The sequence below is a fragment of the Misgurnus anguillicaudatus genome, unplaced genomic scaffold (genome assembly GCF_027580225.2).
Source record: "Misgurnus anguillicaudatus unplaced genomic scaffold, ASM2758022v2 HiC_scaffold_28, whole genome shotgun sequence".
Lineage (NCBI taxonomy): Eukaryota > Metazoa > Chordata > Actinopteri > Cypriniformes > Cobitidae > Misgurnus > Misgurnus anguillicaudatus.
In genome coordinates this window covers 6,010,855-6,125,250 of record NW_027395278.1, presented here as the reverse complement: position 1 = coordinate 6,125,250, position 114,396 = coordinate 6,010,855, and the positions used below count along the sequence as shown (strand labels likewise).

Sequence of the window (114,396 nt, the reverse complement as noted above, 5' to 3'; positions counted from 1 at the left end):
ATTGACAATGATTAGTCTATCTATGTCATGCATCAATAGATTATAATAAACATAAAAAGCATCTAAACCTGCTTCAAAATAATCTCTCATAATTCCACACATTTGTGAAAACATCGCTAAAGTTATTTTTATGTGATTTACTGTTTTCTATAAAAATCATCATAATGTTAGGAACATTCTGTAAAAATACATTTTATATATTTAATATTGAATGAGAAGGCCATGAAATCCATAATTGAAATCAAACAGATGCTCCTAATCTCATAATTAGATTATGAGACTTTATCTTGTCTTTTACAGACATGGTCACATACTACGTGATTTTTTCATTGTTAATTGCTAATCTCACAATGAACAATATTTCCCGCCCTATATAAATGTAAAATTGACTATTTATGACAGCACTGTGGAACTTGGATATCTAAAAAGAAAAGGAAATGTATTTAATTTATTATCGTTTTATTACTTAAATTAGAATCTGGGTCTGACCTATAGGACCTAAAATTGGTATAGTGACACATTAGGCGCCATGCTGCATGCATCTGGAAAACTAGTCTAAACAATAGAAGCAAGGGCAATTGTTTTTACTGACAGGAACTCTCTCTGGGAAGAGACATATTGTAGGTTATGCACTAAACAGGATACATTAGTTTGAGCAAGTCAGCAAGTGAACAGATTCATAGTCTTGTATTGGCACTCAAGAGGCCCAACGAACCATTTCTGTTTTATTCACTGAAATGAACTGAATATTGTGGAATCTGTTATTTTCATACTGATGATAGCGACGGGATGATGTTTGCACTTATTTTGATGTTGTCCATTTTTGAAGCTGACGGAACCAATCGAGTGACCACAACGTGCACAGCTGAGGCTTGCCTTACGTTGCATTTAGAGGAGGAACATTTTGAAAAGGCACATCGAAACTGTACCAACAAAGGCGGCAATTTGGTCACGATGAGAGATCACAACGAATTAGTTAATGTCAAATCAGCCCTTTTAGCAACAGGAGAACCATCCGTCCTAAACTCTAAAATTTGGATAGGACTTGCGTTGGATAAAGGACAATGTACTAAGTTCAACGAGGAGTTGCATGGCTTCAGATGGACGTCCGAGCCAGCAGATTCCAAAAAATCCAGATGGAAAAAGAAACCTTTACGCACGTGCACGGAGAAAAGGTGCGTGTCCGTTTCGTTAGTGGATGATCTGAAATGGTCGGACGGCTCGTGTAAGGATGGCGCCTTTTATATGTGCAAATTTCTTTTCAAAGGCACGTGCAAACCCATAATGTTGGACGACCTTGGTGATGTCAGTTACGAACTTCCATTTTTATCTAAACCACTTACTCAAAATGATGGGTTGGCAATTTTACCGCATGGAACATTTGCTGAAATAAGGTGTCGTGGGTCAGAGGATATTGCTCCATTTTTTTCAGTGTGTAATAACAATATGGGTTCCTTTGGCTGGACAAATTCAGACCGATTTTGCGCGCGAGATAGAAGTTGCGAACACAAAAACGGAGGTTGCGATCACATTTGTTCAGAAACTTCTGGGTCAGGTATCAGTTGTGCATGTCGTGAAGGTTATTACCTGAGGGATGATAAAGTTAGTTGTGCTATCAGAGACAACTGCGAAAATTCACCGTGTGAATCAACGTGCGTATCGAGACCAACTGGTTTTTCATGCGCGTGTCCGGATGGATTTCAGTTGGACGATGACAACATCAGCTGCGTTGATATCGACGAATGCCGTCAACGTATCTGTGGTGAACACGGGTGTCACAACAGTCCGGGAAGCTATTTTTGTGAGTGTAAACCTGGTTTCAAACTTTCTGAAGGAAAATGTGAAGATGTGGACGAATGCACAGAATCAAGATGTGAACAGGGCTGTCTCAATTCACAAGGTTCGTTTTCTTGTTACTGTTACGCAGGTTTCAGCTCTTCATCAGACAAGGGTGGGGCATGTAAAGATATTGATGAATGTCTTAATAAGCCGTGTGAAGACACTTGCCTCAACACTTTAGGTAGTTATAAGTGCTCTTGCGCCCAAAACTTTACTTTAGCTAAAAATGGCATTAGCTGCATTCCGAATCCTACAGAGAAACCACAAAACACCCCTGCATCTCAAGAAAATTACAAAGAAACACCAATCACAAGCTTGAGTCAGTTACCTAACGGGTATGGACCTACAGCAGGCAGTCCTCTTTCACCTAACAAAAATAGTAAAACAGACTCAGTCAAACGCAAAGAAAGTTTCCTCGCCAGTTCGTGGTTTTTGCTGTGTGTGGTGGGATCAGCTGTTGCATTGTTTATGCTTGTTGGCATCACGTCCGTCCTTCTCATTTACCGATGGAAACGTTCAAAAAAGACCACCAAGAAAAATGCCACTGCTGATAACTATTGCTGGGTTTCATCTGGACTAGGCAATGTAGAAAAAAACCAAAACTGATTTATTTTTTTTATTTTTTTTTGCTTTGTGGAAATTACATTTGAATGTAAATGTTTTTAGCTTACATGTAAATATAACACATTTTGTCAGCATTATAAAACGTGGATGATTTTATTGTTTTAGTTAATTACTTATTTTTTAAAAGTCACGTGGTCCTCAAAACTAAAATCCCAATGTTATCACGTTTTGTAATATTTGTCAAATTAACAAAAAAAAAACAGTACAACGCTCTGATACATTATGATAAATAAGGTAGGGTTGAATGGAAAGGTTGTAAATATTTGGTAAGTCTGTGTCATGTGTTTTATATTAATTAAAATTTCTAATGACCAAATTGATTTTATATTTTGTATACCTTTTAAAGATGTCAATGTTATAATTGGGTTTTACAAACTTTTATGTAGAAAACAGTAAATCACAGAAACTTACTTTAACTGTGTTTTCCACTATATTTCCACTATTTCCACAAGTTAATACTGCACTATTATTTAGGCATTATTTAATGTTAAAATAAATGAAAGGGACAACACAAGTTGTGTTAAAAACAGTGACGGGACTAGGGGTTACAAAGTAATTCCGTTACTAATTCCACAACTTTTAGCGGTAATAAACATGTAACGAAGTTTTTTTTTTTTAGGCAGTTACAATTACTGAAATTTAAATGAGTTGGTTACTCGTGTTACTCTATTTTGTGATATTAAGCACATTCAATGCGTTGTCTCTGAACTAACACATCTTCTCTGTTATTATTCATTGTGCCGCCCACCACGGTCCTGCGACATTAGATCAGAAATGTCTCGTCTGCAAGTGTTCATTTATCACAAAATAGAGTAACACGAATAACCAACTCATTTAAATTTCAGTAATTGTAACTGCGTTACTTGATTGAAAAAAAATACTTCGTTACATGTTTATTACCGCTAAAAGTAGTGGAATTATAGTAACGGAATTACTTTGTAACCATTACTCCCTTCACTGTTTTAAACACAACTTGCGTTGTCCCTTTCATTTATCTTAACATGAAATAACGCCTTAAATGGCATGACACACACAATGTGTAAAAAATTAACACATCATTTTTGCAGTGTGCATGTATGGATATTCTACACTGTAAAAAATCCGTAGAAATTACAGTGTTATTGGCAGCTGGTTACCGGTAACTTATCGATTTAAATTTATGTTATTTACTGGCAACATTTTGTTCAAAGTTAAATGAACATTAAACATTAACAAGTCTTGTCTTTACAGAGTGGCATCTGGCAATTGCAGCTCTTACCGTGGATTAAAATGTATGTTATATACTGGCAAGAGTTTATTCAAAGTTAAATAAATATTAACAAGTCTTTATCTTTACAGAATAAAACTATACAATAACAGCACAAAGCAAAGCATTCTGGGAAACAAAATCTGAAGCAAAAACAGAAAAAGTTTGATGATGATTTCTGGTTTCCAGAATGCTTTGCATGAGGCTGTTATTGTATAGTTTTATTCTGTAAAGATAAAGACTATTTATTTAACTTTGAATAAACTCTTGCCAGTAAATAACATACATTTTAATGGTAAGAGCTGCAATTGCCAGATGCCACTGTAATTTCTACGGAATTTTTTTTACAGTGTAATTAATATTGAATTGTTCTTCTAAAGTCATGTAGACGGTAGACCCTTTAATTTTTACAACTAAATATACAAGTGATTGTGTAAATACAGCCTGCTTCTATAAAATATAATGCCCATTCAATGTCAAAAATGTTTTTGTAAAGTGTATTTCTGATCTTTATGTCATTAATAAATTATTGAAAATAATTATTTCAGTTGTGACTGGAAAATAGCAAATTCTCATTCCCATAAAAGCGTTAAACGCTTTTAAAATGTTTAAACATTTTAGCAAATGTGCAGATAAAATTATCGTTTGAATGAATCTCAATGTTGAGTTGACGTTGTTTAATGCGTCTGAGTTCATACAACATTGTACTTTTAATACTCCCATCCTGAACTTGTCAGAGTCGGAAATGCACTTTGGCTGTGCATTACATTATCAGTTCACAGTCACTGTGGAATCTTTCTCAGCGCTCAGGCGGGGTTTCCTTCCTATGTTTACCTTAATCCCCAGCATGCGCTTTCTAGGGTACAGACACGCAAAGCCTTGGACACCATCTATCATTAGAGCTGCTGCTGAAGCTGTTCCCTTAGAATGAAAATAGAATGGATTTTTATAGTCCAGCAATTTTGTTTATCATGCTAATTTCGCCTTGTATTGGAACGGTAGATCGCTGTGCATGCTCCAAAAATCTTAAGATTTGTTCACGTATCCACCAAATGCCAGTGGACTTTCCAAGGGCTCGTGAGATGTGCCGAGAACAAGGCGGCCAGTTAATGACTGTCCGATCGAAGGAATCAGATGAGATTGTCGGCTTCCTTCTAGATAATATGATCGGAGAATTTTGGATAGGATTGCATCTCCCTGAGGGAACGTGTTCAAGTAATACAAGTTTATTACGCGGATACGAATGGACCAGCGGTGCGCAACGCACGGAATTTACCAACTGGGCGAGCGAAAGCATGGCCTGTTCTCCACTTTGCGTGTCCGTGTCCAGCGACAGAACATGGGTGGGGAGATCGTGCAGGGAAAAACTGGATGGATTTTTGTGTGAGAGCAATCGAAAAAATCAATGCACAGGAAGTGGGTTATCGAATGTGGTTATCCTGGACAATGTGCACTGTCGGCTTTCGCCCTGTGAACATGATTGTAATCCTGTGTCTGTTGGATATACGTGTTCATGTAGAAAGGGATTCCGTATTAACGAAAAAGATCCACGCCGCTGTGACTTTCATTGCGCATCAACAGTTTGTGAGGCTTTATGTTTAAGAGATGGAACGTCATGCTGGTGCCCGGCTGGTTTTGTTAGAAGCGAACAAAACTGTGAGGATATAGACGAATGCGAATCGAATCATGGCTGTGCACATTTATGCCAAAACACGATAGGGAGTTATAAATGTGCCTGCCTTAATCCATTCATCCTTGTTAACGGAACTGAATGCACTCTGACCCCTAGTGCATTTGAGGGTTTCCAACCCACTTCTACACCGGACCTTGTACGCACTACACCGTTTTCCAATTATTTAGCCCAGGGGTCAATGTCGACCCCAGGAGAGTTCGCTGGTCTATTTATATTCATAGTAGTTGCCGTTTTTGCTGTATTAGTGCTTGTGCGCTATTTGCGCAGTCGTAAAAATCCTGTGCAAGAATGCAGTGTTGGTCCACCAGGTTATGCCGAGTTTCAAGAAAGTGTATCAAAGTAAAATATGGCAACGTTGCTGTTTTAGCCTATGGTTTATGGTACCACAACCATACATGCAGCAACCCCCCCCCCCCCCCATAATCAGAAACAGACTAATTGTCCCCACGATATTTTGTGTTTTTGGTTAATTTTATAAATATTTGGAAGAACTGTTAAGTCTGTATGTAGCCTATGAAAGATGCTGTAAAAGATTATGACATTATGCATTGTTAATTACTATAAATATACCCACGTTACACCGTCCGTATTTTGAGTTTATATAATATATTTTCCGGGTACTGGCAATCAGACAAGATGATGTATTTTATGAATGGGTGTCAATAGAGAAGATTAAAGGCGGAGTCCATGATGTTTGAAAGTCAATGTTGATATTTGAAATCACCTAAACAAACACGCCCCTACCCCAATAGAATCTGGACCTTCTGTTGATAGACCCGCCCCACACATACGCAAACCGGCATTTGATTTGATTTGATTGGCTATAAGTGTGTTTTGGTAGTCGGCCCGTCTCCTTTTCCAACGCGTTTTTCAAACATCGTGGACTCCGCCTTTAAATTGTATTGGCATATATAAAAATAATAAAAGTCTATTTGCAACTTTTTTGGTGTGTGATTTTACAACACATTTACAAGCCATTTTATTGTTATTACCACAAACAAAATCACTTCATCCGCTCACTGGCTATAACACCCTGATCAATCACCCCTGAGTCAATAATAGAAGCAGGTGCCAGCCCAATGTCACGATATTTCGTGGTATAGTCACGAATAATTTTTTCCTGTACAGGAATTCTTTGTCAATGAGCACAGGTGTCTTTTTCGTGTCATTTTATGTATTGGTTTCTCAATTTTTCTGTTTTTACCATTGGGGTTGGGAACGACTCTCTGTTACATTTCAAACATCCTGACCCAAATCTAACCCCAAGCGACATGGTTAAAAGACAATCTAATAGCCTACATTAAATGACACAAACAAGAAAGTAGTGCTGGGGGACACGAAAAAGACATTTGTGCTGACTGACATAAAAGAAAGGGGAAAATCGTGTCCAAGAACACGAATATAGATATAAATATAAACAAAATGCCGTGTGATAGTATACTGACATAAAGTGGTTCCCCACGGTAACAAGCTATTATTTTTTTTCAGACAGCTATCGTCCAAATTAGACACCAACGCCTTAAAGCAACACTATTTTTTACCTTTTAATAATGTCTCTAAAATTATTTCAGTGATAGAACAACTTTTAACTGGACAAATTGTACTGTTGCTGCAACCTGGGCAGCCTCCTAGCTGCTACAAGCACACTCTGAAAGTGGCGGTGGAGGGTAGAGCACACAGCCCGCCCCTCACCCTGCCGGCAGAAGAGTGTCTGATACCAGGCACTGTTGTGCTTTTCAACCACATGGGGGAGCTGTAAGTCATTTTTACATGGAAACTACATAGTGTTGCTTTAATGCAACCTAACAAAAATATTAAATGCACGACGATTACAAAACTATCACAACTTCACCTTGGGTTACACCCTGGGTTATTATTTATATTAAGGACCACAATTAGGCAAATTTTCATTTTAGGTGTTCCTTTAAATTATTAGGCTGTGTGCAAGTTTAACATTTGGCACTACTTTATAATGTTCATTAAAGGAGCATTTCACCCGTAGAAACATTAATCTTTATTGAAAATGTGTCATATCTGTTGTCGAAATGTAACATTTCAAATTTGGTTTCTATTTGTCCGAGAAAAGGGTGTATATAATCAACAAAGATATTGGACTTCCTGCTTTTAATGTGAATGATGATTTTTACATCATTGAAAAAAGGAAGTGCAACACTGAAATCTGTATTTCTCCCGTCTCAGCGGCAACTGAGGAAATGATGCACGACCATTTAAAAACATGACTGGGGTTCTAACTATACAAAGCTTAATGCAAATGGGTGAAGTGTCCCTTTAAGTCACAGAAACACGTTTCAATGGCATATTCTATTCAGTAAAACATTATTTTTCAGTTCCATAATATTAATAACATGTTCAGAACTTGAACCCACAACAGTAAACTTTGCTTTAACATTGACATTATTTAGGCACTACAAGTGAATAAGCACTGTTATATTTCCCCAGAGTGTTTGGTTTACTGTTGCAGTTGTCCTGCAGGTGGCATGCCTTATAACGAAAATGAAAATAACTCTGTGAAGTGTGGACCGGTGTTGATTCTTACTTTATAAGGTTTTATTATAACTTGTTAAAGTGTTAAACAAAACAAGAGTATCGTTAACTCCACTGTATTAACATTGAAAAAATATCAGAAAAAAATTACACCTTTTCCCTACCTGGTCTGCAGCATAAATAGACAAAACAGTGGCAACAAATGTTTTATTAAATAACAATTCCGTTGACTTTGCTATGAGTGTATCTTTTTCATTTTATTTTGGAATATGTATTAAAACATTTGTTAACAATTTCATATCTTGGACCCCAGTAAAAGAGGCAATGCACAAAATGACACAAATATGATCACCTGAGATGTCTTGCTGCATTTAGCAATAAATGAGTAGCTCCTCTATAACACATTTTATAACACTCTAAGTTGGTACTTTGACCTGTAGTCTATAAAAAATTATCCACGCATCACGAGATAACCTACTTACAAACTCAAAACAGGTAGGGCTGATTTTGTTTTCAAATAATTTGTTTCCAGTAGAGACCGATGGTTCAGATCAACTGAAAAAGTTCATTTTTACAGATTATCAGCTCGGCTACTTCTGATGCCAAAAAGAAAAACTACGAGGGAATTGAATTGTTTTTCAATGTGCGGGGTAGGTAACCGAAAAAATACTGTAGACCTATGTATGGCCAAAACAGACGATGATATTTTTTAACGCAGTATGTCATTAGACATTTGTCTTTAAAGGGGGGCGGCATAAGGTGACCGTGACGCATGTGACGTATTTTTCATCATCATCGTACATCTGGACAGCATCATTACGTTGCGCGAGCCTTCTGGTGTGCCGAATGCCGATGTCAGTTTAATAATGCATCATGTGTGGCGTATATGCCATACAAGCGTCCACGAAAAGACTCTTTGGGTATTTACGAACTGATATGGGGATTTATTTGTCATCATGTTCCGTGCGTCGACCAGGAGATTTAAAAGGGATGAAAATCCATGATGCAGTTCCATTAGATCTATTATTTTCACGTTTTACATAGTTTTTTTGGCACCGTCATTATCATTTCAGATCCACTGTGACCCGATGAATTTTATTCAGTGAAACATGTTTCATCATGATGATAACGAAGGCAAGAAATCTCCTGTCTGCGGTCAGATCTCCCTTTCTATCCTCTTCCTCCTCCCCTGTCTTGTCACCGCCTTCCCGGTGAACACACTAGGTAAGACAACAGATATATTCTTAACGTATAAATATAGAAGATGAGGAAATTTAATAGCGACCTCTGTGGCACATTTTGTTTCGATAACCTGCTATGTAATGGGACTATAACTGACCAAAGCTATTGGCCCATCAGTAGTGGCTCTGTCAAGTCATTATAGTCAATCAAAGCTCTGACATTACTACGTCAACGTTGCCTATTGTATATTAAATAAATATTTGTTCATAACAAAAGCTTAAAATGCAAAACTATCAACAACAAAAAAACAAACTCATACAAATCCTAACCCTAACACACAGACCTTTGTTGTTTACAACATAATCTGTAACATTCAGTGAAACAAACACCTATCATTCATTTCACACGAGAAACAGAGGAGATAACAACACAGAGTAAATTGTAACACCAGCAGTTCCATCAAACAGGCTATGGGGTGACAACACTTTTGCTTTATATGCATGATTTAGTTTCTTCTCTGTGCACTTTCAGTGGAGCAGTTTTGCAAGGATCCTGGTGTTCCTGAACATGGAGTCAGAACTCCACACACTGGTGTGTTCTTTGAAAACTCGGTTGCCAGGTACTCTTGTGTGGAAGGTTACAGCTTAAAGGGGCCAGCTAAGATTGTCTGCACGCGCTTCTATAATCGTTCGTTAGGCTGGAAACCAATGGTGAAACCTGTGTGCCTTTCAGAGGGTGAGACTATCCAGTATTATATTGTATTACATCCTTATAGCATACACTCACCTAAAGGATTATTAGGAACACCTGGTCAATTTCTCATTAATGCAATTATCTAATCAACCAATCACATGGCAGTTGCTTCGATGCATTTAGGGGTGTGGTCCTTGTCAAGACAATCTCCTGAACTCCAAACTGAATGTCAGAATGGGAAAGAAAGGTGATTTAAGCTATTTTGTTGTTGGTGCCAGACGGGTATTGAGTATTTCACAGTCTCCTCAGTTACTGGGATTTTCCCGCACAACCATTTTTAGGGTTTACAAAGAATGGTGTATAAAGGGAAAAACATCCAGTATGTGGCAGTCCTGTGGGCGAAAATGCCTTATTGATGCTAAAGGTCAGAGGAGAATGGGCCGACTGATTCAAGCTGATAGAAGAGCAACTTTGACTGAAATAACCACTCGTTACAACCGAGGTATGCAGAAAAGCATTTGTGAAGCCACAACACGCACAAACTTGAGGCGGATGGGTTACAACAGCAGAAGACACCACTGGGTACCACTCAAAGAGGCTACAATTTGCACGAGCTCATCAAAATTGGACAGTTGAAGACTGGAAAAAATGTTGCCTGGTCTGATGATGAGTCTCAATTTCTGTTGAAACATTCAGATGGTAGAGTCAGAATTTGGCATAAACAGATCGAGAACATGGATCCATTATGCCTTGTTACCACTGTGCAGGCTGGTGGTGGTGGTGTAATGGTGTGGGGGATGTATCCTTGGCAGACTTTAGGCCCCTTAGTGCCAATTGGGCATCGTTTAAATGCCACGGCCTACCTGAGCATTTTTTCTGACCATGTCCATCCCTTTATGACCACCATGTACGCATCCTCTGATGGCATCTTCCAGCAGGATAATGGACCATGTCACAAAGCTTGAATCATTTCAAATTGGTTTCTTGAACATGACAATGAGTTCACTGTACTAAAATGGCCCCCACAGGCACCAGATCAACCCAATAGAGCATCTTTGGGATGTGGTAGAACAGGAGCTTCGTGCCCTGGATGTGCATCCCACAAATCTCCATCAACTGCAAGATGCTATCCTATCAGTATGGGCCAACATTTCTAAAGAATGCTTTCAGCACCTTGTTGAATCAAGGTCACGTAGAATTAAGGCAATTCTGTAGCCAAAAGGGGGTCAAACACAGTATTAGTTTGGTGTTCCTACCCAGTCTCACAAAGTTTCGTGATATAGTCACATATTTTTTTATTATTTTTTCGTGATATTATCACGAATTTCCGCGTTTTTTCGTGATCGTATAAAGAATTCCTGTTTTTGTGTGATTATCATGTATTGGTTACTCAACTGCTTTTTCCTATTTTTAAACTATTGTCGCTTCCATTTAGTGTTAGATTTGGTGCTTGCATTAGAATGTCACTTTATACATTGGTTTATACTATGTTTTCTGATTTATTTTTTATATGTCACCTGGCGTTAGGGTTAGAGTTGGGTTTAGGTAGGGATGTCATTTTATGTAAATCCAACCCTAAACCGAAGCGACAATGGTAAGAAGATAGGACAAAACAGTTGAGTAACCAATACGTGATAATCACACGAAAACAGGAGTTCGTTATACGATCACGAAAAAACGAAGAATCAAAAAAATACGTGACTATATAACGAAATTGGTGAGACTGGGCTGGGTGTTCCTAATAATCCTTTAGGTGAGTGTATAGTGTTATATCCTCAATCCGAAGCATGATTTGGATAGTTTGTTTTGTATGAAATTTTTAAATATGTTAAAACCTTTAATTATTATTAATATTTATTCTTTACTCACTTCACTATTATTTATTAAAATGCTATCTTTTAAAGATTGTCTTCCTCCATTCATTGAGGATGCTGATGTCACAAATAAGACCTATAGACCCGGGGACAGCCTTCTTATTAGCTGCCATGATGGATTTCAAATTCGGTACCCTGACATGGAAACTATGGTATCAATCTGTCAAGCTGATGGGACGTGGGATAATCAGCCAACTTGTCAAGGTAAAATGCAGTAAGTTATTTTTGGTAATGCATGATTGGGAAATCTACAAATGTGACTGCCTACTCGTATATATTGTGTATATTATAGGTACTTTAATTATCATTTTGGGTACTAATATGAAGGGTGAAAATTTATTTAATCTTATGTGCTATTTTGGATTTTTTCAATGAGCTTAGTGCATTGCATTATGGGATTGCTTTTTCCATAGCAGAAGATGTATGCTTTGCTGTATCTGAATTTGGTCCAAACGAAGTGTCTTACGAAGCAAAATAATTCTATTTTGGGAATTTAACTCTGGAACAGATTCATGATGACCACGCCGGTGAAAACTCAGCTAAAGTCCTTTTTTTATGATTTACTGCAGGCCTATTTAAATCCCTGGAGGGCCGAGCACTGCATATTTAGTTCCAACCCTTATCAAACTTAACCACCTTTGATTGTCTAGTGATCATGAAGACATTGGCTGCGTCCGAAACCGCATACTGTATAGTAGGTACTGAATAAGGTGAACTACCTACTTAAAGGAATAGTCTACTCATTTTCAATATTAAAATGTGTTATTACCTTAACTAAGAATTGTTGATACATCCCTCTATCATCTGTGTGCGTGCACGTAAGCGCTGGAGCGCGCTGCGACGCTTCGATAGCATTTAGCTTAGCCCCATTCATTCAATGGTACCATTTAGAGATAAAGATAGAAGTGACCAAACACATCAACGTTTTTCCTATTTAAGACGAGTAGTTATACGAGCAAGTTTGGAGGTACAAAATAAAACGTAGCGCTTTTCTAAGCGGATTTAAAAGAGGAACTATATTTAATGGCGTAATAGCACTTTTGGGAGTACTTCGACTCGCCTGAAAAGTCCGCTCCCCTTCTCACTCTTATAATGGGAGAGGGAGGGTGTTACTGCGCCGAGTCGAAGTACTCCCAAAAGTGCTATTACGCCATAAAATATAGTTACTCTTTTAAATCCGCTTAGAAAAGCGCTACGTTTTATTTTGTACCTCCAAACTTGCTCGTATAACTACTCGTCTTAAATAGGAAAAACGTTGATGTGTTTGGTCACTTCTAACTTTATCTGTAAATGGTACCATTAAATGAATGGGGCTAAGCTAAATGCTATCGAAGTGTCGCAGCGCGCTCCAGCGCTTACGTGCACGCACACAGATGATAGAGGGATGTATCAACAATTCTTAGTTAAGGTAATAACATATTTTGTTTTAGATGTCTCCTTAATTAACACACCTGATTTAAATTATTAGCTTGATAGGGATACATTCTGGAAGGAGGCAGATGAGTTGGTTCAGGTGTTTTAAATAAGGAGACATCTAAAACTTTCTGGAAGGGGGTCCTTGAGAAACACTATATAGTATGAAGTAGGCGGTTTCGGACGCAGCAATTGATTAGCTTGCTCAGGTGTGTTTGATCAGGGTTGGAAAACTTGGAGCTAAACTATATGCAGTGCTAGGCCCTCCAGGGTAAGATTTGAATAGCCCTGATTTAGGGGGCGTGCACACCAACGCTTTTACGCCCGCGGCCGGCGCATGTTTTCAATTGTTTTCAATGGAAGCTCAGCGTTTTTCAAATAAGCCAGCAGCTAGCGGTTTTTTTCCGCACTGAAAACCGGCGCAGAGAGTTGAGAAATGTTCAACTTTGGAAGAAAAGCTCCGCTCGTCAATGTCAGTTCTCACGCGGCCGTCCAATCACAGTGGAGGTGGGGCGGGACAAGTATCACAGCAACCAACCGTCTCACAGCTGACGTATCAGAGCTACCAAAGCGCTTAGCTGAAGAAAGCTGGCACTCAGCTGAAAAACAGCTGGCATTCGGCTTCCTCAAGGCGTTTTCAGCCGCGTTTAAAAGTTTTGGTGTGTCCAGCCCCTTACTGTTTTGAACATAAAAATTGACGGTGATATATTTTGTATTGACTGAATTTCACAGGCAGGGTCATATTTTGTGTCTGAAATGCAATTATTCTGCTAAACACAAAATAAGGTATTCTGATAAATGATGGTAAGCACACAGTAGACCAGGGCTATTCAAATCTTACCCTGGAGGGCCAGAGCACTGCATATTTTAGCTCCAACCCTGATCAAACACACCTGAGCAAGCCAATCAAGGTCTTCATGATCACTAGACAATCACAGGTGGTTAAGTTTGATTAGGGTTGGAGCTAAGCTATGCAGTGCTCCGGCCCTCTAGGGTAAGATTTGAATAGCCCTGCAGTAGACTGTATCCATTGACTTCCATAGTAGGAATAACAAATACTATGGAAGTCAATGGGTACCATCAGCTGTGTGCCTACCATAATTTATCAACAAAATAAAGAAACACATACAGGTTTACAGCAACATTAGGCTGAGTAAATGATAACAGCATTTTTTGGTGAACTGCAGTATCCCTTTAAAATGTTCAGCTCACACAGGCTTTTAAAACATTTTGGTGTTCAAGACACATTCATTTGATGTTCAATGCACAGAAAACCTCCATTTAAAATCACTGAGTGTTTTATAGACAACTGTTTACTGTTCCGAACTTCAGCATGGTCCTCTATATCCACAGGCTGCCTGCGCCCACTGATACCTCCACACAGTTACATGAACATCTCAGAAACTGAGTTCTCAGTGCCTGTGGGAACAGTAGTCCACTATCAGTGTTTCCCTGGTTACAAGCTGGAGGGACCTGAACTTCTAGAATGCATGTATAACCTCATCTGGTCTGACACGCCACCCCGGTGCCTTGATGTTGAGGGTGAATTATCATAGCTTTGCTTCAAAAAAGTTTGTTTTGAGACTTTGTTCTACACATTTTAGGACATACAGTAGGCTACTGTGCTAAAGTCTTAGGCCACCACCACCAGACTTGTTGTTTTAGAAGTTTTAATGTCCATTTATATTTATTTTTCAATCTATTTTATTAAGATACAAACAGAAAATACAGAAAATATGTACAAAAAAATAAATAATTTAATTTTCAGGACTAAATGTCTTCTTCAGGCATCAGTCAGTGTTTAGTGTGACCTCTCTTGGCACTAAACACATCTTGAGCATTTTTGAGCAGAATAAAAATTAGGATTTAATTTATTTAGGTTTAAGAGATCCTGCTGTTTCTTGTTATTGCTCTAGTGGAAGGGGAGTTTACCCTAAAAACTTGACACATCAGTTTACATTTTTAAACAGTTTTTAATATTATATACACATTTCCGGTATTTTCTGAATGTATTCTATTAAAGAGGCTGAGAAACAATTATATATCACTATAATTGAATCAACATGATCTCACGGATTTCCGTGGGATAGTCACAGATTTTTTTACTCATTTTTCCGTGGCATTCTCACGGATCCAGCATTTTTCCAGGCCCTGCCACGGACTGTCTTTATCCCACGAAACTGTGTGAGATTGAATACATTGCAAAAACAACAAATCTATTTCTGGCATGGTGGCCTAAGACTTTTGCACAGTACTGTATATTTTATAATTGACATCATGTTTAACAGAAGGCTTTATTTTTATATAGCAGCATGTCTGTAAATTGATTCAGGGAAAAACACTAATATGAAACTTGCTAAGTTTATAAACAGGAAATGAGTTATCTTATTTTTTTCTGATGTTGCCACAGCATGTTCCTTACCCCCAATGATGGAACATGGAGATTACATGTGCCATCCACAACCATGTGACCGCTACATTCACGGCACAGTCGTAGAATACTACTGTTATCCTGGCTACTCTCTAGCGAATGACTACAAGTACATGACCTGTCAGTATGGACAGTGGTTTCCACAGATCCCATTCTACTGCATCAAAGACAGTAGGCTACTTTTACTTTTGCAAAAGTAGGACAGAACTTAATGTTTCCACAAGAGAATTGAGTCAGGTGTCTGATAGGGAAGGGTTGAAAAGTAATGTAATTTTCCATGAGCTATCAATTAGATTAAAAACCAAAATTGTGGGCTAATTTTTATTTACTGTTCCTAAGTAGTTTAACATTTGACACCATAATGTTCATTAAGTCACAGAAACAATAGTAAACTTGGCTGCTTTACATTGACATTATTCAGGCACTACCACTGAATAAGCACTGTTATATTCCCCCAGAGACAACCTGGCCTGGTTTTGAAGATTCTCTGCTTACTACATGGAAAGTGGTAGCTTGTACAGCCACTAGTGTGCTGCTAGCCCTGCTCTTGGTTATAACAGGCAAGATTTTCCACTTCAAATGCAAGTCTCAAGGTCCAAGGTACAGACAATGCTATAATTGTGTCATTGTATGATGTCTATATGAAATAAACTTAACTCATTAAAAAAATTATCTTTTTAGTGAAGAGCAGGATGAGAACCAAGATCCAAACATCTTGGTTGTAGATGGTGTTGCTGTGCCACTTCCCTCTTATGAAGAGGCTGTAAGAGGTACATATTGCCAGCCCCCAAGTGATCTGTCCCCTGCTGGTCTGGGGAGCACACAGCATTCAGAAGAACAAAACCCACCTTCATATCCTGGGTACTCGGGGAGAGAAAATGGTGTGCCAGTGGACAGCGGTGAGGCTGAGACCTGTGACAGCATCTCAGACACATCAGAATATCTTCAAAGCATACAGCAATCTTCTTCCCATGCAGGTGGACTAAATAATATATCTGAGAAAACCAATGCCATCACTTCAATGGAGGAGACTGCCTCCACAAGCCCCAGCATCGACATTGCAGATGGTAAGGTTGTAAACTGCTGCCACCTAATGGTGTAAACACAAAAAGTTGTAACTTAGAATATGAATTATGATGCTTTCACTGATATCAATCTTTCTGGTAATTTTTTCAGAAATTCCTCTTGTGGAGGATGCAGAAGAGGACTGCTGATTGTTAAAAATGAGACGCAAAATGTTGTTTGTTATTTTAGCATTAATTTTTGATTTTGTTTGCAAAAAACATTGCATAATGTCACCATCTCAATATCTCATTAATCACACATTGGCATTTTATAAAGAGCACATCAGGGACATATAGGCAATAAAAATAATTAATACAATAATTTTGCAATTTTTGCTCATTGTGAAACTATGCATTCCACTATATATTATGTTCATTTTTCCTCTATACAATGCATAGCGCTCCAATATTTTAAATTATTTTTCCTGTGACTTACTGGGTAACTGTGCAGCATTCTGAACAGCTATCAAATGGTATGGACTGTAAGAAAAATTATAACTATTTCGTAAATAAATAACATAATCTTATGAGTTGGTGGTGATGATCAATATGAAGTTCTTGGCTGAACTTTTATAGTTTTATAGTACCATTATGTAAAAAGGGTGTTTAAGGGTGTTTGAAAAAACTTGGTTAAATCATATTGTGGTCATATTTAATTATGCAATTTTGCAATGGTGTTGAAAGAGCTACTAACATGGGCAAAAAAAAACACTTCAAAAAGGAACAAACGCAAAATAAAAAAGAACAACAGATGATTTATGCATTTGTAATACAGATTACACTAAAGTCTTCAACTGTTTACAAAATAAATATAAGTATAAATAATAAATATGTACAGAACTGTGCAAAAGGCCACCACCATCAGACTTCTTGTTTTAGAAGTTTTAATGTCCATCCATATTTATTTTTCAATCTATTTTTTAAGACACAAACAGGAAATATGTACAAAAAATAAATAAATACATTTTCAGGACCAAATGTCTTCTTTAGGCATTGTCAGTGTTCAGTCTGAGCAGAATGAAGTAAAAAGACTCATTTCTTTAAAATTAGAAATTAAGATTTTATTTTATTTAGTTTCCTGCTATTGCGCAAGTGGAAGGGGGGTTTATCCTAAAAACTTGACAGATTTTTATACCGTTTTAATACTATATACACATTTTTTGGATATTCTATTAACCCTAATAAGACCCTTGGGGTCAATTCTACCCCAAGCCACTTTTCTTTAGTTTAAAAACAAGGTTCCCTTTAGTTCAGTGGAATAAGATTTTGTGACTGGGCTTGATTCGGTCATTCTAAAGAGGCGTAAAAAATTCACTTAATTAGTCCCTTTGGGGGTATAAATGACCCCAATTGAAATGAATGGGAAATGCATAAAAAAATCATATTTTTCTTTTAATTTGTCAAAAAAATCAATGCATCCAAAATTAATCTGAAAATTTCAACACAGAAAGGTAGGCCTGGTACTAGAGCAAATGTTACATAGAAAATACATGCTCAATCACACACACACACAAACAGACACACACAAACACACAAAGGTATGACTGCCACAGAGAGCATTTCTTATAAAAATTGGCAAAAAACAGCCACAGATGCAAAACAAAGATGTAAAATACTCACACAGGTGTGCGCACACACACACACACACACACGCGCGCGCAAAAACACACAAAAACACAGACTCACACACAAAGACACAGTAAAACTTTCACACACACAAAGACACAGACACAGACACACACACTTACATTCAATCAAATTTCTGTGGCATTTTGTAAAAACAGACATTTCAAAAAATGCTTAAAAAAATACAAAAAATTATACTATTTGAAATAATATTTATTTTTAATGTCCTTTCTAATGTTTAATAAACATAAATTCACAAAATTTATAAATAAAGTGGTGATGTTGAGCAGTTGGCCACATTCAGTGAAATGAATGGGTCTCTATGGGCCTCTGCTGGTTGAAGTGATTTATTTCCTAAACTGTAACCCAAAAAAAAATTTTTTCTACACACAAAATGGCTGAATTCAGCACATAACATCTAGATCAATATCTAAAAACTATTTAAATCAAATTTAGATAATAATTTATGTGAATTTTTCATAAAAATTTGATATTTTTCAGGCAAGCTTATGGTCTAGTTGAGGAATTGAGTGGTAAACGGGTTTAAAAGTACTTCATATCTCCCAAAACACAGCATTAATGTATAGATGGAAAGTAAATGAAAAAAATTATATATTATTTGTATCATTAAAAATGTATATATTTTTTGTAATCACTCTTTTAATCTCTGGAGTCATTTTTACCCCCAAGGGACTAACGTATACAGGAAACAGGGTCTTATGAGGGTTAAAGAGACCAAGAAACAATTATATATGATCACTGTAACATTGCAAAAACAACTAATCTAATTCTGGCATGGTGGCCTAAGACTTTTGCACAGTACTGTATCTTATTACTAGACGATTGATTGATTAATTAATTATTGATAATTAAAATGCGAATTATCATGAAATGTTATACACTAGTCAGTATTTAACTCATTATTGTGCTTCTGTTTGTGTACACTAGGTGGCATAAGTTGTTCGTTTTGTTTCCAATGAGAGTGTTGGCACAGAAATGAATTTGCAAAGTTTGTATGACAGACAGTATGTCACAATCTGACAAATCAACGGCTATAATTTTTATTTATAAACGGGAGAAAATTATAGGCCTTGATATTAATCCTATAATTACAGCTATATTACATAAAAACACAGAAGAAAGCCTTATTAGCATTTAAAAGGTATGTGTGTTTTTCAAGTTATAGTGGCTTTATTATATTTATTTGGTTTTCTTTCTTTGAACAGAATGTATTGACTGATTTTCGAGCGTAATTTAATATGTGTCCACTAATTTTTCAATAATTAATTTGTTACAATGCTATAATGAAGTTGTTAGATATAGCCTACCCCCAAAAAATAATTTAAAAAAATTCTGTACAATTGCTATTTTCCATCAAAAATCTTTCTAAACGTTTTAAATCAAAACGTAGATCAGATCATATTTTCAGCATTATTATTACAACTTTTTTGTAGCAAATGAAAGCAATTAATTAAACTGTAGATTATTCACAACTACAAGTAGCCTAACTTTGCAAGAAACATAGGATCGTATTATGTACTGTATATTGCTGTGGATGTGGTTAAAACGCCTTTTAAATGCCAAATCCGCACATTAAAGAAAAACTGAAGCAAGCGAAAGCGCACGTGCGGTATAGGGTTGCTTTACGCAGACATACACACCGCACGGTGCACGCTCAAAAGCAAATACACTCCCTCCTGCAGGGCACATGGGAAAATGCTGAGACATTCAATAAGTCATCATCGTGCAAAGGGTCCCGATGGTCTTTTCTTGACCATAAGGACCAAATGGATGCGCGGACTTTTTATATCCATTCTCTTAAATTGCTTTAGACAAACATTGGCGCATCCTCAGTGTTTGGACTTCCAGCCACCTTTCAAACCCCTTTACCACCTTGAGTTTTGTAGGCATTATGAGAATTTTGGTTGTTGTGATCAAAAAGCGGACAATCGTATTGCGATGAGATACTGGGATATAATGGACCTGATTGGTGATGAGGCATATGAGGTGTGCGGTGATTTGGTAAAAGATATCATGTGCCAGGTATGTCTGATCCTTTATTAACACATTACATTTATTGTGCTTTTACTTAACAACATTAATATGTTTGACATTTATATAAAAATGTAACTTTTTATTAACAGTACATTATATAGTCATTATTACTAATCATAATATTTCTGTAACAATTAAATAGACTTGATATTTAATTCCTCCTTTTGTGCTTTTAAAAATTGTTTCTTTAATATCTAGTTATTTGCTCCAATTGTTCTGTAATATATTGAATGTGTGTTGTTTATTTATTTATTTTTAAATGTCACTATAAATAAAACTTCTTTACTAAAAAAATACTTTATGTAGAAAGGAAGCAGCATTGTATAATGTAAAATTTTATATTACATACACTATATATGTTTTGAATTAATGTTAAAGACACTTTTTACTTTATGCAGTCGGTTTAGTAACATTGTGATAAGACATATTCAAAAGAGCCTAACTAGAGTAAACTACAACGCTTCGTTGCTGTTTAATATGTCAAGCATTACTATTACTTTTACTCATGCTATTAAAAATTAAACAAAGTCCAAACTATCAGACTTAAAATTTTCAGACAAAACAGGCAATAAAATACCATAAATCTTTTACTGGACATTTTTATAGGAACCCATAGAGATTCTTTTGACTCTGGGCACTTAAATCAGTATGCAAGAAACTCCCAGCCTGTCAAAAAGTAGTCCCTAGCCATCAATGGGGCGGTACTTTTTCAAAAATTGTACCTAAACATTTCATATTAGTACATATTGCTACCAAAGAGTGCATATTAGAATCTTAAAAGTACATTATGGTAAAAAAATATGTATACATATCTTTAACAAAATGGTACTTATTTGTACCTTTTCAAAGGGTACTGCTGCAGTGACACGGGACCAATTCTAAAAAAAAAATTTCTAACAGTGTAGCATCTTGGTACATTTTTTGCAAGCAAGCACCCCTCATATTTTCTTCGTAAAATATAAGCATCGATTTCATTGTATGATTATTTGTATTGCACGAACAGGAGTGTTCCCCTTATGCTGCTCACTTGTTTGATGCTGAGGATCCTTACACTCCTGTGCGTCACATACCAGGACTGTGCCCTACCTACTGTTCAGAATTCCACAGTAAGTGTGACTTTGTGGTCAAGTACTTAACCAACAGTCGAACCCTACTGGAGACGTGCGAGAAAGATGGCTCACATTTCTGTACCATCATCAATCTCCCCGATCAGGACTACTGCTACCCCAATGTCCTGAAAAACAACGAACTGTACAGCAATCTAGGCAATGTGGAGGACCTTAAGGGATGCCTGCAACTGTGCTTGATGGAGGTGGCCAATGGGCTGAGGAACCCTGTTCTTATGCTCCACAGCGGTGATGACACTCACCGTATGTTTGTGGCGGAGCAGGTAGGATTTGTGTGGGTATATCTGAGAGATGGAAGTCGAGTTGAGAAACCCTTCTTGGATATCAGTGGAGAGGTGCTGACCACGCCGTGGCTGGGTGATGAACGAGGTTTTCTTGGTCTAGCCTTCCATCCAAAGTACAGAGACAATGGACGCTTCTTCATCTACTACTCCATTCTGGTCAACGGCATACTTGAGAAAGTTCGCATCAGCGAGATGAAGGTCTCAGCTTATGACATGAACATGGCAGACCCCTACTCAGAGAGGTAAGCTTCCATCCATCTTGTTAAACTTTGGTAATCTTTTACCCATTATATAACTAACTGGTTCAAAGTTAGAATGATATAAGGGTGGCCAGTGACTTCTTTTTTGAGGGAGCTCGATGCGAAGTTCGTCACAACATGTATGTAGTCCGTCATGTGTGTGATCCGTTATTTCAAAATGTTTGTTCTGCGCATCGAGTGATCCTATGTGCAACACGAGTCTTGTCAAAATAAGTGCCTGCTGCAGATGCGCCTAAAGGGTTTATGATCAAAGAGACACTCGTGTTTGCCAGATACTCGCATAATCTCATGCGTAATCAAAGTTTACTGTTAAGGGAGTTTTAAGGGAATTTGCGCCCCTCGGATGAGCAATTATGAGCCGCTACTGAGGGTGACCAATATCAGAATTTTCATTTTTGGGAGAACAATTCTAAAATTGACATCAAGCTACTACACATCTATCACCAATGGTATTAAATGTTATTCAAACTTTTATTCTTTAGAGTTCTTCTTGAGATTGAGGAGCCTGCAGCAAATCATAACGGTGGACAGCTTTTGTTTGGCTTAGATGGGTACCTGTACATATTCACAGGGGATGGCGGAAAATCAGGGGACCCTTTTGGAAAGTTTGGAAATTCCCAAAACAGGTATGCATGGTTCTCAAAGTGCTCAAGTTTTTCCACCTTATTCCCAGACCCTTTTATTAAAGCTTTACCGACCATGCAAATATGTTTCAGATCAGCCTTGTTGGGAAAAGTGCTTCGCATTGATGTGGATGTTAGCAGTAAAGATGAGAAGCCATATAAGATCCCTCCAGACAACCCCTTTATCATGGAACCTGATGCCAAGCCTGAGGTCTATGCTTACGGGGTGAGGAACATGTGGCGGTGCTCAGTGGATCGAGGGGATCCAGTGACCCAGTATGGCAGGGGGAGAATATTCTGTGGCGATGTGGGCCAGAATCGATATGAGGAGATTGACATCATCGTGAAGGGAGGAAACTATGGATGGAGGGCCAAAGAAGGCTTTGAATGTTTTGATGCAAAATTGTGCCAGAACTCCTCTCTAGGTGAGCTATATTATAAAAAAACAAGACATTCATGCAAAGTCATGCACATATGGGTCAGAAAGAAAAACTGGCCAACAGAGTGTTCCTAATGCTGGGCAACTGCAACGGGTCGGGTACCCGCGGATACCAGCATAAAAGTGTCTCAAATGGGGGATTGTGACATTCCTTAAATTCACTGGCGGATAATTAACTCCGTGCGGGCGGGTAGTAGCGCAAATGAAAATATGTGCAAAATTTGTATGTCTAAGGCAGTGGTTCTCAACTCCAGTCCTCGGGCCCCCCCTACCAGAAAATTTTAGATGTCTCCTTATATGAAACACCTGAATCCACTCATCAGGCTCCTGGCAGAATGTTTGAAACGTTTCCTTAATTAACACATTAACAAGCTGATGAACTGAATCAGGTGTTTTATATATGGAGACATCTAAAATGTTCTGGGAGTTGAGAACCACTGGTCTAAGGGATGTGCACACCAAAACCTTTAAACGTGGCTGTTTTTTTCAGCCGAGCGCTTTTTAGCTGTGATACTTGAGCTGTGAGCCGGTTGGTTGTTGTGATACTTGTCCCGCCCCTTCTCCACTGTGATTGGACAGCCGTGTGAGAACTGACATTGACGAGCAAAGCATTTTACCCAAACTTGAATCTCTTTCTACTCTCGACGCTCAGCACCGAGCGTGGAAAAACCGCCGAACGCCTGCTTATTTGAAAAACGCAGAGTTTCCATTGGAATCAATTGAAAACATGCCCCGGCCACGGGCGTAAAAGCTTTGGTCTGCACGCCCTAATTACCATTACACACGCAACATATGACATTTGACCCATCACGTCACCACCGGGACAGTGTGCGACCTTTGTTGATTCTTTTCGTAGCCTAGTTGTGGAGCGAGCTTTGCAGGAGTTGCATAAAGTTTTGCTGTTGATAGCTGGAAGCTGAACGTCTTCTCTTAGAAAGCATTTCAAGACGAGACTTAGGTGCACAGCAGGGGTAGTGTACCTAGGTTGTTTTTTTCTTCGTCTTTTTTAATGAATGGGTCTATTTGTGCATAGTTATCAGGTTCCATTTGTGCAGATGGTAGGCTACTTAAATGGCGCAAAACAAAGCACACTTTAGCCTGTTTCATTAGCCTATTCATGGTGATATTGAGAGAGGTACAAGATAAAAAATAAAGCACTTTAATTGGAATGATTTTAGTGTGTGTGATTTATGCGTGTGCAGGTATGGGTCGGGTAACGGGCCAAATATTAACGGGTCCGGGCGGGTGTGGATTTAATTTTGATATTATCACGGGTGACGGCCCTTCTGACAATCCTAGCTATGTCCCGATTATTTTGATGATTCTACAGATTATCTTATTAGATTTTCCCTTGATATGATGTGTGTTAAAGGGATACTTCACCGATTAAGCATTCAGCTTTGTATCTGTAGAAACCCGGCAGTATTACTGAATGACCATGTTTCCCTCCCTCATTTCCCCCTGAGAGGAGAGATATCTGCATTTTGGTTCTGCAAAAAAGTCCTCCGATGATGTAATATGACGATTTTTGCATCATCGGAGGACTTTTTTGCAGAACCAAAATGCAGATATCTCTCCTCTCAGGGGGAAATGATGGAGGGAAACATGGTCATTCAGTAATACTGCCGGGTTTCTACAGATACAAAGCTGAATGCTAAATCGGTGAAGTATCCCTTTAAGAGTGTCCGAACCTGATCGGAAGAACGTCGGAGCCGCCCTGATCGCGAACATGTTTAATATTCACAATCAGAAATCATGATGTGTGGAGGGAACCCCGAGGACAAACGCGCGCACGCTCTTGAGATTATCACGTGAAACGAAACAATATCCAATACGAAAACAAGATGATGGAAGACGGAAGCAGTCATGGTGCAGCACAAAGTAAAGTTGATGCAAAGTGAACTTGTACAGACCATGTTCCCGCTGTGTCCATGACCTCATGCAAAACCCTTTTCTTTTATCCCTTGAATTTTCTGTGAAAATCATTCCAAACACTATCATTGAATTTTCTTCCTGCATATTGTCTGCAATGCTTATTCTGAAGTCTCGCAAGATTTTGATTCTGTGTTCACAGTCGAGACTCTTGTTGAAAATCTGTTCGTATGTGGTGTGCTGTTTTTCACACATCATGGCACACACACTATAGGGGCAAAACGGTTAAATCTAGGATTTTTTATCCTCATGTTTGTGGTCTATCCACTGATCTATATAAATGACTGGATTGTGCATAGAACGCTTAATGTAACAGCGTGAGGTGAAGCCAGCGCAGAGTTCAAGCCGCCATCTTGGTATACCCAACCGGCAGAGAGCGTCATTGACTTCCATTCAAAATCATGTTTTAAATTTTTAAATTTGTGTTGTAATAATGTACAGGGTAACTTCAGACATAAAAACGAAGACTAGTAAAGTGATGTTTTATCATTAAAATCTGATCACGTCCATTGATATATAGAATGTTTGGGTATACCAACCTGGTGGCGCGGTGGCTTCACAGTTGTGACGTCATGCGCAATCCAGTCATTTATATAGATCAGTGGGTCTATCCCATTTTGAAAATCTTATAAGATGTAAAAATCTTTTGGTCTGTACCCAGCATAAGATTGTATTGCTATTGGTCCTTCATGCTGATTTGTCACTGGGCTTATTCGTGCATGCATTATATACTATGACTTCTAAAGCAGGTAAGGTAAGGTAAGGTTTACTGTCCCAACTGGGGAAATTTGTCTTGGGCCATCACCCATGCTGCAGTCCTACAAAACAATAACAATAGAATAACATCAAATAAATTAATTAATTAATTAATACAATTAATACACTAATATATAAAATTACATGCTTTATAGACACCGAAATAAATATTTTTTTAATCTATTTAATTTGCAGAGAGGAACTCTAAACCTCCTCCCAGAAGGCAACAACTCGTACTCTGTATACAAAACATGGGACGAATCACGGACAATCTTATTAGCTTGTCTTATTAGCCTGTTCATACTGTACATAGTCTGCAGTGGTGCCTGTTCATTTCAATAACCCTTTTGTAATGACACAAAACCTGTTTTAGCTAACAAACATTATTTTTTGTTTTCATAGATGACGTTCTCCCAATATTTGCTTATGGACATCATGTTGGAAAATCAGTAACTGGAGGTTATGTGTACAGAGGATGCGAGTCACCTAATCTCAATGGTCTTTACATTTTTGGAGATTTTATGAGTGGGTAAGGTAACAACTTATGAAAAATAACCTAATTGAACTTTAATGCATTAACAAACTCATATAATCTAATTAAGAATTGAATGCAGTTGTTTAACTATAAAGTTAAAGCACTGAAAGGTTTTCTGAAAATAAGCGTGACAACTGGTAGTACCAGTTAATGTTATTTTTTCTTTGTTTGTTTGTTTAGACGATTAATGGCTCTAGAAGAGGAAAAAGAAGCTGGGAGTTGGAAGGAAAAGAATGTGTGTATGGGTGACACTAAAACCTGCTCTTTTCCTGGCCTTATAAATCACCACCATAAGTTCATCATCTCGTTTGCTGAAGATGAATCAGGTAACAATCCTACCTGATTATATTTGACATGAATTTTACGCATATCCCCATAACATTTCCATGGCTTCAAGTATTTATAATATTTTTTCCTTTATATTCCTTTTTCCCCATCACTACATCTTCCATGAAGGAGAGCTTTATTTTCTGGCAACCTCCTACCCAAGTTCAACGTCTCCCTTTGGCACTGTCTATAAGTTTGTGGATCCATCCAGGTAATTTAATTAGTAGAAAATGCTTAGCAAACAGTAACCTTTGGATCAAACCACATACATTTTGGCAGGTCTGCATCTGAATTTGAATGAAGTGTCTACTCGAACAGATTAATCAAGCTAATTAATTCCTCCTCTAGCCAATAAAAGCACCCCACCCAGAATCCTTAGATAGAAGTAGGTCAATATTTGTAGGCACATGCACCATATTTCATAGACAGTATCAAACATAAATACATTTGCAAACATTCAATATAACTTGACTATTTATTCTACAAGATATATGGTTTAATGCACAATGCACTGTATGAAAATGTAAATAATGATACATGTTATACATGCTATTTTTTATTTATTTTTTTAAATAAATTATCTGATGGAGATAAAGAGTAAAGTTAACCTCGTAGATTTCTTTACTACAGTATAAACGGTTTCATCGGACGCACGTGATACACGTCTGGATACGAACTTTACTTCCGGTTTCGTTTTTTTAATGGTCTGACTAGTTGCTAAACTGACCTCTTGAACAAATGCCTCGTCGAAAATAACAAATATTTTGGTTTCTTAGGTAATCTTTGTGTTGTTTTTTTTTTGCTTGTTATATAAATAAACTACGTTTAAAGTACTTTGTTGTTATTTATTATTAGCGGAGTTTACCGAAAGTTACGTGCGGACCACGACAACCGCTTGTTTATGTTGTTACTGCTGATCTAGGATTAGTCTGATCTAATCCTTACATTTCCAGGTCTCTGTAAAAAGTGAAACTTGGATCTAACTTTTTCTAAATTACTTTAATTGGTAACATTTGAAAAATGTAGTTTTATCAACTTATATTTTTATTACTTAAATTAAGAAAATTCTCAAATTTTGGTATTACTAATTGAAGTTTTTACAGTGAGTTTGATTCCCTGTATTTACATTTATGTCACAATAATTGTAATTCAATTGCCAATATTTGACTTCTTTTTTAAGTTAAATCAAGAACTGTATTACCCCATCTTTTTGTCTTATTTGCAGGAGAGCACCTCCAGGAAAATGCAAATATAAGCCACTTCCTGTGAAGGTCAGGGGAAAGAAAGTGCCATTTACACCCAGAGAATGTAAGAATTTTTACATCATCCTTTTTTAATATGTACTTTTTAAACTTTGTATTTCATGAAACTTGCATGGTGGCACATTTACTACTCAAAAATGTAAGAATAAAAAGTAAAAAAGCTCAGCTCTTTTTAACTCGGATTAAAAAAATGTATTTACAATAGTGATGTCTCTAACAGTATTGCCCGAAGGCTACAACTAATTTAAACATGTTGGCTTTTTTCAGTAACTGTACTTGGCATAAATGAAACTCCTACAAGACCACCACTGGAAAACATTACATTCACCACTAAACCACCAAGCACGCAGTCTACAAGAACCAAACCCACCACATCTGCACCAGAGATAAAACACTTGGGTCAAACCACTACAGCAAAATTACACGAAAAGTCAAAGACGACAACTCGGCCAAAAGAGAAGCAAAACAATGCACGCAGCACACCTGTAAAGAAAGTTGCTCCTCACAGTAGAAAGAAGACCAAGAAGGAAAGAAAAGACAAACTATCCCGCAAAACATCTGTAAAAGGATCTCAGACAAGACAGAAAACGACACCACTCAAACCAACAAAACCAAAAAAGGAGATAAAACCAACCATTTGGTTACAAAAGGCTGGAAAAGAAATAAAGAAACCAAAGAGCAAACCTAAGGTGAACAACAAACCTAAGATAACGGTTTCTAGAAAGGATCAAGACAAAAAGACAACAAAGAACTCGCATACAAAAAAGAAAAAACTGCCTGAATAATCCTTATGTCTGATGTATTATAAGATGGTAAATATAGTGAAGCTTTGAAAATTTAAACATATCTGTTTTCAAAAAATGTATCGAAGAAATTACAGGTCTGAGGTCAGACAGATGTGCGAGGTGTCAGACCAAACAGAAAATAGAAACAATCTTGTGCCACTTTTCAATTTTATTTAGCATACGGAACAGCATTCTTTAAATGTTCATGCTATTTTGGGGTGTGGTTAAGTAATTAGTAGATCAAAATAAAAAATTAAAAAGGAAACTTTCTAAATAAAACAGCAAAATATGCTTTTGAAAGTCTTTCTTGCACATAATTCTTTGAAACTGAAATACTTCGCATCGTAAAATGTGCAAATTTTATGACATACCGAAGTTGAAAATGCACATTAAAACCTGAAATAACTTGGTGTAAATGCTTTGGTATAGGAAATCTATATAAAAGTATATACAGTATTCATGAAAAGTTTTTGTTGGTCAATAAAGTGTTTGGGTTTGTTGAGAGTAAAGTTATTTTTAGTGCAGATCCATCTAACTAAGTATAACTTACAGTACCACTGGTTACCTTGGACTTTGATGCTCAAACACAAAAACAGCATTGGACTTAAGGGAAGGCGCTAAAGGTAAATAAAAAACGTTCCCTTTCAAAAGTAATCCCTTGCTAATATATATAAACATGTAAAGGCATTTTCCCTTTTTAAAGATCAGGAATAGTTGCACCTCTTCAAGAAATGGGGCACGGGGAACAGATATTCATAAAATGTTGTCTACTACCACCTTGAATCTGTTAACGCTAGCATATCTATGCAATATGTTAGTACCTCTAAGCAGAACAAAAAAAATATTACAGAAGGTTGTATTATCATCAGTCAGAGGTCATCTGCCATCTATTTACATTAGGAACTGCCACAGCAAAGCCCAATCTATCAGTCAGCCCTTAAACACGCCCCTCTGCAAGCTTATCTGTACTTTGTCAAGACTGACACTACATCAAACCAAACGCTTTGCACACACCTTAAGTACATGTGCACCTTACATATTTTAATATATAAATATTACCTCTTTGTAATGCAAACACTGTATTTGCCTATAGAATCTCTTTTGCACTATTTGTATGATATTAATAAGTCATTAATCCTAAAATTGTACATTTGTATATACTGTGAGGCACGATATGTCCTCGCCTATCGAGCTTTACTGTATCCTGTAATTAACACGAAGGTTATGGACATACCATGACGACCGTTCTCAAGGCATGCTGTAACTAGATTTTTTGCTGTTCGCGACACACACAGAAAAAAACACTAGGCCTTAAGGTGCCTAAAGGTGAAGATTACACTGGAAGACATCACTGAGGTATTCGCTTACATTTCAAATCCTGTGCAAGGGATCTTTGTAGTTTGACAGGGGCCCCCAGATTGGAAAGAGAGTCAAGAGCACGTACTGAGCAATTCAGTGCCTGAAGCATGTATGAAAATATTTTCCTGAATGGTTCTGTACTAGATTCCCTGTTTAGGGTTTTAGTACAATCATATATAGTCAACAGTTAACAAGTTAAAACGTGTCCGAGTTAGCAGAGTTTGTCTAGTAATTTTTATGTCATTCTTATAAAAGGTAAATCAAATATACTGCACATGGTCTAAGTTGTTTGTTGTACATTTGCTGTGTGATAAGTAGAACTTTTCAATTACTAGATTGTAACCTTACACTCCGCTTATGTCAGAGATGTCAACATTGACTGCCAATTCAATAACCCTGTAGCAACTAAGGGCAATGAAGTACAAATAAGTACCTTTGTCACAGGCAAAATGGTAAGTGAGAGGATGTAACAACTTCCATGTCTGGCTCAGTCTAGGGGGCAGATTCTCATAGCACTGTCCAATGGGCTGCTTGACAAATTAAAGCAGTGGTTCTCAAACTTTTTCAGCGTGCGGCCCCCCTTGTGTACGCATTCCTTCGCGGCCCCCCAAAGAAATTTTTTTGACAAAAAACTGTTCTAAAACATATTGAATGATACAAAGTAGTGCTGTTGGTTAGTAGCCTTATTTTTTTTTAGGTTTAATTCCACAGAATTCATGATAAATTAATTTATTTTATAAAATGTCATAAAGCTGGGGCCCCCCTGGCACCATCTCGCGGCCCCCAGTTTGAGAACCACTGAATTAAAGAACTTGCACGACATTCTCCTGCTCTAACATGGTTCAAACTTTGTCCAAATCACTACTCCTTGGAATTATAAGTTTCTATTTGCATCCTGAGTTTTGACTCTTTGAGCTTAAATGTTTCAAAATTTCATATAGCAAATATTATATTGGGAAAAAGAATTTTTGTATATCAATGTTTTGTCTTTGTACATCAAAATGACAGAGACCCTAAATGTATTCTAAATGAACAATATCAAAATTTTCTTACATTTGTAAATAGAGATTTTTGGAATACAGGTGTAATGCAGACAGAACCTTTTCATTCTAAAACATCATTTTCTGCCTAGAATGTTAAGCTCGCAAAATGTCAAATGAATCAATTATTTTCAAGAAATGCAGTTTGCATGCAATTTCATTTTAAAACATCAAATTAGTATTAGTTTGTGACTTTTAATGGTTAATACTGTAAAACTGAAGACATTTTAAGACTAAAAACTGCAAAAAAGATGTTTCACAAAGTTTAATAAATTCAAGAACACAGGATGGATCAAGGTTAAAGTATAATCTCCTTGTATGACAATTACATGACTAAAACAAGCAAATGTACCACAAAACCTAAATCTTATCTTAATGTAAGTAATTAGGAAGCTAGTGTTGCTGGCTAGTGTGATCTCTAACTACGAAAATAAACTCCTCAGCAAAACCGAAAACAAAAAATAACTGAAATTGCCTGGAATTCAGACTGCTGTATTTGAGAAAATCTTTAATAAAATAGTCCATTTTAGTCAATAGTCTTTTAAACATTGCATTGCGTAGCATTCAAATGTGGACAAAGTACATAACTTCATTATTTGAGTAAAAGAACAGATCCGCCAGCTCAAATATTGGAAATTATACAAGTTGTAAAGACAGATTTTTACTTGAGTAAATACATTTTGGTCCAAAAATAACAAAAATTACAACTTTATTCAGCACTTTCTTCTCTTCCGCCTCTGTGGTGAAGCGCATGCACGAGACTAAAGTCATGTGACTCCAGTGACGTGGCTGACTTGTTATCTGGTGCGGCCCAACTGTTTTATTGTTTGTTTGGGTCATTCTACAAAAAAAGTTGGAAATGCTTGTCCCTTGCTTTTGCAGACCCCTTAATCATTTAATTTGACCCAATAATCCCATAATGATATTTATTTAATAAATATAGACTGTCCTTAAAATGATGAGTTTCTTTTTCTTTTTTCCCCTTTTTTAAAACTTTTTTTAAATGTCTGGTCCTGAAAATTGCCCTGTCCCTTTGATCATACATGGAAGTTGAACTGTGTACTTATTATTTAAAACCATGTTTTTATAAAACAAATCTAATTTACATGTACCTTTAACCCTGTATGAATTTACTACAACACTGAAATGGTAAAAATACACTATTAATATGAATAATATCAAATAAATATTTGTCCCCCAAATTTGTGTCATTGGTGTTATCCTCCCAAAGCACTTTTATTTTGAAACAATGCATCAGCATCAAGTTTTTCATGGGTCAAGAGGTCAGTGAAAGAAGTGCAGTGGAGGAAGACAAAAGGTAGAATGACCCGTTTATTTGTTTTGTGCGCCCGGTCTTTGTTTACAGTGTGAGGGAGAGGCACGCTGTAAGTTTGAAAAAAATCAAACTTCGCAAACATGTCACGTCATCCCAGTCAATGCAGTCACTTTCAATAAGTTTGAATTTGTTAACATTAGTTAATGTATTAACTTGAATGAACAATGTGCAGTATAGTTTTCAGCATTTATTTGTCTTTATTAGTTAATGTAAGTTTTGATTCTAAAAATGTACTAGTATTTGATTACTCTCGCGTTGTATGTGATAATTAAAGGTGGGGTGCATGATTTTTGTAAAACACTTTGTAAAAGGGAGTCCCAGAGACAGAGCGCAGCGCGTCATAACCTGAAAACCACGCCTACCGGGGGGAAAGCAATCCAACCGTCTCCATTGACTTTGTATTGTGAGAGGACGCCTCTTTGTCATTTCTAGCTTATAACAAAAAACTGAATAATGCCTAAAAGCTGCTGTGTGACAATATGTACAGCTAACAAGCCAAAGAACCCAGAAATAAGTTTTTATAAGCTGTCGAGCCGTAAAACCCAGCCTTTAAGGAGAATAAAGTGGATCGCCGACTACGTTTCCCCCTATTGGACGTAGTTTTACTAATAGGAGTACTATGAAAAGTTGCCTGTTTCCATTTCTGTGTCTTTAAACGCTCGTTTTTTTTTAAGTCGACAGCTTATAAAAACGTATTTTTTTTTTTTTTTTGCTTGTTAGATGTACACCTTGTCACACAGCAGCTTTTATGTATTATTCTGTTTTTAAGTTTAATCTGTAAATAAGTTTTTATAAGCTGTCGACCCCAAAAAAACGAGCGTTTAAAGACACAAAAATGGATACAGGCAACTTTTCATAGTACTTCTATTAGTAGAACTGCGTCCACTAGGGGGAAACGTAGTCGGCAATCCACTTTATTCTCCTTAAAGACTTGGTTTTACGGCTCGACAGCTTATAAAAACTTATTTCTGGGTTCTTTGGCTTGTTAGCTGTACATATTGTCACACGGCAGCTTTTAGGCATTATTCAGTTTTCTGTTATAAGCCAGAAATGACAAGGACGCGGCCTCTCACAATACAAAGTCAAAGTAAACGGTTGGATTGCTTTCCCCCCCGGTGGGCGTGGTTTTCAAATTTGCATAACTGCGCTCTCTCTCTATGCCGAGTACCAAAACACACGTGTAGCCAATCAGCAGTAAGGGGCGTGTCTACTAGCAGACATTGTTACCTGGGTTACGTATGTGTGGGAAAGGTCTATTAAAAGAAGGTCCAGATTCCAGTGGGGTAGGCGTGTTTGTTTAGGTGATTTCAAATGTTAACATTGGCTTTCAGAGCTCATGCAACCTGCCTTTAAAGTAACTTATGTCTTGAAGCAACCTATACACTTAGGGTCATGACAGAAAATTACTAGTAATGTTTTACAAGTTGTGTTTGGAATGAAAATTACGGTAGCTGACATCCTGCGGAAATAATGCTAACAACAAAAACACAATAATGACCTATTTTGAAACCAAAAGGTGAAGTTTGCCGAAAGGTGACAAACACCCCACACCATGTACTTTAACGTTAAGCTTTCGCAATTTGGACCACAAATTTTTGAATTCTATAATTTAGTTTAGTCAAACAAAAAAAAAACATTCAAAATGAAATATTTAATCTTTTCAGTAAACTGAAACATGCTTCGTAAGTATGGCCGTGGGTGCGCACTGTGCAGAGTGGAGCCGTCTTTTAACATTTTATCAACTGATTAAAAAAATACTCAGAAACCATTAAACTTCACAATATATGACCCTACAAGAGATTACTAAGTGGCTGTCTATCACCTTTACAAATAACACGCTTCAGAGAACAAAAATCATCCACTGACTTTTAAAGCTGCTACGTATTAACAACTATCGACTTTCCATAGAACTGTAGTGGAGTAAAAAGTAAAATATTCAAAATGTAGTGAAGTTAAAATAAGTTTCCAGAAAAAAATAATACTCAAGTAAATGTACTTTGTTACTGTCCACCTCTTAGCATTAGCATTATTTAGTTTTATAAACTGCTGTCGGGTGACATGATAAAGAAAGCTGATCCTGATTAGTTCCCATGTGTGCATTCAAAGTGCTTATTGGGCTCAGTTAGAGTTTAACTTTGTTGATAGAACCATTTTGTTTTCTAAATAATGTACCTGGAAAAAACATCACATAGTGTAACTTAGGTGTCACAGAAAAAGAATATGTGAATAACTACATTTTGACAAAATAATATAATTTCAAGGAGACAAAATGCAAATTCAAATTTAATTTGTATATCACATTGACAATTTTGGTATATTAATCTACAAAGTTTTATTGTTATACAGTATAAGACTGTGTAACCAGGTTTGGGGTTATCCTATAGAAAACAACATGGAGAACACTCTTAAATGCTTTTTTTTGCCTTAAGCTGCGCTTAAACATACAGTAACTTTTAGCCCTATAGGTTTACAGACAGGGCGGATCTACACTGTCAAAGAAAAGTACAAAACTATACCTTTCTGTCACTGGGGTGGTACTAAAGGTTTCGTTTCTAACAGGTATACAAAATTAATATACATTAAGAGCTATAGTGTACCTTTAAAGGTACAGTTAAATGTTTTGTCCCTCTTACATTTAACTGGTACCTTATATGTCCTTACAATAGATACTTTAAGTAAGGGATAATGTAGAGGCAGCCGGTAGTTATTGGGAAATAAGCCCCGACAGTGTGATCAGGACCCGACGCGAAGCGGAGGGTCTTGTATCACACTGAAGGGGCTTATTTCCCAATAACTACCGGCTGCCTCTACATTATCCCGCTTATTACACGGCTACTTGCCACCTAAGAAAAAAAACTGGACATGAATATGAATTTGAAACATTTTATTGGCATATTAGTTTTAAATTAACATTTTTATCCTTCCGCGAAACTTTGCACAGATGCATAAAATGATCGTAATACCTTATTAAGATCCTCTGTTTCATACTTGTCTCCATTTTTTCTCTTTTAGCCAGTCTTTGAGAAGTTTTAATGCCCATTCTGTATTTTTTTGTGTGTTGGCTTCGTAGCTGTCATGCTCTATTTTGTCAAGTTCAGTCTCAGTAAGCTGTCTGTCTCTTGTCGTGGTTGTCGAGTGTTTGTCACAAGATGGCGCCAAACAGACAGTAATCTTTATTGATCTTTATTGGCGCGGAGCGATTTTACTCGTGCAAGTAGTCCGGCTATGCGTTATTATTTTGGAGCGGTTATTATTTGAAAAGAACGAACCTGCAAATGTCTCAACTGACCAATCAGAATCAAGCATTCCAGAGAGCCGTGTAATAAGGTATAATATTGTAGCCAAAAGGTATAGCATTTTAATGTGTTGTATTGTACAAAAGCAACCTTTGAGGGGAGCACACCAAAAAACGCTATTTTCAACCCAGCATTGGGTCAAAAAGGGAAGAGCCCAGCCTGCTAGTTTGTAATTTAACCCATGCTGGGTTGTTTCAACCCAAACTACCCAGCATTTTTAGAGTATACCACCCCAGTGACAAAAAAGGTCAAGTTTTTTATTTTCCCTGACAGTGTCCTCCATGACTTTAATCTTAAGCTTCAGAATATACATCCAGATTAAAATGGATGTTTGAGCATGAAAAGACTTTAACTGAAATACCAGTAATGCTTTTTCTAGTGCACAATTATAAATGTCCTAATTTAACTAAGGCTTACTTTTGGCTTAATCTAAGCCCTGTCTGTGAAACCAGGCCTAAGTGTGATAACCCATACAAAACATCCTACATAAGGACCTGTAAGTCACGCTTGTGCTCTTCATCCATTTAAATCTTTTCAACACAGAGCTTCAAAGAATGTAAAGAATAAAAAACTTTACACGAGACCTAATCGTATGATGTCTCTGTAATTACTTTTTCTGGATTTTTGTCTGTAATTATTTGCCATTTAGCAGATGCTTGTCATCGTGTCTTTTACACTGGTCTTAAACACTAATTACAGAGTCACAGCCAATGATGTGGACCATTTCCACAGTCCAAGAACAAACATTTAATTCTTAAAGATGTATTTTCTGGGCTACAAAATAGTGGTTCTAACTTCTATTGGACAAACTAAATGGTAAGTAATTGGATGCATGGCGTATTCCATTTACAAAAAAAAATACTTAGAGATATTACTCGAACTGTAAAATGATTGATTAGTGTCTGTATGGTCATTGTCTGTTGAAGTGCATGTACTGTTGGTGCCAAATTACGTTTTTAAAGGAACTTTGATTCAAACTTATCTACTTGGTTAATAGCCAACACCTAAAAATATTTGAATAAAATAATAATAATTCACGTAACAGAACACCATTCAAGAAAGAATAGGTAAGTGCTTCAAAAACTGATTAAAGCCAAAACATGATAAACGTTACCCTGCCAATCAAAATGGTGAGCTTTACAGTTGTCAACTTGGTGAGATATTTCATGTGGATGTGCTAGTGCATTAGGAAGAAAATGAACTTCCGTTGCGAGTGAAAACCATAGGAGGAGACCCATGTGGAATGTTTACTGAATGAGTGACAAACATGCTGACAAAAGCCATCTAACCAATGAGGTTTTGTTTGTCCTGAAGACACTTCATGGGAAAATGGACAGAATTAGCATTGTTTTTTATCTGTGGGCTCTTTGGTTCTGCGGCCATTAAAACTTTTTGGCTAAAATAAAATGTTAGTTCCGTAACTTAATTTGATATTTTTTTTTTTATATATTTTTTTCTTTATTTATATACTGACCTATTTAGTATGATTTTGCGGGTAACTAGCAATTTTTTTTGTTTTAAAGCAAAGATGGCAGTAAGAAAATGAACTGCAATAAATGAATTTTTAAATGAATCAAAGATAAATTTATCCAGTTCTGTTACAGTCATTATTGGAATGCTTAATGCTTATTTCAATCATTATTATTAATTATGATGATGTATTTTTTTATATTTTAATAATGGTACACACAAGTAGCAAATATAAAGAAGAATCACCTAAAAGAAACCCCCAAAAACATAAAAATGTCTGTGGTTACAAAATCATATAAACATGAAAAGAATGAGAAATAGGCTAAACTATTTTTACATTACTTCCATTATTTGACCTTTTTATTTCCTGGAAAACCCTGGACTTTTTATTATTATTAAAACAAACAGTTAAAGGGATATTTCACCCAAGATAAAAATTATTTCTTCATTTACTTACCGTCATGTTATTTTAAACCTGCTTGAAGAAGGAATTTTTATAAATGATGGTAATTCACACAGTTGACTGCACCCTTATATCGTAAAAAAAATATGGTACACCAAAGTATATCCCTTTTGTGCTCAACAGAATAAAGAAACTCATACAAGTTTAGAACAACATGAGGGTGAGTAAATGATGACAGAATTTTCGTTTTTTGGGGAACTATCCCTATAAATATACCTTAGACAGCTATAGGTGCTAGTTGAAGACTCATTGGTCTGTCAACACAGACAGCCTCTAACTGCAATGCACATGAAGGAATGCTGAAGGGAAAATGTTTTGCTTCCTTAAATAAGGATGTATAACCTTAAAAATAAACACTCTAAAAACGTATGTGTTCATTTTTTTTGTGCGTAATGCTATTTAACACAGTGTCATTTTGTGTTAATTTTGTGTTTTAAAAAATAAAAGTGACAACACAGGTTGTGTTCAAAGTAACACAAAATGTGTTGTTTCAATAAAAACGGAGAGATGTGTCTAGTTTGGGACAATGCATAATTGTGTTGTTTCTTATTACATCCATTTTTAAAGTGCATTCAAGTTATTGAAATGGCTCCACCTACTGGATGTTTTCAAAGAGCTTGCACAGTTTTGCATTTAGTGTGTTGGCATCATAAACAAATGAGTAAAGTATAATCTACCTAATCATAATAACACCCCAAAGTGATTCCAATGGCTGAGATCTTTTAAATTGGTACAGTACACTTTTCAATGCCTGATTATAATGTTTTTTTTAATAACTTCATGATGTTTGTCATCTCAACTATGAAAATATTTTCAAAATAATGAAAATAGTGTCAAATTTTATTACAACAATAGCACCGTAATTTTAAGTGATTCGATTATCTGAAACTACAGTCACCAGTTTTATTTTAAGTTGAAAGGATTATGTAAAAATGTAAAAAAAAAAATGCTTTGTTTTAGAGGTCAATTCATTTGGAGTTGGTTCTCACTGTCTTTCAAACTTGTTGTGTAATGTAAAAATATGTTTCTGTTAACACTCAAGTTGATTTTACTTATCTAAGATGGCATGCTTATAGTAGGTGTTTACCATATTTCTAATCTAGGGGTTTTAGATGTACTAATAGTATAAAAGATAAAACAAAGGACCCAACTGTTTATGTCACCGAAGTCCTTTCAACAGAAACTGTATTGAAATCCAGATGTTGTAACATGAAATTACACAGATGCCAATATGCAATACGGAGTATAAACATACAAAAATGGTTACAATGTCTTAGTAGCATAATTTTACGACTACACTGGAAATTTGTGGAATGCCCAAAACACTTAAAGCGTAACTAAACCCCTGGTCAGAGCCTGACTCCACCCACTGGCAATATTTGAAAAATGCAAGAAAAGTGGGCAGATCCCAACAGAGATAGAGGGGACGAACTAAGCTCGTAACAAGTGTGTGGTGAGATCCTAACAAGGGCGTGGTAAGCTTAAACCTGCTTACGTCATGAGTCATTTTTTGGACCCAACATCCAATAGGAAAATTCAACTGCAGTAGCCACCGTTCAACCTGAAGAGGGCAGCACTAAGACGTTTTTACACCATATATTGCAGCATTGAAACACTTTATATCCAAATGTCAAAAAACTTACTAAAATCAATGAACAGCACTAATTAACCATCATTCTTACAGATCAGTAACTAAAAAAAGTTGGATAAGGGTTTAGTTACTCTTTAAAGGGATAGTTCACCCAAAAATTATCTCATAATTTACTCCCCCTCATGTTGTTCTAAACCTATATGTATGAATTTGTTTTATTTTGATGAACACAAAAGAAGATATTTTGATAAATATTGGTAAGCACACAGCTGATTGTCACCATCGACTCCCATAGTAGGGAAAAATATTTTGGAAGCATTGTAATAAATGAAGAAGGTATTTTGATAAATGATGGTAAGCACACAGTTCATAGCACCGATTGAATTCCATCATTTTTATTTTCTACTATGGAAGTCAATGGTTACAATCAGGTGTGTGCTTACCATCATTTATCAAAATATTTATTTGTGTTCAAGTAAGAAAAATTTATATTTTTGGGTGAACTATGCCTTGAATATTAATACTGAAAGATACTGATTTGATTTAGGCTCATAAATTTGAGATTCTCGCTTCATAAATGTGAAATGTTATGTATTAAAGGGGACATTCCAGAAGACGTTTTTAAGATATTAAATAAATCTTTGATGTCCCTTGAGTACATATGTGAAGTTTTAGCTCAAAATACCATATAGGTAATTTATTGTGGCATGTTAAAATAGGCACTTTATGGGGCTGAGCAAAAATGCACCGTTTTTGTGTTTATCCCTTTAAATCCAAACGGGCTGCTCAGGTGGGCGGAGTCTCAAGCGCTGGCGCTGTAGACAGAGCATCGAGGGAGATTCTCTCACGAAAGAAGTTAGTGAGCAATGTTAAGCATTATATATTTGAACATGTTTAAAAAGTCAATTATCTGTTTTGTGCATACTAAATACATGTTTATCAGCAGATGGGAAACATTGTAGAATAGAGGGGTTGCAAGTTTACAAACATTGCAGGATGCGCGCGCATCCAGGAGGCAGAAAGCCCGATTGGTGAGCTGATCCGCTACTGCAACCAGAGCCGGATTAAATAAATGGACTACACTAGGCAGGCTGCATTTTTTGGGCCCCCCCATCGAGGTTATTTATGAATTGAAATCTGAAACTTACCAAAGTTACTTATAAAAGTGAATTCACATTTTACATAGCCTAGTCTTTGCTTACAAATTGGTTGTTTGTATACCAAATTAAGTCATGTGTTGTATATTAACCAGTCTATCAGACAATTTTTTGCTAAATTTATTATTTATACGTCATTACACGGCTCTATTAAATGCTATTAAATTATCCTCACCTTATCCATTGGGAGTGTCATTGTTAAGGCAGTAGTATCAGTAAATAACCAATAGGTGTCAGTAATCCGCGGGAGAGCTTCGCTGCATATTTCTCTTCAAGATTGAGAATCGCAACGAAATCCTCGTCGAGCAACACGTCCACTGAGGTAAATGTCCTCAAAACACTGGTTATTTATGTTTCAGTTATATGAATTATATAATAACAGTTTTTATATTATGTATAACAGTTTTATCTCGAAGTAATGGTAGTGCTAAAGTCTAATGTATCGTTTCTGAGGCTGCTAGATTTTTCTTTACGCTATTCACGTTTGTGAAGTGAATTTTAAGCACATATTGCTTGCATTTGACTTAGTTAGCCACTATCCATTGGTTTTGTTATCATGTTTGGTATCTAACGTGATTTTTGTGGGGCTTAAAGAAAAAAAATCTTGACCCCGCTAGTTCTGCCATTGCAGTCATGAATTATTATGCAAGGAACTGTTTTTTTTTTGCCTCGTTATTATACGCAAACATGCCTTATATAACGTAGGGAAATGATCGTTTGTCCTTTATTTATTTATTTTTTGCAGCAACCATGTCTGTGTCCTTAAAGGAACTCTGTCAGGTACAGATTAGAACTATGAACTTGAAAATCAACCATTCTGATGGCTGGCGTCCCCATCCGAGTCACCACCTCAGACAACAACAGTCATAAACTCACAAACACAAATACACTCAGTAATGCGCTTAATAAAGAAAGACTTAACTATGATTTTATCTGTGTTAACCTATGATATCAGTTATTGATGTATTTTAAATATTTACGTATTACTAGGCGTATCATACATGCATTGAAGTTTTAAAATGTATCTTATATAATACTGTAATTAAATTGAATGTTTTGGATACCACCATTAAATTATTTTGTGCATGTAAAACACAAGTAGCAATGTTTTTATTGAATTCAATTTTGATTTAAATTGAATGTTTTGCATACCACCATTAAATTATTTTGTGAATGTTAAACACAAGTAAATGTTTTATTTATTGGAGATAAAATGGCTGTTTAATAAATATAATACTTCTGTTTGTTAGGCACTAACAAGTGAAAATAGTTAGGTTTAAGTACATTTATTAAAACTCGATAGCTGTAATGCTTCTGTGCAGAAGGAAGCCCGTGAGCCACGAAGGTAAGTTTGCGAGCAGATTCATTTCCACTTATTAGACAGCAGTCCGCTCATCGTGTTTTGTATTGCATCACTTAAAGATCGTAAACCTTTAAAATCGAGTTTAGTAAGATGTATACTACAGTCAGCTTTGGTTAACTATTGAAGCATCGTCTTTAAGGCTCAATGTGACCGCAGTATTTGTTGAACACTGCTGGCAGCGGCGACGTCTGTGTCCGTACCATTTTATCAATGAGAGCATAAGTTCGTATCTCTCTGCTCCCGACAAAGCTCGTCTTTAATTGAAATAATGTTTAATAACTTAAAAAATACGGCGTTTTTTTAATTTCCTGAAAAATAATGGTTTTGGAGATACGGGGATCCCGCCCGACAGCGGCGAAATTGTAGATGGGACATTTGTAAAAAAAAAAAATTCCCCCTCTGTCTGGGCCCCATCCCGCCAATCGGGCCCTAGGCACGTGCCTAGTTTGCCTTTGGGTTAATCCGGCTCTGACTGCAACAACCTTAATTATTGAAGCGTTCTTTATTGTTTGTATATAAATAAGACTTGATTTTAGTTGGATCTGTTTTTCTGTCTTTATTTTTGCAGTGTTACTGTGATACATGTATGAATTATAATGTTATAATTAAAATGCTAGTAACGTAATAGTCGCATCTACTGGTATGTTAACATCAGGCACCCAGCACTGACTCTGTTCGTACTATTTTCCACGCAACAATTCCTTGGCATTTTGACTTACAGACACCGCTACTAGCATACAACACAATGCACGTCTCTTCTTTCTGCCTCTCGGTTGCGCGCGCAACCAGTTAGTGACGTCGCCGTGCAACCCGTCTATAAAAATAAAGACTTTTAGCTCTCATGCTGGTTTTAAACAGGCACAATGATTTTCAGCATGTTACAATAAATTACACTTCCACAAACACTCAGAAGTTTACTTTTTGACCAAACCACACGAGCACATTTAAATGATCTGTAATAAAACAACACGTTTAATGCTTAAACTTTAGAGAAACAGATCAAATTACATGTTTAAGTTTATTGTGTACACATATTGAACACATTCGCGTTTCTGTCAGTCTCTCATCTATTTTGTAACTCCTCATTCATTTGAAACTTCAGAGAAACATTAAACAACATATTTACTTATTGTGTATGATAGTGAATATGCGTTGTTCACTCACTCTGTTTTGTGCAGTGCATTAATCCTCGTGTTCATTCATATAAACTTCAGAGAAACATATTAAACAACATAACTTGCTTGAAAGCGAACCGTCGCGTTGCTCTCTCTCTCGTTCGTTCGCTCACTCGCTCTCTCTCTCTCTCTCTTGCACTAAGGTAACGTTAATCCTTTAGAACGTTAATTCAATATTTAGAAAGATTATTAAAACTACAAGTTATAAGATTGTAGGCTCCTGTTTGTGTTTGATGGAATACAAACGCGTCGTGCTGTCAGTCATTCTTTCTCTCTGTCTATCGCACTCGTGAGGCCGTTCATGGTTGGATAGCGCAGTTGAAGGGGCGGTATCATTATAATAAGATCCCTTAGCTACGTCATGCGGGGAGCGAAATCCGCATGACCTATTTATTCACATGCTTGCAGAGAGAGCCTTACCAAAACAAAGTAACAGGGTTGCTATTTTTCATGTTTTCTGGGTTGGTAGAAGCACTGGGGACCCGATTATAGCACTTAAACATGGAAAAAGTCTGATTTTCATGGTATGTCCCCTTTAACTATTAGGTATTATCTGTATAAAGTGAATTAATCACCATGGAATGTGGAATCTCCCTAGGATATTCGATCTATTAAACTCCAATAATCTATGGCTAAATGTATCATTTTTAGGGATGCACTGATATGGAAATTTTGGCCGATACCGATAACTCTTTATATTCTTAAGCCCGCAACACGTGTCATCTTCGTGCTATGTAACAGAAAGCACCAATCAAAACTTCACATGGCCAGCAATGAGCAAGTGAAGTGGTTCAACAAACCAAAATTATCCATCATTTATCGGCTTTCATTTATCGGCCTAATTTTGCTATCAGACCGATAACTGATAATATTAAAATAAGCAGTCATCGGCCGAAAACGATATGTCGGACGATATATCGTGCATCCCTAATCATTTTTCTTTATAATTAATAAAAATCATGGCAGTAATGAAGTCTGCATGTAAATTATGATGTGTTTGCACATAAATTATTCACCATCTTTTATTATGTAGTTCTGCATTCAATCCTGGTTTCAATAGGTAATCTTATAAACCGGCTGACCAACATGAAGAACACCCGTTTTCTTGACTGTGTAATACTGTCCCAGTATTGGTGAAGTTTTCTGTTTAGGATCAGTCAGTCGATAGCTAAAAGGAAAAATCAAGCAGATGATAATGTGAATGGGGGACACATTTTATGAGATGTCAACAATCACAGACACGAAATCTCAACATTTTTGCTGTATAATGATTTTCTCTTTAAGATCTTTGTACCCAAAAAGACACGTAACTGATTAACCAACACTTACGTTTTCAGCGTGTTTAGTGGCTCTTTACGAGTGATGACTCCGGTCTCTGGGTCAACAGTGGTTAAAATGCATCTGGTGTTAAAGAAATAGATAGATAAATATTCAATATTACTGGAGAGTTTTGCTTTAGTAATGACACTGGAGAACAGAGTATAGTCTACATGTAACCATGTACATTACCTTCCACAGCCAATGACTCTCTTCATCTCTACCTGGCCGATCTGAATATGATCCCATGTGTCCTGGTCAACAAAAGACACAGCTTAAAAATATAACCAAGATGATTTCAAATGTAGAAAATGTAAAAAATATTGGTCATTGTCATTTCATGTTAGGTAATAAAACAACCTGTACACACAATCTGGTAACTTTATTAGGTATACCTGTTAAATTTTAACCCAAATATCTAGTCACCTAGTTACAGGGCAGCAATTCAATGCACTTAGGAAATGAAGACACTGCAAAGGGAATTTGGCATAGTAATGAATGTTGGTTGATTAAGTAATTAACAGCATGATGCTATCATGTCACTATGGAACAAAATCTCTGCAGCATCTCCAGCACTTTGTTAAATCGGTGGCGCAAAATATTAAAGTAGCACTAAAACCAAACATAAATTTGAATGAGTATTATATATTACTAGTACTAGTAATGTGTGTGTGTGTGTGTGTGTGTGTGTGTGTGTGTGTGTGTGTGTGTGTGTGTGTGTGTGTGTGTGTGTGTGTGTGTGTGTGTCAACTTTTTAATACTCTAATACCTCAGTAAACGCCTCACAGTCACTGACCACAATGCTGGGACGAAATTGAGCAACAGTAACATCACGATCCAACCTGCTATTTAGGTCCCTAACTGAAGCCTCGGACATCAGCATGATAGGAGCAGCATCGGGATAAGCCACCTGAAGAGTCATGATATGTCCTATTATGCCAATGACTAAAAGTAAACAATTTAAATGATCTCTTCTTGACTATTTAGTGGTTTTGTGCATTATTAGACATGAGACAAATTGGCTACACCACCGCAAAAAAAAGTTGTGTGGGTAGCAAGATTTTGCTAATGATTTACAATGATACAGTTTTAAATGACTCACTAGCTCCATCTGCTGAGATGTCAGCATTGTTAAATAGAAAATGTGTTTTAAATATTAAAAATTATTTCCTTTTTTTTAGATTACCTTTTCATCCTTGGGAAAAAGAGGCTCTTTCTCTGAAGGCCTCTGAGCTTTTAGATGGGGTTCAAAATGAACCAGTCGAAAAGTCTTGTCTGATGCCAAGTATCGGGTTAGCCATTCAGACACTTCATCCCCGCAGTCTCTCCCCTGGACGTCCACACTAAACACTCTATACATAAGCAAAATTGTTTATTTAAGTTGTTAATATTCAGTAGTCTTCCAACTTTATAGTATATAGACACAAAAATGGTATAACTGGCACTGTATTACATGCTTGTCAAACCCAGAGAAACAGCATTTTACAAAAAGCACACTTTTTAGGCTTCAAATAAACATTTAAAAGATATTTTGTAAGGTTTTAAATAAAACATACAGCTACACCTCTCAAAACTAAAAAAGCATGTTCTGGTGGTCAAATTTAGTGGTCCATGTGATTATAAACTTGTGTGCGCCTGCAGAGTTCTACAGACATGAACTAAAATACATTGAACTCAGCTGAAAAACTCAGTTCATATGCAGATTAATTTAATAACTTTAAGTTTATTACTATTATTTAAAATGGAATACTTTCATGCCTTTTAAGTTTAATTCAAGTGTGCAAATACATTTCGGGCTACTGCAAGAACTAATGTACCTGCAGTCCAAAACCTTATTATTTGGCTGCTGAAGGGGAACTTTCAACTCCTCCATCTGAGGTCCATTGAGACACAGTTGCCCACCTTTACAGGTCAAAGATACCAGCACCACTCGAGGCTGTTGTCTGGCTGACACCATGTGTCCTTCCTCCGTTATGATCAGCCAGTGGCTACAAAATAATAATACAACGTGTACAGTAGAGTGTTTGTCAGATGGCAATCCTCGTGCTACACCAAAACAATAATTTGCTTAAACAGTACTTACAGTGCACATGATTTACAGTAAGAGCTTTGTAACATTAAATAAAACAATAAAGTACACAGAAGTAAATACGCGGTCAATTGCAGTTTCTCGTAACGTTACGAAACCTCACCGATCCTGCAGTTCGCCATATTTCAGTCCCATTCGCAGACATTCAGCTGTGTCCACCGACACAGCTTTACCAGATTTCATCGGATGAACCAACAGCTGAGAAATAACTCCAACTTTTATTAACTTCTTCTCTTTACGCGTGTATCGATACCCAATCGCGAGTCCAAGCAATGCCACAGATGTGCCTGCGGCAAAAAGCGCGATTTTCCTGTTCTGGTCCAATAATTTCGCACACGCTTCTTTGAAGTTCATGTTTATTCTGTGAGATAAAACCTGTTTAAATGATATGATATGGTCGTTGTCTTGAAAACGTGCACAGTATTTGGACCATGTGTTGCAACCAATGAAAAGACGCGTTGTTGCCTGGTAATTTTAAAGGGACATGTCCTTATGAAACGATTAACGTTTTTGTTCATATTGTAAACGGCTCGTTTTGTTTTAAATACATTGCATCATTTTAACTTATACATCTGTCAAATACCCACACTGAGGTCGTAATTTGGTTCATGCATAAATTTTATTTTCCTTCTACATATGCATTTTAATACACCAGAAGACCAAAGAATCAAATAACTATAGATAGATAGTATGCAGTATTGAGCCAAAGACAAATATATTTATATTCAGCATACACAATTTACCAACTGGAACAGCACATTTTGATTCTAATTCTTCTATCATAATGTGATCATATTGAGATAATTGTCTGACAAGTGTTGAGTTATGATGCATTATGAAAAGCAGAAATGTGTAATAGGCTATCAGTTTGATCCATTGCTTCTTCAGTTCACACGTGTCAGGACAAAAGGTTGGAAAAGCATGTACAGTTGTGTTCAAAATTATTCAACCCCAACTGAAATTGATTGTTTTGGCCGGTTTGACATTGATTTTGATCATTCAGTCATCCTGCTTACAATTACATCAAAGAGGCATGTGTAGGTCAGACAAATATAGCATAACATTTATAATGAAATAACCACAAATGTCTTTTCTGTGCTCACATCATTATCAGTTTTATTCAACCCCCAAGTGACATTCAATCTTAGTACTTAGTACAACATCCTTTTACAGTTAAAACAGCTTTTAAACGTGAAGCATAGCTTGACACAAGTGTCTTGCAGCGATCTACGGGTATCGCCCATTCATCATGGGCAAAAGCCTCCAGTTCAGTCACATTCTTAGGCTTGCGCACTGCAACTGCTTTCTTTAAGTCCCACCAGAGGTTCTCTATCGGACTTAAGTCTGGTGACTGCGATGGCCACTTCAAAATTTCCAGCCTTTTTTCTGCAACCATGCTCTAGTGGATTTGGAGGTATGCTTGGGATCATTGTCCTGTTGAAAGGTCCAACGTCTCCCAAGCCTCAGGTTTGTGACGGACTGCAACACATTGTCATCCAATATCTCCTGGTACTGAAGAGAATTCATGGTACCTTGCACACGCTGAAGTTTCCCTGTACCTGCAGAAGCAAAACAGCCCCAAAGCATGATTGACCCCCCACCATGCTTCACAGTAGGCAAGGTGTTCTTTTCTTCATAGGCCTTGTTTTTCCTCCTCCAAACATAGCGTTGATCCATGGGCCCAAACAGTTCTAATTTTGTTTCATCAGTCCACAGAACACTATCCCAAAACTTCTGTGGTTTGTCCACATGACTTTTGGCATACTGCAGTCGACTCTTCTTATTCTTTGGAGACAGCAAGGGGGTGCGCCTGGGAGTTCTGGCATGGAGGCCTTCAGTACACAGGGTGCGCCGTATTGTCTGAGCAGAAACTTCAGTACCCACATCTGACAAATCTTTTCTCAGTTCCTCAGCAGTCACACGGGGACTTTTTTCCACTCTACGCTTCAGATAGCGCACAGCAGTCGCAGTTAGCATCTTTTTTCTGCCACGACCAGGAAGCGTTTCAACAGTGCCCTTTGCCTTGAATTTGCGAATGATGCTTCCTATGGTGTCTCTTGGTATGTTTAACATCTTTGCAATCTTCTTATAGCCATTGCCCTTCCTGTGAAGATTAATCACCTCTTCTCTTGTCTTCCTGGACCATTCTTTTGACTTCACCATGTTTGTAACCACACCAGTAAATGTTTAGAAGGAGTTGAGTATCACAGTCATTTTAAAGCTGCCTAATTGGTGCTTATTAGGCTTTATTGCTGTTCCCTGACATCCACAGGTGTTTTCAATACCTGATTGAAAACACTTCAATGAACCTCTGTTCTTCAGAGTGGTAGTTCTTTAAGGGGTTGAATAATTGTGTCAATGAAGAATTCACAAAAGAAACATTTACTACTATATTACAAAACCAATTGATGTCATTTTAGTTGCATATGGTTCTGAAGCTATTTTGGGGATTTTCGCCTGGATTTGGCCTACCCAATTTCAAAAGCTTCCCATACCCACATGCAGAGGTTTACATACAAATGTTTGGTATCATTTTACAGGAAACCCTTTAAAATAACATAAAACACTGTTAAAAGTGCTAAACATGGTTGTATGTGTTGTCAGTCCTCTAATAAACACAAAAATAAATAGGCGCTTTTTGATGGTTTTTTTCTAAAGTTTTTATTTGAAAGTGTATAACTCTGGCCCTGAGTGTCTCAGCTCCCTGCAGACAGTTTTGTTTGATTCCAGCCATTGCCAGCTTAAAGAGGAAAAAGGAATTTTTTCTCTATCATAATGTATACAAAAGTTATTTTACTCCAACTGATGGGAGGAATAATACCCTTTTGTATTTAATTTCCACCTAAAAATATTTGAAGTGCTCCCATAACCACATACAGTGGAATAAATGCAATTTCTTTATATCATTTTAAAGAAAACCCTTTGAAGTTACATAAAAAGCTGCTGTTTGTGACAAATAGTGTTATTTATGTTGTTTTTCATACGATGAAACACCAAATTTTCTTTTTTATGTTGTAAATACTGCATTTGATAGTGTATAACTCTGGTTCTGTGTGCTCTAGCAGACTGCAGACAGTTCTGGTTGTTACCAGCAGCAGACAGTAAACACCCAAAAAAAGAATGAACTCTTTAGCATGTCGCATTCAAAAGTTATTCTTATTTTACTGAAGTGTGCGAAAATACATTTTTCATATAAATATTAATTTTTTGTTTTGCACATATAATAAATAGCAAGGGATTATTCATACACACAACCAAAGAAAATGCTGTGAATGGACTCATTCTTTAGAGTAGGACCTAAGAGAAAAGATGGTGTATCATTTGTGGCTATCTGTGCTATCTGAGGCAGTCCACACTCAATTTTCACATACGTTTACAAAAGACCATTTTTTACCTTATTATTCATTCGACAATTGTTGGATATGTGTTGATATGTGTTGTGTGTTTGCTATAATAGAGCAAAAATAACGCTGTAGCCTTATTCCTGAGAATGAGAGCTTTCATTTGATATAAGACTTGCCCATGTTTGTCATATTTGAAAAATATGAAATATGTGAATATTAAATTATATACAAAATTATGGGGGGGGGGGTGATAGTGTAAATTAAGTGTAAATAACTTTCTTACAGTAAAAGATTTCTCAAAGTGATGCATATCTGCAGAAAGTAGAGACTCTAAGCTTTCAAACAGTATCTCATATGTGTTACTGGGGTCCATGACGGACCATTAAAGATTAAAAGAATACTTTATATTGAGTCAAAATACGAAATTTTGTACCCGGGACTGGGTCCTTAGGGTTTAAGAGGTTAAGAAGTCATTGTAGGATTTCATTCTGAATACAATTACAAATGTACACTAAATTCCCTAAAACCCTTAACAGCATTGGGGGGTTGAATAATTTTGAACACAACTGTATGTGTTGAAACATAATCAAATGTTAATAAAATGTAACAGTGTGTTTCAGCTGATGCTACTTAAAAATGTCCAAGGTTGGCCGGTCGGTAGGCTTATATGTGAAAAAAATATCATATCATATATTGTAGTATTTTTCCTATACAACTCAGAAAGTTAAGATGTCTTTGTAATATGACTCAAAAGTTCAAGAAAATGTTGATTCTTCTTATATGATCCCCTATGCTCCCAATATTTCCCACCTTTCCAATACACATACCCCGGCCAGTTTCTCCGGTATGAGTTACCTCCTTCTTCTTCTTTTGGTTCTTTAATTGATAACCTTCTGTATTTTGTGTATTGATTGACACAAATCATTCGTTTTTCATTCTTATGTCATCATTTTGGGTAGATTTCGTTTGTTGTAGTTATAATTTGAAATGATATAAAAGGAGTAACAAAAAATAGCAACACTTTATGTTTTACTACCAGATTATATGTAATTTAACATATAATTATGTAATATAATTTTACCTATATCGGAAATGAAAGTGTCCTTTTTTGACATCACATAATTTTGGTGCACTTGAGATGCATGATGGGATATACTCAGACTGGATCACACTCAAGTGGTTCCCCGCAAGTGTGGGTATTTAGACAAACCCAATACCTAACATCCTTAAATGTGTCACTCGAAAATAGAGACATAGAGTAAAATGCCAAACACTATTTCTGTTGTCTTTAAAGAGCACCTATTGTCCGATTCACGTTTTTACAGTTCACAATATGCAAAAGGTACAAACCCCAAAGTAAGCTGACGCGAGTTATTGACTCCAACATAAATCTCTTTTCTTGGACTACAACAAACACACGGATTGTAGGCAACAGTTTACTTCCTGGCATTGGTGATGTAGACAAGACCGACATTATCATAATTCCTCCCGCTTGGACTCACAGCATGTTATTTAACTCCTGTTAGCATTACATTGTGAGCAAATCTTTCAAACATGGTAAGAAGCGTCACATTTCTAGCTGACGTCATGGTATTCAGGCCAATCACAATGTACAGATTAGCTGACCAATCAGGGACACAGCGCTTTTTAAATCCCTGCATTTCAGGAAGAGAGTGAAATCTGAAGCTACAAAAATATACGGTATGTGGAAAATAATGTTTTTTTAACCATAAACCATGCAAACACATTGTATTATACCAAATACACAAAATAACGTTGTTTTTTAGCAATGAAATAGGTGCTCTATAAAGAATGTTTATGTTTATTTGTTGTATTTGACCCTCATATAGTTTAAAGAGATTAAAGCATAAAAATGTTCTGAAAATCAAATTTTATCTTATTTATATGGTTATTTGTATTAATGAACTCAATTTATATTTTCATTTAAATCTTACATTTTTAGTGTATGCTTGTTCTCATTTTTTTATGATAAATTGATTATGATAAATTAATGGCCATGAAAAAATGAATGTATTTTGAACATAAAATTACATAAAACTTTGTGTTAAGGTTCAATAAACGATTGCATTAGAAAGATAATAACACTTTTATTTTATTTGCTGGCTTTACATTTGTAATACTTTTCATAGTACAGGTATAATGTAAAACTGCATTAAATTAATTTATCTCACTTAATTTTTATCAATCCTTATAATTTTAATCTACAAACAGCAAACAGTTATTTTTGCCCTGGTTTCTTAGTAAACACATAAATAGAAGCATTAATGTACATTATGTCCTACCCCCATTGACCTTCTGGCCAAAGATATTTTTACCTTTCTCATAGATATAGATGCCAAACTAGAAACAAAAATAAAGAAGGAAAAGCAACAGATGCTGCCACCATGGGAGAGAAATGCAGGCATTTATTGTAATGCACTTCCTTCTGTCACTGTGTCATGCAGGTCTAATAGCTGAAGGCAAAGTCTTGGACACAGAGCGCTTTCTCCTTGGCGGGACATGAAGATGACACCCGGTCCTGTGTGGTCCAAACATAGCCTAAGCAGCAAGGCCTCTCTGAGTCATAGGGGATACACAGGACACGATGTCCAGATCACTGCTGAGAGCACTTGGAGGGTCCGTATGCGATAACTACTGCAGTTCAGACCAAGGTCGTACTGTAACTTTATCTTCAAAGCTGACATTTAAGTGCTAAACATCAAGTGTAATTCAATACTTCAAGAGTTTAATACAATTTTCATGCCCAGATGTTGTCTTTGTGAGGTATGCGTACATTAGTGTTGCTTAAACCAATTGGTTCCCTTTCCTATGATAAACAAGGTAATCTGCAGACAATCCAATGGAATTATTTATCATGCCACGTGACGCCATCAGATTTTATACTGTAAAAGGTTTTACAAGGGTTAGATTATTTCCTAACATGTTGTACAGTATAGAGCTGGGCAGAAAGCAGGAGTCATGTCGGTATGCCATCTGGATCAACAGCTATCTAGTACGCGTTTCATTTTGTTTGCCATACTAAAGTCTCGCACAGCATACTGTATTACAATGGACTTATTACAGTGATGAAGTGAATACAGTCTGGCAACTATGTCTTGGCATGTCACATACTTAATGGCTGCCAATTGTCCAAAAATTCATTTAAAACAGTTCATTCAAAAATTCAAAAAACTGGCCGTGATCATGAGCTGACAATGTCACCTGAACAAGGTAAAAAAATTGTCTGGCATTGTTTTACCAAAGAATTGTATCTGTATATGTATATATCATTGAACTATCTAATGCAGAAGTCAAGTTTAATATATTAATAATCATCAAAGAGTGAGTATATCTAAAGGGTTAAAAAATCCAAAACACCCATCAAACTCTTTCCTAAATTTAATCTCAACCTTGGGTGTGCTGCTCCATCATCTTTGCATGAAAAATAATTCAACAGTCCTGAGAAGAAACTGCGGTGATTCAGACAGACCTACGTCTCTTGGAGAAGAGCCTGAATGGAGAGATGTTTTTCAGATCAGCAGACACAGTGCTAATGGTTGAGCAGCGCTGAGGGTTACACACGCAGCCTGTGGGGTCAGATTCAAAGAAGTCGTGGGGTGACACATCTCCTTGCTCCATTAGAGCATCAGTGAAGGACAGATCTTGCGGAAGGATCACCATTTTCTCTCGGCTGCGGTACCACAGACAGGAGCACACTGTCTGGAAGTGAAGCACCTCGGCGTAGACGCTCTTCAACCCTCGTCTTTTGTCCTGGCCCCTGGCAACGGGGGTTGAAGGGTCTGTGCAGCGCAGAGGCGGGGCTTTCTGATTATCTTTGGAAAGGAGGGCCCTCTGCTCTGCATCTCTTCTCTCATCCTCCGTGTTCATTGTCATGAACCGTAGCACCACTAGATTAAGAAAAGCACCGATAACTGTGAGGCCCATCAGGATGTAGACAAAACTAAAGGCCACGTAATGAGGGTCGTTCTGGAGCGCATCATCCTTTTGCAGGGCCACGTAGTCCCCAAAACCGATGGTGGTCAGGGTGATGAAGCAGTAGTAGAAAGCATGGAAAAAGCTCCAACCTTCGTAGTGGGAGAATGCGAATGCTCCCACGCACAAGGTGCTGATGCAGGAGAAGAATCCGATGGTCACCATGTTGGCCATTGAAACTTCGGTGCGCCGCAGGCCTATGCATTTTTTGGCTTTGTGCAACAGGAAGCGGACGAAGGTGTTGATGCGTTCGCCCAGGCTCTGGAACATCACCAGGGTGAGGGGGATGCCCAGAAGCGCATACCCCATGCAGAATGCTTTCCCAGCATCCGTACTGGGAGCAGCATGGCCATATCCTTGAAAAGAAGAGTGGGACATGCATGTTTTTAGATGAGGATATAAATAAATGAAAAGAATGTTAAGGCTATACTATAGTAGTGCTTTACGTCTTGTGATAGTGAGGTCTGCTGAAGGAATTCAGTAAAATAACATTGCTGCTGTTTCTGGGTTCATATCCGTTAAACAAAGTTTTACTGCGAAACCATTTGCAATGGAAAATAAATAAAGAAAACAAGCTGGTCAGTGTCTTTACTTTTTGTTATAGGCCAGTGTCATGAGATTATAATCAGATGTTCACCCCCCACATTTATTAGTACTGAAGGTACTTTACATTTTCATAAATATTATTACAAACGCCTGTTACACCAGAGTCCATTTCTTGTTCCCAGATGTTGTCTCTGTGAGACTTGCGTATATAGACATTCCAGTTTTGTTATGATGATGCTGTAAACTTTCCAATGAGGGGAGACTAATACGGTATTAGCCTGGAGATTTGTTGAAATTCCATGGAGTTCTCAATACTGGACAAGCAATAACACAAAATGAAGTGTGAAAAAGCAAATAAAGACTATGAAGCATTTTCAAAAGTGTATACTTTTACTTTTTTTATGAAATGACAGACTTTCTGCTCTTGCCTATATGGTGACAAAGACTGCAATACCTGTCTATAAAAGATATAATTTAAAGGTTAAACAAAAACAAATACTGTACACGGTAAAAAAAATTATGCTACAAAAGCTTCTTCACACAGGAGAACAATATTTGGTTCTCCAATGAATCGGTGAATGTGAGTTAAATGTTAAAAAAAAACATATCTGTCATACATTTTAATGTAAAGAAACTTTTGTGAAGCAATATGATTCTTTGGATGTTAAAGATTTTTTATTTAACAATAGAGCCCAAGACATGTTCTCATGTGGCATTGTATAGACCAGTTCAAATGATGTAAACAACACTGGTCCAGAAACACTTCCTGTTACAGTTTGTGACAGTTATTTTTTTATTTCACATGTATTATTATCTTTAAGATGTTTGTTTAACTTCAGTTAATTCAGGTTTATATGTTCTGTTGGTTTATTTTATCCCAACGTTTATCTAGTGTTAAAAAACGGAAACAGGAAGTGCTTCTGGACCAGTGTTGTATACATCTTTTGAAATGGTCTATACTGTAGCAGGGTCATTCTACAGAAACGTCCACTTTTGGCATGGCAAGATGTCTTAAAATTGATTTATTTTTCTAACATTTAAACTTAGACCACATTATTAGATTACTTTTTGACTTTGTGAGTACACATAAATGACAGCTTAATGATTTTTAATTGTTTGTGTGCATATACTTAAAGACTGCACACTTTGTCACTGGTGTTACCTTACTTCTTTTGCAATATTAAAGGTGTTTATGAAATATTATTTTGATTTTTTTTCAGCATTAAAGCTTAATTCTTAAGTGTAGCAGAATTCAATGATTTTAAAATTATCATCATGTCACATCTGAAAGATTTTATTAAATGTGAAAGAAAAAATACAAAGTAACACCAGTGACACAACAAATCATCAGTCACTGGTGTTACTGATCTTTACTGGTGTAACCCATAAGGAAGGTAACACTGCATTTTATAAAATTACTGCTGCAAAGTATCAAACCACACGTTGTCAATAATTGTATACTCACTAAATTAAATAATTTAATCCATTTGTATTCTAATTTTTGCAATTCCCAAACAATAAAAGAGGTCATACCAGTGACTTAAACTAAAAGCTTCATATGAAATCATGTGATAAATGAGAAGATTTCTGATAACTGAAAAGAGACAGTGGACTTACCACTTCTCTTCATAGATCTCCAGGAAATTGAATGAAGGAAGTCAAGTGATGTCGTCATTGTGATTTTTATTTAAAAATAAGAGCTTTTTGTTAAATGGTAACCCCAGTGACACAACTCCAGGGGACCACTACTTTCATCATATATTTTATAATATTTATTTAGCATTTTGTTTTTTAATGTAATTTACATCATATATTTGATAGTCATGGACACATTATTGTATTTTAAATGGAAGAAAATGGAAGAAAGCATTTTCCCTTTGTACATGACTGTGGGGACGAGCACTTTTGTGGTGCTTGAAATTCTAATATTTCCGTAGAATGACCCAGCACATTTATTTTTAAGAGTTTACAATAACGTCCATTTACATTTCTAAAAATAACCAATTTTCATTTCTGAATGAATTAATCTAAAAAGCAATGACCAGATTTATGCATTATATCACAGGATTATGCATTTGATAAGTGATGATTTTGTTATTGAGTCCTTTCTTGTTTATTAATTTCCTGACTTAAATTTTAATGCTTATTTTGTGCATCAAGTGAACATACAAACTATATAGGTCACTTTTTATAAAGTATTCAGGTAAGTAATAGCTAAAATATTCACTTCAATAGAGATAATCACGATAATTCCTGATGTGACGAAATTCATTTTCGTTACAATTCCATAAAAAATTAAATTAATAAATCATTAAATTATTAAAATAATTAATCTAGATAAGTTGTATAAAATAACCACTGTATTTAAAGTTAAATCACTTAAAGTGAACAATTTACCTATGGTCGTTATTACAGTGATGGCGAAGTAAAAAGACCCGGCGAACTTCCACTGGACTCCGGCTTTGTGAGGTTTCAGAAGCAAAACGACCTTTTCGATTTGATCGAAGTCCAATCTTGTAAGGTTATATTTATACATGAGTTGAAATTTTCGATAGTCGAGTTTGCCCTTTTGGGTCTTCTCCTGCTTTGACTCCAGCGCGTCGAAGACTCCCGCTCCCATTAATAAATAGGACAAAGTGCAGATAATTAAGGCGAGTGTCCGCACGTTTTGCCTCTTCATCTTCTCATAGTCGCCACCAAATCTCCCTCAGGTTTCAATTCTCCGGTTCGTGTATGGGAACTTTGGTGATTCATGACTTGTCATGACTGCCCTCTGTCCAGCTAAAGAGGGTCTCGTGGAAAAGCCGCCACAGGGGACCGCTATTAAAAGCAGTCGTGTTTAGTGGGAGCTGTTCTTTCAGCACCACCCCCAGGGAATAATATATACACTCCTTATATGGTCATATGTTCTTTTAGTTTGAATGAGCATTCGGGTCATACTGTACACACTTCAGTTACTTTGAAACAATAATGTAATAATAACACAGAATTATTAATAAAATGTGTTACTTTTTGCATGCATGTTGTGTGCATGTTGTGCAGCTTTAAGAAGTAAACCAAGAGAGGATCAATAAAATATTAATAACTGATAAAACTGTAGTCAAGGCTTTCTTTCCTGTTATCTATCAGTTTTTCAATGCACTTTTTGTAGATAGTATATTTAAATAAAAGCCATATTCTCTTATATGCTGTAGTTTGCCTTTTTGCCAAACACCATAACCAAATTAAATACTCTCTATTTTGTACCATAAACTTTATATTTTAATGGTCATGGTCATTAAAAGCAAATATTGTATAAATCAGTTGTGGTCACACATACACCGCACAGTATGTCTTTTAAATTCTTATTGTGTGATTATTTGGTTAGTCAATACTGTAATTCATTACAATTATATTTTTCCATCCACCTAACATCCTCAGTATGTCAATTTTATGTAATATGGGCACTACAATGTGTGCAATTTTATCGGCAAGATGAGGATAAAATGTTCCTGCTATTTAAGCTCCAGCACAGACAAGCTTAAAACCCAGGGCAACAAATAAGCTTTTCTGCAATTAATCCCCCTTGTGAATACTGCACATAAACGGATTTCTGATATTTAAAATAGGCACTGCATCCAATCTTTAAAAGAAAAATAAATCTGCTAATATAAAAGATGAATGCATAAACTTACCCAGTAAGACAGGATTTCAACGAAAGTGGGTGTACTCTATGGAAGATTTTTAAAGGAGGATTTCGAGGAAGCCCCTAAAAACGTTTTCCAATAGTACACAGTAATCCTGATCTGTTTCACTGTTAAATGACCCTTTACATATTTTAACAAATGGTTTCCAGGTTTCATAAGTTGTTGTCTAGCAACATAATTAACACTCTAGTCTTTGGGTAAATATCAATGGGCCTTTGTGTGCTCATGCAGGTGCACCCTATACCAATCAATAAAAATTTTAAACGGCTCTCTGCGTTTGATGCAAATGGCACTGTAGTTCTTTTAATTGGTCGCAATTTACGTATGAGGCATCTGGGTAAATATGCAAACCATACTGCTATTTTGAATGATTTTGCTGTCAAGAAAGAAAGAGTGCCGTTGTAATACAATTTCCAGATCGTGGCCATGCTTGAATTTCCATTTGTCATAACTTGACAGAAGATGTATTAAAACTATTAAACAATTTCTTATATTTATTTTGATATATCACATTGAACGAGGTATGCAATCAATTCTGATTTACAATAAGCAGCATTTTGTTAATCAAAAAAACAACAACATTAAAAAACATCTACTTGTTTGTTGCGGCCACTGTTTGATCACATTAAATCTATCATCTATCATGGTATCATTTGCTGATTTTTGTCCTTCTATTTTAACAAAAAGTGAGGTTTTTCATTATACTACAAGAAGCAGCTTTCACCGCAATAGACCATTCTTAAAAATGCTGAGGATCTTTTTTTACAAAGATGACAAAAGACTTCTTAAGCCAAAAGCTTTGGCACAATACAGTAGGATCACAAGAGTGCTAAAGGCAAATTTAAACCATGTACACATCTTGTATGTTTTAGGTACATATAACCCACTATGCAAACAGTCCAGTGATTTCAACACCAAATACGAAGTGAAACCATTTGTGATAATTAGAAAACATTCACCCATGAACAGCAATAAGGTGCATGGGTAGAGTGCTGGTGTTGGTAGAGATTATTCAGAGAAGTCATCATCAGCCATTACAATGCTTCAAACTCATCTATTCTCTGCTTAGTGTTGCCCATACGGATCTGACGAAGCGTTTTGTATTTGTCCCTTCCGGCTCGTACATTTTCAGTGTGCAGAATGTCATTCTGAGTCTTCTTAGTATCATCTCGGGCCTCGGCCAGCTCAGAACTCAGTGTCTATAAACAATATAACATATAATCACCTTTTCATGTAGTCAGTAACATACATTAGAATAAAAATAGGGACAAGAAATGAATGTTCATTTACAAAGCAACTCACTATTCACCAAAGAGTCACCGAACAAATCAATACACAAATCTACCTAGCCTCAGTTTTTAATAAACAAATAAGCCATTCCAGATAAATCACTAAGTTAACTGGTGGAGAGAAATCAATATTTCAAGTCACTGGGGTGAATTTAAAACAACCACTGATCCCGACATAATTGTGTTTGGGACAAGAAGTGTGCATGTATGCATATGTTACCTGAAGCTGTTTATGCACGCGCTGATTCTTTTCTGCCTCTGTGGTGCGCTCCTCCTCATTGCGATGGTCCTCTATGCCGTCCACGAGGAGCTCGGCACTGTAGATGCTACTGTTCTCCTCATGATCCTCGTGATTGTTTTCAAGCCTCTCTGAAGGTTCCTCCATCGCAGCCAGAACAGGAGCAGCCATGGGTGCAGCCACGGGGGACGCCATCACATTATGTAACTCCTCGCGGGTCCTTATCAGGTCATCCTGCACCTCTTTAGCCTGAGAGCAGAAGAGTAGAACATTAGGAAATATTTTAACCTTACTTCTTATAGAGCTGATGTTTAACAACCTAAAATGTGAATTTTTTAGAGGCCATACTTGTAACTTACCCTGTTCTCCCATTCACTGGCCTCCTCTTCTTTAACTCTCTTGGCCTCCTCCAGTAAAGCAATCCTTGCTGTGTACTCAGCCAAGTCTGCAGCCTTTAAACATTTAACTAGCAGGTTAAATCTCATTCCAATTTAATCTAGATGCAATACATTTTGGTCTGCCTACAAAAATTGCCTTTACACAGCTGACTTATGTGTTGGAAAGGTAATTCTTTGATCAAGGCTAGTTCTATAAAAAGCATAAAACTCTGTTTCCGCGTATATTTCATATTTTAGTGTCATATTTAAAAGTTTCATTTTAAATGTTAATTTCATTCACATTTCTATATTCATACACATCACAGCATCACAAGCTCAGCCTGTGCCCTGTGGCCGGACTCTATGTTATTCCTTATCCCAGTGGTTGCCAAACTGTAAGGGCCCAGGTTTGTGACATTTTTTGTAAAATGCACTACTTTATCATAAATTTTGTGCAAAAAAATATAGCTACCAACCAACAGCACTACATTGCATCAATTAATATGTTTTGTTTAATTCAAATTTTATGTTTGAGATTGTTTTATGGCATGAATTTTCTTTGGGGGGGGTCGCAAAGGATGCACCCTATACAAAGGCGGGTGCACTCCCAAAAGTTTGAGAACCACTGCCTTAACCACAGATAGAGGAAATGTTTAAAAAATGTTTTGTGTGCTCACCAGCTGTTCTTGCGTTTTCAGCTGGTCTTCAGCTTTCCTGGCAAACTCTTCTTTAGCAATCAGTGCTGCCTGTCGCTCGGCCTCCAGACGCGCTGCCTCTTCCTCTACCCTCCTCCTCTCCTCCTCGAGTCTTTGGGCTCTTTCAAGCTGCTCTTTCAGATCTGTGCAATTCACAGATTCAACCAAAAGAGGGCAGTAGTCGCTAAATTATAAAATACTACATTCCCAATGTTCAGTGTCATAATGTATGATAAGGGTGGCAGACATTTTGCATATGCTAAGTACACTGCAAAAATGTTTTTTAAGAAAAAATCTTCTTAAATTATGATGCGTTTTCTTGATATGCAAAATGACCCAAGAAAATAAGTCTAGTTTTTAGACAAAAAATATCACATGTAAGTGATTTTGTGCATAAAACAAGCAACAAAAAAAATCTGCCAATGGGGTAAGCAAATGTTTCTTAAAATTTTTTAGAATTTAGTGTTGAAGAAAATTTCCCAAGATTTTTTGCTTACCCCATTTTGCTTGTTTTATGTACAAATTCACTTAAATTTTATATTTTTGGTCTAAAAACTAGACTTATTTTCTTGGATCATTTTGCTTATCAAGAAAATGCATCTTAATTTAAGAATTTTTAGATATTTTTACTAAAAACAAGACAAAAATACGAAAAATGTTTTTTTCTTGAAAATCATTTTTTGCAGTGTAAATCCAGCACTGCAAAATTGACTTTCTTACTTTGGAATAAGAAAAATGTTCTTGAAATAAGCACAAATTCTCTTAAATTGTATATTTTTGTCTAAAAACTAGACTTATTTTCCTAGGTCATTTTGCTCATCAGGATTTTTAGATATTTTTACTGAAAACAAGACAAAAATGCTAAGTAAGAAAGTCATTTTTGTCAGTGAGAAATATCAGCACAATGCTACCAAAAAATTAATACAAATAATGCAATTTATTTCATGTCTCTAATAATATCATTCTCCTTTTTCTCTGTCATGTCCATAATTTTGGTACAGAAAGTGTTTTAAAAGTCCAGATGCTTCTTTCAGGGTTTATAATTAATGGTACATTAAATTTTACATCAAATATTATATTGCATTGTTTTCTAGATCCATGATCAAATATATACATATAATATTATATATATTTTTTTTCAACTTATATTTCAAAATTTCTTACCTTTCTCAACCTTTTTGGTCTGTTCTTCATATTTGTACAGTTTTAGCATCATCTCTTCCTTCTCTCGTTCTACCCTCTCTTTTTCCCTCTCTATTTCCTCTCTTTTTTTCTTCTCATTCTCTAGCTGGGCTCTGAAAAGAAAACAAAACAGATAGGCACCCTTCTTTGAAATAAAACACATTTAAAAATGTACTCATAATGCAAACTAAAAACTAAGACATGTTCTTTCTTTTAAAAGTTGGATTAACCTAAAAATTACTTTAATTGGTAAATTTTTTAACTTAAATGATCTTACTTTAAGTGAAAAATTTACTTTTTACAGTGTACTTCTAAACATGAACATTATCTTCTCTAAGATATCTTATCTTTATAAGATCAGCATGTTCCAAAATAAATGGATTTCTATGCATAAATTAGCAGTTTTGACATTCTGCAATCAGATAAATTCTGCGGTCATGAGCTAAACAGGGCAGATGAAGCATTTCGGGGAATCACCACTTTGTTCGCACCTTTCCATCTGCCTCTGATATTTCTCCTCTCTAGCTTGTGCCTTCATTTGCTGCACCTCAATGGTATCAGGTTTCCTGCGCTGCATGTAAAGTTCATGGTTGCCCATGCACAGGTGCAGGATGCGCTTGTTAATGCGCAACCGAGATGCATAGAACACAAAGTCCTGGAACAACAAGAGGATTGAAAATTAATGATGATTTATTTATGTTGTAAAAATAAATAAGTAAAAATTTTACCAACCTTTTTTATACTTATCATTTGAAATTATGCTCGTCATTTTAATTATAAAAATGAATAAGCAGGTGTGCAATGTTTGAATTACAAACTGAACTTTGGCTATATTGAATAATTTGAAAATCTTACATTTAGTCAAATAAACCTGACATCTTGAGACTACATTTCTCATAGTTGAAAAGAAAGTCTATTGTAAACCAGTAATATGAAGTGCATTCTGAAGGTTGGTAATAAGACTTTTAAACATAGTTTTTTTTAAAACATAACATATCATAAAATCATATTCATACAATTCAAAAAGACTTACAGGAGCTTTTTTGTCAATAGGTTTAATTATGAATTTCTTGTCATTGAATGAAATGTTCCTTATTTCACTCCATGGAAATCCAATCTTTGGAGTCAACCTAAGAAATGTAGCACATTAGATAATTAGTTTAAAATGTATTTTTCCTGCTTATCAACAGATATTAGGTCACAAACCCTATGATACATCAGTCATTGGGAGCAATGACCTCCCAAAAAATAACATGCAGTCACATCGACTCAGCTCTTTCCCTCAGAGTCTGGCTTGTTGTGGGTGACTGCAGGTCATTGACCATAAAGTCATGACTGCTGTCACACTGACCCCAATATCTAAAAAGTAATTTACCATTGGCCAATCTGTCAGTGCTTACCTGTCACTTTTCTCATAGATATTAAGTCCCAACGCATCCACACCTAACCAGAGTTCGGTTCCTTTCTTGTTTTTTATGTCAAAGTAGTTAATACCATACATCTCCAAATCCTGTGAGATCTTCAAATATTCAAGCATGGCATCTTCCCTGGTGACAAGGAATTCAAAAATGATGAACTTGTTGTTCAGCAGAATAATGGAGAGGTGATGGTGTGTTTATCTGTCAGGCTTACTTGAGGACGGCTCTATGTTCTTCATGCCAAATCTGGATCCTCTCCTCCCATTGTTCTTTAGAGAGTTTGTGCTGGTCAAGAACTCTGTAAAACACAATTTTGTATATAATTTTTTTAAAAGGTTGGCCTTACATTTGGCAGAACGGCACGTCTAAATGGAAAATTTCAATAAAATTGTTGCATGGTCTTTAGTATGTAAATGAAATTAAAACTTTCAGAAACTTTGGAAAGAAATTCATAATTTCTTTCAGGCCCTTTTTGGTTTTTAAGAGCACCTACGTTGCTAAAAACAACTTTATTTTGTGTATTTTGGTATAAGACAATGTGTTTGCGTGGTTTATGGTTCAAAAAACATTATTTTCCACAAACCATGCATCTTTTTCTTGCGTTCCAGCACTTCTCACGATTTTGGTCCTGTGAAAATTTCAAATACAGCCAATGGGAACACAGACAATGGAAATGTACTTGTTTCCATTGGCCGTATTTTTAATTCTCAATGTCAATATGCACAATTCAAAAGGTAATGAATCTATTTTTTTGTGGGGTTTTTTTGCAAGAACGTACAGAACATACATACAAAAAATATAGACATATAATATCCACATAACAGAAGAGACAATATACAGAGAAAATAATAATAATAGTAATAAAATAAAAAATAAATAAAATAAAGAAGAGAACAAAAAACAAAGGGGCTATCACCTAAACAGTATCAGATGAAGAGGTCAAAAAATGGTAATGCAGCTAGTGAATGGGTGATTAATAGTGATGACATCACACTACAGGGAGGGGGCACTAAGTGAATTATCTAATTTATATAATATTTAAATAATATTTTAGACAATAGCCGTCTATAGGAAGTTTTCTTTCCTAATTTAATGGGGACCAAGGACCTGTGAGACAAAACTTCTGTCTAATCTAATCTGCTATAGCAGTAGCCCAAGCAACGTTTCCGCTAATATTACCTCACAGTGATGTTAACAAAAACGTGACCATGAGTGGCCAGTACCAGCTGACCCTAATACCTTCCACTTCAAGCACACTAATTATAATGTTTCCATTTGTTCATGTCATAATCATCTTTGCCATTTCTACTAAATTCTTTGTCGGTTTTTCCCACTCACCTCTGAGGAAGTAATCGCTCAGATGTTAGGTATCCAGCTTTGTGTTTTTCTTTGGAAAAATCTCCAAACTTGGCTTGGACAGAATAGGAAGCCAATAGCACCGCTGTCTCTGGGGGACAGTAGATTTCGTCGCTCAAAATGCCATCTCTTACTTGCATGAAGAACAGCTTTACAGTGATGTCCTGAATCAGTTCCTCAGCCACATCTTCTGGGTAGTGCTTAGCCCGAAACTTAAACTGAAGAGGGTTCTCTTGTTTTACCTCTTGAGAGGTCACCTGTGAAAGCAAAATGTGAAATAATGTCTGCATGGGTAGTTTCCTCTGACTGTGACGATACAGTGAATGAGTATATATAAAAGTCTATACACAGTTTGTAGCAAGCAATCCACATTTATGCATTTAAAACTTTTGTCCAAAAGAATTAAACCTATGATTTTAGCATTGATAGTATGTGCAACATTTCTGAATGAATCTGAAACATTTTTAGGACAGGGTTTAGTTTTACCTATCAGCCATTAGCCTAATTGGCTTTTAAAACGTCTTTATTTCACAAAAGGGGAGGAGTTAAAAAATAAGAGGGCTTAGTGTGGTTTCAGAGGCTGAGTAAGTTTCACGTGAGATTAAGAGATTATATAGACAACATAATCATAAGCACAATATAACAATACCATGAACAATTTTGAGTTTAATGTTGATTTTATGGTGCATTAAAAATACAAAAAAGTACATAATTTGCTATTGTTTCTGAATATTTCATTCACCATGTTATTCCCTCATGTTTAATACCTTTTTGTCCAATTTTAGCCATGTAGGAAAGCCTTTGTTGTCTGTGTACTGCAGACCAAAGTACCACACCTCACGCAAGCCCACTGTCCTGACCACCTAAATACAGGAGAAAATGCAAATAACAGTATTAGATGTGTTAGTACAAATCTTTCAAATATTTTATCAAGTTAAATATTAAACAGGACAATGGAGTACAGACAGGAAGTAACATATAGGAGGTGAGGACACAGGTTAACCACAAAACCAGTACAATATAATTATACATTTATGCAACCGGAAAATGTTGCATTGCCTCACAGTCGAACCCATGACATTGGAAAGCGCTGTCTAAAAGGCTCAATACTCATGTGTGACTTACACAACACCTTACACAAATCATCACAACAGTGACATTAGTTACGCTGTGGCCAAATGATGTGTGGGTGATTACCTTGTAAAAGATACAGATTAGAATCCATGCAATTATCGAGTGAAGGAAACTACCATACACCCAACCCTAAAGTCTTATCAGTTAGGTGTGCACTATGATGGTGTCCTCCACCACGGTGATATATTCCGTATGCAATGGCGTGCCATAAACATTACAATGCACAGTTTAGGATTACTAATTTGAATAGTATCTGAAAAATGATTTACACCCATTGCCTACCCCCAAATGTGAATGTGGGTGTGATCAGGGCGACAGCACATGCTTTTGCAATTAGTCTGAGGAGTGTACGAGTCATTACAGGTTGATTATTTACTGCCTTAGAACTTTTTGTGAGTAATGTAAACTGTAATGTAATGTAATCATTCCCAGCATGCAAGATAAAACTGCAACAAAAAAATCACAATTTGCATGTCTAATTGAAACTGGAGGTTTAAATCTAAAGGCCGAAGAGATAATTCATGAGGCTTATTGACCCGGCTTAAGACATCAGACGTTCAGTTTTTATACAACGTGTACGGTAGGTCTATGACAGCTAAACATTACCTGCTCAAAGAGCTGTTTGCCCGTAGTAACCGACTGGATAGCAAACTCCAGCTCGGCGTCCATTGTAGTGACACGGACATTGATCTGCAGAAAACAAACACAAATTGGAAGACAGATTGATCTTACGGTGTTTTTATTGTCACTAAATGAAATACAGTAAAGCAATAAAGCAAATCATATTTTGTACTTATACTGAAATTTTAAATATGACCTCGCAAAACATTCGCTGACCAAAGTGGTGTATTTTTAGTTAAAGGCGGAGTGCACAATGTTTGAAACAAACACGCCCCTACCCCAATAGAATCTGGACCTTCTTTTAAAAGACCCGCCCCACACATACGCAACCCGGCAAGGATGTCGGTTAGTAGACACGCTCCTTACTGCTGATTGGCTATAAGTGTGTTTTGGGTGGTTGGCCCGTCTCCTTTTCCAAAGCGTTTTTCAACTCCGCCTTTAAATATTAAACATTTAGTTTGAAAAGTTCAATAGCTAAATATTAAGTTTATATAGCACATAAATGGTAAAATTGAAATGTTTATAAACATAAATCGGTTTATTAAGCAATTGAGAATAATGTAATTGAAGCAGTCAACTACTAGCCTGACGTTGCCGGGGCTAAGATGGGCTGGCACCCAGGCTAGTCAACTACCACTGTGTGTTCAATAATGAGATGCCACCCAAATTACAGCTCATTTCATAAAGCCAATGGCAATTGAGACTTATTGACATAATTATCTTACATAATATATGACTGACAACAACAAAGGTGGTTTCAACAGACATTCTCAGGTGTGTATTTATTTATGTCAGAAAATATATTTTTTTCATTAAGATTCAACTTTCGATTCTGCAAAAATAATAAAACAATAAAATGTTTATGTAATCCTGTAAATATCCTTATTAAAACAAATAACCAACCAATTATATAAATGTATGAGGCTGTCTGTAAACAAACAAAACAAAAAACGTATTTACAAAAGTGATTCACAGCCTAACGCAGACAATCAGCCAAGTGATCACATTTCAGTCCAGCACACATTTTCACTTTTACACAACCTCTCATAACAAGCCTGTGAACCTTGACAAGAGCCAAAGCATTGTCAAAGTTACACAATCTTCCTGTGAGCCTGTAAAGATAAAACCTTTAAAACTTGTGCAGCAAATCTAAGAAGCTTTCTGTTTAATGTTTGCTTTCTGAAACTGGTGCTTGATGGTCAGGTATAAATGGAAGACCTTTACTGACAAATAATAATAATAATATAAGTTTTATTTATATAGCGCCTTTCCAGAGCTCAAGGAAGCTTTACAGAGAACAATTAACAATAAGACAATTATAAGGGACAATGAAGTACAGGGAGGTAGAGTCAAGTTCAAAAATACAAAACAGAAATTAAGAGACATAACATAACATTCAGAGAAATATTGGTAATAAATGCGTGCAGAGTAATCAAATCAAGAGGAATAGCATTCAGAAAACAGGTGGGTTTTGAGTAATGATTTAAATTCAGTTATATTATTAACACTACAGAGAGCGCGTTGAAGAGAAAGTTTGGGAGCAATAGTAGTGAATGATCTGCCCCCCATTGAAGAAAGGCGATAATCTAGATTTAGGAAAAAAAACTTAATGACTCCAGTCATAAGAAAAGTGTCAACTGCTACAATATTCACACTGCAATAACTGTTAAACCCTGGCTGGCGTACCGTAGTATTCAGACAACTCAGCAAGTAAATGATCTCCATGCTTGGACCAAACATTGGCCACTTTAAAAGCGGTTGACACCTGTTGCTGACAAAACAAGATTGCAGTGCTACTTTTAATAAATTATGCTTAATGCTTCTGCTAATATACTTTAATATTAATGCTTCTAATATAATGTTTACATACTATGTTACATATCAGGAAAAATCTATGTAAAACTATGAATGCAATGTAATGCATCTTTTTTTTTTATTACCAAGCCATTAGAGTAGGCGCAAAAGGCTGACAACTGTGTCAAAAAAGTTAAAATCACTTCTGTCGCTATTTACACTACACACGAGACGTTAGTTCATATATCTTTTAACTTTGCCAGTAAGAGGCATATTGTAAGTAGGCTACACCTTGTCTTAATCCTAAAAAATTAAATAAAAATTAATAATCCCAATCCCAGCATGATGGATTCAATTTATAATCTCAATTCCAGCACGATAAACATAATCTATAATCTTCAGAGGTTTTCATTCTGCTTGGATTTCTCCAAACAATGGAACAGCCAGCATGAGTGCTATTGTTTAATCCAGCACTCACCATCTCCATGAGCAACCATGAGTTATTTACCAGAGCTGTAAAGTTTATCTAGCCAGAAGAATGGCTCAGACTACGTCATAACTCAGTGTGACCGCTACAGTACATGTCTCATTGGCCTGGAGAGCGCCGACCTCCTAAAATGTCAGTGAATGTGTACACTCCACAGCCTTCAAATAATCAAAGATATAGGGATTTGTTTTCCCAGGCTTAATTTAGCTTCAGGTCCTCTCTAAGACAAAGCATTGTAGCATTATCATTATAACATTACCCCACAACTTGTAATTCGTGAGGTCCATGTAGTGGGATGTAGACTACCTTCAGTAAGATTTTGTCTTATCCAAAGCAATTTACAGAGCATTACATGGCATACATTTTGAATCATGTGCGTTCCTTGGGTTGGAATCCATGACCTTATGTGCTACTAACGCAATTGCTCTACCACTGAGCTATACAGGAGCACTTAAGAACTGAAATAGAAATTATATAAGATATTTGAACAGATCTCAAATATTTACAGTTAAATAAAGATATACCCATAAAACTTTCTGAAAAAGTAATGACATCACATTCTGACAAGCAAATAACACAGTCAAAAGTATGTTCACTAGGTAATACAATCATCACCTAGCTAATATTTTACTTTGCAGGATTCTGTGTCCACGAACAGAGTACGAACTCATTGTCATTGTCTAGTTAATATGTAAAGACTCATCTTACTGAATCATGTTAACCATCACTCGAACATACTTAAAGTCTGAATCACTAAACCACATTTCTAAGAGAGACCATTTAGTAAAATCACTTAATATAAGCCTTAATATAATAAAAAATATATAGTTGTATATTATAATATAGTACTTATCACAGTTGGCACCATTGTAGAAATAACTGTAAGGCAATAAGTGCTGATTTAGCATTAAATGTAAAAAAAAATGATCATAACTTCTCAAAATGATCTCCTGTCTTTCAAGTTCAAGATTTGTCATTCAGCAATAATAAGATCACTAAATTATTGAGATAAAAATCTTTGAAACCTAAGTTTAACCTGTGTAAGCTTTGATTTAGATAAGTCTTATGGCATAGGAACATCAACCTATATCAAATGTTACCAGATGTACACATGCAAAACAGCATGCAAAGATAGGGTGAAATATGACTAGACCAAGTGAACCTTACTATTACATCACGCCTATTATTTCTCAGCATATAAAATTATTGTGTGGTACAATCCTATTTAATTGTTCCCATTATAATCTTATTATTTATATAAATACACGATCCATGGAACAAAATAAAAGTAAAACTTACAGGTTTCGGCATTGTTGTTTTTCTGTGGGTCGTATAAGGAGAAGAAAGTTGACCAGTGAAACGCACTGTACGTTTGACACGCTCTTCTGTGGCCGCGTGCGATCAGTGAGTTAACATACTCTCTTCTGACTCATGTTCAGTAGATGGTGAGATGTGAGAACCTCGCCCCAGCGATAGCTGACCAGATAAGTTAGACCACTCGCGTTAAAGAGTGCCAACAGCTCTCTGCTTACACTGCACCTGCGGAAACACGACCTTTGATCGGGCTCACGCCCAAACTACCGACGCGACAAAACCTGAACTCATACACGGTTCCGTAAAATGAGAGAGCTGAAATCTGGTCGCGTGTCGTCTTTGACAACATACTGTCACTTTACAACATGACAGTCCATATACACAGGGTGGTGAGAGCACACGGGTGTGGCTGAGGTCGTTAATCTACAGCAGTTATCTGGTCAGTGTCTTTATTTTGTAGGCTGCTATAGTAGGGAAAATAAACATCAAATTGACCGTTTTTGGATAGTTTTGGGTTGTTAAATGTGTTACACGTGTGATTGTGTCTGTGGTTGCTAGGACACCTGTGTGAATTTTTATGGGAATTGTTTTTGTAATTCTATGGTCCCAGCTTGTTAAATGGAATGGCCGCACATGTTTATAGAAATGTGACTATTTTCGATATTTTGTGGTCTAGTGCAGGAGTTTTCAAACTGTGGGTTGTGACACTTGCTCTTGTGGGTCAAAGTGTGATAAGGTGGGCTGTTGCACTGAATGTCACAAAAACTATTTAGCCTAATTAATGAATGACAATGGCTTTTTATATTACATTAACCCTCATCAGAGGTGTATAATACTTTAGTATTTTAGTTACATTTTCCAAGCATCTGCTTTATCAGAGTCTTGGGAAAAAATTTATTTTTCTTTACTAAAAAATTTTCACTACATTCTAAAGCATAAAATCATACTGTGTATTCATTATATATTGCATATTAAAATTGATTTAATGCCTAATTACATAAAAATTGTGTACTTTTACTGTCTTGAGTAAAAGTACGAAAAAAAAATTTACTTAAGTAAAAGTACAAAAAATTACTAGATGTTTAATGTACTTAAATATTAAATATAAACCAAAAATTTGAAATTATGAAATGTAGTGGAGTAAAAATTATGATAATATGTTGGAATGTTTGTTTTCCAAAGAAAAACACTAATAAAATACGAATAATTGAAAATTTACTTTTATGTAGAAATTAAAAATACTTAAGTACTATACAACTCTGACCCTTATATTATATTCTGGGTCATTTTGACCCATTTTGATTTTTAAGCTGTTGGAAAAAACAGTTAACCTGTGATTTTATTCTTGAAATTTTGTGACATTTTCTCCTTTATGGCCATGAACATGCATGCAAAGTTAGGATACTCTGATATGTTTTGAAGTGTAGGCAAATAATTTTGTAACGATTTTGATGTTCGCGGGTCAATTTGACCCCATTTATTTTTTGTTCTAAAGCAACTGTACAGACACAAATTAAATATATGTTTTCAGTGTATGCTGCTATATTGATGTTTTACTATCCTGAAATGGGGTAAAAAGGCTTTTCCTAAGTCTTTTGAGTAATGAAAAAGACTTTTATAGACACTTTTTCTTCCAGACATTTTGTCACTTTTTCTCATTTAGGGCGATGAACATGCATGCAGAGTGAGGATACACTGATGTGTTTTTTTAACACAAATAATGTTTCTTTTACGATTTTGATGTCCAATGGGCAATTTGACCCATAATTTTTGTTCCAAGGCAACTTTATAGACCCAAATTAAATAAATAATTAAATACATTAATTGTGTATATGTTGGTGTTTTACTACCCTGGAAAGGTAAACGTGAGCTTTTCCTCACTATTTTCAGTACTGATAAAGACTTCCTCAGACACAAAAAAAGTAAAAGTGAACTTTCATTTCTATTTTTAATCTACAGTGCACCGCATAATTGAGTACACCCCCTTTGAAAATTAAGATTTTTCTCCATTTGTTAGTAAATATGAGAACAATTTGCTGTATTTTTACACACCAGTTTTATTAAACATTTATGTTTCTTAACATAAGAGTGAAAGTCATTACCATCTTAAGGATACGAAAAATAACACATTTAAATCAAGTGATGGTGTTGCAAAAATGAGTACACCCTACAAAGATTCTTTAAAAAAAAACATCTAATATTTTGTATGGCCTCCAGCACTAATTCTTCTAGACATTGAATAAAATTGTTGACAACATACAGTTACATCTTATATTCTCCATTCTTGAACAATAACCCCTTTCAGATCCTGGATGGAAAATGACGTTAGAGCTCACCATACCTCAACCTGGGGTTGATGTCTGAATCACTTTTACCCTGTGCTTCTTCTAAAATGAATTAGTGACCTTAGATGTGTGTTTTGGGTCACAATCATGTTAAAAGATTGCCAGGTGACCAAGGGCACAGAGTGATGGTGGCATCTTCTCTTTAAGTATTTCACAGTGCATCTGTGTATTCATGATGCCATCTATAAATTCAACTCTCCGACACCTGCACTGCCACCATGCTTTACTTTTGGTACCATGCATTTTTCATTGAACTCCTCACCCTTGCCACACCATTAAGTTTGGAACACCCCAGAACCACAAAGATTAATCTTACTCCAAAGTATAGAGAGATAGAGACCCAATAGTCTTTACCTTTCTCAATATGAGCTCTAGCAAAAGGCTTTTTGTGCATTGGCTTTACCAGTGGCTTTCTCTGTGGATGACAGTCATGCAAGGCTGTCCTTTGCACTGTACGTCCGTCGTGTGGTGTCACGGGAAACACCCCAGCTTGACTTTCTAATGAATTAGCCAACTGTGCTGAACTTGCATGATGATTTTTTTCAACATCTCTCATCACAAAACGCTCTTGACGAGGTGTTAACTTCAGTAGACGTCCTGGACATCACAGAGAGCTTTCCACAAGTCCATCCTTTTTTGACACAGTATTCAAACTAATTAGCAATGCTTAACTAATTATATTGAAACTTTGACCATTTTGTGCAAAGAAATTATCTTTATTTCTCATGTCTTGAGACATTTCTTTACCATGTGGTGCTATTCTGTCACCATTACATGAGAGTGGATTTTCTCTCTTAAATACCACCCTCAATTACCAGTTATCCTGTGGCCACCTGTGTGATGATTAATTATATTCATAATTTCCTAGTGAATTCCTGTTAATTACACTTTATTTAAGTTTTTTGCTAACATATTCATCAGGGTGTACTCATTTTTGCATCACCCCATTTTATTTAAATTAGTTATTTTTGTACCCTAAAGATGGTCAGTGACTTTCACTCTTTTGTTAAAGGAATAGTCTACTCATTTTCAATATTAAAATATGTTATTACCTTAACTAAGAATTGTTGATACATCCCTCTATCATCTGTGTGCGTGCACGTAAGCGCTGGAGCGCGCTGCGACGCTTCGATAGCATTTAGCTTAGCCCCATTCATTCAATGGTACCATTTAGAGATAAAGTTAGAAGTGACCAAACACATCAACGTTTTTCCTATTTAAGACGAGTAGTTATACGAGCAAGTTTGGTGGTACAAAATAAAACGCAGCGCTTTTCTAAGCGGATTTAAAAGAGGAGCTACATTTTATGGCGTAATAGCACTTTTGGGAGTACTTCGACTCGGCGCAGTAACACCCTCCCTCTCCCATTATGAGAGGGAGAAGGGGAGCGGACTTTTCAGGCGAGTCGAAGTACTCCCAAAAGTGCTATTACGCCATAAAATATAGTTCCTCTTTTAAATCCGCTTAGAAAAGCGCTACGTTTTATTTTGTACCACCAAACTTGCTCGTATAACTACTCGTCTTAAATAGGAAAAACGTTGATGTGTTTGGTCACTTCTAACTTTATCTCTAAATGGTACCATTGAATGAATGGGGCTAAGCTAAATGCTATCGAAGCGTCGCAGCGCGATCCAGCGCTTACGTGCACGCACACAGATGATAGAGGGATGTATCAACAATTCTTAGTTAAGGTAATAACATATTTTAATATTGAAAATGAGTAGACTATTCCTTTAATAAAAATAAATGTTTAATACAACTGTTTTGTAAAAAAGAAAGCAAATTGGTCTTATATTTACTAACAAATGGAGAAAAATCTTACTTTTCAAAGCGGGTGTACTCATTTATGCTGTGCACTATATATGAAATACTATGTAAAGCAGATACATTCAGACCCACAGAAAATCAAGAGGTGAACACAAGTGATGCCACCATGATACCAAAACATGACAACAAAGAGTCAGAAAGCACATGCTTGATGTGTGCACATCATGTAAACAGTGATTTCTTGAATTTGTTTAATGAGCCTCAAGAACAAAAGATGAGCCTGTTTAGGAAAAGAAAAGCTTTATTTTATTTCACAGCAATATTAAATTGTTTATTTAGGATGGTTTAAACATATGTTAATTAAAATAAAGAAAAAGAAACCATGTTGAATAAAAATTAAAAATATTAAAACAAGAGTTAAAAATTTTGGTTAAATGCATTTAAAAAAAATCATACTTTTTAATATTAAGTGTTTGTAATATATATTATCAGATAATGTTTTATTACCAGTATATTAAACCATCTGTTTATGTTTTCATAAACTTCTAATGGTAGTCCAGCCAGACAAATATATCAGTCTATGCATGTTTTATGTTTTAGATGAGGAAAATATATGTGTTATGGATATGACGTCGAAAAGAACAAGTTTTTGGGAGACAATATTGTTGTCGGAAATCTGTGAATAAAGTACACAAACCAGAAGCAATAATACCCAACACATTCAGAAGGGGCAGCTCTTCAAAAAAAAAAAAAAAACTGAATATGATGAAAAACAGCATTTTGGATGTGACAGTTCTAAAATCTGTGCTTACTAAAAAATACATTTTAATGCTAAAAAACTTAAAAAGAGACCTCACGTATGTATTTAAGCCACTTGACATCTGAGATATCAAATGTTAAAAACTTCATTTTTCATGTTAAGATTCACATTTGAATCATGGTCATTTGTAATTATTTTACGAGGTAATTCGTATGAATTTGTACGACCAAATTAGTATGTTTTTGTACGATTTGATTTTGCCCGTGACACTGGATTTAGAGGCGGGGTTAGAGTTAATAATTATCATTATTGTTTTTATTTTTAATAATCATACTTTTTGTGACGATTTACTTTTACAAATTAGCCAACTCGTACAATAGGTACAGTTCCGGTGAGATCAGGTTGGATTTCATTCATACAAGGACAAGGATAAAAAACGACTCATTACTAAAAGACAATGAAAATGTATTGTATCTCCTGTTAAAAATGTCTATTTAAAAATATTTTGGTGGGTCTTGAGATAGATTATACATAGGTGGATTTTGGAATGAAAAAGTTTGGGAACCCTTGATCTAGTGCAATAACATACATTTTTATATACTTTTCACAGCTGTATTTCTAGTCAGAGACAATAGATTTTTATATAAAATATCCAAAAAAAACTTTCAATACCTTTTACTTAATGAAACAAAATGCAAAAGATATAAATTTGAAATAAAAGTCTTTATTTCATGAGGAGACATATTGCATAATATTTACATGTTACATGTCTTTCAAAGATTGCACAAAAATTGTAGTGACATTTCCCTTAAAGTGCCTTTCAATAATATTTTTCTTGCTGTGGAATCAAAATATACAGGGTATAAAAACATTGCCACAAAAGAATTCAGCATTTCAACAATGTGCTTGAATCTTCAACAAGCTAATTCCTGATATGCAATATTGCTGCACCACAAATCATCTGTCATATTTACAAATACTGTCTCCACAAAAATGGAGCAAAAATAACATGAATAAACCGCACATCAAATATATGTCTCTCTGAGATCATCCTGATTACACCACTCTGGTAGCGATGTTTCATACATAGGTTCAGATGTGGATCTCTGTCTAAACCCTGATGAGACTTCACTCATGGTTTCACAACATGTGTCTTTAATGTCTCTGTTGTGGGTATCATAATGTTCATCGCCACAAGATGAATCCAGTGTCTCATTACTCGTGGATGAGGAACTGCTATGTGTTTTCTTTGTTAGACACATGGCATCCTGAACAGTCAACGATCCACGGTTCGAGAGAACAGCATGGGAATTGTCCTGAATGGCCTGCTGATAACTTGGAGGATTACTTGGTATCCTACTGTCCACCTGCTGGAAAACCTCCTCACTAGACAAGCACCTTGTATTACAGGAGGTGGATGGCTCTGGTTGAGGATTAAGTACCTCAGGTAGAGTCTGGCTGTGGCGTAAGGTTCTCTCGATGGCACGTTTGGTCGAGCCACTTCGCCCAAAAACAGTCCTGCTTCTGATGTGTGCGCCCTTCATTGACTGCGATCGTCTTTTGGGCATCTCCAAGCGATTCTGTGCAAGCGTGGATTGGCGAGTGGGAAACGAGTGTTTGCGTTGAAGCAGTCTTCGCTGATTGGATAGAGATGGGATAGGTGGGCTGTTGTGGATCGAGCTTTCTGAGGCGCTGGAGAAGCAGCTCTCCAGTGAACTTGAGGAACAGTCTTTGGAAGTTTGTCGGGCCCTACATTTAGGTGCCAAACCATAGCTCTTATCCAAGCTGTTGCCGGATTGAAACAGAATGCAGTCATCAGAGACCTGCTTTGTTACTAGTTTGTCCTGAAAGTCCATTTCTGTATGACTCCTGGTGAGGGGAAGGTTCTGTCGAACACCCTTGCTGAAGATAATTGTTGGTTCTGAACGTCTGCGGGTTAAAAGTTTTGAAGTCCATGGCTCTACAGCACTGGAATGTTCCTGGGCTTCCCCTTCAACAACAGGCTTGATAGACTCCATGTCTGAACAACTCCCCTTGTAGCCATCAACATCAGTGTCATTACTGTCGTAGGCAGAGTCATGGTGGTTTGAAGAAAATGAATCTGGAGATACCACAGATAAATAATCATTTATTAGTTCAGTTCGTGTATTTTGATTTTCAATTGATTAAACACGTATAATGGCCTATGAGGTGATGCCATGTGAATATAGGCAGGTTGGTCTGAAATCATGCGAGGAAACTAAATGGAAACTGTAAACATAGTGTGAAGGTGTCTGAAAGGAAAAAACATAAGCTTACCTTGGTTATCACTGAGTTCATCTTCATCAGAGTCTCCGTAGAGGTTCAACGCATCCTCACCAAATATTCTACAACAGTTGTCAATGAGGAACTTCGTCAGGGTCCTCACCTAAAAATACAAACCAATAGTGACGTGAGAATTAAAAATAATTTTTCAACAAAACACTGGAACATAGGTTAAGTACCATGTAAATAGGTCACGCGAAAGATAAGTCTGGATAAAAGCACCTTTGATCTATTTTTTCTCGGTTGAGTTTCAGTTTTACTCAACCTGTTACTTCTGGCTCTCAGCCACAAAATGTGAGAAGTTTTTAAGGTCAAGGTTTTCATATCACTGTACAAAGCGTGATCTACTACTAACCTCTGTCATCTCTTCCAAGTTGTCTGTTTGGAGCAGGTTGGGTGAAATGCACACAGCCAGATTGCTGGAATCCATCTTGTTTGTATCCGAGTTCTCACTTATGCGGTATAGTAGAACAACCAGATGCTTTAAAAGTTGAACATTTGGATCAGGCAGCTTGTTGATCACCCTGAAGACAAAACACAGAAAACATGGTCACAATTACAGTTTTTAAACTAAGCATTTTATCCCTAAAGCAAGTGAAGCACTGATTTATCAACTTACATTTGAATTTCTGCACATTTCTGATCCATGTCTTCCTTTTCCATTGCACTCATCCAGGATTTGTACTGCTCCACCATTAACAAACTTCCAGGAAGATGTCTTAGAAAATCCTGCAAATCCGAATACAAATACACTGAATATAAATACTATAAACATACCACATTTTTGTTGGGTCATATTTCACACAAATCACACATATTAAATCAAATTGTTAAAATCAATACATACCTTAAGAAGATCAGCAAGTACAACGACTCTGTGCCCTTTCAGGTCCACTTTCATCCCATCATTGAGCTGAGCCTTGATTTCTTTCAAAGTTTTGGCATTGCCTGCTGTTCTGAACACTCCCTCGGTGTACAGACCCTTCTTTAGCAGCAAGGTGAGGACATCCTGCAAAAGAAATAAAGACTATAAATGACATGTCTGAGTGACTAAACCCACTAATTTTTGAACATGATTTGGCTTATAAATATATTATTTATGTTTAGCAGTGGAATACTATTAATAAATTCAGAGGACTAGGCTGATTCTTACCATAATTGGTTTGGGAAGAGATCCATCTTTTTCGCAGACATCAGAGAGGGCCTTTCCAAAAAGTGGCTGCTTGGGATGTACGCAAGCATTAGCGGAATTCATGTTTTTTTTCTGTACACGACGAAAAACGCTTTTCCAGCGCTTTCGGTTCATGTTTTCTATTAAAAAAATGTAAAAGAAACAATTAACATCAGTAGAAGTAATCATATTGGTTATTTAGTTTGATATTGTGATTGACAGTAAGCTGGACTTAAAATTATCTGGAAATGTTTCTCTTCCACATAAAAAGTCCAAGAAACACATTTAAAAACAAATGGCATTTAAAACAAGAAGTGATATTTAGCTTACCAGTGTGGGAGGTGTGGGTCAGACTAGGCAGCTGACTAAGGGGAAGTCCCGCATGAACCTAATAAAAACAATCAGAAGTCGTCCAATCAATCTCTATTTTAAAACCAGTTATCTCAGTTAAAAAGCAAAAGCAACTTGAAACCAGACTGAATAATAAATTGTGAAAATTACACTTATAGTAATTAAGTAGGTTGGGTTGGTAAATAGCCAAACAGAGCAAGCAGGCATGTAAACATGATATATTGACACGTGTTGGTACACAGAAATGCACTGACATTTAAAGGCATCAGGAATTTAAGGCTGCGCCCTCAGCACTTAAACTTCAAAGAAATCTATAATTTCACTAATCTATCAATCAAAAGGTGTTAAGAAGTGCTGTATGCGTAAGATCTTAGGATCAATATACTTACAACTGGGGCTTGCATGCTGATTAGGTCCATGCTGTTTAGGGTCAACGATTTGCACTGAAACAAAATGAACAATACATGATTGCCTTGTCAATGAGATTTAGGGAAGTAAGCCTATTCAAACAAATAGTAATCAGTTTCCATGATGACATTAAGGACAATAGGTGTGTGAAACTGTCAAGGTGATAACTTACCACGCCGTGACCACTCAGCACCTTCATAGGTTTGTTGTGATGACCAAAGGATATACTCCTCTTGGTTAGATTATCTGTCAAATGGAAATGATTCATTTGTGAATATTAGCTTGCAGTTTTATTAATTTGTTCTTTTACTTTCAGCATCCTAATATATACAAAATATATCAAACTTTGCAATCAGATTTATAAATAGCACAAATTATATATCATTAGTAGTTATGATTTAGTAGAAACTATAATTATCAAAACATAAGCATCAATGTTGATCACATATATTTCAATAAGATAACATTTGTGTAAATATGGATACTTGAATTAAGTAACAACTCAAAAGCATACAATACAATTAAACAAAATATAAATTGTTACTTACCAGTTAAAAAATAAGAAGGTTTTGCACCGTGGGTGTACAGGACAAAGTAACAAGCTACACTGACTCATGAGCAGAACAGACACTACCAAGAGATTCAGACAGACTGAAGTGAAACAGCCCACTACACCGCACTAAATGAAAGTGGGCGGGCAAGAAGGGGAAATTCTGAGCGCAATGGAGACAGGAAGAAGCATCATGGGCTCCCACCATCGACACCTCTACGAAAGCCAACTGCATGTTTTTACAAGAGGGTGGAAAGTGTTGTATACGTCACGCATGTGAGCGTGAACAGGTAACGCATAGGTGAGAAAAAAATCATAAGAAAAAGTACATACTAAAAATGTCAAGAACATAAATTTCATGATAGGCATGGAGATTATTATAGCAAATAGTGGTGTAAAACAAGCACTGATGTTATTATAGAAAATCAGCAATATATTTGAGCCATTTTGACATGTGACAAAATTTCAGAATATCTAACTATATCTTGAATGGGATTAAAGTTGTTTGGTATGTAAAGTTATTACATAGGCCTTTCTTTAACTTAGTTTTGGTTTTTGTTCTGGGTCAAACAAATAAATAAATTAAATTGTATTGGAATGATTAGAAGTGGATATACAAGAATTAGGCCAGGCAAGTATTTACAGTAAACGTGCTTTTATAATGATTCACTATTTTGCTGTAAATGCTAATGAATACCTGGGAATTTTTTTTAAGAATCAAAAAACATCATTTTGAGACTTCAAATCTGACAGTGTTTGCTAACTGACTCACTGCCGCTCTTGAAACTAAACAGCCCCCATGTTTTTATATGAGCTGCAGAATGGGCAAACGTAACATAGAAATAAAGGCATTTAACATAACAACTTTAAACATACCCACCTACTGCTCAGTCTCTGTTAAAAGTTAATGGAAATTATTCATACACTCGAAAACAAAATGTTGCTAAATGGCTAGCTTGTAATCATAGGGGAACCACTTAAAATACTATTAAGCACCCATGTAGAACCATATGGTGCTACATGGAACCATAAAGGTGCTATAGTTGTCTAGCACCACTTTTGATTTTACATAGGTGCTAAATGGCACTTAAAAGTGGTTCCCCTACAAGCCAATTAAACACTTTAAGTGCTATTTAGAGTTTAGTCATTGCCTTTTCATCTTTTTGCTAAAGTAAATGTTTAGAGGAGTAATCTTATAATGAGTCCACTGAATACCATGTCAGGTCGGCCATTTATTTTTTAACACGTATTCTTAAATCAGTACCAAGTTCAATCTAACCCATATCAAGTCTTTGGACGTGATCTTGTTTGCAAGTTTCTAAACAACATTTCATTCAGACAGTGGATGACAGTAACATGATAGATAAATGAATCAGTTGCAGTAACAAACATATCATTAACAGATTAAAATGAACCATTTCTGGTCATTTGAGACATCGCTTGAAAATTAGACACAAACACCGTGACTGATAATGATGCTTGAGTCAGAATGTTGTTGTGGATTGACAACAACTTTTTAATTTATAGTATGAAACCCCTTCACCACAGAGCAATTTCAATTTCTAACTGAAGTGTGAATCACCAAACTTTCCCCTTGAGTACTAGTAAAAAAAAAACTTTATGATGAATAGTATAGATACGGTTCTAGATACCATCACACAATTAATGATTTACAATAACATATAAGGTGTAAAAACAGTTGAATTTTTATATTTTACTGTATACAGTAAATCACACCTGTAGGTGGCCTCATTTGAATGACCTTCAGTGCAGCCCACCAGGGAAAAACCCACGTGGGCTCAATGCATCATAGTGTTTTCTAGGTTGTGGGCTAAAAGACCACCAAAGATCACCAAATCAACACCTGCCCACTCTAGAGTACAGGGAGGAGTCATAAACAAGTTCAACTAGGTTACGTAGTGAGGTCAGAGCTAAATAAGATTGTTAGATTGCTCTTATATGAGACAATTTCTCTGTGTATCAAAATTCATCTTTAACACTGAAATTTGGTTGGTCTTCAGGTTTGAAGTCTTTATTGGGGCTACCATCTTCATTGAGAAGGCGCCTGCTGGTGTATCCCACAATTGGGTACTTTGCTTTGTATGTGCCTGTAAATATCCGCTCAAGGGACTGTAGCTGTTCCTCTGTAAGGCCCGTCTAATAAACAGGACAAGAAGAGGCAAACATTTAGAATGGCATAGCACTACAGGGGAATTTGGTGCAGACCAAGCTAATGTGAAATCACTTCTGTCTTTAAACAACTTAAAATGAGGAAATGGAAAGTAAATGTTTAAATGTGTTTTTTTATGCAATAGGAAACCCCTGGAAATTTTCTATTTCTAGAATACCACGAAACTCTTAACTGCCATGGGCATGTAGTGAACTCCCCAACTTACAGTGTCATGTGTGAGATCCGCTGGGTCAAGAGACATTTTGGCCACAGCTCTGGTTGAGTCCTTACCCACTAGGGCATTATAACCGGCACCTTTGCCATAAAACTCTGTAGATCAAATAAATAAAAATTTGTTAATATGGTTGCTATGGTGAGTTTTCCCAAAGTACTGGATAGCAAAAGGAAGATATATAGCCTACATTTATGTCTAAAATACGGAAACTAGTTACAGCCAGCATACAGAGTTTGAACAATTTAATGTTCATGTAATACACAAACATACATAAAATAATCTAACCTTTTCCAGTTGTGACGTCAAATACCACTCCTTTAATTGCCATGTAAATTGGTTTTTTGTCCTGTACGTGACCGGGATCAAATGTATAACTGTTTAGTAATTGTAATTTGGAATAAATCATTAATTGGTGAAAATTTTCTTAAGAAATTTCCAAGAACTAGTGTTTCTATAACACGTGCGCATACCTCACTCCCATCGTATTTTTTCAACTCCTCCTCAGTAAACAAACGCACCGGTTTTGAGTATTTCTTTGTGGTGTCATTTGCAGAACAAATAGTTAATAATACGCACAATGTAACAATATAGACATTAAACATTGTGGAATGTCGTGTTGAGGTTTAAAATAGCAGGAACTAAAGTGTGCCACTACAGTTTCCTTGTTGTCATAAGGTTTCCATTCAAGCGTTTAGCGCTGATCTCGGGTCAGCTTTCACAAGCAGGGGGAAATGCTCTACTTGAATCGGAACAGGATTCTAAATGTTTAAATACGAAAATTGTTTAACGTTTAAATCGAAAGTTGATTTGGGATTTGTTGATATACGTGACATGATTTGAAATTTAAATGCGGTGCCCACTTCTGCTTTGGGAGTTTTCTAAACTTCCACTCTCCCTGAGTTTCTGTTTGTTTGTGTGCACGTGAGATGGGCCGGAAGTGACGCTAACCACTGAAACTGCTGGTAGTGATGTTGTTCACGTCATTTGCCTGAAAACTAAACTTTTGTTTATAATGATAATGAATATTTTATTTTTCGCAAAGAAAAGTGCTAGATTTAATTATATAAAGCACAAGTAATGTGAGAATGATCGTTCAAATGTATAGTTGCAATAGTCATAAGAGAAAACAGTTACGGAAAGAAAACTGTTGTATTCAGCAAATTACATAAATGTGAATATGGAAGATTTAGCTGGAGCTGTCAAAAAATAAGATAAAGAGAGTATCCAAAAGCCCATCCCAGAATAACAACTGTGATGTCACGCGCAGCATGTTTTTCCCATTGGCTGTGCCTCTCGTCTCGAGAGCTTCTGGATGCTAACATTAGCACTGCAGTTCGAAAATGAGTTTGAAACTCTGGATCTTCAACTTCCTGCAAGTTAATGGCAACGTTTAAACGTCCAAAATATTCGGAGGTGACGCAAAATGCTGAGGAGAGAAACATCTCGATCCTATCAGGAGGTAATAAAACGTATGTGTGAAATGCAGTTAGATCCATACTATTAGCAGTTCCTGCCTTCGTGTGCAGTTTACGAGGACATGTCACATGGCAGCTAAAGTCATGTGATAACCGCTACCGCTGCTGCTCGGTTTATAGTACTCAAGAGGAACAGTTATGCTGTGCATTATATGACACTTTCAACGAATGTGGTACAAAGCAAGCTCTAATAAACTAATAAAATATTTCTTTTTTTAGCGAATGTCAGTGAAAGCAGGTCCCGTAGTAGTGTGGGAAAAAACATTTTGTAAAGCTGCATTGAGTTAGATATAAGATTTGCTTTATGCTATTTTAATATTATTTGCTTTATGTAGTTTTTAATGTAAACTAAAAATGTGTTTAAACATTAAACAGATCTCCATGCTAAATTAAAAAAGTAATGTTTGGAGTCACTTTTTGTTGCATTGTAGTTCAATGGTGAAGACTGTGCTGGCTCACTCAGCCCCTACCAGAATGATGAAGTTTCTGAAGTGGAACATGATGAAACAAGCTGTGATCCTTTACCAGGTATGCACATTTCCCCAAAAAATATGTTTTTTATTAAAAAAATAAAATTCTGTTGGTTCAAACAAATTTTACTTTGTTGCAGACGAGGACGTTGTGGACACCAATCTAATGTCCATTGCCTTCAACAAAGCTTGCCTGAAGAATGTCTTTACAGTCATCCTTGTTCTCATTTACTTGATGCTTAGTACAGTAGCTGCATTCTTGGCCTACCAAACCATTTCAGACTTTATGGAGAAGCTCACCCATCCAGTGATGTCTGTTTCATACAAAGAGGTTGATGAGTTTACAGCACCAGGTAAGCTAACGCCCCATTCAGACAGCCAGTGACCAGCAGTAGCAGAGCGACGTGATCTCATTAATTTCAATGGAAACCTGGCGACTTCCGGCGACACGAGCGAAAGTGACCGTTGGCGACCGTAAGGGCGTGTCCAGCGATGCGAGAAAGTTAAGAAAAGTTTAACTTTATGTGAACTCCACTGCTTCGTTTTCTTTGGTAGTCGCTCCCAAAATTCGCTCAACATTTGCATAAAGTTAAACTTTTCTTAACTTTCTCGCGTCACTGGACACGCCCATATGGTCGCCAACGGTCACTTTCGCTCGTGTCGCCGGAAGTCGCCCGGTTTCCTTTTAAATGAATGAGATTGCGTCGCTCTGCTACTGCTGGTCGCTGGCTGTCTGAATGGGGCGTCATTGAAAGAGACGAGCGACACACAGCAATAACATTGCTGGCTGTCTGAATGTGGCGTCATTGAAAGAGACGAGCGACACACAGCGATAACATCGCTGGCTGTCTGAATGTGGCGTAATAATGCACTGATGTTTGACAGGATGTCAGGATCTGTATATTAACAGTGTTTTCATTGTTTGTTTGTGAATAGGAATCGCTTTGTATCCTGGAAAGGCTCAGTTATTGAGTTGCATGCATCACTTTCATGACAACATTTCACCTCCCCTCGCATCGGGCAGCCGAGAAGAAGGCAACTGTATAATAGAGGATATCATTTATTATGGGCCATATTCAAACCAGACACAAGTAAGTGTTACATCTTTCTCTCTAGCTATTTTTAGCACATGGTACTACTAGTAATAATCTGTGTGATGTGTTTGTGGCAGAAGCGAGCCATGGTGGTCAGGGGCCCGACTGATGTTAGGAACCGAGAACTTATATTCCTGCAGTTCAGTCGTAATGAAACGGAGGAAGATTTTAGCGCAATAAGCTATATGATTTTTGCCAAATTTAGTGATATGCTTCAAAGGTACATTTGTACAGAAAGATGTGTCATGTTTTGCTGGCTTGTTTAGAAACAATTAACACCCTAATTTGTATGAAATATGTCATTTTCTTATCAGTTCAGATAGGGCTGCTTTTATGACAGATTGTGAAAGAAACTATTCATTGTGGACCTTCTCTGGAGGATTTCGGACATGGGTCAAAATGTCTTTGGTCAAGACGTCAGGCAGAGAACATGAATCCGTGGAATTTAGGCAGGAGGTAATATGTTTTTCAATACTATTTAGAATTTACTATTCTTTGCCATCTTTAACATATGAAGTTTAACTAAGTATGTGAGGAGCATGGTCATGTAATCTAACCAATCCAATCAGCGTGATGAGGTCTCTATTTATAGCAGGATCCATCCAGACTTATTGCTTCCCAGCCCCATCGCCTTATTCTCAGCTGGTATCTATCCCAGTTAAGGAGGGGGTTCCAGCTAAAATTTTGTGCTCTGGGCCCAGCACGCCAAATATGCTTTATTGTCATACTTGATTACATGTTTATGTAAACTCGTGAAACAGTAAAATCAGCATAGCCATTGAGGGAAAACAAGCCTTTTTTTATTATTCACATTAGTTATCTACCAGTATAGATTTTCTGGTGACTGGTTCTTAAAATATAGGCTGCTCCCTCGATATACAGTATTAATATTTAACATTATTTCAGTCCAGTGTAGTGAAATACATCGATAAGAGGCCTCCACAGGAACAAGCCAATGAACTTTTCTTTGTTGTGTTCCAATGGCGAGATCCATTCATACAACAAGTTAAAGATGTAAGTAAACACTAAACATTATAACTCCAGTGCATTTTTCTTTATTAAATTATTGTTCTGTATTGTTTTACAGGCTTGTTGAGAGTCTTTCTTGTATAAGAAACACTAATACAAATGAACTTGACAGCATTTGCTATATGTATCTAAATAAACATGCCTTATGTTTTCTAACAGATAGTCACAGCAAACCCATGGAACACCATAGCCATTTTGTGTGGCGTGTTTATGGCTCTATTTAAAGCAGCAGACTTTGCCAAACTCAGCATTAAGTGGATGATCAAAATTCGTAAGAGACACTTAAGGGCAAAAATGAAAGAATTGAACCAAATCAGCTAATTCTTAAAAAAAACATAATTTTTATATGACAACACAACATTTGAATACTAAAACTGAGGGTTTTTTTAATTTCAAACTTGGATTGTATTGTATTGCATTGTATGTTAAGTTTTAACTGGACTATAGATTTTAACCTGACATTTCTAAGGTAACTACTGACAGTGTTTTGAACAGTGAATGTTGTAGCAATTTTATAGGGCAAAGTGTATATGGTTTGTGACACTGAAATATTAACTAGGCTCGTTGGTTAGCATCCATTCTCTGTGAGATTCAGGTTGTTTAAAGGGGACATATGAAGAGTTTCGTTGCAAAACGAGATAAATCCATTTTTTAACATTTTTGTCAAAACATGTTTATTATTATGTTATCATGTTATTATTTTGTTTTATGGTGCTACTTAGCTGTATTTTTTAAGCTATGAAGGTTTAAATCAAAACAAACCAACTGCAGTTGCATTGAAATCAATTGGAATGCACAACCTAAAAAAGAGATTTCTGAACAATTAAAAACACGGTGGTTATCTCGTTTTGCATGAAACTCTTCATATCATGAAAATCTGAACTTTTCCATGATTAAGTGCTATAATTGGGTCCCCAGTGCTTCTATCAATCTAGGCAATGTGAAAAAGAACAACCCAGTAACTTAGTTTTGATAAACACTTTTTTCAAAAATAGGTCATTGAAATTTGTCTCCCCTTGTGATGTCAGAAAGGGATAAAACCGCCCCTTATTCTGCACTATCCAACCACGGCACTGCCATTTAGTGCAGAGATCAACTCATTTGCATTTTAAAGGACATACCCAAAAATGGCACATTTTTGCTCATACATACAAAGTGGCAATTTTAACATGCTATAATAAATTACCTATGAGCTATTTTGAGTTAAAACTTCACATATGTACTCTGGGGACACAAAATATTTATTTTACATTTTAAAAAAAGTCTGGTGATATGTCCCCTTTAATAGATGACTTACACGTGTGAAACCATAAACAATGTGAACTACAATAAGGCTTTTGTAATAAAAAAACAACTTATTTTTTTTTGCCTAAACATTTCAAAGGGATCAATAAATGTCTAGTTTGTTACTGTCTGACCACTATAATGCAAAGCATACATGATGATGCAGCAATTTTCTTAGGGTCAGAGGTGATATGTCCTGGCTGCTTTTTAACCTGTTGCTGTCAATGTGAGCAAGAAATGTTTTATTAATTTGATACATGTTGTATTACCAATATGAATTGTATGAAATGTTTTAACAACATGCAGAAGGGATCCGGTCATAATGAATTACTTGATGATTTCTTATAATCAAATGACTTGACAAATGTGTTAATATCTTTATTTTTTTATTGATTAACAGTGCATTTTTAATTACCCAGATTGTTAAAATAAATCTGATGATGCATCAGGAATAAAAGTATATTGTTTTATCTATTGCAATGTGAATTTTGGCATAATGTATAAAAATACACTAGCAAGCATCCGTCTGTGCAAACAAAGATTTTAACCCAGTTACTTGAATCTACATTAACCATTCCTTATATTTGGAAGTTGTGGCATATACTTTTTGCGGCATACGCATGGAATAAAAAATGAAATACTAAAGCATTCCTTGTTTGTTACATTATTACCTTATATTTAACATTTATTTTATTATTATTTTATTAATTTATTAAGTAGATTAAATTATCAAGTTATCTATGGGGCGGTTTCCCGGACAGGGATTATTAAGCCAGGACTAGGCCTTAGTTTAATTAGGAAATATAACCAATTTTAACACACATGCCTAACTAAAAACATTCGTTGTGTGCATTTTGAGGCAAAACAAAGGGTACTGATGTATTTTAAGATGTGTCAGTGCAATTGTTTTCAGTTTGGACAGCTCTTACATTTATTTTAGTCTAGGACTAGTCTTATCCCAGTCTGGGAAACCGCCCCTATGTAATTTATTAAAACTCTTATTTGTCTTTTTTTTGTGAATAATTACTTCACGCGCACACTATTTTCTGTGTGTTGCTTTTTACACCGTTAACTGGGGACTTTTACGTCAAAATAATGGCGGCCATTTTTAAATTTACCGTTTGTTTCTGTACAGGAGCGACACATAACGTTGCTAAGAAGGTTGAATGTTATATAAATAGACATTGTGTTTTGGTGGAAATCCGAAGAAATGCTTTCTCCGCTTGAATTAAGAGGTATACGTATAAACCAAATTTGTTTTTCGACGCTTTTGTCTTAAAAGCGCACATTAAAGTCCACGAAGTGAATGGATGCTAGAAGGCAGTGTGTTAGCCTAAATGCTAAACATCTGCACATGCAGTCACCGATATGGTTAGATTACTCATTCTGCAGATGTTTTATAATGCATGTACCGTTTAAGTAATAATGAAGACATTAATGAAGCAGTTTAACTCAAATCATTGAGTACAGTTTTGTTCAGTGGGTTGCATTTAGCCAATAGGCTAACCAACACTTTCCAAAAACGTAAACAAAGATATTTACAAGAAAAAGCTAGGGAACACTCAAGTTAGTCATTAGATCAGTTTAACAGGTTAATCTAATAATATATTACTAAATAAGTTTTCTGTCTTATGTCCACCCATTGTTAAATTACATATAAAGTTATCTTTTTTAAGAAAGAAGTCAGTGCTGAGAAAAAAAACATGCTGTGCGTTATATCGCTCAGTCTGCATTTGCATGAGAAATTAAACTTTTCAGCAAGATGCCAGCAGCAGAGTAACGTTATTTAAACTATAATAAATATTTCCTTAGTTGTAAAATGTTGATTATTGTATACAAGTCACAGTACAACACTATAGTGATTAAGCTTTTGGCACAATAGCTGCACTCTCAGCATACTGCATGTAGTCTCGACCCAGTGCTGTCCCAGTTTTGTGTCCTCTGGCATCCTGCACTGGAGCCAATAACATTGACCTTTCTCTTGATAAACTGGAGGTGGAGTTTGACTAACCCCATACATTGCTTTTACAATCCAATCTAATGTAAGATTAGCCAGAGCTATTTAAGAGCTGTTGCAGCATGAAATAAGAACTGGCAGTCATCTAAAAGCATGTATCAATGTTGTGACTGGGTACATTTTGACATTTTAAACATGATCTCTCTTGGTGAATTGATTAATACCATTTATTTTTCATATCTAAATGCAGAACCCTGTTTATTTGTGGTGGCCTGAGACACAATAACATTCAACATGGGAAAGGAACAAAAATGCATCCTTTGTGAAACTGTGTACAGCTCCAAACAGGTAAGCTCAGCTGCTTGGGCCAACACCCTATCTCGGGCCTTCTGTAATGTGCCCTGTGGAAATCCAGCTAAAGTCGTTTTTTTGTAATTTGTTGTTTTCTACATAAAATCATCCTACATAATGTAAAGAACATTCTGTGCAATGTCACAGGCAAATTAATTCAATTCATTTGAAGTCATTAAGTAAAATCAAAATTTAATGCTCCTAATCTCATAATTTGATTGTGACTGGATTTCACAAACAAGGTCATGTTTAACCTGACTATTAATGTTTGTAATAAACCATTCTTTTTGCACCCATGTAAGTGCCAATCTGATCAATCTAGCAAGTACTGTTAGGTGTTCTGTTATGAGCAAACAGTAATCTGCTAGTTTAATGTGATTTGTGTAACAGTCAAATCTTTAAATTTTTACAGTCTTATTTTACTTACTATTGAGATCTTGTATATAAGTTAAATGCATGATTACTGTAAAAATGCCATAAGTATCATAATCATGTTATATTTCTCTTAGGAGATGGAAGAGCACATGAGAAGTATGTTGCACCACAGGGAGCTTGAGAATCTGAAAGGCCGGTAAGAGCTCATTTCCACACCAATGTGACATTCTTGGTCTCACTCATCAGCACAACAGCTATACTGCCAAATTCATATGTAAGCAATAAGGTACGAGAGGCTGTGCTGTATCGTGAATAAGTAACGGCTGAAGGGCGTTGTTAGGCACGACGCGGAGCGGAGTGCCTGCAACCCCTTCAGCCGTTACTTATTCACGATACAGCACTTGCCTCGAGTACCTTATTGCTTTTATAAAACGGTTACCACACAATATTAAAGTAAAAAAAATATTAGTGCAACTTTCATGAAGTTAAATCAATAAAAGCATTCCTTCCGCTAGAAAAAATAGTCCCTGACTGCGAACAACAACATGAAAGCTCAAATAAAAACAACAAACTGTTCTCAGACTTTGTCTCATTATATGTTTATGTGTTGCTAAGGGTGTTGCTAAGGGCGCAGTGATATTAAATAGAACCGTTGGGTGAAGCGGTCATAGCAGTGTTTTATTGTGAATAAAGCACACCTGTTGACCAATCAAAATCAAGGATTGGAACTAGCCGTTTTATAAAATATGATATATGTATGTATGGTGTTTTTTTCATAGGTCTGACTTAGGGAAGATTTGTAAACAAGTATCTACTTGTTTCTTTAGCTGCCACATTCCAAACTCATTGCAAGCACACATAACATAATAACTGTTTACTTGAAAGAGTTTCCCCACCCTTGCAATAAAACTGTCCAGTTACACAAAAACAAGTTTACTAACAACTAGTTCTGGCAAATTTAGTCGGAATGAGCAAATTTTCAAAAATAAGTTAGTTATATTTTGACATTCTCTAATAAAAAAAATTCAAAACAATGTATGATTTGTTGAAATCTGACGAAAAATGACAGAGTTACACCTGTTTGAAGTAGAGTCAGTAGTCAATTTTGAGAAAAGTCAAGTTATAGAAATTTAAAGATTCAAAAACGAAATCATCGCATCCATACCTTAAAATCACAGCTAAAACTAATAGATTGGCACACACAAAGTCAAAAACAATATCTATAGGCAAATGAAGAGTTTGGTTCCAAAACGCGATAAACGGCATTAAAAAAAAAAACGAGTTATCGCCAAAATCAGTATTGGATCAGGTCAGTATTTAAAAGTAAATTCTAAATTTTACGCAAAATCCAATATCCGTCGTGTTATTCTGTCATCTTTTCTCATTTTTTTCCCAAAACGCAATAAACGCCACTCCCTCTTTTCTGCAGAATGCAGTAAATCCACTCAACAAATCACAGCGCACAATTCCATGCATTGTAAATAAACAATGGCGGCGTATTCCTCACGGAATCCTAGTTTTCCTCAAATTGTACTCCATGATCAACAAACAAACAGAAACAAAATAATACTTTGATGGAATTGATAAACCTGTGGTGTTTTTTTGTCAGGAAAGAAAGAAACATAAGCCATCAAAATCTAAACACGAGAGGCACTCGGGAGACGGATAAATGCTGGTTGCTTGTTCTCCAGACAGCATCAAGCTTCTGTCATGCTAACACATTGATCCCAGAGGATCTTATGAAAAACTTTCCATTATTTTACGCGAAGCCAACAAAAATCAAGCAGGACCAAAACATTTTACAGCTGATCACTGTGAAAAAAGTTCAGCAACGACGTTTCAAGTATAACAGCAGCAATGACAGTGTTCTTAATATGACAAAGTAAGTGTTTTGATTAATGCCATTAATGTTTATTTTTTTATCAGTGTATACCACTAGTCAACTAACTGAATATAACATGGCAAAGATGAATGCACATTTATATATTGATTCAACAGATTTATAGCGTTTTGGAAAAAAACTTGTCATGGATTTATTGCATTTTGTGGGAAAATCAGTTTTTATAATAAAAAATCAAATTATGGATTTGAACTTTTAATGTTATTATAACCTAAAGTTGCTATGTAAAATAGTAGTTTTCATCTAGTCACTTTCCTGGTATAGAAAACACATTTTTACCGAAATTAGTCAAAATGGATTTATTGCGTTTTGGAACCAAATTCTTCAAATATATGTTCAACTTTATTCTTTCTTTTATTGTTTGATTGACATTGAGACAGACATATAATATAATGTTATAAACATCTAAGGATCTAATATAATGTTAAACATCAGATATTCTACATTTGACATGCTTCAAACGTTTTTTACATTATGTACGATGATTTTATGTACTAGAAAACTGTAAATCACAAAAAAGACTTAAGATGGTTTTCACAGGCAGGGTCACATATCATAAAAGTGAGGTCCTTGACATGTCATGCGTGTGCAATTTTAAGAAATCCATTTTAACATTGATGCATTATGGAAAACCTTATGGATTTCAAATCTCAGGACTGAAAATATGCCCATCTCTTTATAATTAATTAAAAAATTCTTAAAGGCCGGGTTAAGTCATTTCCGACAATTGTTTGTAAACACATTATAAAGGTTAGAAATGTATTGCTGAAACACGTTACAAAGTCTGTGAACAATGTAGAACTAAATTGTGAAGTTACACAGTTAAACAGTCTCCCCAGAAAAACGCAATTATGCAATTGCATGATTCATCGCATAATCAGCCAAAGTCTGCATATTTTTGCCGGGCCATACTTTTTCAAATACGGTGCACTTTTGCAGCATAAACTCCAGATTTCCGTGCCCAAAATATGCAGTGCTTGCATGACTTCATAAACCCCATATTTTCAGAGCAAAAATCAAATATCTAGCAGAAAGTTGAAAAATGTTGCATTTACTTCACACAAGCGCAGCCATGTCCCCTGTTGCCATGGGAACGTTATCAAGTAAGTGAACATCATTGAAAAGCTGCAAAAGTTCCCGCAATTTTTGCAAGTTCCCACAATTTCATTGCATAAAATTGCATGAATTTCCCGTATAGTCCATCGTGCAAAATCAAGGATTTTTGCCAGCAACAATCACAAAAAAACTAGTTTTTCTGGAAGGACTGGTTAACAGTTTTTCCTTATTTCTAAGTTCAGGATTATTTAAGCGGAGTTAAAAGGGTGGCTCAATGATGCACCAGAGCCACCGAGAATGGCCCCGCCCCTAACACAACAACCTTGGGCATCCAGTCAGGTTGTAGCCATATTTGAAAGTTGAGAGAGACGGCAGCTTTTCTGCAAGTGGGTGTGGTTTCAGCACTAACAGTGGACATGGGCTTACCATTTGAGAGTTGAAAATCCTGCCTGTTCTTACAAGATCACTTATTTTATTTACTTGACATTTTTCGTCATTCAAATTTGTCTTGGTGGTTGATAACACATTTTTCTGTGGTGTGACAAACTAAGAACACATTTAATATCAGACTATACGTGGTAATCACAAATGACTGAAGGGTCATAATAATAGCTGAAAAAAATTGAAAAGGTTTGAGAACCCTGAATATGGCTATGACCTACTATGCATGTGTATTGTCATGCACGTGTCTTATCTGGTCAGCGGGTGGATAAGTTGAGGCAGCTGCCATAACTTGGGAATATATATAGGAGCGTTAGGAACAACTGACAAGGCCGACAAATGACAAACTGACTCGCTCATGTGACATGTAGATCATTGGAATGTGAAAAGTGAGAACAAGATAATATGGGTAGTTTATGGAAATCTAAAGTTTACAGGACACATACATAAAAAGTATAAATTTTTTAAAGTTTTTAAAACTTTACCGTCTGCCTCCTCTCCTTTTACTGATTTTTGTAAGATAAATGTCATACGATGTTTAAAGCATATTAATCAGAGAAATTTAGATTATAAAACTAATGAATTAATAAAATTATTTAGTTTTATTAAAATTAACTGAAGAACATAGGAATAAACTAAAACTTTTTTTTAATATCGAGATGCATTTGGCATTTTAAATCAGAAATAATTTTAAAGTCTGCTGACTGGAAAATGGCAAGCTGCCATGACACCATTTTTCGAGGTATAGACCAGCTGCCAACAGCAACTTTCTACATATCACCTCACGAGTTTGGCACTACAGAGAGTAGCCAAGGGTGGGAGGGTCTTGAGCCATCAACTGTTGGTGGCTCACGTTACAGCTATCCCTGAAAAGTCCCGCCCCACTGCAGTCCCAGAGCGCAGAGGTTGGAGGAAAATTGGGGGAATCCAAAAGCTCTCCCAACCCTTGTCTCAGAGCACAGCGGACTCCATCATGACAGCGTGCTAGGGCTCAGCCGCTCCTGAGAGGGTGCTCAACCCTCTTGTGCCTAAAACCTTCTTATATCCCATCACCTCCTCCTCTCGCCTGGTTGTTCAAGACCTGTTGTGAAGCCCTTGAAGATAGACAGCAAGATCAGGAAGATTGCACTTTTTCTTATTTAGTAACTTAACTTTATTTTTGAACTCTTATGATTAAAAAGTCAGTTTACCTCCTGATCTCGTTGAAAGGACTTTAATCAAGTTAAAAGCCATTTTCAAAAGCAGTAACTATGCCTGTAGGCAGTATTGAGCAGCCTTTGTCCCCCTCGATTCCCAGGGACTGCGGACATGAGTGCCGGGTCTGCGCCGTAACGGTTGTGAGCCTGACCGACTATGCTAGTCACATCTCCAGCCCCATACATAAACAGCGCATTGAAGATCAGAAGCACCAGACCTTAAACGAAGATAAAGATGAAGAATACTTTGACAAGGAGTTTGTGCAGCTCATTGAAAAACGCAAGGAAATGATCAGGTGAGTCTTCATTCTGTTTGTTTCTACTTTTCTTGGCAAAGACATTGATTGGAGATGCAGCTGGCCTGCCAGTCATCTGGTGATTCATTCTAAAGCTTTAGTTAAGGTTTAATACGCTGTCAATTTGTCAGAAGCTTGTATTTGAGGTCTCCTTCCCTTAGTGTTTTAGTGATCTGCTTGTAACATTTGCAGTTCTATATTAAACTGTTTTGCAAACAGGTCTGATACTGGAGTCATGTGTCAGGAGCCCAAAAACAGCCATGACAGCACACTTGCTCTCTCACATTCTTGGATACATACTACACCTTTGCCTTCATGCTAACCAACCCTTAAACAGTATATGATCAGCTTGTCTTTAAATAGTCTTAACTATTTATATGAACCATGTTGTTTAAGGGGAAATTAAACATTTGTTTTTGACACGCAGAGACTTTGCGGTCCTTTATAGGTTTGCTAATATAATTAAGTCTCATGTTGTGTTATTGTGAATTAAACAGATTTGTTCTATACAATTGTTCTGGGTTTTGAACCTCAAAAGCCAAACATAGGTAAACTTTGCAAGTAAATTTGCTATTTAGTTCTGTGGAGCACAGTAAGATATTCTGAAAGTGAATGCGTATTGAGATATGGTGGGGAATGTCAGTGGGTCATCAGCAGCTGTCATCCTGTCACATGCCAGACTGTATCCCACCATACGACCCCCTTAAGCTTAAAGGATTAGCCCACTTTCATAGAAAAAATGTCCTGATTATTTACTCACCCCCATGTCATCCAAGATGTTTTTCTTTCTTTCTTTAGTCAAAAAGAAATTAAGTTTTTGATGAAACATTCCAGGATTTTTCTCCATATAGTGGACTTCAATTGAGCCCAACGGTTTGAAGGTCCAAATTGATCCCAACAGGGTCTTATCTAGTGAAACGATTGTCATTTTCGCAATTCATAATTTTACTTTTTAGCCACAACTTTTCGTCTTGCACAAACCCTGTGATGCGCAAAGTTGTTGTTTTGGAATGACCCTAATTAATGTCTTTGTGTCAGTTTATTGTTTAAAATGGTCCATAAGTGTGCATTTTGCGTGTTATGCATGACCTTTCGACGTAATTATTTAAGTAAAATCATGGACGCGCATCCCATGCCTAGTGCAAGACAAGAAGTTACGGTTAAAAAGAATTTTTTTTGCAAAATTGATAACCGTTTTGTTAGATAAGACCTTTACGAGTTGTGGCATTGTTAAAGTCCCTTTAAAGATGCATTAAAACTGCAATTTAGGCTTTTAGACCATTGGGCTCAATTAAAGTCCACTTATGTAAGTGTAATTCTTTAAAAAGATAAGACCGTGATTTTAGCAGTTTATCTTACATGTCCATAAAGAAGGGTATTTATATACAGATTGTACCAATTTGTTAATTTCCCACACATATTTTGGACATTATTTTTTATTGCATATTTTATGTTTGACTGTGTCAACCATTTTATTGATTAGAAAAGAGGAGGCTGCTACAAAGAAGGCTAAAGAGGAGCAGGACAACCTGAGGAGGTGGCATGAGCTACAGTCTCAGTGGCAGGCACCAATGCCTTTAATGCAGCAGTATGGCAACTGGGAGCGACCCTACCCTAACTTTCCTCAGTTCTCCAAAAGGGGCAGAGCCTCCAATTGGCAGAATACAAGATTTCCATCGCCTAACCACAGCAGGTGGCCTAACCCCAACCGACAGATTAGATGTGCCACTTGGCATGCTGAAGGGCCTCCTGACTTTCAGAGATGGGGTTCCATGGAGCGACAGGGAGGAAGTTTGCATAACCAAGGAAACTTTTGGGGTGGTAGACAAGGTGGATATGGGGTCGTCCCTCCACAGTTAAGAAATAAGTCTCACTGGAACAACAGTCAGTTTAATTTCCCTGGCCAGGGACAATATATGTCACAGCCTAGGCCCCTTAAATCTCCTTCAGGAGAGCAGCAGAGTTCATCCACAATCTCAGAGGGTCTGCTAAAGAGTCCGCAAAGTGTGGAAGAATCTGGCGGGGAACATGATCTCAGCAAAGCTAAGGGTCAGAAGTCAGAAAAGGTTCACCGGTGGGCACCATATCCACCAGCTAAGCTTGGAGATCCTTCATTTCAACCTAACCCTCCAACAGGCTCAGAAAAGTCAGATGTGGAAAACTGTAAGGCACAAAGTTTTAATGAGGACAGCCAGGGCTTGATGTCCAACACAGACTGGTGGCATAAATCCACAGAACCTTACCAGGAAAAGAGTGAAAGCAGTCCAAACCAAAAATGTTCTTTAAAGAACAGTAGCAGTACTAGCTTGGATAGTTTGACCAACTTGTCCACTTCCAATAGACAAGCAGAGAAGTCCTCTGAGCATGCTAGAACTGGGGCTTCTTCCACACCTATTTTAAAGACTAACCTTACACAAGATGAAAGTAAAGACTCAGTCAAGGTCAGTTCCAAAAATTCTAAGGATTCCCATTCCAGCTCAGAATTGTCACAGCATGCTACTTCTAATGCAGAGAAAGAGCAACTCCTGTCAGAGATGCTGCGAAAAGCCAAAAAAACCTTGCTGAATAGAAAGAGCTCTATTGACACATCTGCCTCAGAGAACTGCCTTAAAGAAACAGAGACTGTGCCTCACAATGAAGAACCTCAGCAAGTTGGGAATTTAGATCAGAACAAGAATAAGAAAGCACATGAAAGTAAGAAGAAACTAAACAAGCACAGGACCCGAGATAGGAAGGCTTTTGTTGAGCATATCAGCAATAACAGAGAACAGTTCCCCACTTCTATTGACGCATCAACAGAAAATGTGTGCAATGATATTAGGCCATCTCTCCAGTCTTTGCAAGTTAGTACCTCCACAATGGACCAGGAAGATGAGGAACAGTGTGGTAAAAGGGAGATAAACCTTGACTTGCCAGTCGAAGATCAAGTCATGGACACTTTTGATGAAGGTTTGGGTTCATTTGGTGAGGGGGTATCCATCAACCCATCCCAACCAACAGCAAGCGGTTCTGTACCCCCATTAAGTAAGCTTGCCTTGCCTGCATGTCTCAAACGGGATATAAACCGCCATATGGGCACCAAAGGCAAAGCACCAGCTCGTGAACCCAACTTGAATATTGCCAGACGGATTAGAAATTTGAGTGGCATGCGAAAGAGTGAGACAGAGAAGGACTCTGGACTCAAGCCCACCTTGCGGCAGCTCATTAGTTCCTCTTGCTCCAGACGAAATGTCAACTGGGACCAGGTTTACCAGGAAGTCAGTCGTAAGAAGCAAGAGCAGGGCAAGGGCTTACCAAGGTACTGCATGATTTGTTTCTTACATTGTAGAGTATTTTAATAAAGTTTCCAAAATGCTTCATTTATATCCTATTTTCATATTTGTCCTAAATCCTTTTAGATTCGGTATAGAAATGGTGCCCTGTGAACCTGAAGGTCTGAACCCAATGGAAGAAAATGATGTTCCTCTTTGTGAGGGCTTTCAGTGGGACTCTGTGTTAGATATCAACCAAATATCTCTGCATTCCCGCAAACGTAGCCTGTCTGAAAGCAGTGTGGTTAAAAGTGGATCTTCTGGCACCAGTTCCCTCCTCAAAGCTGTGGACACACTGAGAGACTCTTCCATTAGTGGCCCTTTACTGCAAACTGAAAGAGAAGAGATTCAAACAAAAGATCATCTGACGAATCAGTATTTGAAAGGGCACCTTCAGGGTCCCGAGGATATTGAAGGAGACAGTGGTTGTACCTCGGAGACTGAGCTAAATGACACACAGGGAGTTGGCAAGAAACGCAGAGCACCTGGGGTAAGCTTCATATCTTCCACAATGGGCAGAAACACAACAGATTTGTTTCCAACCAAGTGAACAGCCTTGCTATTTTACTATATGTACCCCATCCTGGCAAATTAGGTAGAATGAGCAAATTTCCTTTAATATCAAGCAAGTCCAGCATATTTTCTCTTATTCCTGCATGTTTTAAAATCGAAACCACGCGCAAGTACTTTGCTTCTGTTGAACACACATCCTTTGTAATAGGAAAGATTTAGGAAGGTACACCTCTCAGAAAATATACAAATAAAGATCATTTTAGATGTTGAATTATTGTTTGGACCATTGGAATCTAGGCTCAATGTACTTATTTTTATGAAAACCTCAAATTCAACTAAAATCGAAGCCTGAAGCTCAAAGTTAGACTGTGCATATTCTGAATCATTTAGACAGCACAGGTGCATGATTTTTGAAAAACACTTTGGAAAATTGAGTCGGGCCGAGTACTAAAACACACTTGTAGCCAATCAGCAGTAAGGGGCATGTCTACTAACCGACATTGTTGCCTGGGTTGTGTATGTGTGGGGTGGGTCTATCATAAGAAGGTCCAGATTTAATTGGGGTAGGGGTGTGTTTGTTTAGGTGATTTCAAATATCAACAATGGCTTTCAGAGATCATGCACCCCGCCTTTAAGAGTCCTACATAGACAGCAACGCAACAAGAAATAGCACTTTTTAAATCAATCATATGGAGTCTTAATAAATATGTGATTTATTTCTAAATAAATCAATGTGGGTGCTCCTGTATAGCTCAGTTGTAGAGCATTGCGTTAGCACCGCAAAAGGTCATGGGTTTGAACCAAGGGATCACACGTTGATAAAATGTTCTTTGTAATGCACTGTAAGTCGCTTTGGATCAAAGCGTATGTCAAATGCATATGTAAGAATAAGGTAATCGATACAGATCATTTCCATCATCTTATTTGCTGTTGTCTTTTTTATTAGGATGTTTTGTCTCCAGAGATTCCTAATGAAGATAGGAAAAGTAAAAGACAAAAAATCAAGGGTAAGAAAGGTAAAAAACAGCTCTTATTTACCAACAAAACCTACATAGTTTTCTTATGTTGGGTATTTTAATGTGCCTGTCTTTGTTTTGATGTACAGAGCGCTCTCAAGTGGATCAATTGCTGGCTGTATCTCTGCGTGAGGAAGAGCTTAATACCTCTCTACAGGCAGTGGATAACAGTCTTATTCAGGCACGTGCTGCCCTTCAAGCTGCCTATTTGGAGGTGCAGCGCCTGCTTATGGTGAAACAACAAGTAAGACCTTATTTATAAGTATTTATTATTGAGAGTCATTCAGAAAAATGAATGTTTGTACTTTCATCTCTCACTGTGCTGCCACTCGCTTGTTGGATTTTACAACTACAAATCATTTTACAGGTGACGACTGAGATGAACTCTTTGAGATCCAAGCGAATTGAAATTCTACAAGGAATGCAAGGTAAACGAATAAAAAATAGTGGTCATGAATCAATTTAAGAGAGTTATATGAACCTCAAGATCATGATGTCCTACTTGATTTCAAATCATAATCCCAGCTTATTTATTATTAACTTTTTCAGGGGAATTTGATTCGCAAGAGCAACAGAATGAGACCTTGACCCCTTCATCAGTCCAGATTTCACAAATCAACCCCCATTCCCTAACTTCAGCTGCCCACGCAGTCTCTCCCTCCACAACCTCCCCACCGCCTGCTACCATCAAACAGGAGCCCACCTCTCCCTCTAAATGCACCACAGAGAGCAATCTTGTCAAGAGCCCACCCCCAGGACCCCATAGTACCACACCTGTCCAAACGGTGTTTGCAACTTGTCAGACAGGTAAGTTCCAATTGTGCAATACAAATCTCAAAGATATACATCGCTAGCAGTATAAGAAGATATGATGCTTATCTATGTGTCATTAAACACAGATACTAAGTTCAAGTACAGCCGCATGGACTCCTCCCAAGACAGCACAAGCATATCTCCTACTACAGCTCCCTCTGCAGATCACAGACTGCAGCCGTCTCCAAACACAGAAAATCATCAGAGTGCTCAAGAGGGGTTACCCAACCCTGCTTCCGCACCCATGTCTGAAATACCCACCCCCAAGCCACAATCTCTCGTCATTCACGCAGAGACTGGTCCTGTCAAGCGTGTTCGGAAGCTGAAGAAGAGAAAATGTCTTAGGAAGGCAAAGGGAGATGAGCAAGCTCAAATCAGTGATTCTGAGCTCGATGCGGAGCAGCCCATCCAACGACCTGTTCGAAAGCAACGACCCCAACGGAGATCCAGCCGCATCAATACCTCACCATGCACCTTGCAAGAGAAAGGGGAAAATGCGCAAGTGTTGGTTACCGAAGCTTCAAAAGGAGACTCGGAGGAAACTGAGTTAGCGTCACAGCCAATGAATGACGCTCACGACTCTTCTTCTGAACTAGAGATGGTAGAGCTTCCTCCTCCGGCACCCATCGATTTTGTCGATCTGGATACGTCAGATGCAGATGACATGCCTGAAAAGAAAGCAAAGGAGTCGGGCACAGCTGACAGCGCAACCACAGACCCCCAAAATCTTGCCTGTAATGAGGTCACTTCCACCAGTGAAATAGGCAGTAGCAGTAACATCAAGGCTTGTGAAAGGTAAATCTTAAGTGTTAAACAGACTCCTACATTTTTTTATTTCCTATACACAGTGAAAGTCACCTAAAACATGAATTGTTTGCACAAAGGAAAAAATACAGTTTTTAGTATTCCAATACTTATTTTAATTACATGATAAATTAAAATACAGTTAAAAGTGCAATGTTTAACTTTTAGAAGGATCTCTTGACAAAAATGCAATATAATATACATAACTATATTGTCAGTGGTCTTTAAAGACCCTTCTAAATGAACTGTATTGGTTTTATTACCTTAGAACAGTGGTCTAAGCTATTTTTTTCATGAGCCACACTGATAGGTCAGGGTCAATAGGAGAGCCGCCTTTACCGCAAAGTATCAAAATGCATGACTCTGTAAATGCATGAAAAACGGAATAATTGATTAGCCTTTTCAGTTTGTGCACTACTTGTAAGGATCCAAGAGTTGATCTTTTAAAGATTTAGGGTGTTTTCACACCTAGTCCGTTTGAGCCCTCCAAATGCTCTCAGAGCAGTTCAGGGTGTATATGTAAACAAACCAAGTGATCTCAGACCCCCCTAAAAGGACCCAAAAGTGAACCGAACTCAGACCACTTCTGGAGGTGGTCTGAGTACGGTTCGCTTTTGGGTTTTTTGTCGAACGATTTCTTTTTGATATGTGAAATCAATAAGGTCCCGGTCCGTTTCGCGTGTGGTTTTGACATTGTATCAAAATAAACTGCTGCACAGAAAGCTGGGGTCTGAGTTCTTATGAAGTTGTGATGTGAACAAGAAAGGGTCTGAGATAACTTCAGTCCTGAAGAGGACCAAAAAAAGAACCGGGTCCTCTTTTGAGTCCACTATTGTGAACACCAAAAGGACTGAGGTCACATTTGGCTAGTCCCTTTTCTGGTCCACTTAAAGTGAACTGGGTTTGGGTCTTTTAAAATGAGCTATATGTGAAAACACCATTAAAGCTTGGTTAAAGAGATGATCTTTGGCACACATTTTGATAGCCCTCTGTTTTTTTTTTCAGTGAAATTAAATCATCCTCCACAGTGATGGAGTCCAAGGTGCCCTCAGGTATGTGGCATTCTCAAAAAACACAAAAAAATTGTGATGTAATTTTGTGGCTCTATAAGGCACATTTTTCGTAAACATGATGCACTGCATGAACAAAACAAAAATTTTGGAATGTCCCCCTTAAAAACATGGTTATATCTTCCAGTATTTCCAGGCATATCAAATATTAGTGCAATACCATACAATACAATTTTGCTTCCATCTTTGTCACAGCAGCTTTGGAAGGGCCTTTTTCTGTTCCAAAATGACTGTACCCATGTATATAAGTCATGATGGGTTTGATTAATAAGTGTTTAGCTCAAATCCTGCAAATGATACCATTTAGCTGGGTTCAGGTCTAGGCTTTATGCAGACCAGGGGCCTCATTTATAAAGCATGCGTACGCACAAAACAGGGCTGGAAATGTGCGTACACCAGTTTCCAAGCAAATTTTGTGATTTATAAAAAAACAAACTTGTTGGGAGAATGGGCTTGCAGGGTGGGATATTACGATGATTCATGTACGCACACTTGCAGGTGATCTGTGATTTATAAAGGGAACATTGCTTTGTTTTATAAGTCTTCATAATTTTTGGTGTATGCCATTTTTGGCTTTTGTGCGTACGTAGACTTTTAGTAAGAATCCTACGCACAGTTTTATACATAAGGCCCCTGGTAAGTTCTTCCACACTGCGCATAGGGCCATTGTCATGTTGGAATAGAAAAGGGCTTTGTCCAAACTGTTGCTGTATTGTTAGCAATAAGATTTGTGCTCACGGACATGCCTAAAATAGTCAAATCTGTTCAATAGAAGGGGGTGTCCCAATACTGTACATATAGTGTATGTCATATGATCATATGTCTGCACACTACTCTGGGTGTGTGTGTTCATGGGTTTACTGTTTACTTACCAGGATGGGTTAAATTTTAATTATGGGTTACCATACTGGACAGTCACATCTTTTTTACTTCTCTTTGCTTGATAGCCATATGTGCATATGAAACTTGTAGTTGTGTCGTCATAGCTCTGTACATTCATAGCAAATGACCAAATTAGAATGCTAATTCAATCTGCATACAAAAATAGTTCACAAAGGTCCCAACTTACTTTTTATGGGCAAGGTATTCTTAGTGCCTGTTAATGTCTGGTCAGACACCGTTAACCTCCGCCTCCATGAGTGACTGCTGTGATAACAGCTCTGAGAAATTAATTTATATACTAAGTCATACCAGTGCTCTATAGATGACTAAAATTAAACATGTTGGCCTTTTCACATGTTGAAGCTTTGCAACTAAAACTTGCAGTGACAACATATAAGGCGTAATCATTTTTGTACGCAAATTCAATAGTTGAATTTAGTTCAGGGGTAATTCTTAATCAAAAATCATGACATTTATTATATATATATATATATATATATATATATATATATATATATATATATATATATATATATATATATAAGCATTATAAGCATTACTATTACTGAACCCAGAGAATTCAACATTCAACAGTAGCAGCATGTAACACTTTCAAGACCCTACTATATTATCATTACGTTCATTCTCTATAGCTAGAGGGGAAAACAGGTCTTCAACAGTGTTAATGTTTCACAAAAATTGCTGATATGTACTTGTGTGTGTGTGTGTTATCAGATTTATCAGACCCAGGGGAGGAGGAGGGGCCTACAGAAGGGCAGTTTGAAGGCCACCAGGAGGCAGTGAATGGCATGCATATCCATAATGGACTGCTGTACACATGCTCAGGGGACCGCACCATACGCGCCTTTAACCTGATAGTCAGTCCCTTGTATTTTTAGCTACTGTATAACTGTAGCTCAAAAACAGGTCTCATTCATTGTTTCATCATATTCACATTACAGAGCCGTAAGTGTGTCGCTGTATTCGAGGGTCACACCAGTAAAGTGAACTGCCTGTTGGTGTCATGTGGAGGTGGCTTGCAGCAGCGCTTGTACTCAGGATCGAGTGATCAGACAATCCGTTGTTACAACCTCAAGGTCTGATCCGCACTGATGATTTTGTATTTCATTTTGGTCTTAAAATACTATGATAGCCTTTCTTTCTGTCTTTTTAGACTACGGAGTGTGTGGAGCAGCTGTCTCTTCCACATCGAGTGCTTTGTCTTCATAGCCGATGGAAAATCCTTTATGCCGGTCTGGCCAACGGCTCAGTCGTTTCCTTTAGTCTCAGGGTAGGATTTGTGCAATAAACCAAAAAGCCATTAGAGGGAGTGTCTTATTGTGATTTTAACCACATGTAAAGGAGTGTTAGGCATGACGTTGAGTGTCCCTTTAAAGGAAAACACCACGGTTTTTTAATATTTTACTATGTTTTTACCTCAACTAAGACGAATTAAGACAAACCCTTACTTTTTCAATCGTCTACTTCATTTTTGCACAGTGCGTCATGAATGTGTTAGCATTTAGCCTAGCCCCATTCATTCCTTAGGATCCAAACAGGGATGAATTCAGAAGCCACCAAACACTTCCATGTTTTCCCTATTTTAAGACTGTTACATGAGTAGTTACACGAGTAAGTATGGTTGCACAAAAGAAAATGTTGCAATTTTTTTATGAGAACTATATTGTATGGCGGAAGAGCACTTAGTTTGCAGCACTTTGACCTCTGGTACAGTAACATCATCACTCCTGACTTGGAAGTTTGAGTGATTGATGATGTTACTGCGCCAGAGGTCGAAGTGCTTCAAACTAAGTGCTCTTCCACCATACAATATAGTTCTTATTTTATCTGTTTGGATCCTAAGGAATGAATGGTGCTAGGCTAAATGCTAACCGTGGGTTTACACCAGCTGCGTTGGAGGCGTCAAAATCACGTCTACCGTGTCTACTTTGCCGCTTGAACATTTTGAATGCGTTTGCGTGTCTAGAGCGAAGTAAACGCGTGGAAAAAGCAAACATTTGACGCGCGTCAGAGGCGAAATCCGCTTCTTGTGGGAGGGGCAAGTACTATCCGGTTGTCTGTTTGCAAGATGGCTGATGTTGATCGTGCATTCATTGAGAGAGTTACCGGTTTGTATTTGGTCGCCTTACTATAGGGGGAAAATAATGGTGGGAATGCTGCGGGTCGATAAACGTCACGTGACTTAAAAGTGAAATGTGTATTTACAACTTACCAGGTTGCCCAATATCCTCACTGACACTCTTTCAAGCGAGGTCCTTTTTATTCGTGTCTCTATAGAAATTAGAACTTGTGTCGTATAATTCCGGGTGACTGCTCACCGACAATATCAAGCATTCCTCCATGTTGAATAAGTGACTCCGGGCGGAGCTGCCGCTACAGCAGCAAGCAGGCTCTTGATTGGTTAACATGGCGCGAAAAAGTTCAAATTTTTCAACTCGGCCGTCAGCCGCATATTCGCATCAAACGCAAAATGCACAAAAAGCAGCATTCGAGCGTACCGCGCCAGACGCTCCATTTGCGACATTCGCGTGAACTAGACGCGCGAATGAGGCGAAATCACGTTTTACCGCGCCAAACGCCTCATTCGCGCTGGGAGACCTCCAGACGTGCTTCAACGTGTCTTCACATTGACTTGACATTGAAATCACTTGCGCTTGACGCCTCTACCGCGGCTGGTGTGAACGCAGCATGACACATTCACGACGCACTGTACAAAGATGAAGTGCACACATTGAAAGAGATAGATAGGTATTAATTAGTCTAAGTTGAGGTAAGAACAAAGTAAAATATTGAAAAACGGTGGTGTTTTCCTTTAACTTGGGTCAAATCACTGAAAGGCACAATCCATTGTTTAAAAATTTGGGCAATATCAATATGATACAAGATAGATAATCAGATGAGAAGTAATTTCGTTGCAATGTGTGATCATTTCTCATATCTCCTGTAGAACAATAAGCAGTTGGACGTGTTTGAGTGCCATGGCCCACGGGCTGTGAGTTGCCTGGCAACAGCTCAGGAGGGGGCTCGGCGTGTGCTCCTAGTGGGCTCCTACGACTCTACGATCAGTGTCCGAGATGCTAAAAATGGCCTGCTGCTGCGTACTTTAGAGGGCCACACCAAAACCGTGCTCTGCATGAAGGTGGGGCCTTACAATAAAAATCTTAAACGGCAGTTTGGTTATGCCAAAGATATTTAATATTAACAAAATGCTTCACTGCTATTGCCATGAATGCAAGACTTGAAGACGTTGCAAACATGGTGGTGCTGTGATGCAACGTCCTTAAAAATACTTTGGTTGTGCTAAACACATTTCTTCTTTGTTTCTTCTTTGTAGGTAGTCAATGATTTGGTGTTCAGTGGCTCAAGTGACCAGTCTGTACATGCACATAATATACATGTAAGTACCTCATTCATCTCCCGTCTCTGACTCAAAATTATTAATCAAGTATCTAATTGCTTCCTGTATACCTCTGGCTTCTCAGACTGGGGAACTGGTCAGGATCTATAAGGGTCATAGTCATGCAGTCACTGTGGTGGCCATATTGGGGAAAGTGATGGTTACCGCGTGCCTGGACAAGCTGGTCCGTGTGTACGAGCTCCAGGTATACATTGTTTTGGTTTGCAAGCAATGTTAGGCATCTGTAACGTATTAAATTGGCAAAATGCATTGTTGATTCTGATGAATTATGTATTGTTACAGTCTCATGACAGACTTCAGGTTTATGGTGGGCATTCTGACATGGTGATGTGTATGGTCATCCACAAGAGCATGGTGAGTACATCTCAAAAACTTACCTTATGCCTTATTGGGGTTTATGATTCTTTTTAAGCATTGATTATTTTCTCAGATTCATTGATGGTGTATTCTCTGTTGCAGATCTACACAGGTTGCTATGACGGGAGTGTGCGAGCTGTCAGATTAAACCTGATTCAAAACTACCGCTGCTGGGTAAGCAAATAGACTGTCACATACACCAGAAACTGTGTTATCAAGCAGCAGTTGGTGATAAATCTGTTGCATGAATTGCAGTGGCACGGCTGTACTCTGATCTTTGGCGTGATGAAGCACCTTCAGCAACACTTGCTGAATGACCACACCAACCCAGCGCAGCAGACGTTCAAATGCCGCTGGAGAAACTGCGACTCCTTCTTTACCACCCGCAATGGCTCCAAACAGGTACAGTAGCAACATTTAATGTTTAAGATTTGTACCCTGTTTACAGAAGGAAAGACGCAGATATTTCCCTGCGGTTTGGCCTCTCATTTACACAAAAAAACTGTTTTTATCACAAAAAACTAACGTAATATGAAAGCCCTAAGTTTACAGTTGAAAGGAACAGAAGGTCGCTCGTGTTATTCGTTATTTGTGTCAATTCTGAGAATTTTTATAGGCTTGCATGGCTTTATTCCTGTTTCTGCACTGCCGCCCATATGTTTGGTGTTTAACGGTGTATTTTTGCGGGTTAATGTAAATGACAAGTTTTTTGAAACCATGTTGTGTGCATGATGTTGTTATTGAAAACGAAGAGGGTAAAATGAAGAGTTTCGTTGCAAAACGAGATAACTACGTTTTTTAAATTTTTCAGAAATCAAATTTTTTGGTTGTGCATTTCAATTAATTTCAATTCAACTGCAGTTGGTTTGTTTTGATTTAAACCTTCATAACTAAAAAAAATACAGGTAAGTAGCATCATAAAACAAAATAATAACATGATAACATAATAATAAACATGTTTTGACAAAAATGTTAAAAACGGATTTATCTCGTTTTGCAACGAAACTCTTCAAATATTTGTTTCTCTAAATAACCGGCTATGTGTAAATGTGTTCTTGTTAAACTAGTTTTGGCAGGGCCCAGTTGATTTAGTTTTGATGGTTATATATAGTATAGTTACATTTAAGCTAGATTCTCTTTTAGGTCTACAAATTAACATCATACTGTAATTGTGTGAGTTTTGTGAATTGACTCAAACACTTTGACAGCAGATTTTTTACGTCAACATCATAACCTTAAATGTGCTCAAACGGCTAATTTTATGTCCTTGTTTACACATCGTAATAAAGGGACACTCCACTGTTTTGGAAAATATGCTCATTTTCTAAGTCCTGTAGGGTCAAATATTAGATTTTTATCATTTTAGAATCCATTTAGCCGATCTCCGGGTCTGGCGTCACCACTTTTAGCATAGCTTAGCATAATCCATTGAATCTGATTAGACCGTTAGCATCACGCTCAAAAACAACCCAAGAGTTTCGATATTTTTCCTATTTAAAATTTGACTCTTCTGTAGTTACATTGTGTACTAAAACCGATAGAAAATTAAAAGTTGCAATTTTTTTGGCATATAATAGCTAGGAACCAGTGGCGGCTGGTGACGTCTTTTTTTGAAGCGCACGATGCGAAGTTCGTCACAACATGTATGTAGCTTGTCATGTGTGTGGTTCGTCATTTTTAAAATGTGTTCTGCGCTTTGAGAGATCGTGTGTGCATCACGTGTCATGCCAAAATAAGTGCCTGCTGCCTTGAACTTGAACTTGAAAGGAGACGCTCGCGTGTGCCAGATACTCGCACAATCTCATGCGTAATCAGAGTTTACTGTTAAGGGAGTGTGTTGCGTGTATTTAGGGAACGTGAGCGTCTCTTTTATCATAAACGGTTTTGACGCGTCTCCTTATTTTGACAAAACACGTGATGCACACAGGATCTCTCCACACGCATGACACATATTTTGGAAAAGGGAACCACACACGTGACAATCCGAACACTTATTATGAATTAGCGCATCCTCTGAAGTGCAGTCACGAGCTGCCACTGCTAGGAACTATACTCTCATTCCGGCGTGATAATCAAGGACTTTGCTGCCGTACCAGGTGCCCGAAAATAGTCCCCTGCTATTGAAAGTTACCAAGGTGACTACTTTCAGGCACTGCGTAATATCATTGCGCCTCTTGCAGCCATGGTACGGCAGCAAAGTCCTTGATTATTACGCCAGAATGAGAGTATAGTTCATAGCCGCATCGGCCTAGAAAATCACAACTTTTAGGTTTCTGTCAGACGATGTGACTATAGAAGTGTCAAGTTTTAAATAGAAAAAATATCGAAACTCTTTGGATATTTTTGAGCGCGATGCTGCTAATGGTCTAATCAGATTCAATGGATTATGCTAAGCTATGCTAAAATTTGTACCGTCACACCCAGAGATCGACTGAATGGATTCCAAAACGATAAAAATAAAACACTTATTACGTAAGAATGTGACAAAGTATTTTCTGCAGACAATGTCTATTATTTCAACTAATGATTAGCCATTAAGTTATTTTTATTAACTTGTTGTAAATAATAAATCTTGTCTTTGTAGGCTGTGCATACTCACATGCAGAAGCATGCAGAAGAAGACAGTAAAATGGAGTCATGAGGGGCCAAGGGAGTTTGCATCACATACGTAAATCTCCTCTTTTCCCATATTGGGAATATCTCATTCAACCCTCACCAGAGGAGCCCTCTTCATGGGCATGTTTTCATATGAGCCATCAAATGCCAACAACTCCAACTTAGACGAAAGACATTAAGACAAGTAAAAGACGATCACCTGAAGAATTTTAATTTGAAAAATTAAGGAAAAAATTGAAATAAAAAAGTGTTTGTGCTGTCTAAGTGTATTTGTTGGCATTCTGATGGGAGGAAATCTTTTACCTTTATATCCACTCTGTTAAAAGCGCAGAGTATGTTTAAATCTTTTATACTGACGTGGCATTGCTCTGATACTCTCCTTCACGGGATTGATTTCTGCAGTATCAGACAGAAGTTCTTCTCGTCTCTCATCTGATCTTACGTCGTATTGTCAGCTCTGAGATTTACTGACCAAATAAAGACAATAAGTCAAACTGTGAGAAACATTTGGGTACCAGGCCGCACAGCAGAAGAGTCACTGCAGATCCCTCAGCAGAACACATGTAGCTCCATCATTATTGTGAGTCCGTGTTGTATAAGGTAGGAGTGAGTTAAGAAATTATAAAACTAACAGATTTTAGTAATGTAACATCAGGCTTTACGAGGGACACGTATTTTTCACATTGCATCGTCCAGAGATTTCTTTCTCCAGTTTCATGGGATTATACGACTGAATAAATCATGTTTTTACATTTCAATTGGGTTGCCAGATAAAAAAAGCTGTTTTAGATAAGGGCATGTCTGGTTGTTTTCTTTTTATTTTATGTTCATTTAAATGTCGTTGAGTGACTTCTTTTTTTTCTCACTATTTAGGATTTTTTTCTTTTTGAACGTAAATTCTTCTTGTTTTACTTTTCTTTTTAGTCGCTCACTAAAGGTGAAGCGAAGTTAGAGGATTCAGGCGTGCAGTGATAAAAAGATTGCAACTGAAATGGGTTTGCTGTGCTGTTGAGGGACTGAAATGTAACAGTTGGTGTGTAAGCCTTTAAGAACATAGATGAATGTGTTTTAATGGTCAGTGTCAGTGTTCCCTTTTTTGTGTTGTAAAGGAGAGATTTTGTTTGTAACTTTTACTTTACAGTTGAGAGTATTTGTCTTGGTGGGATTTGTAGTTTTAAGAAAGGACAAAAGAAAGGACTCTGTAGGAAAGGACTTTTATTTTGCTGTGTGTATGAAAGTTGCAGGGGAGATAAACATGGGAGGTGTTTTATGTATGAGTGTTTACCTACCATGCCTTAATTCTTAGCCCCTATTACCAGCGATCACATTCAAAAACAGGCCTAACATATCAAATAAACTGCAAGATCATAATGTCATAACAATACAGCAATTTACAGCAACATCTGTTATCAAGGAAAAAGATTTAAGCTATTTTCTGTACTACTTCTGAAGTGTTGTTTTTTTAAGTGTTTTTCTTAATTTTTTTTGTTTTTTCATGTCACATGATATTTTTTTCTTCCCATTATAACCTTTGAATACGCAACTCGGCTCTTTGCTATAACTGTGTTGCTGAGAAGAGAATGCGGCCTTCTGGTATTCCCAAGTTTCTCACACTTGTTCATTTCAAATTGTTTAACTGCTATAGACGTTTTGTACACAGAAAAAAAACAATAAAAAGAGACTTTGCCGACTTGTCAACATTTCTTACTTTGTTTAAAAAAAATCTGCTTTTGAAATGTGCAAGGTATATTTTATAGGTCTGATATTATATTTAAATGCAATATTTTGGAGATATTTTCATCTAATGGGGTATAAATTGGTGTTTCTTTAATTTAAAGGAGACATATTTTGCAAAATCCACATCCAAGGTTTTTGGACATAATGTGCCGTTTTGATTCTCTTGTTAATGTGAGGTCACATTGATAAAGCTCAACCCACTTACAGTCCTGCATTACCATAGTTTCCACCCTCAGCGAGTTGTACTCTGTCCACTAGACACTATTGTTTCAGACTGTATTATTCCAATCTCTTTTAACTGAAAGCACTCACAGTCTGTTTGTAAGGGAGTGAGGAGCTGTAGCTCATTTGCATTTAAAGGTACAGGCATTAAAACAGCGCATTTTGGCTCCCACCCAAATAGGGGCATGCTATAATATAAGGCTACGTTTACACGGAGACGATCTGAAAAGAAAACGCAAAAGTGACGTTGCGTTATTACTTTTAATTCCGCGTTTATACAAGCGTTTTGAGGGGGAAATCTGCGTGCGTATGGTGATGCAAAAGTTTGTGATTCGATGTAGTATGCACTCCAGGCGGCAATGTGAAGCACTGACACACAACACCACCAAGTTCGCGCGCCTGCGTACAACGCTCTTCCTTGTTCTCTCAGGTCTTGTCCAAAGCCATCTGGTTTGCCTCCGACGAATTGGCACATCAACAATTTGATAGAGGCAGTGTTGGGGAAAGTTACTTTTAAAAGTAATGCATTACAATATTAAGTTACTCCCCAAAAAAGTAACTAATTGCGTTACTTAGTTACTTTTCATGGAAAGTAATGCTTACATTACTTTTAAGTTACTTTTACATTACTTTTGCGTTACTTTTTCTTACTTGGCTGAGGCTTGATCTCTTTCAGGCCTTGCAGGTGTTGTTTAAGATTGCAAAAATGTATAGCTCTGGCCTGCCATCTTCGTTTCTGACTCAAACTGTTCCCGCTCAGGCACACAGAGTGCGTAATTCTATGTTAATATGTTCAAATTAATGTTCAGTACATTATTTCATTTTTAAATTGAATTAATTAAACTGAAAAGTAACTCGCATTACTTTTTTTTAAAGTAACTATTAATGTGTACATTTATAAAGTAATGCGTTACTTTACTGGTTACTTCAGAAAAGTAATATTATTACGTAATGCGCGTTACTTGTAATGCGTTACCCCAACACTGGATAGAGGTAATTAATGCACCTTCTCTGATCAGAAATACTAGCTGTGAATATTTCATACAACTGCTGGAAACACTTATATATATTTATCAGAGCTGCTGTGGCAACTTGAAGGTCCGACGTATGCGAATAATCCGACATGTTTGTTGTTATTTTCATGAACTGGCGTATGCCTGTTACTTAAATGCATACGCGACGAGAGCCACCGTGAGCAGACTTTTGCGGTTTTACTCTTTAGACGGGAATGCGAGGGTAGATAATTTTTTAGATTTCCACTCTGGAGGGTGGTTTCACTTTTTTGCGTGTTTAAGCCCCAAAAACACCCTCACCGTGTAAACGAAAGGCATCTGATAAAATATTTTTACGTTTTCACCCTAACGCGTTTTCGTGTAAACAGGCCCTAAATCATCTGATCTAAAACTTCACAGACTTATTTTGGGCGCACCTGAGACTTATATTACATATTGTAAAAAGGCCATAATAGGTGCCCTTTAAGGGTGCACAAATCCCATGTTTTCTATCTTTAACTCGTTCCCCGCCAGCATTTTTTGTGATTTTAACAAAAGTTTCACAAAATGCCTTCCAGGAAAATTATCTTCTAAAAATATATAAACATACACATATATCAAATGAAAGAACAGACCCTCCGCTTTTAAAAAAAACAATAAACAAACAAAACGGGGGAAAAATGTTATCCTATATTTTTTTCTTAAATATGGGTATCTGTCTTTAAAAACACAATTTTTTAGCAAAAAGCTGAAATAATTGCATTTTTGTGAAGGAATTTTGTTAGATATCAGATTTAGAAAGATTATCAAAATATACACAAAGTTTAAAATTAGTTAATAACGTTTTGGCTTTAGTTTTTTCATAAATTGGGTAAGTGGTATTGTAGATTAACATAAAAATTCATCAGGATTTGCATTTTTATGCAAATGTTTTCTCTTAATTGACGAGATAACTCGTCAATGGCGGGGAAAGAGTTAATGTAGGCTATAGCCTAGAGGCAATTTGTCTATTGATACTGTAACTACAAACCTACATCTTGTCCCAAACTACTGACGCTAGTACAACATTAAAGCCATATCCACAACCCTGTTGCCTGGTATCATTAAATTTTAAAATCCTTACTGGAGTTTAAAACTATTTCAAATCCAACAACACAAGTTCATATTATATGATATATTGTATTGACTGAAGGGTGACACTACCCTTGAAAAAGTTACTTTAGAGCAGTGGTTCCAAACTTTTTTATTCCGAGACCCAAATATTTTAATTAAAAAAAAAGTTCCCTTTGGAAGAGAGTAGTTTATATTTTCATTGTCATTGTATTAATTAAAGGTGGAGTCCACGATGTTTGAAAAACACGTTGGAAAAGGAGACGGGCTGACTACCAAAACACACTTATAGCCAATCAAATCAAATCAAATGGCGGTTTGCGTATGTGTGGGGCGGGTCTATCAACAGAAGGTCCAGATTCTATTGGGGTAGGGGCGTGTTTGTTTAGGTGATTTCAAATATCAACATTGGCTTTCAAACATCATGGACTCCGCCTTTAAATGTAAGTTTAATTGCAATCCCTGATATCAAAACCATTGCCATTAATAGGACAAAATGATTTTTGTGTCATTCACTAGAACAACCAATTGACTTTGTGCGACCCACCTGATCCCACTGTGTTTTAAGTTGTTTTGCAATTGCCATTTTTCTTTTTGTGCATGGAAAATGCCAAAACTGCCCATTAAAAAAAAATAATTCAAGCATTCAAACTTCTTCCTGTAAAAGCACTTCAGCCAAGAACTCCACAATTATTTATTTGGTTTAACAAGTGAAGTCAGTACACTTAAACAAAAGCTTAAATGAGGCTAAGACAAAAAGTCTATTTTTTATGGCCACAATATGAAGTAAAGACCCTGAACACAACTGCCCGTCAGGTACCCAT

General features: G+C 36.8%; 11 protein-coding genes and 1 long non-coding RNA gene across 18 annotated transcripts; 7 read left to right on the top strand and 5 right to left on the bottom strand.

Moving 5' to 3' along the window:
* The first annotated feature begins 652 nt into the window (after nucleotides 1-652).
* LOC141362533 (complement component C1q receptor-like) lies at nucleotides 653-3,018 on the top strand. The gene has a single exon (XM_073864762.1). It carries the CDS (start codon nucleotides 790-792, stop codon nucleotides 2,443-2,445), a length of 1,656 nt encoding a protein of 551 aa, XP_073720863.1. The 5' UTR covers nucleotides 653-789; the 3' UTR covers nucleotides 2,446-3,018.
* A 1,438-nt stretch (nucleotides 3,019-4,456) lies between these two features.
* On the top strand, nucleotides 4,457-6,316 carry LOC129417171 (thrombomodulin). The gene has a single exon (XM_055171670.2). It carries the CDS (start codon nucleotides 4,648-4,650, stop codon nucleotides 5,743-5,745), a length of 1,098 nt encoding a protein of 365 aa, XP_055027645.2. The 5' UTR covers nucleotides 4,457-4,647; the 3' UTR covers nucleotides 5,746-6,316.
* Nucleotides 6,317-8,331: 2,015 nt separating this feature from the next.
* On the top strand, nucleotides 8,332-17,091 carry LOC141349214 (sushi domain-containing protein 4-like). Of its 4 annotated transcripts, XM_073864836.1 has the most exons (10): nucleotides 8,332-8,402; nucleotides 8,485-8,557; nucleotides 8,981-9,131; nucleotides 9,621-9,824; nucleotides 11,687-11,860; nucleotides 14,423-14,611; nucleotides 15,480-15,671; nucleotides 15,959-16,100; nucleotides 16,182-16,567; nucleotides 16,677-17,091. In XM_073864836.1, the coding sequence occupies exons 3-10, from the start codon at nucleotides 9,017-9,019 to the stop codon at nucleotides 16,712-16,714; spliced, it is 1,440 nt and encodes a 479-aa protein (XP_073720937.1). In that variant the 5' UTR covers nucleotides 8,332-8,402; nucleotides 8,485-8,557; nucleotides 8,981-9,016; the 3' UTR covers nucleotides 16,715-17,091. The 4 variants fall into 4 exon arrangements, with proteins under 4 accessions (XP_073720937.1, XP_073720938.1, XP_073720936.1 ...); XM_073864837.1 differs by lacking the exon at nucleotides 8,485-8,557 and having other exon boundaries at nucleotides 8,378-8,402; XM_073864835.1 differs by lacking the exon at nucleotides 8,332-8,402 and having other exon boundaries at nucleotides 8,409-8,557.
* Nucleotides 15,790-46,663, bottom strand: LOC129417173 (mitochondrial amidoxime-reducing component 1). 2 transcript variants are annotated; one of them, XM_055171672.2, is made up of 8 exons: nucleotides 46,335-46,663; nucleotides 45,960-46,130; nucleotides 45,329-45,494; nucleotides 44,912-45,052; nucleotides 44,335-44,396; nucleotides 44,155-44,226; nucleotides 43,842-43,993; nucleotides 15,790-16,590 (listed from the first exon to the last, which is right to left on the bottom strand). In XM_055171672.2, exons 1-7 carry the CDS (start codon nucleotides 46,583-46,585, stop codon nucleotides 43,879-43,881), a joined length of 978 nt encoding a protein of 325 aa, XP_055027647.1. In that variant the 5' UTR covers nucleotides 46,586-46,663; the 3' UTR covers nucleotides 15,790-16,590; nucleotides 43,842-43,878. The 2 variants fall into 2 exon arrangements, with proteins under 2 accessions (XP_055027647.1, XP_055027646.1); XM_055171671.2 differs by lacking the exon at nucleotides 15,790-16,590 and having other exon boundaries at nucleotides 43,834-43,993; nucleotides 46,335-46,662.
* Nucleotides 18,970-28,811, top strand: LOC129417168 (HHIP-like protein 2). Its single transcript, XM_055171665.2, has 9 exons — nucleotides 18,970-20,233; nucleotides 21,249-21,898; nucleotides 22,399-22,542; nucleotides 22,633-22,964; nucleotides 26,069-26,195; nucleotides 26,382-26,527; nucleotides 26,658-26,739; nucleotides 27,754-27,836; nucleotides 28,058-28,811. Exons 1-9 carry the CDS (start codon nucleotides 19,907-19,909, stop codon nucleotides 28,573-28,575), a joined length of 2,409 nt encoding a protein of 802 aa, XP_055027640.2. The 5' UTR covers nucleotides 18,970-19,906; the 3' UTR covers nucleotides 28,576-28,811.
* Nucleotides 46,664-51,718: 5,055 nt separating the features above from the next.
* On the bottom strand, nucleotides 51,719-56,938 carry LOC141362562 (potassium channel subfamily K member 3-like). Its single transcript, XM_073864813.1, has 2 exons — nucleotides 56,512-56,938; nucleotides 51,719-53,924 (listed from the first exon to the last, which is right to left on the bottom strand). The coding sequence occupies exons 1-2, from the start codon at nucleotides 56,792-56,794 to the stop codon at nucleotides 53,056-53,058; spliced, it is 1,152 nt and encodes a 383-aa protein (XP_073720914.1). The 5' UTR covers nucleotides 56,795-56,938; the 3' UTR covers nucleotides 51,719-53,055.
* Nucleotides 56,939-58,267: 1,329 nt separating this feature from the next.
* Nucleotides 58,268-70,023, bottom strand: LOC129417837 (ezrin). Its single transcript, XM_055172691.2, has 13 exons — nucleotides 69,691-70,023; nucleotides 66,096-66,179; nucleotides 65,123-65,218; nucleotides 64,338-64,612; nucleotides 63,214-63,297; nucleotides 62,982-63,128; nucleotides 62,615-62,711; nucleotides 62,073-62,236; nucleotides 61,564-61,694; nucleotides 60,382-60,542; nucleotides 59,687-59,779; nucleotides 59,310-59,576; nucleotides 58,268-58,999 (listed from the first exon to the last, which is right to left on the bottom strand). The coding sequence occupies exons 1-13, from the start codon at nucleotides 69,700-69,702 to the stop codon at nucleotides 58,835-58,837; spliced, it is 1,776 nt and encodes a 591-aa protein (XP_055028666.2). The 5' UTR covers nucleotides 69,703-70,023; the 3' UTR covers nucleotides 58,268-58,834.
* LOC129417838 (uncharacterized) lies at nucleotides 70,009-71,529 on the top strand. Its single transcript, XR_008635879.2, has 2 exons — nucleotides 70,009-70,144; nucleotides 71,369-71,529. It is a non-coding gene; the product is annotated as an uncharacterized lncRNA (long non-coding RNA).
* Nucleotides 71,530-75,281: 3,752 nt separating this feature from the next.
* Nucleotides 75,282-80,439, bottom strand: LOC129417596 (T-cell activation Rho GTPase-activating protein). Its single transcript, XM_055172411.2, has 10 exons — nucleotides 79,360-80,439; nucleotides 78,984-79,057; nucleotides 78,793-78,846; nucleotides 78,383-78,440; nucleotides 78,035-78,192; nucleotides 77,729-77,890; nucleotides 77,501-77,610; nucleotides 77,237-77,405; nucleotides 76,876-76,984; nucleotides 75,282-76,678 (listed from the first exon to the last, which is right to left on the bottom strand). The coding sequence occupies exons 2-10, from the start codon at nucleotides 79,008-79,010 to the stop codon at nucleotides 75,603-75,605; spliced, it is 1,923 nt and encodes a 640-aa protein (XP_055028386.2). The 5' UTR covers nucleotides 79,011-79,057; nucleotides 79,360-80,439; the 3' UTR covers nucleotides 75,282-75,602.
* A 141-nt stretch (nucleotides 80,440-80,580) lies between these two features.
* On the bottom strand, nucleotides 80,581-82,768 carry LOC129417598 (neudesin). The gene is made up of 4 exons (XM_055172413.2): nucleotides 82,237-82,768; nucleotides 82,052-82,112; nucleotides 81,758-81,861; nucleotides 80,581-81,518 (listed from the first exon to the last, which is right to left on the bottom strand). The coding sequence occupies exons 1-4, from the start codon at nucleotides 82,366-82,368 to the stop codon at nucleotides 81,342-81,344; spliced, it is 474 nt and encodes a 157-aa protein (XP_055028388.1). The 5' UTR covers nucleotides 82,369-82,768; the 3' UTR covers nucleotides 80,581-81,341.
* A 93-nt stretch (nucleotides 82,769-82,861) lies between these two features.
* On the top strand, nucleotides 82,862-87,766 carry LOC129417597 (proton-activated chloride channel). 2 transcript variants are annotated; one of them, XM_055172412.2, is made up of 8 exons: nucleotides 82,862-83,225; nucleotides 83,673-83,769; nucleotides 83,852-84,064; nucleotides 84,648-84,802; nucleotides 84,883-85,025; nucleotides 85,120-85,261; nucleotides 85,712-85,819; nucleotides 85,994-87,766. In XM_055172412.2, the coding sequence occupies exons 1-8, from the start codon at nucleotides 83,190-83,192 to the stop codon at nucleotides 86,153-86,155; spliced, it is 1,056 nt and encodes a 351-aa protein (XP_055028387.2). In that variant the 5' UTR covers nucleotides 82,862-83,189; the 3' UTR covers nucleotides 86,156-87,766. The 2 variants fall into 2 exon arrangements, with proteins under 2 accessions (XP_055028387.2, XP_073720834.1); XM_073864733.1 differs by lacking the exon at nucleotides 82,862-83,225 and adding an exon at nucleotides 83,337-83,414.
* Nucleotides 87,767-88,196: 430 nt separating this feature from the next.
* On the top strand, nucleotides 88,197-111,201 carry LOC129417338 (zinc finger protein 106). 2 transcript variants are annotated; one of them, XM_055171944.2, is made up of 22 exons: nucleotides 88,197-88,353; nucleotides 89,326-89,423; nucleotides 89,936-89,997; nucleotides 94,496-94,690; nucleotides 96,174-97,988; nucleotides 98,089-98,491; nucleotides 99,461-99,521; nucleotides 99,620-99,774; nucleotides 99,898-99,958; nucleotides 100,080-100,337; nucleotides 100,430-101,138; nucleotides 102,153-102,199; nucleotides 103,835-103,977; nucleotides 104,062-104,196; nucleotides 104,274-104,390; nucleotides 106,068-106,259; nucleotides 106,455-106,517; nucleotides 106,603-106,722; nucleotides 106,821-106,892; nucleotides 106,998-107,069; nucleotides 107,151-107,297; nucleotides 109,480-111,201. In XM_055171944.2, the coding sequence occupies exons 2-22, from the start codon at nucleotides 89,370-89,372 to the stop codon at nucleotides 109,534-109,536; spliced, it is 4,938 nt and encodes a 1,645-aa protein (XP_055027919.2). In that variant the 5' UTR covers nucleotides 88,197-88,353; nucleotides 89,326-89,369; the 3' UTR covers nucleotides 109,537-111,201. The 2 variants fall into 2 exon arrangements, with proteins under 2 accessions (XP_055027919.2, XP_055027918.2); XM_055171943.2 differs by having other exon boundaries at nucleotides 99,461-99,530.
* The last annotated feature ends 3,195 nt before the right edge of the window (nucleotides 111,202-114,396 follow it).

Bases quoted from the DNA above. Each gene is read 5' to 3' on its own strand.
- LOC129417171 (XM_055171670.2), top strand. From the start codon at position 4,648: ATGGATTTTTATAGTCCAGCAATTTTGTTTATCATGCTAATTTCGCCT.
- LOC141349214 (XM_073864836.1), top strand. From the start codon at position 9,017: ATGTTTCATCATGATGATAACGAAGGCAAGAAATCTCCTGTCTGCGGT. The intron at 14,612-15,479 runs GTGAATTATCAT...ATGTTGCCACAG, and splicing joins CCGGTGCCTTGATGTTGAGG to CATGTTCCTTACCCCCAATG. The intron at 15,672-15,958 runs GTAGGCTACTTT...ATATTCCCCCAG, and splicing joins ATTCTACTGCATCAAAGACA to AGACAACCTGGCCTGGTTTT.
- LOC129417338 (XM_055171943.2), top strand. From the start codon at position 89,370: ATGGGAAAGGAACAAAAATGCATCCTTTGTGAAACTGTGTACAGCTCC. The intron at 97,989-98,088 runs GTACTGCATGAT...AAATCCTTTTAG, and splicing joins CAGGGCAAGGGCTTACCAAG to ATTCGGTATAGAAATGGTGC. The intron at 100,338-100,429 runs GTAAGTTCCAAT...CATTAAACACAG, and splicing joins GTTTGCAACTTGTCAGACAG to ATACTAAGTTCAAGTACAGC.
- LOC129417596 (XM_055172411.2), bottom strand. From the start codon at position 79,010: ATGAAGGTGCTGAGTGGTCACGGCGTG. The intron at 78,441-78,792 runs GTAAGTATATTG...TGTTTTTATTAG, and splicing joins TCAGCATGCAAGCCCCAGTT to GTTCATGCGGGACTTCCCCT. The intron at 77,611-77,728 runs GTATGTATTGAT...TCGGATTTGCAG, and splicing joins TACTTGCTGATCTTCTTAAG to GATTTTCTAAGACATCTTCC.
- LOC141362533 (XM_073864762.1), top strand. From the start codon at position 790: ATGATGTTTGCACTTATTTTGATGTTGTCCATTTTTGAAGCTGACGGA.
- LOC129417168 (XM_055171665.2), top strand. From the start codon at position 19,907: ATGCTGAGACATTCAATAAGTCATCATCGTGCAAAGGGTCCCGATGGT. The intron at 21,899-22,398 runs GTAAGCTTCCAT...TTTATTCTTTAG, and splicing joins GCAGACCCCTACTCAGAGAG to AGTTCTTCTTGAGATTGAGG. The intron at 26,196-26,381 runs GTAAGGTAACAA...TTGTTTGTTTAG, and splicing joins TTTGGAGATTTTATGAGTGG to ACGATTAATGGCTCTAGAAG.
- LOC129417598 (XM_055172413.2), bottom strand. From the start codon at position 82,368: ATGTTTAATGTCTATATTGTTACATTGTGCGTATTATTAACTATTTGT. The intron at 82,113-82,236 runs GTATGCGCACGT...GGTCACGTACAG, and splicing joins AAAAATACGATGGGAGTGAG to GACAAAAAACCAATTTACAT. The intron at 81,519-81,757 runs GTAAGTTGGGGA...CCTGTTTATTAG, and splicing joins CGGATCTCACACATGACACT to ACGGGCCTTACAGAGGAACA.
- LOC129417597 (XM_055172412.2), top strand. From the start codon at position 83,190: ATGCTGAGGAGAGAAACATCTCGATCCTATCAGGAG. The intron at 84,803-84,882 runs GTAAGTGTTACA...TGTTTGTGGCAG, and splicing joins CATATTCAAACCAGACACAA to AAGCGAGCCATGGTGGTCAG. The intron at 85,820-85,993 runs GTAAGTAAACAC...GTTTTCTAACAG, and splicing joins TCATACAACAAGTTAAAGAT to ATAGTCACAGCAAACCCATG.
- LOC129417837 (XM_055172691.2), bottom strand. The intron at 61,695-62,072 runs GTGCGAACAAAG...TTTTCTTTTCAG, and splicing joins TATCAGAGGCAGATGGAAAG to AGCCCAGCTAGAGAATGAGA. The intron at 60,543-61,563 runs GTAAGAAATTTT...TGAATTGCACAG, and splicing joins GACCAAAAAGGTTGAGAAAG to ATCTGAAAGAGCAGCTTGAA.
- LOC129417173 (XM_055171672.2), bottom strand. From the start codon at position 46,585: ATGAACTTCAAAGAAGCGTGTGCGAAATTATTGGACCAGAACAGGAAA. The intron at 45,495-45,959 runs GTACATTAGTTC...GCTTATGTATAG, and splicing joins AATAAGGTTTTGGACTGCAG to AGTGTTTAGTGTGGACGTCC. The intron at 44,227-44,334 runs GTAATGTACATG...CTTTAACACCAG, and splicing joins AGAGTCATTGGCTGTGGAAG to ATGCATTTTAACCACTGTTG.
- LOC141362562 (XM_073864813.1), bottom strand. From the start codon at position 56,794: ATGAAGAGGCAAAACGTGCGGACACTCGCCTTAATTATCTGCACTTTG. The intron at 53,925-56,511 runs GTAAATTGTTCA...CTTCTTTTCAAG, and splicing joins CACTGTAATAACGACCATAG to GATATGGCCATGCTGCTCCC.